The sequence below is a fragment of the Chaetodon trifascialis genome, chromosome 2 (assembly GCF_039877785.1).
Source record: "Chaetodon trifascialis isolate fChaTrf1 chromosome 2, fChaTrf1.hap1, whole genome shotgun sequence".
Lineage (NCBI taxonomy): Eukaryota > Metazoa > Chordata > Actinopteri > Chaetodontiformes > Chaetodontidae > Chaetodon > Chaetodon trifascialis.
Window position 1 is genome coordinate 21,709,305 of NC_092057.1, and position 128,174 is coordinate 21,837,478.

General features: G+C 42.8%; 8 protein-coding genes across 9 annotated transcripts in view; 6 read left to right on the plus strand and 2 right to left on the minus strand.

Moving 5' to 3' along the window:
• Positions 1-6,894, plus strand: part of slc2a15b (solute carrier family 2 member 15b) — a 13,784-nt gene extending 6,890 nt beyond the window's left edge. Inside the window, exons 6-12 of the mRNA XM_070975028.1 lie at positions 521-653; positions 791-978; positions 3,276-3,386; positions 3,807-3,908; positions 4,488-4,563; positions 5,839-5,966; positions 6,682-6,894. Coding sequence (XP_070831129.1) covers positions 521-653; positions 791-978; positions 3,276-3,386; positions 3,807-3,908; positions 4,488-4,563; positions 5,839-5,966; positions 6,682-6,894 — 951 coding nt within the window. The remainder of the gene's footprint in view (positions 1-520; positions 654-790; positions 979-3,275; positions 3,387-3,806; positions 3,909-4,487; positions 4,564-5,838; positions 5,967-6,681) is intronic.
• Positions 6,895-34,439: 27,545 nt separating this feature from the next.
• Positions 34,440-38,278, plus strand: fgf8b (fibroblast growth factor 8b). Its single transcript, XM_070988554.1, has 5 exons — positions 34,440-34,556; positions 34,659-34,695; positions 35,286-35,466; positions 37,032-37,138; positions 37,418-38,278. The coding sequence occupies exons 1-5, from the start codon at positions 34,498-34,500 to the stop codon at positions 37,712-37,714; spliced, it is 681 nt and encodes a 226-aa protein (XP_070844655.1). The 5' UTR covers positions 34,440-34,497; the 3' UTR covers positions 37,715-38,278.
• A 1,134-nt stretch (positions 38,279-39,412) lies between these two features.
• dpcd (deleted in primary ciliary dyskinesia homolog (mouse)) lies at positions 39,413-42,449 on the minus strand. The gene is made up of 6 exons (XM_070988568.1): positions 42,350-42,449; positions 41,664-41,744; positions 41,438-41,562; positions 41,140-41,273; positions 40,882-40,984; positions 39,413-40,396 (listed from the first exon to the last, which is right to left on the minus strand). Exons 1-6 carry the CDS (start codon positions 42,411-42,413, stop codon positions 40,292-40,294), a joined length of 612 nt encoding a protein of 203 aa, XP_070844669.1. The 5' UTR covers positions 42,414-42,449; the 3' UTR covers positions 39,413-40,291.
• Positions 42,450-42,647: 198 nt separating this feature from the next.
• poll (polymerase (DNA directed), lambda) lies at positions 42,648-48,195 on the plus strand. Its single transcript, XM_070990377.1, has 9 exons — positions 42,648-42,704; positions 43,745-43,889; positions 44,067-44,364; positions 44,555-44,672; positions 44,758-45,081; positions 45,253-45,426; positions 46,119-46,247; positions 46,899-47,067; positions 47,171-48,195. The coding sequence occupies exons 2-9, from the start codon at positions 43,775-43,777 to the stop codon at positions 47,530-47,532; spliced, it is 1,689 nt and encodes a 562-aa protein (XP_070846478.1). The 5' UTR covers positions 42,648-42,704; positions 43,745-43,774; the 3' UTR covers positions 47,533-48,195.
• A 350-nt stretch (positions 48,196-48,545) lies between these two features.
• Positions 48,546-62,439, plus strand: wbp1lb (WW domain binding protein 1-like b). Its single transcript, XM_070991039.1, has 4 exons — positions 48,546-48,985; positions 55,396-55,498; positions 57,573-57,734; positions 58,899-62,439. The coding sequence occupies exons 1-4, from the start codon at positions 48,899-48,901 to the stop codon at positions 59,732-59,734; spliced, it is 1,188 nt and encodes a 395-aa protein (XP_070847140.1). The 5' UTR covers positions 48,546-48,898; the 3' UTR covers positions 59,735-62,439.
• A 164-nt stretch (positions 62,440-62,603) lies between these two features.
• Positions 62,604-69,956, plus strand: as3mt (arsenite methyltransferase). Its single transcript, XM_070979736.1, has 11 exons — positions 62,604-62,737; positions 65,196-65,244; positions 65,494-65,621; positions 65,713-65,863; positions 65,974-66,110; positions 66,199-66,268; positions 66,418-66,499; positions 66,579-66,710; positions 68,007-68,146; positions 68,240-68,353; positions 69,294-69,956. Exons 1-11 carry the CDS (start codon positions 62,721-62,723, stop codon positions 69,399-69,401), a joined length of 1,128 nt encoding a protein of 375 aa, XP_070835837.1. The 5' UTR covers positions 62,604-62,720; the 3' UTR covers positions 69,402-69,956.
• Positions 69,957-70,795: 839 nt separating this feature from the next.
• Positions 70,796-103,771, plus strand: cnnm2b (cyclin and CBS domain divalent metal cation transport mediator 2b). The gene is made up of 8 exons (XM_070989590.1): positions 70,796-72,468; positions 92,001-92,144; positions 93,780-93,917; positions 96,873-97,042; positions 97,820-97,913; positions 99,648-99,710; positions 101,838-102,016; positions 102,219-103,771. Exons 1-8 carry the CDS (start codon positions 70,971-70,973, stop codon positions 102,498-102,500), a joined length of 2,568 nt encoding a protein of 855 aa, XP_070845691.1. The 5' UTR covers positions 70,796-70,970; the 3' UTR covers positions 102,501-103,771.
• A 3,486-nt stretch (positions 103,772-107,257) lies between these two features.
• nt5c2b (5'-nucleotidase, cytosolic IIb) overlaps positions 107,258-128,174 on the minus strand; it is a 21,297-nt gene continuing 380 nt past the window's right edge. The window contains exons 2-18 of one of the 2 annotated variants that reach the window (XM_070975006.1): positions 126,716-126,835; positions 121,802-121,875; positions 116,489-116,606; positions 116,129-116,224; positions 115,871-115,962; positions 115,718-115,775; positions 115,019-115,112; positions 113,848-113,901; positions 113,598-113,681; positions 113,384-113,425; positions 113,136-113,243; positions 112,342-112,408; positions 112,068-112,238; positions 111,405-111,456; positions 111,021-111,081; positions 110,527-110,703; positions 107,258-110,250 (exon numbers count right to left, since the gene is read on the minus strand). In XM_070975006.1, coding sequence (XP_070831107.1) covers positions 109,990-110,250; positions 110,527-110,703; positions 111,021-111,081; positions 111,405-111,456; positions 112,068-112,238; positions 112,342-112,408; positions 113,136-113,243; positions 113,384-113,425; positions 113,598-113,681; positions 113,848-113,901; positions 115,019-115,112; positions 115,718-115,775; positions 115,871-115,962; positions 116,129-116,224; positions 116,489-116,606; positions 121,802-121,875; positions 126,716-126,816 — 1,710 coding nt within the window. In that variant the 5' untranslated portion in view covers positions 126,817-126,835 and the 3' untranslated portion in view covers positions 107,258-109,989. Of the gene's footprint in view, positions 110,251-110,526; positions 110,704-111,020; positions 111,082-111,404; positions 111,457-112,067; positions 112,239-112,341; positions 112,409-113,135; positions 113,244-113,383; positions 113,426-113,597; positions 113,682-113,847; positions 113,902-115,018; positions 115,276-115,717; positions 115,776-115,870; positions 115,963-116,128; positions 116,225-116,488; positions 116,607-121,801; positions 121,876-126,715; positions 126,836-128,174 lie in introns of both variants that reach the window. The other variant, XM_070975015.1, reaches the window with a different exon arrangement.

Genomic DNA, 128,174 nt, shown 5'->3' on the forward strand with positions numbered 1-128,174 from the left:
GAATCTGAGGCACAGACGTTAGCTTTTGCCTGAAACTGTTACAGTACATTAGTATATTTTTTGTAAACTATGACGCTATCACTTACAATCACTTAAAGGCATGAGTAAGCAGCATGATAAAGTATATGAACATACAGTTGTACGATTATTTATATGATATCATAAGATGTCCAGCTGGCCCTCTAGCTTTCCTCCTTCCATTCATGTTTTTCCTCCTGTTTCTGATAGAGCTGGATGAGGTGATCCTCTTTCCATCTGCCCAGTCCTGTGTGATACAGTGGGGGGCAGGGGTGGGGGGTTGCTGATGTATGGAACAGCTGCGCAGAAAAATGAAGCTGGAAAAACAATGGCTGAAAAAAAAAAATCTCTTTTCATCCCTTCTTTCCTCTTTGCTTTTTGGTTCATCTCATATTTCCATCCCTTTAACAGTTGATGCTTATAGATGTTGATTGTGTTGATTTGTGGAAACTGCTCATGGTTTGGTTAGGTTTTAGTAAGGCTTCATGTTTTTTGTCCACAGGAAGAATACTGGCCTTTGCTCCTCTCCTTGGTGGTGTTTCCTACCATGGTCCAGCTGATGCTGTTGCCATGGTTTCCAGAGAGTCCACGGTACCTGTTGATAGAGAAGGGAAATGTTCACGCTACCATCGCAGGTTAGAAAATCTTCTCCCCTGAATTAGTTTGATTACATTGGTTAAAGTCTGTGTCATAATGTGTCCTATCGACTTGTACATCTTGCTTCACTTCTTTTAAAATGGTCTTCATTTTAGCTTTTCTTTCTTTCCTTTAGCCCTGAAGTGGTACCGCCCTAAAGGAAACATCCAGGCGGAGGTTGAGGAGATGCTGGAGGAACAGCGCTCTCTGTCCTCCATTCAGACCATCTCTGTCCGCAGCCTTCTCATGGACCACTCTGTTCGTTGGCAGGTCATCACCATTGCGGTGGTCAACATAGGCATGCAGCTGTCTGGCATCGATGCAGTAAGTGTGCATTGTGGCCCTGTTGTCCTGTCTGTTTTTGTATGCGTGTGTGATGACATTTTGGACGAGCAAAAACTGTGCAGTTATTATGAGAGAGTGAGAGCTCATATTTCTATAGTTCCCAGCTGTGCTCCACCCATCTGCACCTCCTTCTGTCTATACATCACAGTCCCACATGCAGCCACTGAGTGACTAAGCAGGGGGCAGCAGAACCACGCCTCATTATCTCCTGGTCTTCTCTGTTAGTGTTACCCCACATAAGACGGTCCTCCCAACCACACACAGAATCGAGCACATCTTTGCTCCGTCAGGATGATAGCTCTGTGCATGCTGGCTCATATGCTAATACCATTTCCCAGCAGGGGTACACCCCACTGTGTGCCACTGTCCCAGCTGTTTGAGGCAGAAACCCTGGAAGGCTTCAAACATACAGACGAGTCCATGTGTCCAACTCTGTGTGTACAGTACTGTTGTCCTTAGTTAAATTTATTTATACTAACCACATCCTCATCATTGGCACAGGGAAGTGATGTCAGCAAGATGTCTTTTACAGTATGTTTAACACAGATTTCTGACAATTTAACTTTTTTTTTTTTCTTGCTTTTGTGAATCCTTTTACCTGTTTGTTATAGTATTAGGAGGCACTGTGGAAGTATTGGGTGCTGAGACAAATGCTACAGGCCGTTTGATTTCCAAACACTGAAAGCGAGAGGTTTGTTGTACTCTTGGCATGAAGTGAAGCTCATTGCACTTGGTCACACTTCTTATTTTCAGGGACAGTTCATTGAATTAGGTCAGGTTTAGTGACATAAGCGTGGTATTTCTGCACGTTTGCAGATGATGTTGTACTTCTGTCGTTTGATGCAAACCAGAGAAATCAATGGAAGCGTTGTCAAGGTCAAGGTCCTGTCCTTGGTTTATGGTGTCTGGTTAATATCAGGTGGAAAATGAGATGCTAGTGGGAATACAGTATGAGGAGTTCAAGTGCCACCAATCACACCAACTGTGAGACACTTTCAGGCAGACCCTACAGTGAAAAATGGAACCACAAAGCAAGACTAAGGGGTTATGGTTAGGTTTGGGTAAAAGTGGTTAAAATAGTGAGGCTGAGGTGGGTGCTCGGCTTGGGAGGTGGCACAGTGTCCAGCTGCAACAGAAATGGATAAAAGGTTAGTACAAATTAAAAGAAAGGGGGCTAAAAAATAGTTAAAAGACAGTTTAAAAGTAGGGGGTTAGGGGTTAGGGTTAGGATCACAGGCCAGTCTTGACCATCACAGAGGTCGTGATGATAAGGTGAACTGATTTCAACACAGCGTCACACAGCTCCCTCTCAAACAGCGTGAGGAGCTAAATGATCCAGGATGCCCTTCCAGTTTAGAGAATTCAGATTAGTGGGTGCAGACAGCTGCAGAGAGCTCTTCAGGTGCCTCCCTCTGGCTGTGTAATTGGGAAAAGACCTTGTTGTACACCCAGATATACCAGAGGGACTACATCAGTCAGCTGGTCCAGGAACAGCCTGGGTTTGGCCTGGAAGAGCTGAGGAAGTCTCAGAGGGAGATATGTTTACCCAGTTTGTCTAGAATATGACTCTGGATGGAAGGATGAAGAGGACTACTGAAAAATAAAGTAAAATGATAATTTCTGGCATGTAAGGTAGAATATAGTCAAACAGTAATCCTCTGAGTCATTCAACACTGACCAACTGATAAAACACTGGTAACTCTTCCACTTTTGTGAAAGAATTGTTCATGTGTACAAAAGCAAATGTAGCCCATTAATATAATAACACACAATTCAGTGTTCAGGACAATATAACTGACCCCAGTTCTTTAAGTTTTCAAATTGTTTGTGTGTGTTTTCTGCTTCGATGTAGGCCGACATGTGTATGCGTACTTCAGTGCTGCAATGGTGATGAAATAGTGTATGCATGGTTACTAAATCAACAAGACAGCATTTAACTGCACTGATTGCGATCTTGTCCACACCTCATCAATGATGGATGTTGCATCAGCAAGTGTGATTAATGAGAATGCACAAATTAATTTCAAGGGGAGCACTTGTCAGAAGTCCATACTGATGAAACTCTGTATCTCAAATGCATGAGTAATGGTCGGCCTGATGATAATGATCACAATGATGAATCACGTGAAAAGGCTAAATAAGCAGAGCGACTTTTTGGCTCCTTACGAAAAATAAAAAAAGGCAAACTTTGAGCTTGAAAGCATCTGTCTGTGTGTGGGCGAGTCTGTCTGACAGATTTGTCTTATTAATAAACTTCATGTCACTGTCAATTTCAGATCTGGTTCTACACAAATGACATATTTAAGAATGCAGGAATCCCAGAGCCTTATATTCAGTATACAACGGTGGGAACTGGTGCCATTGAGGTCATCTCTGGGATGCTGGGGGTGAGTAGAGATTATTGGCTTTAAAGATGACATTGTTTTACCACAACATTTTAAATGGTGCTGATTTTCTAACTTTTATATCATCATGATAATATGGAATTGTTAGTTTCAGCCCTGATGATAAACTAAGAGTCATTTTTAATGTGTGTTCTCAGTGAAAACAGAATGAGTTTTCTCAATCCTGACTCGGATTATTTCGAGCTCCAGTTGAGGAAGTTTTTACAGATGGATCAGTCATGTATTCATGATTGATCCGATACGTTTCATCAAGTTTTTATGGTATTTTATTGTGTGATTGTTTGTGTTTTGTATTGATCTCTATATATTATTGGTATTGTGTATGCTGGCTCACTGTCATAACTTACTTCTTGATGATGTCTCATGTGGTGAACAGTTCCTGCCTCTTTGTCTGTTTTGCAGTGTTTTACTATCGAGCGTCTGGGCAGAAGGCCTCTGATGATTGGAGGCTTTCTCTTCATGGGACTCTGCTGTGCTGGGATCACAGTGTCTGTGCTCTTCCAGGTACAGTGTCATCTGATTGGTTTCACTGTTTGTCTCACTGTTGACCCTCAGTGGACAGATAACAATCAAGACATCTGCTTGATTTGTCTAACTCAAACAGATGAAGCCTTATATCAGGTTCAGGTAAACTTTGTAATACATTGATCTCAGTAAGGAGACCTGCATGTGAAAGGAGGATCTCTTAATGGCCGACAGGAACAGGAGTAATGATTACAGCACTTCACTGTTCATACTGTTTTGTAAGACAAATTTGAATAACTGTAAACTCATGATTTAAGTGTAAAATGTCATACATTTAGAATAGATTATATGTACAAAAAAGAAACAAAAAAAACAGAACAATGAGAACTCTGTCTCTTCAGTAAATGAGAGCGAACTGAATGAAGTTTGGAAAAACCCATTTTACTTTTATCAATAGCAGCACAAAGAAGAACGCAGCTATGGAGCCCCATGTGGTAAAAAGCATGTTACTAATATATATAATCAGAAGGATTAAATATAGTCAAATGAATATTGTTAGTCATGTTTCCAACTCATGACTTCACACTCATGACTTACTGTATGTTTGACCAATCACAGGCGCAGCTGTCCTTCATGAGCTACATCAGTGTGGGCTGCGTTGTTGGGATTATTGCTGGCTTCTGCATAGGTCCAGGTAAGCACTGCAGCAAATCTACCCTCCTGCATATGTCACTTAAAACCTCTGTTTAAAGACTCCGAATGAACATTCGCAGTCCATACATACTGCACTAGATGTTGGCTGCCCTGTGTGTAAGATAACACTGCTCCCTGCTGGAAGCTCGCACAACAGCAGGCACCAAGTGTAAAAACCAGCAACACTCCCTCCCGACTCCTCCTCTGACTGTGAAGAGATATTGTATTTCATTAGTCTTGTAAATTAGGAAATCATAACTGCCACACTACATCCATTCCCTCAGCCATTTGTACACTGGATGAGTTGAGTGAAGTGAATTAAGAGGCAATAGTTTACAACTTTAGGAGCCGCGTTGAGTGGACCTGCAGGGATGATGAATTAGAACAAATCTGGTTTACATGCCGTCATTCGTCAAGCCGGCAAAATCTATACCTCGGCACGCACGCGAGGATTTCTGTTGCTGCAATTAGACTTTTAATGGTTCATTGTTCATAAGCTAGCTGTGATGAATACGGTTTCTTTCAGACGAAACCTTGCATGCACAATGGACTCCCCCCAACCCCCCATACATACCACAGATGTTGACAAATTACAGCATAGTTATTGGTTTGACAATATTAAACCTTCCTCTATGCAATTATCATGCACAGATAATGAGGACATCATTTGGAAGGCTCATCATTAGAGCATATTAATGCATATTTCTCCTTCTTGGCTTTCACTTCTAACAATGAAGAATTATGTGTTTAAGGCTAAGACAACACCTCATAGATCGTGCATATCAAACTAATGAATTACTAAAGTCTGGCTAAGCTATTCTGTTTCTTGTGGTTCGAAGTTGGACTCGTGCCAAGTTGACAAACATCCTTCTCTCATGTCAATCTATGATCACTGAGTAATAATGAACAGATAATGAAGTGCACGCGGGAAAAAGCAGTGTAATATAACAGTCCTGGGGCTTGAGGAATGTTTATCATTTGATATGTCATGTTGTGTTTATTTTGAAAGACTGCCAAAGAATAGTCCAGAATGGGAATATTGATAAACTAATTGATGAATGAAGACGCTGGTGTTAATTTCACTACACCCAATAGATTCATGCAGCTGCACTCAGTTGTTAAATGTGATTTGTATTATGACAGCGTGATAGGATGCCTAGTTAGATCAGACCGAGCAATGGGCCGTATGTGGAGTGAACCATGACTGATTGAGAAGGTTGCTGATGTCAAATGTGTTAAAATAATGGAAATATATTCTTTTTTCTCTTGTGTGTAGCTGGCGTGCCTTTCCTGATCACTGCAGAGCTGTTCAAGCAGTCTCACCGACCGGCTGCCTACACTGTGGCCGGCTGCCTCAACTGGTTGTCCAACTTCACCATCGGCTTTGTCTTTCCCTTCCTAGAGGTCAGAACAAACTCAAAATCCACTGAGCCAAATTCTGATTATTCACCACTCCTCAGCATTGTTTTTAGCTGCAGGCAGGCACATTACTTTTTAGCAAAAAAAAGGCTAACGCTGCACACAAGCTGCCCTGCACCAAACCACAGCAAACAGCTACAGCATTTAGCCGCTAGAGACAGATAGCGAACAGTGAAAAGGAGAGTTCATCAGTCGGACACAAACATGACGGCTAATAAATGTTTGCTCTGTGTCTGCTCAATGTTTAGAATAAGCAACTGTTTGCTAACATGTTTGCCACAAACATTTAACAAGGAGATGATATGTTAATATTGTGTTTACAGCTTGTTTCTGCTGCTGTCCCCAAGTGGCCAAATAAGAAGGAAAAAATCAGCTATTGCTGCTTTAACAATTTCAGGTCTCTTGTTTTCAAGCTAATCCATTAATATCATCTGAAGTAGTTTGCATAAAGCCTATAGTAACAACCTTTTTGTGTCCTCTGCTCTCCAAGTTAATCTGCATTTATTAGCTTCACTGTCTCTGTCCAAAGATCCTATTTTTGCCTGTTTCATGTCTCCTTGCAGTAAGCAGTAGTTGTGTTCAAGTAGAAACTATGGTAAAGTAGTAGACTACAGTACAGCTTCACATTTGTCTCCTTTTGCCTCCTTGGACAATTTCCACTGTGTACAGAACAGGATTTGTTCTCTTTGATGCACCACAGGCAGCGGCAGGTCCTTACTGTTACCTGATCTTCTGTGTGATCTGCTTGGGAGTGGCCATCTACACCATGTTCGTTATTCCTGAGACTAAGAACAAAACCTTTATGGAGATCAGCCAGATGTTCGCCGCCAAAAACAACATCCTCAAGGAAGAGCTGACGAGCAATGGTCATCTCAAACTGGCTGTGATGAACGGCTATGGAACCCTTGCCTAACATGATGAAAAATAAGCAGCAGTGAGGAGGTGGACCTACATGCCAATGATGGTTTCTTCTCTCAGTGCGCCTTCCTGGTCTGAAAGTCACCATAGTGGAGATAAAAGGTGGAGCTTCTGTGGCCATGAGGAGATCTGCTGCTTAATGTGACAACTAGAAAGACCAAAGCGTACACACACTCATACACACACAAAAGGAAACGTAGGTTCATCTGTTTGACAGTCGTCAGTTTCCACACAAACGTTGCCTCCCTGTTTTAACAGTTAATCCTGTCAAAGTGTGCTCTCCACATAATGTTAGACAAAAGTCACACAGTCATGCATTTCAAATCAACCATCAGTGGCATTTTAATCTGTTTCTCTGCATCTTAAAGCGTTTTTACAGGATCTGAGTTTGTTTCTTACAAGTTTTAATCTGCATTAGCTTCACTCTCTGTGAACACGTCCCATGATCACTGGATACTTCAGCTAGGAAAGCTGTTCCTCTATTTTCTGTTGCCGTACGTTTACAGTGTTCAGCTCAAGGTGAGTGTCTTCACTAAGAACTTGAGCTTGTTTGTTGTGTCTTTTTTCTTTCTTTCAGTTTCGTGTCTCTTTTCATGTAAGAGAGTTGGATATTGTGGCTACTGTAGTAGTTATATCATACATCTATGCACATGTATTTAAAGCTCATTCATGAGATAGAATTTATCAATATATCACTGCTGCATGTTTTATGAGACCTTTTTGTATAATATATGGTGGAGTCAGTGACAGATATGATATGATATGAAATGAAAGACTGTTCAGATAATATACAGATATCAGATGTTTGGACAAGAATTCTGCCTCTTTTCTGATTTCTGCTGCATTCAGCTGCAAACTGCAAACATGCAAAAATAAGAGAAAAACGCCCTGTTCTTACACAGCAAGACATATTCCAAGTTTACCCTCCTGTACATCCAACATGGAGCAGCTCCTCTGTGCCACCACAATACTTTCAGTTCCTTTTGGGACCAATTTTTACTTGACGTTCATTTAGCTGTGGTGACGTCAATAACTGGAAGTAGCCTTCATACGTAGGAAGTTACAACCCCGATTCCATAAGTTTGGACGCTGTATAAAACAGAAATAAAACAGAATGCAATGATTTGCAAGCAAGCTGTTAAGTGACAATGGTTTTACAAAGCGTTCCTGAGCCCATGTAGTCATATCCTTTATCCAATCATGTGTTCACAAAGCAGTGAACCTCGCTCCTGTCCCAAGCTGTTTGAAACATGTTGCTGCATCAAATACAGAATAAGCATATATTTACACAAAACAATGAAATTGATTAGGTAAAACATTCAATATAATATCTTTGTGTTGCTTTATTGAATTTATGTTTTTTTTAAAGAAAAGGATTAGAAAATGATCACATTCTGTTTGATTTCTGTTTTACACAGAGTCCCAACTCTTTGGGAATTGGGGTTTTACAATATTGAGAAAAATCATTATCTGCCATTATTGCCTTTCCCCAGAAATCAAACATAGCAAAATAACACTTTTATTTACAGCAAAACTACACACACATTATGAAACCAATACCCAAATAAAACGTGGGTCTTACAACCACAATTCAGATCACTGCAAACACAGATGATGGACAGAAATTTTAGAAGAAACAAACAGTCGAGACAAAGCTTTTTGTTCCAAAGGGAAACACTGGAGCTAAAAGTGTGAACTGGAAGGCACTGATAAGACACACGTTCATGTATAATGGGTTTATCAGTTGCTACTGTACTAATGGTTAATAAATGGTTTACAGGTGAGATTCAAAGTTCATTCTTGACCTTGGACACAGCATTTGAGAAAAAGGTCCATTTAGTGGCTGCTCTGGGCTTTCAGTCATATTATGTGATCTTCATCAGCAGATTAGTACAGTTTGCAATTGAAGAATTACTACAATTCAGGGCAAACTTCATCTGCTGATGAAGGTTGTACAATGGAATAGATGTTTTCTCTACATTTACTAGTGATTTATAGATAAGTTTTAAGCCATTAATAAGAATAACTAGCAGTGGAAAACCCATTTGGCCAGTGCTCTTCCATTCTATTTGCCAATAATCCAGTTATAAATGTAAATTAATTAAAATGGATTCATGTTCATGGCTTTATAAGTCTGCACTTATAAAAGTCAGTCATTAATAAAGATTTTTACAGTTCATCATGCTTGCAGTTGTAAATGTTAATAATCAGTGGTTTTATAATAATACCTGATTAGTGATTAGATTAGTGATTATCACCTGACACAGTGAGCGACTGGCTGATGAGCAGAGTGGAGCTTTCAGCAGCTAAGGAGCTGAAAATTTCCCTCAGGAGTTGGACTGACAGAGTGAAAAGAAGAGTGAATGTTGGACTTAGATGAATCCAAATGAATGATCAAGTTGCTGCATAACTGCTGGATGTGGAAATGTTTGCGAACAATTTTTTATTACATTTTCATCCAGGGCTTCTGCAGCTCTTTCAGTAAGAGGTCGGAGGTCAAGCAGTTCATTGGAAATGGCTTCCTGATGAGCTCAATTGAAAAGACAAAGTGAGTGTCAAGCTGGAGGATTGTAACACTGGCCAGAGGGATTTTTCATAACCTGCAACCCAAAATCTGCTCTGATTAAGGGCCACGGAGTGATTTATAAGCATTAGTAAATGATTTATTAATGTATTACAAGGAGTTTTCAACAGGTTATGAAAAAGTCTCCATTTAATACTGATGCCTGGATGTGACAGCGAGAATGTTCGAGGGGAGATTTTTCTTTAGAGCATTTTCTTTTTGACGTCATATTTTGTGGTTGTGGCTAATAGTGGAGCAGCATCAGGGAAGAGAAAAAGAAAATAACTGACGAACAGGGAAAAAGAAAGCTTAAAACAACAGTGACAAAATACAAAAAAAAAAACACGACTCAGCCTCAACAGATGGAGAATTGTGGGATCTAGAAGGTTTGAAAAGTGTGAATTATCCTCTTCCTCCTGCATAGGTATGTTCTCACCGGGGACTGTTGGTGTAACTTTAGCTTCCTCAATAAAATGACTATTACCAAGCAACAAAATGAGTTAGCTGTAGGTTGAGCTTTGCTTCACCATCGTTGCACACTCACAAGAAGCTGTTTTTTTCATTCTTGGAGGGACTGATCTGACACTGGGAACTGGACAATACTGCACAACAACCAACAGGCTGACATGGCTTCAGCACACAGATCTATGTTTTCTGTCTCTGGTTCCAACAATAAATAAGACTACGACAACATAGCTGGAGTTAAAGTGAGGGAAGTAATGACCATATTTTTGTCATTCATATCAGATTGTGTCCTGTGATCATAGATCATAGTCTGTTTACATCGGACATTCACGTGCATCTTGAGTGATCCGATCAGCTGTAAGAGCAGGCACGAACGCACCTAAGATGCAGTGACCACTTTCGGAGGTGGTCTGGGCCACATGTGGCCAGGTTCTTTTAGCAGTTTGTACAGAATGTGACCTCAGCCTCATTGAGGGACCGCCTACTCAACTGACATCCCCTTCACAATAACAAAAAGAAGCCACAGCAACAAACGTGCTGTCTGATGTCCACATGGGCCACCAGTTAAAAACAGCAACAGTTATGTTACTATTTCATGTCTGTGCCCTGTAGTTGTAATGCTGTCGAGTGGTATTTAATAAAATTCATAAAATGTACTGGCAGTAGTCGTCAGTATCGAAAGAACACCACATTACATTTGCTCTCTGAAATGTTGATGTACATGTTTATTTGCATGAAGAGCTGGGAAGTGAGATCTCAGCTGGTCCCTCGAGATGCATGTGGAGACATAATACCAGGTGTACTTGGAGCTGTGCACTTGTGACTGAATCACACAAGCTGCGGGTTAATGCCAGGTGTGAACAGGACCACAGCGCTCTCTCGCTGTAAAACTGCCATCATCCAGACTGCAGTTCTAGCTAAGATTGCAAACTCGCCACTCTGTGTGAGGCTGTACAGCAAATGTAGGAGTCATACAGTACGCTGAAGGAGAGGAAGTGGCGCTCCTCTCCCTCTCGTCTCTTCCCATTGCCTTTAGGCTGGCTGATCCATCTGTCAGCCCCTGCACAAGGGCCCTGCAAACCCCCAACTGAGGCAGAATGGATAAATGTTGTCACATCCCCACTTGTCCTGACATTACAGAGGGGGGAGGAAGAAGAGGGTCAGCTGGGCCAGTGTGGGAAACATCAGCATATCACATCTGGATAGTTTTGAGTTTTGGTATGGAAAATCTGAGTGTCACAGCCCTTTCAGACAAGTTTTCCTATAGCAGAAAGGAGAGAAAAAGGTGAGGCGAGCTGGGTGATTGAGAGTTAACCTTTGGAGTTGTTGATTTGCTGCTGAATGACAAATGGACAGTAGAGTTTGAGTCCTGAGAGAGGACAAATGGGGGCACTGTGGCTGTTCATATGTAACGTCAGTGCCAAACAAAGGGCTCCTTGCCACAGAGACTACAGTATATTTCTGTGGATAATGCCACAGCATTGTGCACATGTGAAAACACACTCACACGCAGGCTCACTCCGCCTCCGGCAGGCAGAAGCTATAAATCAAACAAATAGCATCACAGCCTGGCGAAGGAAGCATTCCAACAGATAAAATGCTCTCCCACACAACAAAGCCACACTCACTGCGTAATTAATTGCAACAAATTACCTCTTCCTCTCCCTGTCGGCCCCCACCTCGCCTCTTTTACGGCACTGACAAGCGCACTACACGCTCCTGCGCGCGCGTCTGCTCGGGTGTGTATGCGCACGCAGCGCACACTCCTGCGCGCATCTTGGCACCGGTGCGTACACACACACACACACACACACACACACACACACACACACACACACACACACACACACACACACACACACGGCCTGCACCCTTCATAAGTGCTTTAATGTGGCTTATTGCAGTGTGCGGTCCCCTTAGCCGTGGAAATATTCGCTTGACGGATGTGCTTTGTCGCCGGCGCTCCCCGGCGGAGGGCGGCTGTCAGGGAGGAGATGATAACATTAACAGGGAGGCAAGGCGATGACAAATGCCTGTTATCAGCGAACGAGGCCGGTGACAAATCGAACGGCAGAGCCCAGGCAGCCCCGGCGCGGCGTAATAAAAAAGAAGATGGATGGCACACCCAGGCAGGGCCCGCGTTAATGCGATTTCCACTGCTCTCCCTGACTCCCAATTAAGGCTGGGGGGGGGGGGGGGGGGGGGGGCGCAGGAGAGAGGGGAGAGGAGACAGAGAGGGTGTGGATGAGAGTGTGAGAGGAAGGAGAAGGATGGTGTGTGTGGGGGGGAGTGAAATGGGAGGAGAAGGTAGAAATGGGAGGGCAGGAAGGAAGGGTGAGGTAGACGCATTGGCGTGTGCAGAGGAGAGATGTCACAGAGGATGAGGCGAGTGACAGGAACAAAGTGGAGGAACCACAACTGAACATGCAGCTTTAATTGTCTGCAGAGCCCATCTGCTCCCTCCGCCCTCTCCTTTACTCACATCTCAATCAGGGCCCTGTCTCAGAGGTATAGGTTGTTATGTGTCTCTGTGGCCAGGTGGACCACCATTAGAGCCTTTCAAACTCAGACAGTAATGAACACCCCCCCCCCCCCCCCCCCCCCCCCCCCCCCCCAATACCCCTCTCCCTTTACCTTTAGATTGTAAAATGTCAGAGCAAATTCTTGCGTGGACAGGCTGAAGCTCCTCCATCAGCAGTACCAGGTGTGTCAGCAGTGGATCGAAATAAAGTCCTGCGTGCTCCTGCGGTTTTCTATTGGCTCAGGATTCAAAGGGCTGCTCCCTAAATCAGCTCTTATAAAAACAGAGCTGACAGGCAGCCTATGGCTTATGGGCAGACAGAGCTATACAGATGAGCTACGACTCTGTCCGGGATGACTGTTCCAACTCATCCTGTCCAAGGACCCAGATGTTATCTCTTTGCTAAAAGGATCAGCGCAGGATATTGAGAAAGTGCCGCGGGATGAGGGGGGCATCTGCGCCCGAATACCCATGGGCTGCTGTTTTGTCACTCTGACAGTGCTTTATAAAAGGCTGAGGAAGCTCAGAAGGCTGCAGAAGCGCGGGACCATATATCTCCCGCTATTACATTCAGGCTAGGAAGAGAGGGTTGAAATGACAATGAAATATAGCCCCGGCTCAAAGGGAGAAAAAGAACAGGGTCTAAAGAGGGACGGCTGAGTCTCCTCGGGAGCCTGCAGGGGCTGTGCTCCAAATCGGAGACAGATGCACAGCAGTCCCGGACACTAACCCTGTGCTATACTGCAAGCACACAGAGGTGAAGAGCAGAAGATATGTGGCTTCAGAGAGGAGTCCTGAGAGAGAACAGCCTCTGTGTGCCTTTGCTGATATTAGTCTGTAGGAACAAGGAGAAATTAGAGGCCTGCAGGAGGAAAGGGAGGAGGAGGAGGAGGAGGGGGTAAAAGTCCAAACTCGGCAAGGACCCTTGCATCATTAAGTTGTCAAGTGGACGGGAGGCCCCGAAATATGACTTGGAGTTATGGTGGCGGCCGGGGCTGATGATATAAGAATTACAGTACATGGATCACAGCCGGATCGATAGGTAGACAAAGTCATTATGGAGGGGCTAGAGTTCAATGCCTCCCCGGGGCCACGAGCGGGGGACAGAGGGCTTTTATTTATCACCGTGGCAAGGTGTAACACACACAACACACAGGTGGGTCGCTGCGCGCTTATATTTTGCTTGTTGCTCTTATTTCCAAAGCTATCTGTTCCAGCTGTATTGATCGTTTAAGCCAATCTGCGCGCGCACAAATGGACCCCTGCACGTGTCACTCATTTGTCAACACGTTTGCGCCCCGTGAAGGATGTCCGCGCACGTGTGTGTTTACAGGTAAGCTTGATGTCTTGGCGCATGCACATCACTCAGCAGAGAGCATTCGTCCTTCTCTGCTCTCTCCGTCTCTGCAGCAGAGGGATGGGGAGCACGCGCAGGGCAGCATCGATCCTCTCTGTGCCGAGAGAAATTAGGCATGAAATTAAAGCTCCCATCAAAGGCCAGGGCCGGCACTGTCACCTGATCCAGCACTATTTATACTCCCTGGAGATGATGATGATGTCTCGATCACACTGATGATAACAGGACAGAGGGAAGAGAGAGACGGAGGTGGAGAAAGAGAGTCTCTCCCCTCCATCCACGGTGCCACTGACCTGCCATCATTTATACTGCCAGGGCCCAAGTGCAAGGTTAGCGCCAGCGTGAACCCCCATAAATCACGGCTCTGCTGGACGGAGAGAGGCCGGGGTCGACGCCTCTCGCAGCCCAGCTCTGCTGATGAGAGAGTATTTATAGATCAGGAAGGAGAGAGGGAGGGAGGAGAGGATGAGTGTGTGTCTAAGTGGCTTATGACGAAGGAAATATACAGATATGGTGGGAAAATGACTGTAAATGCAGTAAAATCCCATTGTGCTTTAGTGTGACACATGGCACATTAGATGTTATGCATTCATGTAAAGTCAGTCAGTGCAGAGAGCACAGAGGTGCGAGGAGCTCAGCAGCCAGCAGGGGGAGCCCATTCACCACACATCACTCCCCGTCTGTTGCCTTCACACTGACACTTTGGCTTCAACACAGCACAGTTGCTTCTCATCCTCGCAATGAGACGTAATAATAATAATAATAATAAAGAAGTGGAAACCTTGCGACCTGCAAATCACATGCAAATGATCGGAGGTTCAAAATCCACAGTTTGAAGTTGACGCATATTTTTTTGCAGTGACATTCTGTCGGACGGCGGGCCCAGCATGGTGCTGTAATGACCAGTGGCCAAAGATTGTCCAGGATAAACACTGGTTATGGTTGACCACAAGATGACTGGTTGTCCCTCACTCTCACTTTTTTCTCTCTGCAGCCTCTGCATGCAGCGCGGCGTCCAGCTCGCCAAATATATGCTGGCACGGCGCCAGATTTTGAAGAAAGAATTACTTAAAAAGAAGGTTTTCAGGATCACACCGTCAGTGCTCGCGTCGGCTGTGATCTGAACGCTGACTTTACGGAAGAGTTTGGTGAATTGGTGGATCGCTCAGAGGATCTACAGGAATTAAACCGATTGTGAGGAGAGTTTCCTGTGCTCTCTCTCTCTCTCTCTCTCTCTCTACATCCTCTCTCTCTCTCTCTCTCTCTTCTCCTCTCTCTCTCTGTGTGTGTGTGGTGTGTGTGTGTGTGTGTGTGTGTGTGTGTGTGTGTGTGTGTGTGAGAGAGAGAGAGAGAGAGAGAGAGAAGGAAGAGAGAGAGAGAGAGAGAGAGAGAGAGAGAGAGAGAGAGAGAGAGAGAGAGAGAGAACAGGGGGCAGCAGCAGCCTGGAGGTCAGAAAAGCAGCCTTGTGATTGGTTCAAACCCAAATTGGCTGGGACTGGGAAAAGAGGTGGAGAGGTGGAGTGTAAGCACATCTAAGGAGATGCTGTACACTTTTACAATATCTAAATATTTTACAAGTGTTTTCCACTCATTTCATTCGATTCTAAATTTTTTAAAACTTTTACTAGACGTATAGATTTCAGAGGAAGACATTACTACATGTACTGTATTTGACAGCTGTAAGAACTTTGCCAGAGTAAGGCTTAACAAGTAAAGTATCAGCTCGTGTGTGATCATCGTGTATATCCAGTGAGACAAAAAGGGATGCGTTCACTGATTTTTTTTCTGACATCCAAAGCTATGTTCTCTCCATGATATTGAGATAAAGTCAGTAGTGCACCCAAAAATCAGTGCTCACTTTGTATGGATTAATGCTGAAACACTTATTTGAGTAATCAGTTGGTCAACTGATTAATTGACAACAACAATTAATTGACAAGAATTTTGTTGGCTTTGTCCAATTATTATGATTGTAATTAAAACTTTGGCGACAAGCTGTATGATGGTGTCAGCTTGAGCTCTGGGAAACTAATTTTGGATTTATTTATTTGGTTTTGATTACATATTAGAGGCTAAACAATTAATTGATTCATCCAAATATTATAATATATATATATATATATATATAATATATATATATATATATATATATAATATATATATATATATATATATATATATATATATATATATATATATATATCATATATCATATATCATATATATATATCATATATATATATCATATATATCATATATATCAGAACTATTGCAAGTAATCATGAGTTTCATTTGTAGGCATCATTTTTGCTATTTTAGTCTTTAGGTTTGGTAGTTACAGTATTCAGTTTCCATCCAAGAAACATGTGTAAAGCTTCACTACTGTCACTTTTGATACTTATGTACAGTTTACTGTAAATTCTATACTTGTATGCATGCAAGTGTTACTACACTATTATTGGTATTTTTACAGTTCCTAAGTGAAGTAAAGTTAGCATGATTACTTTGGATCATAAGATTGAGAAACCTTCAAGTGAAAAAGACGCACTCGCACAAATACACTGATGACTCATTTCTGCACACCTAAACTCTGATATTAGAACAAATTTACTTTCTCAATCACACACGGCAACCCCCACCCACCCCATGTCTCCATTACAGTCTCCCCACCCAAACAGCCTTCTTCAGGACATGAGGGTCAGAGTGGCAGATAGGAGGGGTGTTTGATCGATAAGCACCACCCACCCCTCGGCTCACTGACAGCTCCTGTCAAGTCTCCAGCAGGGCTCGTATCAAATGGATCAACCCTTTAACCCCCACCAACGCCCGCCCCCCACTTTAAAGGAGAAGTGTCACTAACTGCCACTGTCACATACCAGTCAGGTGCTTTCAACACACTGATAATGTGCCAAGGAATGTCACCAGGACTGTTATCCCAACTGTAAGGGGGAGAGTGTGTGTGTTAGGCGCAGAGCTGCTGAAAGCTGGCCTGTATTATGTGAGAGAGTGTGCCTGTGTGACCTTCCTGACTCCATGTTCTGCTTATCATTTCAGATCGAATTACAGAAATATAGAATTGCACTTTTTGATTGATTTTACAGCATTTCAAACATTTTCAGTGCCCAGAGAGTTCAGAGTCTGGACCCGAACCTGCAAGAAATCATCAAATGTGGAAAAAACAAACTAGTTGAGATGAGTTACGGGGCTGGAAACCTATACTGTCAGACTACTTTTTAAAAGAGGCCCGCTACTCTCTGCATTTCACCAGAGGAGAGGCGCTCCTCAGTGACCCACATCACAGATGTTGGAGGTGGATGAGTCCTTTGTGTGAAGTCTGAGAAAACTGTGTTTATGTGTCCTACACCCGCCATAAGGCCCGCATTCTTCGCTGCTTAACACATCGGCGACTGTGTCCTTAAACTGAGACGCAGCAAAGCAGGCTGCAGGGCTCACAGTGCTGGTGTATGTGTGTCTTAGATGGAGGGGGTTTAAGGGGCGACAAGGAGATAGTGTCGCTGATTGACACGTGAAGAGCGACTAAAAAAAATGCTCCCCTTTGGAATGCGACAATCTCCCAGCGTCGCATGTTGCTCTGCGGCCGACTGTGAATTGTTAAAAGCATTCCTGGCAGTTGGGGTGAGGGTGAAAAGAGGGTGAAAGGAGACGGTCTGGTGCTAAAAGAGGAGTTTGTTTACCCCTAAAGAGCATATCCTAACAGGCCTGCAACATAATAAAATACAGAGGATAAAGATGGAGAACGAGGAAGGAGTGTTTTGATACTTTTTCTGCTTCTGTCACAGCATTTCATGTCAAAAAACACAAAAATCTCAGCTTCCATTGGCTCTGATCCTTTCTCCTTTAAAGCAAGTCAACCCCACATTTGGGATCCTCCTGAGAACTGGGGTTCAAAAGAGGCTTGGTGGTCCCTGAGCTCCTCCACTCACATACTCCCCCACCCCACCGTCCCAAACCCACCCACCGAGGCAGGCGAGGTGGTGGTGGTCGCGCTGAGTTGAGGTCCTTGTGGAGCGGCAGGTTAAACCGACCACACGACAGTGGCAAAAGGCCCCCGCTTACAAGGTCTAATTGGTTCCACAGGTTGCGGACTACAGAGGAAAGAGTGGAACGGGGAAGAAGAGGAGGGTGAGAGAGGGGGGAAAGGGGAGAGTAACAGCAGGGAGCGAGAGACAGATAAATGGTAGGAGGAGAGAAAGGGGGATAGAGGAGGGTGCAGGAAGGATTGAGGGAAGGCTAAATGGAAAGCAGAGCAAGCGGACGTAGAAGACAGAGATAGAAAATGATATCAGATAGATGGAAAAGACAGAAAGGAAACAAAGCAAAAAAGGGTGGATGAGGAAGAGCGCAAAGATGGAAAAAGGAAGACAGGGAGAAGAGCAGACGGGTCTTGTTTTTTACAGTGACTTTTACTGCAGCTTTGACACTGGGTGCATCCCAGGTGCATCACTGAAAGACTGATCACACAATATTTTGGATAGATAGATAGATAGATAGATAGATAGATAGATAGATAGATAGATAGATAGATAGATAGATAGATAGATAGATAGATAGATAGATAGATAGATAGATAGATAGATAGATAGATAGCAGCTCTGTGAGGCTGTGCCTTCAGCTAAATGCTAAAGTCAGCATACTAACTTGTTCACCATGACAATGCTAACATGCTGATGTTTGCCATGTTCACCATGTTAGTTCACTGTGTCAGCATGGTAACATTTGCTAAGTAGCTTTACATACAAAGCGCAGTCGAAGCAGATGGGAATGTCGTTAGTTTTGGACAAACATTTTGATCTGATAATGAGCCTGTCAAGGACCATTTTAATTTCTGTAACATCCCATAAGGACCATATGAAGTGATTGAACACACATATCACATTAAAGCAGTCAGTCTTGAGCTGCTCTCAGTAGAAGGTTGTTGCTTTGCAGCTCAGTGATTTCATGTTGCAGCTCGTCAGGCTCATCAGCTGGTTCCACGTTAAACAGCAGATATAGTCAGATCCCTGTGTTTACTTTTCATGTCATGAAACCCTTCACCAAATCCCTGAAGCAGTTTTCACACTCAGCAGCACACTTGGATGCCACAGCAGGCTTTTGTTCTCGCAGAGCAGGAAAATGCACAGTGTTACCTCTTTCCAGTTGCACTTGCCACAACTTTAATTTTGCTTCAAATGAAAGCAGAGAGCGGAGAAGCTGGCTGGAGGTTCAGCTCTGACAGATTCTTGGTAATGTCGACCATGAGGGCCAAATCACACCGACACTTGCTCTCATGGAGTTTCCACCACAGGATAACACTTTACAATACAGTACACAAAAACTGAGGAACGAGTGAGGAATGAATAAGGACACAATATACCTAATGTGTTGTTCATAAGTAATTCCTGAATAACTCTGGAGGACTATATAGTAGGCCTGTGATGAGTTACTAGAGAACAGACTGGGAGATACTATATCAATAAAGCATTAGCTATGATGATTAAGTATGTGAGTCATAGCACCACCTGCTGTTGCAGAGTGTGAATTACTCAGGACATTTGTGAGAATGTAAGAATTACAAATATGTACTTGTTTGACAGGTAGATTTTGTAGTTGGGAAACAAAATACATTATTTAGTTGATGGAGTTGTTTAAAATCAGGCTGTGTTTGTCAGTGAATCGTTGAGCATTTGTAAAACATGTGCTGTTTCAGTTTTGGCAGGAAGTTAGCTCCATACTCTAACGCTACAGAATATGACTTGGATGTGAATATCGATATATAGGCGGTGCAGATATATTGATTAAAGTAGTCGTTGAGAGACTTGCTGTGTCTGTTTTGTTAATTAAGGAACTAAATGTGAACATTAACTTTATCCAATGACATATGTCCTTCAGTTCATCCAGTTTGGCATGTTTGTAGCTGTGATGATGCTTGAGAACAATACTCATACAGTATTTCCAGTTTGTGCATTAAAAAGCATCTCCTCTAGTGTTCTCCACATGCGATGTTCTTTATGGTCCCTGTCCAGCAGGGATTTGTATGTTGTCTAGTTACAATAAGTGAACTGATGAGGTTTTTTGTACGTGCCAATCCCAAATGTGGGATGTGTTGTGTTGTTTTTTTTAACTGGCTCCCCTCCACAGGGAGGTCAGAGAGCAAGGGGGTCAGAAACAAAGCAGCACCCCTTTGCTAGCAGCCCCTCAGCAGGTCAGCTAGTTGTTAATTCATGGACGTCTGAATGTGCTCTGAAGGTAACGTTGTCTGAAAATCTATTTTGCCTAATTGGACTTGGACTTCTGTCAAAGTTGTATACAATTCCACTTCACACCTGTGGGGTTCTGTTTGCTCTGAGGGATGTTTTGATATTAAAATCTGCCATCATTTTTCTTTAATCTGCCTGGCAATGCGAAATTGTAAGAACAAACCACCTCAAAGTCCCTGTGTGAGATCAACATTTATTTTTGCCCTTTTATTTGTTGGATTCTGTATGTATTTTTCTTAATCTTCAGCCTATGTGACAATGAATAAATCAGTACAATGGCCAGAAAACCACAGCACAAAGCCTAAAAGCTGCGATGGCATTGAGAAGTAAAATCTGGAACTGTTCAGCAGATGAAGGAGTGACTTTGTGAGTCCTCAGAGTATTTATTCCTTTTTATACCCCAATGAGCTTTAGTCCGTATTATTGGTAGTTATGGAGCAGAAAATGGTATTCCCAGAAAAATCACCCTGGGTGCTGTCACACTGCAGGAAATCTTACAAGTCATTTAATCTAGTTAGGGCTCTTAAAATATTATTTTTCCTTAAAAGAAGGTTAAAAAATCTAGTAGTAGGGAGAAGTAATTTACCATACTGAAAATACAAACAGAAAATACCCAAACATTTTTGAAGTTTTCTCAAATAAGTGCCTTTATGATTCCACTGGAGCTTGATACTATTGCCTTGTTTTACAGAATACTATTGTTTCTTATTTCAGCTCAGTATCTGAGACGCCTCATACTAAGTGGAATTACCTGATTTTATATTTCACGTTTTAAGCATGATTTCCTTGGTATGATACACCTTTTTTATTGCCGACACCTCCATCGTCTTGCATAGCTCATTTCTTTTATGGAGCAGGTCCAATTTTACATCTCCATGACATCTGTCCTAGACTGTCTAGACCATAGTAATAACACATATAAATTCCAAAAGTGACTGGCATTCCCATTTGATGTAAAGTGATCTGCTATGCGCTTGCCAGGACTGAGTGAACAAGATCACTGTTGCTGTTATACAATTTATATGAAGGAGTCACTAAGTTTCACTGTTCAAAATCCTTGTGCTTTGGTGGATGATACTGCAGCTGTAAAAATCGAGTGAAATGTACTTTTGGCATTTCATCTTAAAAGCATCTATGAAGCTCCTCATTCCCAGCTTTTATCTGAAAAAACACACCATCTCCAGACAGCAAATTTAAACTCCTTTTTGTCATTTGTTTTTATTTCCAAGGCTGTTCCTGTTCCTACGTAGCATGCACACCCTCAGCCAAGTTACAGTACAGCTACAGTCAAGTAATGCCATGAACAAACTATTACAGTCCAGATGTATTGAAAAGTATGCATTGCAGATGTACATGAGGTATTCATAGAAGTGTTATGAATGTGTCAAATATCTAGTAAATGTGAGGGTTTATCACATCTTTTAAAATTAAAAAGAACTTGAAATAATGTCAAATCTGGTTTCTCAGGACTTTAAACGGGTTATTGGGCTCCAGCCTGACACGTTTACAAAGCCCACACCCATCCAGCGATGCAACAAAGTAATGAGAGCAACACTGCAACTAGGCTGGCCAGCGAGACCACTGTGACTGTTCACTTAAACAGAAACGAGGCCGAGCAATCAAATTCAAACATCAGTCAGAAGTTTGTCTGCTGAAACGCATCAAAGAAATAAATCAGGAGTCACTGCAGAAAGTCAGGTGAGAAGACTAACAGCACTCTAATGTGAAAATCCTCCCTTACTACTTTTTAGCTATAACCAGCGGCATGCTAAGCTAAGCTATCTGGCTGCTGGTGGTGGCTTCAGATTTACCGTACAGACACAAGAGCCGTGTTAGTCTTCCCATCTTTTAAACAGATTTTGTCTCTTTCCTTCATTCCTACATTCCTTCTATACAAGTAGCTTACACTTTTACATGCTGAGACTGTTACTGACCTGTTTCCAGTTCAAATTTGTTGCACCCACTGGTGCAAAGCAAACTATTCTGCAGGCAGCAAGCACCAGTCCAGCTCAAGAGAGTGATTCATATTTGTGAAGATGCTTTGGTTGGACAGGAAATGTGTGCACAGTCATCAGCTGGCTCAGTGTGACGCTGTGAGACATTTTATCAATCAAAAGTGGATTCCAGAGATGAAAAACACACTAAATTAAGAAAATAGTTATCTTTTGAATTGTATATTTCAAGCTAACCTCTGTTGTTAGAGATAATTAGCAGAACCTTTAAGTCTGATATTCTGCTGCATGTGAACGTTTGATGTGTTTCAAGGGTTAAGCCCTCAGCTGGATGGAAGAGATAGAGGCTAGGAGCAGCCCATGAATCCTGCAGTCTCTGCAGGCACAGCATGGTAAAATAATTAAGCTTGCCTTTGAAGGGGACTAAACAAACACAACAGCACTCAACACCAGCCCTGTCCACTCTCCATACGGTTTTCCTCCCTGCCTTTAAGTGGACTTTCCTCCTCTGCTTTCTCACTCACTACCTGCCATACTTTGCCCCTCGTGTTAACCAGCTGCCCTCCCACCCATATTTCTCATCCCCTCATCATCCTTTTTTGTTTCACGTTTTGTGGTCTTGCTCTCTGTGCAGATCCTCCTGGGGAGGAAGGGTGGGGAGTAGGAAGGAGAGGGAGAGAGAGAAGGGCCAGGTGATTCACAGGTCAGTTTTTTACATCTTCTAAAGCTGGCTTTAAACTGAGGGGGGAAAGGGAGCTGCTGGAATACTTAACTACTAATCCTTAAGTGTTACGATACTATTAAAATCCCCTCTGTTAAGTGGCCTTTAAAACAGTTGACAATAAGGGAATGGAAAACGTGAGATCTGATTCTTCTTGGGATTACAGGTTCTGTTGGCGTTATTTTAACATGACAGAATGGCAACTTGCCTGCTGTCAGCGAGAGTGATTTCGTAGTTTTTGATATTGTACACATGTAGAAGCTGAAGATTGCTACTGTATATTTAGGCTTTTTCATATGTACTGTAATTCTGTCATGTATTTGAGAAAATGATGATGATGACTTGACGTTTAAGATATGGCACACTGTATGATTCAGGACATCATGAACAGTACAGCAGCACATGTATTCACTGAAGCATGTTTCTAAATGATATTCAGCTGAATCACCATGTCCCTGCTTATTAGTATAGGTACTGCAGTATGTAGAGTCTGTAATAGTTTGTTTTTTTGGAAAAACACTTAGCTTACTCCCTTTCTTGCTGAGAGGTAAATGAGAAGATTGATACCACTCTCAAGTCTGCACACGAAACATGAAGCAACAGCCAGCAGCCATTAGCTAGCTTAGCATAATAATGGCATAATTAATTCTAGCTATATCTCATGTGTTAAAAATGCAAAAACCTGGAGTGAAAGGGTCTCACCTGGGTAGTTTGTCTGTGGATTCAATAAATATCTAAAATATATATTACATATATAATCATGATAATAATGACCAGATGACAGTCGCGCACTCAGCCATATATGTATATGTATATGTATATGTTAGCTTCCAGTCTTTACGCTAAGCTAACTTTTCCTGAGGGAAAACATAAATGGCTCACATATGATTTTAATTGGAATAAATCATATAAAAAAACACACATGGCACTTGTTAGCTGACAGAGGTTCAGCACACCAAGGAAAGTCAATTACATCAAATTGAGCGTCTGTGCACTCTTACTCCCACCCACACACACCCTGGCCAAAGAAACACATCCCAAAACTTAAGATTGCCATAAGTGCACACTTATGGCAATCTTAAGCAATCATGAAACCAAGTCACTACACTGATAGATCCCAACAAGCATAATGCTGTCCAACACAAACAAATCAGCTAATGGAGACAGTGCACAGTGTGGCTGGTATGTGCAGAGTGGCAACAATAGGATAAGAAAGCCTACAAGGAAGCAGTTATAAAACAGAGAGGCTATTTGAGCAGTACCCATGGGGATGGTATGGATTGTCACCAATTGCTCATTTTTTTTATTATGTCCCACCTCTTGGAGGAGTGTGAGGAATTTTAAAACCAGGCCGGTGATCTCACCACAGAGTGGACTGATGGTGATGATGCATGAGGGACATTACGTTCAGCTCCAAAACTCCAGCTCCTCTTTCTTATTTTTCAGAAGCTCAGGCCAAAATACATTATGCCAGAGATCCGAAATTTGTCCATTAGTCTTTGTTTCATGCTGCAAAAATCTCACATTGATTTATTAAGCAAAAAACAATTAATGCAGTTGAAATTACAGCAGCATATGCATGTAGATGCTAATTGTTTTAGAGCTGTAAATGATTTATCAATGATGACAGGGGAAAATATAATTATGAAGCTGTTATTTTTATTATTAAGCTTTAAAACCTGCATTAAATTCTTTTTATTAAAGTGGAAATAAAATAGGAATGTGAAAGGCTAACTTGTCAGGCCAACCCTAAGAATTAATGCCCAACTCTGCATATTTATTAGATTTCATGCTCTTTTAGCCCATTGTTTTGGTTTTCTGGCTTTATATTACATTACATTTATTTTGGCAAACTATTTTTTTTTTTTGCAACATACAGCATCCTCATTGGGAGCAATTTGGGTTCAATGTTTTCCTTAAAAGAGCACCTCAATGAGTTAGCATTGCATCAAAATCGATCCAGCAGAACCAAGGATATCATCTTTTTTGATTCGACGTGCTTCCTTGTCAAAAACCTGGCAACCACATTACCCACCATGCAACTCGACTGCCAATAATTTGGCTGGAGATTATGCAACTAGTGACTAATGTAGCCTTGAGCTGCTATTCTCAAGCAAAGATGAGGAGCAGGCTACAGACGTCTGGTCTCACATGTTTGTAACTCCACACCCACAGACTTTTTTTTTTGTAGCCTTCAGCCAATGTCACTTGAGGTCATTTATCACACTTTGTTCAGCTCCCGCTGGAGCCACAAAAGACTTTGTACAAATGTTTTCACATATCCAGTTGTCCTATGCAAAACCTGCAAACAGACTTTTGAGTGCAAAATAGGTGGAGTTCCCTCTTAAGGGGAACTTGACACCAAAGAGTAGAGTATCAAACCACAAATCAAACAGCCAAAGGATGGCCCGCCAAAAAAATCTCAGCAAAGGCCACGTAAGCTCTGTTTGGTTGAGTCTCACCGCTCTCACAAGCCTCATAATCACAAACATACTCCCACACGGGTCAGGGCGTCCGTTTCCTGCTGACTTACTCAACTAAAGCCTGCCCACAGTTCAACGATCAACTTTGCACAGATGATCGAAGGTGAGATTCGTTCTGCTTTCTGTTTCTGACGCGCTTAAAAATAGAGCTGAGAGGAGCGTGAATGTTCAACTATTGGAATTACAGTTGTCAGTTGTCCAGAGACATGATTCCAGCAGGATGATAACGCTGCTTTGTGTTTAGCCAAAAAAAAAAACTTGATAAGACAATGATATGTCGCCATTGTGTTTCTGTGACTTGGTGAATGAGTCCACTGGGGGGCAGCCTGACAGCCTGCTGGCTGTAATGCTGCCTAATCTTCAAAATATGTGTTTGCTTGAACCTGTGTATGCTCATATAAGACACATATAAGAATTACTAAGGCTCTATATGGACAATATGAAAACCTAGCAAGTGGCTATTTTGAAGTAACATTTAGCTATGAAACTGAGGTAAGATCACAGAGATGAATTTGGTTGGGTTTTTGTAATGCGGCATAAGTAAATAAATGCAAACTGTTTGTTCATTGCCTGCCTTGCATTGATTGTACATTGATTGTAAACTACAGCAGGGACCAAAGTAAGACAATGCTGGACTGTCACATGGCATGAAATGCATGTTGAAATAAACTGACAAAGTGAATACAGCTCCCAAAGCAGCAATTGCTTTTGTTTTACATTGAGTTGTAATCACAATGTTTTACCTTTATATTTTTGTTGGGAAAAGATTGCATAGTGCATGATGGATTGCATTTTCTACACACATGCTGTATGTCTTCTGAGTTTACTCCTGATGTACTGCACATATACTGCACTGATAGAGTATGATGTTGATTAGTATCTTTAATATTTCTGCCATTTTCTTATTAATCTGTGAAGGGTTAGCTTTGTGGATGGAAATCTTGTAGAGCCACAGTTGATCCAGTTCGGATGACAGAAAATAACAAATCATTAAACTGGCCTCTGCCACACCTACACTTTTTTTTTCTTCATTTTTGTCACATTATTATGAGAATATTAAGGTTTAATTTCCTGAATTAAATTTCTCACAGCTGAGTTTGGCCCTGCTCCTGGCCTCTTTTCAGTCCCTCACTGACCTTCACTGACGCCTTGGATCTCAGCTTGTTTTCATGCAACTTGATGGTTTAGTGGTGAAAGGAAGCACGTGAAGCCTGCAGCAGAAGGAGATGCTGTGTAACAGAGATGTGAATCTAAACCTGAGTTGTTTCAAGTTTGAGAGAGACAAGCTGTGACTGCAAGAAAACTTTATGGAGATAAGTAAGAAAACTGAAGGACAGATGAAGCTGTGGAAGGAGTATCAAAATGGTAACACTTCAAAACGGGAAAACTTTGTAAGATAATGAGCAAGAGAGCGAGTGATAACGAAAAAGAGAGGACGATGAAGGTGGAGAGAAAGAGTGAAGGAGAAAGAGAGCAAGAGAAAGGCATGGGGAGGTATGACTCCCAGAGGACCATTGAATTTCCTTTCTTTCTTCTCAGCGTTTTTCATGGTCCTCTCACTCCCAGGTCTACACAGCTGTTTCAGGGCCGGGGGCTTCTTTCTCCAGAGCCCAGATGAAAGAGCCGCCCTAAGCAGCCCTGCAGGTAGGTCTGTTAAAGCCATTGCTCTGGCTGTCCACTGCCCAACGCTTGAAATAAAAAAGGCAGAGAGAGAGGAGAAAGAGGAGGGAGTATAGAAGAGGGTGAGAGGGGGAAAAGAGGATATGAAAACAGGGATAAAGAGAAACTCAAAGAGGAGGGAGGGAAGGAACAGAGGACACAGATGACAGACAAGGAGAAAAGACGGAGACGGAGGAGCGAGGGAGTAACCAGGGAGGGAGGGGAGGATACCTGCCCTCAGCCACCCCAGACCTCCTCCTCCGCCTCCGCCTCCTCACCACCCCCTGATAGCAGGAATGATGTCTGCTTTTATTGACTTTGTTAAACCATTTTCAATGCTACTTCCTATGTGTTTACAAGACAGTAAATCACGCTCCATTCGGGGTGGGGGGTTATGGGGTGAAATACGGGGAAAGCATCCAAGACGTTGGGACGGGAGACCACTGCGATGGAGCCAACGACAACTTTGCAGCTTTCTACCTCACTGCCACACACCTTTCCTTACAGGGAATTGATGGGGACGCCACTGTGGGCCTGTTTGTCTTCATTGCTTTCATTTTCATCTGTTCTGACACAAGCAAATGAGTAATTTAAGACTTACTGAACAGCAAAATTGTTGTTGAGATACTTAAAAATAAGCCTTCCAAGAGAAAAAAACACACAGAGCTGTACTCAACAGTTGTTAAAGGCTTCAGCAGAGAGCTGTATTTAAAATCACTAGGAACACCACTCAAAGTCGTTATGCAAACACATTCGGGTTATGGCAAAATTGGGTCCCCTTAATCACTTCTACACACCGGGGTCATTCCCAGACAGTCGTTTCATCCAGTTAAAAAGTCATTCAGGCGCTCCGCTCCGCCCAAACACAAGTAAGTACCTCAAACGTCATGTGGTGGTGAGAACTTTGACTTGATTTTCCAAATTTTCTCACAGTAACAATTTTCTCAGGCGCTGGCATTGCGACACCAGCACATACACACCCACTCACACATGCAACACACTCACCAAATCATCACTGTGTGACTGAACTGCTCCGTGTGACTGAAAGGTAGACAGACACCCCCACCGCCACCCTGATTACCTCACTTTAATGGCACGGTACAGTACAATTACTGTCCCTGTCACGCTGTCTTTCCATCAGTCCAAACTCATTTCTAAGATGACAATGAAAAATAAGACTCTTGAAGAATTTTGCAGCGTAGGGAAGGGAGTTCATCAAGGTATCAGCTTAGAAACTGGCTGTTTTCACTGGATGACAGGCAGCATCTTTTTGTCTGCCCTCATTTGAATAAAAACTAAGTGGGTACTTATGGCCATCCTAGAAATATGTCACATGCAGCAAGACATACATGTTATGGAAGATATACAATAATTCAAATTCACTGAGTCAACTCATGTTTACATAAGACTCCAGAAGTATTCAGAGAAAAAAATCTTGATCATCAGCTGTGAGGAGATACTTACTGAACTTCAAATTCAGCAAGTATCAACAATGTTACTCCAGAATAACTCACCACAGCTTTAATAAAGGGCCAAGAGTTAACTGTCGATGTTCACTCATAAATGTTACTAAGTCATTAATAGACAGACCAACAAGTTTGCTATTATAAATGTCAGTAATTAAGGCTAGGTTATCAACTGTGCAAAGCCAGGGCCCCAGACCCAAAGGGGCCACAGAAGCCTCAGGTCACTGCAGGTTAACTGGTTTTGGTAATTTGATTGATTGCAAATTAATTTAGTAACTTTGCATCACTACAATACAATACCATGTATGGCCCTCAATATTTCCTCTGTTGCAGAGGGGCACTGGGTCTCAATCTAATTTCAAGAGCTGTATTGTTTTATACACAATTCCATATGAGCTGAAATGAAATATTACTCCAGCATAGAAGTACTGGTTACACTGGACATTGCACAGAAGGTGGAAGGGTCAGTAGGGGCCAAATAGCAATTGTTTGTTCTGTGGGCCCCAAGAGGTTAATTCTAGCCATGTTAGTAAGTCATTAATAACCATGCTAATAAATCACCAAGTCAGCAGTTATTGTTGTTAATTAAAGGTCGAGAGTTCACAGTATTTTAAGAAGCTGACAGCCAAAGTGAGTCCGTCATCTATAATTTTAAATGGTAGTATGCCTTTAATACATTAATAAAGCCACTATCAGTTACATTTTTGTCTAAATTTTAAAATGTCATTCCAGAATTTAAATGTTCAAGTCCATTATTATCATATTCCTCCATGTCCACCTGCAAAGTGTAGCTTTCAGTGATGTTGAGTGTGTGAGCCAGCACACTGTCGAGCCAGTTCAAGGTAAGTGAGTGGCGTGTGGTGATGTGGTCACAGGCACATTATGTGGCTCACGTTGTTGCAACAAAGCAGCAGTGCATAATTACAACAGGTCGATTGAGGAGTTTGTCTTCTAAAAAGCCGCTGAGGTTTGGGCAGCAAGCGCCTCTGCTACCAGATGACACTGAGAATCACAACATCCCACATACTCTTTCCATCCAAACACTCATACATACACTCTCATATTCTGTCCGTCTTCCTCTCTGGCTCTGTTTTTTCTCTTCCTCTATGGTGTCTACCTTTCCATTGGCTCTGTCTTATGCAAGAGTGTGTATTTTTATGTCTCGCATTAGCTTGGGGGAATAATACCTCTCACTGAATGGTAGTCTGCTCTGGGGCCTTTTCAGACGTTCAGTCACTCCTCTTCTAAGAATAACCAATGTGCATCTTTGCCAAAAAGTTCCTCTCTGTGATTTCTTTTTCACAGCATCCAGTGATTGCTGTTTTTGTACCTCATTCGCTGATACCAGGGCCTTGCTTTAGTTAGCAAACTGTGATCCAAATGAGAAAAGCAGCATTGGGGGACTAAGAGAAAAGGCAAAAGAATCGGGATCTGGGGCAAACCTTGGAGCTGTGTCAACTCTTCTCAAACTCATTAAGAGGCCAGGGAAGCTGGTCACTAGAGAATCTCAGGAGTGAGGCAGCAGACAGTTTGGTATGTAAAGAAAAAAAGAAAGAATATAAAACGATTGCTTTTGATCATGTTTCAGTGTAACCTTTCATGTACAGTCTGGAGAATTTTAGCCAAACCTGTCTGATGAGTCACCTTCACCAAATGTCACTTGCGTTTGCAGAGACAGAACAGTTTCTATATTGGAAGTGGCTGTTGTAGACTGAAGTCAAAGATATGTATCGACTGTTCAGTCCTGCACCAAGTCAAGTTTTTCAAAGCAGAACAGACTGTGGGGCTGAATAACTAGTTAAGACTAAGATGCTGAGTGTAATCAAAGGAATGGTGCTATGGAGCTACAGTGAGCAGCCAGTTAGCTTAGCTTAGCATAAGGCCTGGGAACAGGAGGAAACAGCTAGCCTGGCTCCGTTGGCAGGCACCACCACTTCTCATTCTCAATAACTAACTTGTTAGATCTTGTTTCTTTAATTCATACAAAAGCAGAGGTTTAAAAATTGCACATTGTGGTTTTACTGGTTGTTGTGTTCAGGACTATTTCTTGGCTGGGTGCAGTGAGTTCCTGGAGTCACTGTGAGGTTGCCAGGCAATGAGTGTTGACTTATAGTGACTGTACTGAGAGGGGTATCAATCTTTCATACAACTCTCAGCAAGAGAGAAAATCAGCATATTTCCCAAAATATAAAACTATTCCTTTCCTCAAAAGACAATAAAAAAGAAAACAAAAATCCTGTCCACGAAAGCAACATTTTAAAAAATCTCTGTCCATAAAACACAACTGAAGCGCTGTCAAGAGCATGCAAACCTGACAGGCGGCGGTATAACTCTACTGTAACTCCTAAGCCATGATGGCCAATCAGAAGCCTGAAAAAAGCTATTACCGGTGGGCTTCCTGCAACTAGAGGTCTGATCGTATGACCGGCCTTCGCCACAGTAAACAAAGGATAGAATATTGCACACACAGTGGTCACAAGCCAAAAATTCTCTTTTCCCTGTCCACACGTCAACGCTGCAAACAGAGTCTCTAAACATCTTCATCCTGGAGGGAGTTTTCCAAAAGCTCTGTCTGCAGTGACGTAGAACTGCATTTGTGTAAGAACAAAAGGCCAAAACACATAAAAAAAAAACTACATTTTGACAAATACTTCTGAACGTGTGAACTGGGCATCAGTAAAGTTATTAGTGTGCATTTTCTGTATTTGTACAAATGGCACTTTTTCAACAAAACAAACACTAACTTCCCCTGAAAGAAGCTGTTCACTCACCTCGCATGAATGACTGCCATGCAAACAATATACAAATTAGGTAAGAGAAAGACAAAGCAGTGATCTCAAAGATTCACAAATGAAGCAGCCATGTTTGTCTTCAGGCAGCATACTCACAAACACAGACCATTCAACTAAAAAAAAGAAAAAGGAACAGAAAAGCCTGATGTAGTCTTCATCATACATATTTAACAGCCATGGCAGTAATATCCAAAGTTGTTTTTTCAAGGTATCTGAATTCTTCCCACTGGCTGTTATTGTCAACTATCACTGAGAATGTGGGAAATACACAGCTTTCCTAGCAATCAAGACACAGGACTTGTGTCATTGTCTGGACTTGGCTGACCCAAGGCCATGACAAGAGCAGACAAGGAAGCATGCTGGCAAGTACCTCAGAGAGAATAAAAGCCATCTTGCAGTGAAACAGTGTCGTGCTTGCCGGCATATGAGACTCAGCTGCCTGTTTGAAGAGGGGATGTGGACAGAAATGAACACCTTAGTGGGTGGAACTGATTCATTAATCTGCATGTTTTGAGCGAAACAGAAAAGTCTTGAAATAGCGGGACTGAAGTGAGCCGAAGGTTCCCACTGATGACATTCATGTTCTGACAACAGAAATGAATATTTATTATTTCCATTAAATCAATGTGCTGCTAAGCAACACTAATCAGTAACATCACATGAAATGCATTCATCCAATTTGAATCTGACTTGATCTACAGTGTGCTGTGGGGCCTACATAAAAAGAAAAGTTTCTGCCCTTGAATGGTGTGGGTTAAACTGGAGTTACGTACAGAAGACTGTTCTTCTTAATCAGATTTTCTTTAAATGTCTCGTGACTGAACTAATATGTGGATTTAGAAGGTCAGACATGCACTTTTGATGAGTCACTGTGTGGTCTTCATAAAACTTAGCATCATTAATTAGCATGCATGTGGATTTCATATTTGGATGTGCGATTGTCGCTTCATAAGGGGCCAAAATATGAAAGAACAAAGCTGAATTGTTCCAGGTGGCAAAATCACTTGTTGCAGTGTCCCGCTGGAACTAATAAGGCAGGTCCATTTTCACCCTCTAAATCCCCTCCACTGGCTGAAATGACTGATTTATAGCTAATACATTGACCAAACTCACATAATTATATATATATTACACTGTTGTACAGATGTTCCGTGTGAAGGGTGCAAAAGTTTCCCATACTGTTCATACAGAGAACACGGGCCTGCATTTAGGAGCACTCACAGGTAAGAGCTGATGTCCAAAAGTGGGTTCTGGTTCATTAGGATAATAATCTGCTTTGAGGCTTGAGGTCAGTAAAGCTACACTGTAGATTAGCACGTCTGATTTAAAGCGTGCCTCTAGACACTTATTATGCCTCAAATGTGTTTCACTCATGGTGTCATGAGGATGCAGAACTGATTTACTGTAGGTGGCTGAAGTTTTTTGCACTCATTTTTTTGCCTCGACAGTCTGTTTTTCACAATATGCAAATGACCATCTTGATGTCACGTGTACTGTGGACAGAGGGAGTGAATGTAGCGTATGGCTCTCACGTCCATCCATATGTGCTCATGTATTTAAGTCACTGAAGTTAAATATTTTTAAAATGTGCTGCAAATCTATTCATCTCTCAATTCAAACAGACAGAGGGTTATTTTATCTCAAAATCAGCAAAGAAATGACTGGATAAAATGTATCCTGCTTGTATTTTAAATGCAATACTTCACCTATCTTATTAGCTGTGTGTGTGTGTGTGTGTGTGTGTGTGTGTGTGTGTGTGTGTGTGTGTGTGTGGCTGCTATTCAAAAAATATACTTTATTCAGAGAGAAAATCTTTATTCACGTCTATTTTCCTCTTGTGTTGGATTGAAAAGGGCGTCTACACAATTGATCAAGTGGAGGGTTTGTTCCTGACAGACAGGAGTTCAAATGTCCCATGTTCCCACCGCCGCCCCCCCCTTCCCTATCAGACCAAAGTGTAACAGTCACGTCCCCTTGAAGGAAACCCTGGCGCTTTGTTGTCACAAAGAATAATTACAATATAATTGCATGATGTAGTGTATGAAACCATGCTGTGAAAGTAGCAGAGCAGGCCCAGGACACACTTTGAAAATCAAACCGGGATTGTGAAAAGTTATGGAGGAATGATTGTGAGCGAGAGAGCATTTGTATCCAAGGCGAAGGCTTTAGATGTTATGTGAAAACCATTCTGTGTCATGTGTTCACATGGAATACATATTACTTACATATGTAGGATGAAAAAGTACATCAAGGTCTGTCTTGAGGGACCACCAAACAACCTCTAACCTGCAGTCAGGGAATAAGTTAATGTAACTGTAGATTTTCTTAAGTACATGCCAGGGAATTTTTCCATGTGGACATTTCTGCTTATAGAAAACCAAGTACACTGTGATTTTACATGGATGAAGATACGGTAACACCATGACGTGCATGGGTGACATTAATGTGGATGATTGTGAATAAATGCTTGTTAAAAACATTCTGGAAGACATGCTGACATTTAGTGTGTGGATCTAACGTGCATATTGACCCACAAATGAGCTCCTCTCTTCACGATATGGGGCAGTTTCCGTTTGCATCTTGAATGTTGTTGAATTCTATACATTCGTGCTTACAGATTTGTAAGTGTTTTAATAAGTGTTCAGTTTCAAATTGGCTCCAGCTTGAACGCTCCGCCTGCTCTCGCGGAGGATATTGACTTTCCCGCAAGTTAAAGTATTTAAATGTAGAGGGAGACAGATGCTGTATGTGGACTGGAGGCGACCACAAGAAATACACGTGTGGGAGGAAGGTTGACGTTGGACTTTTACTATCTGTGCATCCTGCAGAGGGACAGCTGTAGCATCGTTGCTGCAACAGCGCACCAAACAAATAAAGCCGCGTCGCTACTCGTGGGATTCATTCACTTTTTTTTTTCTTTTTCTTTATTGAATCACTAATTTTAAGGAAATTCACAGGGCGCATCCGAGCGCTGGTGCGTAAAGATCCGTGCGTTAAACTATAAAATAATCGCCACTGCTCCGTCACACAGAGTCAGAGAGGATTTATTCCGACTTGAAACCTTAATCAAGACCTTCGCTGCTCAGAGAGTGATTGACACGAAGAGGATTTGATGAAGGTGGTTCGGTGACAGCGACACTTTCATCCGACTGTCAGTTTGGATCGGCACCGCAGCCCCTTTAAACCTTCTGGACTTTTTAGTGGATCCTGTACCTGCATGGGACCCTGACAGTTCTGGATCTCTTAATTGTCACCACTGCCGCCTTCTATATGTAACAAGAGGGGGATAACACCGAGTTGAGAACCCCATCAGGAGGAACTTTATTTCCGAGGGCTTCCAGCACCGAATCAGTGGAGTATTCATGAAGCAATATTTGAACTATTACAAGATGAGACTGAGGACATCGAGGTTAGGTTATCTGTAAGTAAAGAGCTGTCAACACACTGTAGTTGCCTTTGGAAGTCACTGAATTCGAGCAACAGGTCAGACCTTTTAATTTTTCTTTTTTTCCCTCCTCCTCAGGTTAATTCAGTTCACGGCGCTTTGCTTTTACGCACAGGTAACTCACATTTTCACTTCAATAAAAAGCATAAATGTTGCGTTAAGTTCTATAATTAAGTAAGTAAAACTTAACAGGTATGCAGGCGCCGTGCTCAGCGGCGTACAGTTCAGCGTGTCTCCATCTGCAATAGGCTGCAATAACAATGAAAACATTTTATTATGAGTGCTATGGCAATTGGCAACAATTCAAACATCTTGAAAAGAGGTAAGCTGCAGCCTAAAAAGTGATCGTTAAAACACATGTGGATGGAGAACGGCTGAAATGAGAAAAAAAGGAGTCAAGAAGGGGTGAAAGATCATCGGTGGTAAAAACAACCCATCGGAGTGAAATGTCATCCCCGAGGGTCCATGAAAGCGTCTCCGAAAAGATACTGTACATGTGCAAATAAATGCGAGAAGAGAAAGCAGGATGAACCATGCAAACGTGATGAATGACATAATGAACTGTGGGCCTGGGCCTCGGCTCTTTGACTGGCGAGCTCCAGTCTCCTCGCAGTTCACGTTTTTTCAGGACTTGCAAAGTCAAAATTGTGCGACATTAAAAAGCAATTTCATATTTCATGACATGTGTTTCTTATTGTCTGACAGAACACTGTGCAGGCTCCTCCTAATTTCAAGCACCATGTCACCGAGCAGAGCCGGCTGTCGGACCGGATGAGCCGCAGGTTGACGCGGACATACCAGCTGTACAGCCGCACCAGCGGGAAACACGTCCAGGTCCTGGCCAACAAGAGGGTCAACGCCAACGGAGACGACGGAGCGGTGCACGGTGAGGGAAGAGATGAAGGCTTGCAGAGAGGACTGTGTGCTAGCAATGATTTAAAACTCTAATGACACCACTTATGATTACAAAAACCACAACTAAGTGTCTGTTTAACCAGCGCGCGTGGTAGTAAAGGTGTAGAACATGCGCAATTAAGCACATTTATGAGCGAAATATGCAAAATATCGCGAGAATACGGCATGCAATTTGCACCTTTTAGAACATTTTGCTCAGTTATACCCTCACCTGAGGTGGCTTGTATAATTACAGACTTTAAACATAGTTATATAATAAACAGCTGAGCAGTTAAAGGGCCACATATGTTAATGCATTCAGGCAGAGCCCTTTTTACTGTCTCTGAAATGATGAAGCAACTTTAATTGAAGGCCCATAAGAGAGTTATGGCCAGATGAATGAAAACCAATGACAGCTAAAGGCCACAGCTTCTTACATTTCAATGAGTTCAAACCTCAGGAAAACAATAAAATAGGAAACATGTTCGCCCTCACCAACACAGGAATTGTTTGAATTCAATGGTGCGCGGGGCGGCGTTGAAAAGCAGTATAAATTATGTCATTTCTGGCAGCCTGTAAGAAAACGTTTGAGCCAGGAGAAGCAGTCGCAGCAATTGTAAACATCGTTAGTGGCATCAGTGTTGCCATCTTTTATGGCCTTCTGAGTTTGATTTATGTTTTCAGTGCGCTGGTAGTCTAGAAAGTCTGTGACACCTGTTATGATGGACTCCAGGGAGCCACTTTGTTCTCTGCTTTTAGCTGGGAAAAACTGTCTTCAACTTAAAGGGAGCAGAATTCCTGTCACCAAAGGATTTTGGTGTGTCTAGCCATCTTTCCACCACAGCCACCACCATCCATCCACTCCCCAGTGCCTGCTGCCTGTTTTTTGGAGCCTCATTTTATGAGGAATTTTCATTGCATTGCAACTCAATGTATGACTCAATTTATAAGGAGTGGTGAAGTCAGCATCTTCACTTTATACCTTTTCCTCTCCTGTGTGCTCTTTTGTCTTTGAAATTTCTCAGCCTACACACACATTCGCACAGAGGGAGAGAGAGTCAGTCATGCACACATTGGCCACACATCCTAAGTGGGTGTCACTCTTGTAACCGGCCCAAATCTGACCGCTGCTCTGTGCTTGTGGCTGTGTCCCTGACCGCAGTATTCTCACTCTCCTTTATCCGCAGTCTGAACTGCATCACAGCACAGCATTTACAGACATTCAACAACAATCACGCCGTGCAAAATCACTATCATTTGCTGCTATTTTGGAAGGCTTGCATGCCATTGTTAAAGGTGGCGACTGGATCATAAAAGGGTTAAGAGGAAATGTGTATGTCATCGTCATGCTTCTGGTTCACCAGCCGCAATCATTTCAGAACAGTTTAATGCCATTTAATGATGACATGATTCCAGTTTATTACAGGTCTATTATACATGAAGAATACATTCAGAGGAAAAATGTGCTGAGGCCATTTGTCTCACACACTGTAACATCATAATCTGCATGCCTGCACCATGTCATCTCATTACCTGTCATCTGTTTTGTCTGCGCAGCTAAACTGGAGGTGGAGACGGACTCTTTTGGAAGTCGCATTCGTATTAAAGGGGTGAAGACAGGATACTACATATGTATGAACAAGAGGGGGAAGCTGATCGGCAAGGTAATCTGGAACTCATAGTTTTGTGGCTGCATATGACTCAAGCAACATCTTGACGTTTGTTTGTTTCTTGGAAATGTTATTCCAGATTTGCGGCTTATGGCAACACATTGTTGAGACACATTCGAAGCCAGAACAAATTTGATTTTCAGATTTGTCTGAGCAGCCCTCTTAAGCTTTCAAAGGGTACTTGATTGTCTGGAAATAAAGACGATCCGCTTTCCGCTTCTTGGAAATTGTCCAAAATACCTCAGCCCCCCCCCCTTTTTTTTCTTTCCCCAGCGGAAAGGACGAGGCAAAGACTGCATCTTCACCGAGATTGTTCTGGAAAACAACTACACGGCTCTCCAGAACGCCAAGTATGAGGGCTGGTACATGGCTTTCACACGCAAGGGCCGTCCGAGGAAGGCCTCCAAGACCAAGCAGCACCAGAGGGAGGCCCACTTCATGAAGCGTCTACCCAGGGGGCACTTGCTGAGCGAGAGGAGACCGTTTGATGTCCTTCCTCTCGCCGTCCCCGCACACCCTGTGAGCAAGCGGACTAAACATTCCCATCAGCAGCGCTCAGGGGGCCGCTGAAGACTGGAACCACTGAGGGAGAACTGTGGACAAACCGGCACAGAAAAACCACTACAGGAGAAAACAAGTGCTCCCAGAGAAATTAACTTTTACAGTCAAGTGCCCACACACTTTTTGCCTCATTTTGTGGACTTGTAATTCTTTGTACTGGGTTGCATGTAAACATTGACTATCTAATCTGCTAGTTATTTCCAATTCAGACAGACTTTAGGACAGATTTTTACTTATTAAATCGGGGGGCAATTAAAGTACAGAGGAGCTCAATATTGTCATGAGTGAAACCCTTTGGTTAGACATTAGCCAGCTCAGCAGCGAAGAATGTTTAAATGAGAAATGAGTACAATGAAGCTAGACATGGCAGCTATCTGTGGATTTTCTTGTGGTTGCAGCATCTGAGTCTCAGTTGACATGCTATTTTGCCTTTAGGAGGTCATTTGGGAGAATTTTTAACCTTTTTTTTTTTTTTTTTTACATATATGAATATATTTTTACTGTAAAAATGTAAATGACGTCAAATGATGGAAATATTTATTGTAGAGTGTATATTAAAACCACTAAAGAATCAGTTCACAAGCTGCTTGGCTTTTCTCTTGTGTGCTTGTTTTGGGATGGAAAGCTAGCAGACGTTGTTGGTTGCCCCCAAAAACTGTTGTTTTTTTTGTTTTTTTTCCCTTTTCTTCAAGCTGGAGACCCAGATAACTGAGGGGCAATATCTGTGACAGGCTACTGAATTCAATGTGCTCAGCAAGTGAGACTTGGGCCTGAATGGCTCGAGCTATGCATTAAAAGCGATGAGGTCAGCCCACCATTTTGGCCCAAACAAAGGTTACCACCATGTAGTTGCATTTCTCACGATCGCACACCGTAACCCTCTGATCAAATGGGCCCTTTGTGAAACCTCATATAAAAGGGCATGTTATACAATAGTGAGTTCGAATAATAACACGAGGAGGGGTCAGTTATCAAAAAGAAGCCAGTCACACAGGGAGGGGTAAGGGGCTGGCGGGAGGGGGTCTGCGGAGAGGGGTTGCAAAAAAAAACATCAGGGCCTGTGTGGCAAAATGTGGCATCGGCTGAAAGAGGGGGAATGGCTGGGAAGAGGCATTCGGGAATGAAAGGGAGGCAGAAAAGAAACCCTCTTCCCAGAAGCAGTTGAGCATGACCATCAGAGGCCAAACGACAGGGGAGGAAGAAGACCCTGAACAGAGGGACTCGGCGGCTCTCACAGTGCATGAGCTGGATGTCCAATTTGTTAGTTGGTGTTTGCTGCCGCAGGAATTTGTTTTGACAGCAGCTCCAGCTCTGAAGACTGTAAAGCATTAAATTAAATTACGAAAATTAAGACCTCACAATGGATGCTTGGTATTTAGGGCATGTGTTCAGGAGCAAGAGCTTCTTATGTGATATATTTAAGCAGTATTAACACCAAACCTCTGCAAAAACCATTCAATCAAGCATGTATGAATGCATTTTTCTCAAAAAGTGGAGGAAAAAAAAAAAATCCAAAAAAAAAATCAAGTCTCTCCTAAGAATTTGCAAAACAACAAGACAGGCTGGGCTTAAATGTTCTCTGGTCTTCCTATTCTTTCCATCTGGAAGAACACAAAGCACAATAGTGAGAGAGACCTGTGGTTTTGTCTCTGCTTTTTGCACTTGCTCTCTGGGTTTGGACAAGTGGTGAAAAAATGCAAGGAATCACAAGGTTGAAACAATCTATATTTAAATGTCATTGTCTCTTTTAAACAGCACTGTTCTTTTTTTATCCACTGTCTAAGTATTTCTGACAGGACAGTGTTTTTATCTAATGGAATTTGAATGTGAAAAAGTAGACAAATATCCTGTTTGGAAGCATGGATGTGGGTATACAATTTTTTTTCTTCTGTACGTCATATATACATTGACTTTGAAAATCCCAAACCGTGAAATACCGTCTTTCTATTTGTCCCTGTTAGACACTAATATGAAATCCATTTGGAGCAAACGCCTGCAACAGTTGCACGTATTTCTTACATGTGTCAATGGTGTTTTAGCTAGAGACCACAGGGTCAGAGTGACGCTCTGTTGTAAAGGGACACAGTAACACTAGCTTGCTCGCTGACCAGAGTTTCAGTAATGGCTTTCAGGGTGGCCCGCTACATGCAAGGAACATGAGGGTATTCAGTTAACACAAATGGGATGTGCCCGTAACAGTGACCCTGGAACGAACAGGGATGAGGCATTGTGTGTTTTGAGTGTTTTACAAGGACATCAATGAAAGGAGGGTGGTAGGTTACGTGACCCCATCAAAACTGCTCCTGAGTACGCTTGCAAAAATGTGTTGATACAATTTTAAATTTCCCAATAAAGACATAATATTAATTTGATGAATTATTTTCCTAGGAAAGAATTAATTTGGACTCTCATGTTACTAACAAAGTTATTAAATCTAGTTGTAAGGCTGTGAAACAATGCGTTTTACTGAATATGTATGTATTAAATACAAAGGACAACTCTAATATATGGACCTGAAATTAGGAAACACAATTAGAAGTATTAAACCACAGATAAGGCACGATGCAAAGGTCTTAGAGTCAGAATTCACTGAGTTTTGCAGTCGACGTCCCCTTCACTGGTCCCCTTCAGTTTCTTCAGCTCCTTCAGTAGCTCTAGTTCAAGGGTTAAGATCTCCTTGGGTTTCTTGTACTGGACAAGGGAGAAGAAAAAGAGTTACTTCAAAATTCTCCTCATCTGCACCCTTCAGTGTAATCATGTTCACCAAGAAAAAAGTCAAATTATTGTAGGCACCAAAAATGTTATCATGATACAGAGAGGAAAAACTGGAGTACAAAAGCCATGAAAAAAAAAGCACTCACATCTTACGCTCAAGATTTGCATTAAATTCTTCAGTAAGCAAAGTTAAACTTTTATAGAACGCTGTCTACTGCAAGTAAGGATGATAGTTTCTGGAAGATTGTCTTTGGATTCGTTAGAAAAAAAAAAAGAGCATATTTTTGCTGATAGTCAAACTGCTGAGATGATACTTTCTGGGTCCCTGCATTCAAAATTGTAGGTTAGGACACATATGTAAGAATCAACCTTTAATGTTTAAATCTTTATATTTAAAGCATTAGGTGACATAAGATTAGAAGTATAGATTCAATCAGTTTTCATTGTTGTGTAGGACTTACATTGACAACTAAAGTGTTGTTGGCATGAGTGAAGCTGAGGGCAGAGCTGTCCAGTGGCAGCTGACTGCGATCTAAATCAACAACACTGAACTTCTTATAATACCTGGGGAGACATTGAGAGGGTATCATAGGTTGATCACGCCGCCATACAGACAAATGCATTGTAAACAGTGCCATCTATAGGGAAGACACAAGTATTACATGCAACAAGTGTACAACACAGGAATCAAAAGAGCCAGTGTTCTCGTGCATATTTACTTTTTGTTTGAGGTTTTTATGATGATGCATCTCTCAGATGGCTCCACAGAAACACTGAAGACGTCTTTGGGGTAGGGAAGGTTGCGTATTCTCCACTGAAAGCAGGTCTTTGTGTCTTTACGCACGAACATAGGCTGCGGACACAGAAATCATTCAAATCCATTTTACAGACATGGCATTGACTGGTGTTTTCTTGAAGAGGAATCAAAGTGAACTAAAACAAAACAAAAAATGTATGTTAGAAAATGAAGTGGCTCAAGTGTGATTCCAAAGTCAAAGAACATAGATGAAAACCCACATTGGAGCAGTTCTCCTTGATCACCTCCGAATCCAAAGAAGTGACAGGGCCTGCCAGTGGCTCCCCAACCTCTACCTGCCATTGGCCCTGAGCTCCAAGTGTGCTTTTATGTCTCCACTTTCTGACTGAAACGCACAAAACATTTTTATAAGATACACAAACATCTGCCACTGAAACTGAGAACGTCAGCAGCTACAATCTGCTGTGTAAAACTGCTGCGTCTTACCAATGAGCTCATCTGTTTTCAAGTCATACTCCTCTGCCATTTCTTTTCCATCTGTAAAGAGGTAGTGGATCTTCCTCTTTCCTGGAAGTGGAATTGAATTTAACAAAAATGTATCATATAAACCACACAAAGCGAAACACAAAGCGAACAATCAAACATACAAAAAACAGTGATCATTCTTAGAATAGGAAGCAATATATTAAATATTAATGTCATTCTGAAACGTGCAATGTTTAAGATAATGATTTTTTGCTCAAATACAAACATCTGAAATCGCTGTAACCAGAAACCAGCATGGATGATAAAGGGGACTGTTTCAGGGATGGGTCTAAGTGAGCAGAGAAGCTGACAGACTCGTTGATTAGGGAGATCTCATAATGAGCTAGATTAGCTGGATGAGATGCTAACCTGGTCCTTAAAGACAGCCAGAGGGCAGTGAGAAAGATTGGACCTCACCGTCTTTTACTGAATGTGTTTTACTGTATATTTGTGTTAAAACAGCGCGTGTAACATGCTACAGCGCCAGTAGTCCCACCTGCTTGTTGCCTAGTAATATTAACGTTAGCGAGAACGCTAGCTAACAGTCGAATGAAAATAACCAACGTCACGCAAATCTGTCGAGTTGACAAAAGCAAATCTTAACATTTGAAAAACTTGTTTCATTCTTTACAAGTTAACCTACTCACCATCGTGTATCATAGCTGTTTTCTTGGCTGATTGGAGGACATCAAGCCAGCTCTGCACAGCCATGTTTCCAGAGATGATATGTTGCTCGGGGCTACTTCCGGACTCAAACCGTAACCACAGCAACCAAGGTTAATACACAAACTAAATCCAGAAAAAATTTTTATAGAGTTAATCAAGTTTTCTAATCGTAAAATTCATTGCAAATAAACACAATGTAAAATGTAGATTCAGAGTATAATTTAGATAAAAATTTAAACAGGGCTAAGCCAACTAATTGACCCGGAAGTGAAACTTTGAAATTGTAACGTTATGTCTCTTCCTGGTTTCACTACGTATGGTTCCATCTGAACAGGGGTAAGAGCAAAATATTACGCCTAAGAGAGCTTTCTGCAGCTAATGTACAATTATATTAGGAAATGTTGGAATGAATTAAGGCATATTTTGAATATTGAGTAGAAATGATGATTGAAAGACCGACTATTTGCTCTTTCTAACGTTAGCACACACTAAAGCTAATCCACTTTAGCTAACACAATATTGTGACAATAGAATCTCATTGCGTTAACTGCTGTGTCAACCAGCGTAACTACTGCTGGATATCTGTACTGAGTGTAAACCCAGACAGCTCCCACTTCTTGCTATTCTTACTTCCAAGTTTCCGGCATGTACTGCTGACACTCTGCAGTACACACTAATGTTGACAATGCAGAGCAATTATAGAAGTGTTTTCCCTGTTTTATACTTACTGTGAATAATTGGCGATAGTAGACATCAGTAAAATTGCAGTGGTGCAATGCCACAAAGTATTTACTTCAGTACTGCAGGACAGATTTTGATGTCCCTGTACTATAGCATTGGATATCGACTTTGCGCTGCAGTATTTTGACATTTATAGTACACTTCAGAGGGAAATATTGTATTTTTACAGTACAATACGTTTGTATGACAGGTACAATTACTAGTTATTTTGAAGATTAATACTTTATTTTCAACATCAATAGTCATGTTCTCAGTTATAGGTTGTTAATACAGTACTGTCCAGAAATTTTAAAGTAGTAGTGCTTTTGATAATTTAGATGATAATGCTGACACACTTTTGATTCATTAACATTTTGAAAGCCTTTGATAGAGTCTTTTTGCTTCCCAATATCACCACTGTCAAATTGTAACTGTTTAAAAACAGTTCAAAATATACAAGGCAAACAAATAGCAGCCCTAAAAAATAGTCTTTCAACACTTAAATTCTCCCTATTATTCAGGGTGTGCCCGCTACATACTCAAACACTGTTAGAATTAGTATATTGTGTTGTATAATTAGTAGTACACAGCTTGTGTCTCAGATTTGTTTATAAAGGTTTTACTGTGTAACTTCATCAATCTACTTCACATCACAGGCCGCTGGCGCCCCCCCTTCAGGAGACAAAATGGAGCCACGTCACGGGATTATGAAAGCCTTTCCCAAAGTCAAAAGAGCCAAAGTGTTCAACGGAAAGGATGCACCTCCAGCAAAGAAGAAACCAGATGAATGTGATGTCACAGGTTGTTACTGTGTGTGTGTATGTGTGTGAGAGAGAGTGAGGGAAACATTATTAAGATAGGGCTAGAAAAAAAGGACGTAAAGCTGTACAAAAGAGCATAAAAACAAATACTGATAACACCAAAGTCGCAGAAGCCAGAAAGTGCAACATTGTAAAGTGTTCCTCTCTTCTGTCCCAGGAAACACTTTTAATGGTGTCACAGTCTACATCCTGCCTGCTGGAATAGGAAATGCCAGATACCAGATCTTCCAGAGACAAATTCAGCAGAATGGAGGACAGACGGAGAGTTCACTGTGTCCCAGTGTCACTCATGTTGTTGTAGATGACAACATGGACATTCACAGGGCCCAGCGCTTACTGAAAGTGGATTGTATGCCCTCTGGAGTCCAGTTGGTGAAATGCACTTGGTTGAGCCTGTGCATCAGTGAGAAGCAGCTGCTGGATGTTGCCAGCTACAGCCTTCTTCCACCAGAGAGGTTAACGAGCTAATAGAGCTTTTTTCGAATGCTAATGTCTTAAAGCTGTTGTTAGCTGTAGCTCACGTGTTTCCAGTTTATCACACACAAGGACTTGTGGAAGCCACGGTGAAAGAGTGTCTTCTTTTCACTTGTACATCACATATTCCACGAAAATGTAAGCATTTGCAAAACTGTTGTCTCCATTCAGGGAATCTGGAACAGTGCATGAAAATATTAAGGAAGAGTTGCCGAATGTCAAGCCTGCAGCAGAAACTACTGTTGAGCCAGTGTCTGATCAAATCAAGCAAGAGGAGGCTAAAGACCTGGTGGGTTTCCAAGCTAGACCTTGAGCACATAAAAACTGTGTGTGTTGGATTGTTATTATAGTTTTACGTTACATTTTACTGTCAGATGGTCCCAGACACCAAAGGAGGAGAGGAAGACGGGGTGTCTCAGGGTGACCTGGAAGCTCTCATCACCGGCCAGCACCCCAAAGAGGAGCCTCCTGGCCCCAGCCTCGACCCCAGTCCAGACTCTGCTCAGGTGGTCTCAGGGAAGTGGGTCTGTGCCCAGTCTTCTCAGTCCAAAACTAATAACTTCAACAAGCACATCACAGACAAACTAGAAGTGCTGGCCAAGGCCTACACACACCAGGGGGACAAGTGGAGGGCGCTGGGCTACTCCAAGGCTGTCAACGCACTGAAGAGTTACCACAAGCCTGTTACATCATACCAGGTAAACAAATGCAGATGCTTTTAATATTATGTTATTGGTAGTGTCAGTAATGTGTATATTTGTTGGACAAATTGTAGTAAGTACATTTTTTCTTAGATGACAGATACAATACAGGCATTATTTTGCATATATTCCTCTTTTAATCAGAGCCTTTTTTCACATTTGTTGTAGGAGGCTTGTCAGATCCCAGGAATTGGAAAACGCATGGCCGACAAAATTGATGAGATCATGGAGAGCGGTCACCTGCGGAAAATTGATCACATCGGAGAGGCTGTGCCAGTGTTGGAGCTTTTTACTAACATTTGGGGTGCAGGAGCTAAAACTGCACAGCTGTGGTACCAGCAGGTGAGGCACAAACAAACAAACGCACGCACGCACACACACACACACACACACACACACACACACACACACACACACACACACACACACACACACACACACACACACACACACACACACACACACACACACACACACACACACACACACACACACACACACACCAAATCAACATATTACGGGCATAAAAGAATTTAATGTGAAAGCTTGAAGTTGAAGGGCTTCAGTCTTGTATTTCCTCTTTTGCCACAAGGCTCTTTTTATTTACCCTTGGGCTATTCACATCAAATTTCAATTTACAACACATTAAAACTAATAGAACTACAGTTGCTCAGAATTCACCCAAACCCCTTCCTGTTGCTATTGCATCCACTATCTTGGTTAATTGCACAGTTTCAGCTGTTCTGTAATGTTATTTTCATGCATTGATTATATATGAAATATCCATAAAATATGTCACTTGCTCAGTAAAGTCATGCCTTATAAAAAGATTGCAATAAAAAACAAGTTAGAAAGTGTGCAGTCTTCGTCTGAGTCCTTAAGGAATAGTGGTTAAGTTGTGGGTATAAAACTGAATCCTAAGCAGGTTAATAACTAGAACAAGAAGGAAACAGGAATTAAATATTTTTTTCATAACATTCTGTCTTTTTGTACTGTTTGAAGATTTTCTTAATAAGGTTTTTTTTGTCTTGTAGGGATTTCGCACATTGGAGGACATCAGCACAAAAGCCCACCTAAGCAACACTCAGAAGATTGGACTCAAGCACTACGATGACTTTCTAGACCGAATGCCCAGAGAAGAGGCAGCGGCCATAGAGAGAGTGGTAGTGTGTCTTCATTTTTCACAATGTCCTCATGTATCGTTGTGTGGTGATGGCTGAAATATGTTTGCATCTTTCACCACTTTAATAGGTTTAGTCAAGTTTACATGGAGGTGATATATCTTAGAAAAAAGATTCCAGCTCTCACCCACAGAAATTTGGAAGCAGGGGGCTTAAAGTAGGAAAAAGTTTGTGTCAGCTTTCTTTTACTGCTTGATAATGGGAAAAGCAGACTGTGTTCTCACAAAGTGGAGCTTCCCAAAGGAGAAAACCAACTCTTGAAAGTTGCTGCATCTTAAGTTAGCCAGCTACCTGTTCACTCCAGAGCGTTGAGTACAACGCTAGTTGTTGTCATATTGTATTACTTAGATTTTCTTTTTCCTCCAAAGCTGCCAGAAAGAAAGTGCACACGAGATAGATGACTAAAGCATGTGTACTCCCTCAGGCTTGTCAAAATAATATGTGACGCTTTAGCGAGCCTACCTCCCAGTATTTGGCTGGAAACAGGTAAAAGCTTACTTGTTTGCCAGTCATGGTGGGAGTGGTAAAAACAGGAGAACATACAAAGTAAACACTGCTTTTCTATCATTGAAAAGGCAAAGATAAAAAAAGCTCCATCACTCTAAGATAGATGATAGCTTCTATTTTTTGCAGGTGAGGGATGCTGTCCAGGCTATAGACCCACACCTGGTGGCCACCGCATGTGGCTCTTACCGTCGGGGAAAGGCCACATGTGGAGACGTTGACGTACTCATATCTCATCCTGATGGCAAATCCCACAAGGGCGTTTTTGGGAAAGTGTTACATATCCTCCATGACAGTGGTAAGCTCCATCTTTTTTTGGTATTGAGGATTTTCTCATGTTTTACTCACAGTCTTGTTGTCCTTCAGATAAATTAAAAAAACCCCAATGGTTTATTTCGAAGGGTTTTTGACAGACGACCTGGTGAGCCACGAGGAGAACGGAGAGCAGAAGAAATACATGGGTGTGTGCCGTTTGCCAGGACCCGGCCAACGCCATCGCAGGCTGGACATCATAGTGGTGCCCTACAATGAGTTTGCCTGTTCTCTTTTGTATTTCACTGGGTCGGCACACTTCAACCGCTCAATGCGAGCCCTGGCAAAGACAAGAAACATGAGCTTATCAGAACACTCGCTGAACCAAAATGTGGTGCGTCAGGGCAGCGTGAAGGTGTATGGTGGCACTCCTCTCGCTACACCGACAGAGAAGGATGTTTTTAGTCTCTTAGGCATACCATACAGACAGCCTCATGAAAGGGACTGGTGATGATTCGCTGGTCACAAAGCCAGTCACAATGCTTTGTCTGCTTTTATAGAAAAGTGATGACAGTGATGATAATGGTGACAATGGAAGCAGCAGTTATGCTCAATCAGCTATTTTTAAGGATGTATTAGTGCTCCATAAATTATCTAAGAGCCCTGTTTGACTTGAATGCTAATCTTATTCTACAGGTGAAAGAGTGGGATCCATGCAGATCACAAAAACATTATGTTTTTCTTACTAAACCCTCGTTTTATCTGTCCCTCCAGATTGTTTGTGTGGAATGTGAAAGGTTTTCAGGTGTCTCTGAAAGTTTTACTACCAAACCAGTACAATACAATGAATGTAATACTGTTGAAGGGTCCTTTACTTTTTCTTTTTTTCTTTTTTTTTTTTTAACAAACTTTACAACAAAATTCAATTAGCAAATTCTCCCTTCTGCACGGCTGGAAGCAAATGTTTCAGTGGCAGATATCTCAAAACTTGAACGGGTAAATTCAAACTTATCTGCAGGGTTAGAGACTACCAGAAGTAAGTGGGAAAATATGTTATTTTGCAAACTGAGTGAACTGGCCCTTTAAAGACATTTTAGTTTGGGAGATGCTTGACACTATATTTTATGAAAGATGAGTAATGACGATAATAAAACATACTAACGGGTAACAGCAGATCTCTTCCTGTGTCAGTCTTCATTTGTCACGAAAAGTTTACAAGATTGAGTCTGACATGGGATGACAGTTCTAGTCCTAGTATTAGCTGGCTTGTTCACTTGTGACATACTGGTTATGAGTTTGGCTGGGCCACGTTTTACAATTATAGTTACTCTGAGTAAGTCTAATATGGGCGATTAACTCATTGTCAAGGTGTTGATCATGAGGAAAAAGACTTCTGAGGACTGTGTTTTGAACATGTGTTCCTATACATCAGAGAAGATGAATACAGGAAGATGACAAGGCCAGGCACTGGAGACGCACCGATCAGTGATTGGTCCGCTTCTTCCGTCTGTCCAATCGCAGGTCAGTCCGCAAAACCAGTGGCGATCCACACAACGCAACGCCCGGCCCATCACGTTGTGCACATGGATCGGGTCGAGGTGACCACGCCACACCCAGCAGACCGAGACAGAGCGCCTGTACCGGAGGAGCGACTTGTGTAACAGCTGTATCAGTCAGTTGCACCGAAAGCAACCAGTTGCGCCAGCACTGACTGAGCCTCGTTGAAATGTCCAGGACGCAGAAGAGGCGGCGCATGCAGCGGCCTCTCCGCGCAACAGCCACCGACAAATAGTTGAAGATATTCGGACTCACAGTTTGTGAACAGCAGTGTTAGCGTGCGCATGTTTTTGCCGTAGCTGGAGCCACTTTTTGGAGGAATGAGAGGCGCGTGCTCGGCTCTCAAAATGGGACTGTTTTTGCACGCTGTCGGCTCTGTCACCCCCACCGAGTCCGCAGCAGAAAGGGTAAGGCTGAGCAGTTAAAAACAAGGCTTTCCCTCACAGGGCTGCTAGCTAGCTGCTTACCTGCTCATGTCAGCAAACTGCCCAGCTGGACACTGACTGCCTTGATGAACAACATGGCCAGTCATTGTTACAGCACAGGACATCTGTCGCCGTCAAACGTGTCCAGCTTTAACTTTACTGTGCTGTCACAAACATGTTAGCATGCTGGCTAAGTTGAGCTGCTAGCTGCGATAGCTAACGTGCTAGCACCGTTGAAGCACAGGGACACTAGCGAGTCAGGGCCTTGATCTATTGTGTTTATGGTGGAGGGTTGACATTTTAGCCAGAAATGAGTTGCCTAAACAACAGAAGCAGTTCTTCAGGTATTAATGCAGCCACACCGGTAGACATGACAGCTAACTGCTAGCACTTATTGGTACTGGTATTGGTAGTTTTGTAGTAACCTTTACCATCAAAGCAGAAGAAAAAGCCCTTTAATTCACCTACTCTGTGTCAAGGTAGTGTTAAATGTTGATGTCCGTGTGTTAGCAATGACATTGTAGACCCAGTCATCAGGTCACCCGGCAGTTTGACCCTTTCTAGATAATAAACTGTTTTAAAGAGAAGCAGGGCTGCTGCCACCATGTGTTGGGGTCTCTTCTACAGCCCCCAGGCTTCCTCCTCTTCTTTTTGTTGTCCGCCTCCACAGATACTGACAGAGTCTGTACATGTGAGAGTAATAGCAGTCATCAGAATACACAGTTTAATTCAGAGGTGATTGTCCTGCTTTTTTTCTAGAATATAGCCAAGTGTCCAGGAGTCAGTCCACTGTTTGACCTTTAGTGACTTCACATTAACTCCAGGAGTCTGCTGAAGTACTTGTCCAATGCTTTTAATACTCATTCAGAGCAGTTTTACCTCTCTGATCCTACATGTTTTAGAGACATGCAGTGGTTGCTGTATTACATATTGCTGTTTGTTATGACTGCACTGAGGCCTGTATAATTTGAGTGGGTGGACTGATGTATGTCAGCATGTGGCACTGCTCCTTATCAGTATTTAAATGTCATGCAGTAGAGGGTATGTTTCATCAGCCATGATTCTTGATCACATGACAGTTCAGTGAAAGCTTGAAGGGGAAGCACAGTGCATGGAGATGGCACTAAAACTGAAGTATATAATTCATTTTTCATGCACTAATGATGCTGATCCACCTATTGGAAGTCATACAAAACAAAGCATTGAATGACCTGACCAGTGTGACAGGACATGATGGGTATGAAAACATTAACTTGCAAGCTGCTAAATGAGGCTAATGCAGTTTATCTTGATAGATTGAGGCTTGTGTTATATCAAGCATCTTTGATTCTAATAATCTAGGTCTTACGTATGCAGAGCAGTAATGGATATGCTGCAGACACTGTGTTGCCATTATTGTGAATATTAGCTATCACTCCATTCTTTGTGAGAAAGTACAGAGAATGATCTGTTGTCACCCTTATCTGGACTTGGCCACTACCCTCAAACGAGACATCACCCTCTGTTGTTTCATCCCTGAAGTTTCACACTAAGGTCAAAGGTTTAAGTTCCTCCATCCAAGAGTCCTGCGAAGGCATCAAGATACAGGAGTCACAAACTAATGGACTAAATTGGCCTTCGTCCTCTTCTTCTTTGATTTTTTTTTTCCTGTGGGAAACAAATCCACTTACTCCTGTTATCACGTGCAGTGTCACGTACAGTGTCTGTATCTGTGTTATCAGTGGCACGCATGTGTGCATGAAACATAGAGTTACGAAACAACACGTGCAGGCAGTTTCACATTATTTCATGACAACTTGAAGCGGTGGAATTGTGTGGGGGAACAGAAGTATGTCATTTGTTCGTGCATGTAAAACTGATTGGCTGAGGCTGCTAGGAGACAATAGTTGCATCACATGGCCCTTGGCTGTATCTGCTATTTGCATTCATCCTTCTAGCACTTCATACAACACTGAGTCAGCTATATTTCACCCGAGTCACAGCATTATCATAACCAGTGACCACATAATCACTGACATCATGATTAATTTTTCTCATTAGCTCTGTTCTCATTGGCAGCTCACAGCATACATTTTCCACTCCACCGTGCAGGCCAATATTTGGTCTGTATGGTATATGCAGGGGCTGTTTCAAAAACTTTGCAGACTTTTCGTTTTTCTTTACACAGCTGCTCACAGTAGCTATAAGAAACAGTTACTATAAAGGCAAATAGTTGTTGGGTTGTCTTTTTAGTTAATACTATAAGAGCTTGTAAAGCTGAGTTAACAACTACTGTCACCCAACATCATGGGGTAAAGTTAGCTGACAGTGTAAGCCAGCGATGCTCCACCACCCGTACCACAGACACATAAATGCTATGGGGAAATCTCATATTTCAGAGGTCCAGCAAAGTCTTGAAAGTTTGGAAAAGGCTTAATTTTAACCGTTAAATTTTCAAAGTTAGGGACATGCTTGAATTCAAATATGTTCCTTGAAAAATACTTGATTTTCCACATTGTGTGGTGTTTCATCTACACAGTCACTCAAATAAACTGAAAATCTTTTAGTATTTGAAATGAAATGATCCTGTATTCATATGTGCTTGTTGTTTCCTGCCGTCAAAAAGCCGTAAATCATCGTGATCAAAACGTAGAATCAAAGCTGAAACAGCTGGTTAAAGTGACGTAATACATTGACTCCTGTGGGTGCAAAGAACTCTGAAAACTGTTTCTGCAGTTGCATTTATAGTCCTTCACTTGGATGAGATGTGATGATAAAAGGCTGACGAGTCGGGGAATTTTTGGTTTAGATACCTTGAACGTGCTTGAAAAGTTCTTGAATTTTACTCTTAAAAAGCTCTGTGGACCTTGATGTTTGTATATCGATGCTTTTATACAGTGCTCCTTAAGTGCAAGATCACCAGTCTCAAAAAATGTTCAGAAACTCTCCTTTAAACATGAAAACCTTCTCAAAGGATCACATCAAAAGTCTAAATGTTCATAAAACATGAATGATGTAAAACAATATTTGCATATGTGTGAAACTTAAGTAATAAGTCCATCTTGAATGTTCTGCTTGAACTCAGCAGCAGATCTGTGTCAAAGCTTGGTTGTACTAATTAAATAGTAACAGCTAGAGTTTGTCTTCATCTTGTACGGGAAAGCACTGGCAAACATACTGCCTGTTCCAACTTTTAGATAAAATGAGGCAACTGGAGTTCATTGAACCGAGCCTGCTCAGCTGTGGAGATTTGGAAGACGCTCTCTGAGGGAAGGTCTGCTATTAACGGTTGCTAGAAATGCGTCAGCAATGTTTTGTTCTGCATAACCTTGATGACTATGAAAGAGCACCTTCCTTTGTTGCAGGACAGAATAATAAATATGGGGTCAGTGAGGTCTTTACGTGCATCACCGAACTTGCCAAGTCTTCCAGGCCTGTGCCAAGTGGATCAACTCTGACTGTGTGCAGTCAAGAATTAACCAAGAGCTGAAGCCACTTATCTGTGGGAACAGCGTTCAGTTGTCACCGGGGGATTTTTTTCAAACAGCTCTCATTGTCTGCTCATTTCAACAGCTTCTCATTAGTAAGGTTGATTATTTTCTAATGCAGCAATAATTTCTGGGACGGTAACCAAATCTGTCTTTAATCTGACGTAGCATGAGAGAGATGGATTGTTTCAGTGTTGCCTGTTTGGATGGGGGACAGAGGAATCTGGCCTGTCCAGATTCTTTGCTCGGTCACTGTCTGTCTCGCAGGATCAGTAGAAAATAAGTTGCTCCGGGATGGTGTCAGATGAACTAGATTGCTTTTCAGATTTGCTGTTTGATTCCTGTGACAGAAGTTAGATTAGAACAGACGCCTTTTCTGTCTGAAGGCCTGCTTGTGAAATCCCGATCCACCTCAGCTCTCAGCTGCCTGCACGCGGCGCAGGCTGGAGACCCAAACAGTCTCGATGGTTATCGGTATCGAGTTGCACGAAATGCTCAGCCTGCCGAGCGAGCGGCATATGGTGGAGCGTAGCGGGTGAGTCAGTGAAAACAGCTAGGGTTATCAGAGACGCGAACATCATGCCTTGAGTACACAGAAAATGAAATCTTTCTCTGCTTCGCTGGGCTTTTAAAACACGTCTCGGCTGAAACAGCTGCAGAGAAATGATTCATCCTTCAGCTTTGGCTCCACGTTTAATGTCAGCAGTTTGGTTTGTGCTGATGTGTGTGTGACGAATCATTCCTGTGTAACTGCTCTGTGTCCAGCTTTCCAAGTGCTTTTCTCGCCGTGCTCTCACTGCCTCACACTTTACACACACACACACACACACACACACACACACACACACACACACACACACACACACACACACACACACACACACACACACACACACACACACACACACACCTCACCACCCTGTATGCCTTATTATCATACGGCAGCCCAGCTAGCAGCTCGCTCTCTGCTGCTGCTTGGAAATTTCCGTAGAGCAATCCTTGTCCACTGTTTGGGCCTGTGTGTGTGTGTGTGTGTGTGTGTGTGTGTGTGTGTGTGTGTGTGTGTGTGTGTGTGTGTGTGTGTGTGTGTGTGTGTGTGTGTGTGTGTGTGTGTGTGTGTGTGTGTGTGGGTCGAGTGGACAGAGAGAGAGAGGGAGTGAGAGTATGTTTGAGAGCTGTCTGACTTGTTCCCTCTGTGGGATAATGACCCGTGAGGTGCAGGGACTTGTCTGGGATTTTTGGACCCTGGATCATCATGCCTCACAATCTGGGACCTGCACTGGTAACCTATAGAGAGACAAACCGTCCTTACATCAGAACTTTGGCGAGCTAATCATTAAGCTAATCTAGGAGAAAACCTCTGAGGAATCATTCCTGGAAAAATCCATGGACCTTTCTCATGAGAGGATTGTGATTACAGTGCTGTCTTTTCTTCTGGCAGCACGCAGATCTGTCTGACGCGATTAGCGTCGCCTGTGACCTTTCATAACTTAACTTTTCTCAGGTGTGATGGATGTGCTCTGTCGGGCTAACTTTTGATCAGGCAGCTATTGTGTTGCTGTATTGATAGGAGCGGACTGTTGGAGTGGAGACTGATCCCTTATTGATTTTGGATGAAAGTGGTCTGTTGTGTCAAACACCCTCAGACATTTTCCAGGTTCGGACCGCGCCTCCGCTGAACCTTTAACTTGAAACTGTGTTTCAGATCTCAGGCGACATTGTGAGTGTTTTGTGCCGGCTGCTAGTCAGAAATTTGGACTTGGTATGGGCCTTAAACACAGATGAGATTCTGGCTGTGCTGAGGACGTTAACTCCAGATGAAATGTTGGCCACTCGATATCTGCAGGGTTATTCAGGGCTATGTTTGCATGTATAATTATCACCACCTTTCCAAAATAGTTGACATGTTTTGCACTTGTGGGACAGTAGTGTACTTCAACAGCACGCCATGCTAACTTTCTGTGAGTGTGCTCTGATTTGTCATTTTGTCAGTGTGTACGTGCTGCTTTTTGTTTAGAACCTGTTTCAAAGTGTATGCATTTGTGCATGGCATGCAGAGTACACGGTGAAGTAGCTCCAGATGACATTTTGACTTGTCAAAGTAGTAGGAGCAAAGAAAATGATGAAATGAATGACGGCTGAATTCCATTTAGCTGCTTCAGTGTCAGGGTGTTGTCCCTGCTGGCTCGCTGTCACTCAGAGCCATCATTAACTTTATTAGTGACACCTTTGCTGTTCACGCTCTGACAAAAGGCAAGAAATGACTGGACCGTGGTGCTATAACGATGACAGAGCAGTGAGGGCTCTAGCTGGTGCATGTTTTCATCTTGCAACAGTGGACCATGAAAATAAAATCACATCAAATAAAGCTCGAATTAAACATTGACTGCTGATCTAAAAAGGAGAGGACTGAAATGAGTAGATAATGGAACCAGACACAGTTGAATGAAACAGTCAGAACAAGACAAACTGCAGATGTTCATGCTGAATCTGACGGGCAGGGCGGGTCGCTTCCTCAGAATGAGGCTAGAGTGACAGCAGCAGTGCACTCATGACCAGCTCATGAACAGGGTGACAGCCTCACACGACCTTAGTCAACCATTTGATTTTTTTACCATTACACATTTCAGTAAACACCTGATGGGGCTGTGAAGTTGGAGGCTGAACGGAGCACTATGTGTACAGTGTGCTGTGTTTAACCTAAAAATCACTTATTGACTTTATTGCACAATGGTTGATCTGAATGCAAGCTGTCCTGTCGCTGTGCTTTGAGTGTTTGTGTTGATCATTGTAAAACACGGAAGAAATGTAATTGAGTGTGTTTTCGCTGCACGCTCTTACCGTTTGCTTCAGGATAATGTTTATGTGTCTTTAAAGTTTGAGATGTACTTTCCTTCTTAAAGCGTCTGTGCTGCTCTCTTGCAGAGCCTGCTGCACTGTGAAGGCATTAACAACCAGAGCTACATCTGTGAGTCCGGTCACTGCTGCGGGGAGTCTCAGTGCTGCAGCTACTACTACGAGCTCTGGTGTAAGTATCCTGCTTTCCCTTCACCTCCCTCTCTGTATCCACAATATTCCAAGCCCCCATAATCCCTCGTGTGAATAATGGGTGTGACTTCCAGACCTGTCACACCTTGACCAAGTTATTGTCATCAGACCTCCATCAAAGCTGATGATCCAGATGTGTCTGGGCCCGCTGAGTTGCAAGCAGATCATCTGGACGTCAGATGATTCGACATTGGGTGTTTTATTTGACCTTTTGAGACCACATACATGTACACGTCTCCAAAGTGTTTATTTTTCACACATGCTTCCGAGCTCTGCCCTAGATTCATTTCCTTTTTAGCTTTGGTTAGAAATCAACCTTAAGGGCAAATTAAGACAAATTCAAATTGTCGTTCAGCTGGGTTTTGAATGTCCTCCTGTGTTTCCTGTGTTTAAAAATGATTTTAAAAATTCAAAAGTCCTTAAATGGTCCAGATTTCTTCCAGACATCCTACCACAGAGAAAGATTCCCCCTTAAGCAGATAAATATGAAATCAGCCTACTACTGTCAAAGCCTGCATCGATCTGCTCTGTGAAGCTCAAACAAACAAGTGAAGGAACTATAAGCAAGCACAGCGTTGAGTGGAAGGGCTCTTCAAATGTGAAATGAACTGTGTCGTGCAGGTATGTTCTGTATGAGCTTTGCCTCATTCCCAGTTTTTGAACATTTTTAACATGTGATGTACCGTCATGTATTTTTGAGTGCATTGTTGAACGTCTTACTCTTAAATTCACTATGAGTGCGACATGAAACTGGTACAGACTCAGATACAGAATGCGTCGTGTGTGAGTGACTGCCTCATTGGTCAGCTGGCATCCCTTGCCTGTGAAGTTTACCCTCTGCTCCTCCAGCAAAGAGCCCTCCATCACTTGGGTTAAGGAGTGAATCCCTGTATATGCACAAGACGGAGTGTGTGTCCATTTCCAAAATGCTGTGTGTAACAGAGTGTGTGAATGGTGCAGTGATCATGCTACATGTGCTCGACAGGCTCTTCGTGGCATTTTTAGCATTTGTGCTGTGGTAAAAGGCAGTCGCGTGGCCACAAAGTGTTACGATAATCAACTAAAATGATGAAGTGCTTAGAACAGAGGACACATTTCACTTCAGAACCTATGCAGTCATGAGTATATGTCGGCATCTTGATGTGAACAAGGTTGGTAATGAGGCATGCAGGACATTATTAACTTTAGCTGCAGATCTGAAATGCCGCATTTATATTCCTTGATGACTGCACAGCGCCAGGAGAGACGCACTGAGTGCCGAGCATTTACATTCTTACTTTCCAGACAGCTGCCTTGCCCTGTAGTCGTTGAAGTGAATTTCCCACATTTTTTTGTGTCGACATAGTAGCGTCCCACTCATTTCGAGCATGCAGTCAACACAAACTGGCCCACATTTGAAGCCTCACTCACTCGTTTTTGTTCCTTGCTGCTGTTTAGACTGGATTCTAGACAGGACAGTTCCACAGATAATTCCTTGGTTGAAAACTAGGACTTAAAAAATATATTGAGATTTCTCTTATTGTCTTTATTACTTTTGCAACATGTTGAGATCATGGGCATCCTTTATCTTTTGCCATTTATTTTCCTGCAAGGTTGGACCAGAGTATTTCCACAGCATTTCCAAACATGTCTCCCAAAGTCAGATACCCGAGAAGTCAGAGTTCAGCATGTGATACAGCTGTGGTGTCAAACATGGGGATGCTCCATAGAGAAAAACCTTACGACTCTAAACCGTCAGTGCTTTGTTGTATGATAAATACAAACTTGGGACTTTCAGTGATGCTTGAATTGATTGTATAGCATAAAATTCCTGATGCAACGCATAAGATGCATATGTGTGAATGTTAGAATGGCAGGATTTGATCTGCATGTTTGTGTTGGCAGCAGGCGCTTCATGTTACATCGGCACAGGATATGACAGTCAGACTTAATGGATATTATAGACCACAATCTCTCCTGTTTAAATCTTTTCATCAGTCATTTTCACGTTTTATACACTGTGTTGGAGATCCACTGTAAACACAACGTGACTGTCGATTTTTCTCTCACTGCAGGGTTTTGGCTGGTTTGGGCCATCATCTTCATTTTGAGCTGTTGCTGTGTGTGTCACCATCGGCGCACCAAACACCGGCTGCAGCAGCAACAACGGCAGCACGAGATCAACCTCATCGCTTACCGCGAAGCACACAACTACCCCTCTGTGCCCTTCTACTTCAGTAAGAGCCCCCACTGGAACACACACCACCTGATGATGGAGCTTCATATGTAACGTGTTGCATGCATGAGCCAGTGACTGTATATGGAGTGCTACCTGCCCAGCACCAAACAGCAGACAGAGTTAGCGACCAGCTCGTGAACACAGTGGAGCGTTTAATGGCTCAAGAGCCAGATGTTTTTCTCAGGAGTTGGTGAAGACAAAACAGCTAAAAGCAGAGTGATTTTTTGGTCATACCTTTGCCAAATGAAAAGAAACACGACTACAAATTAATGCTAATGTTGCTCTGGAACTGCCGGATATGCAGAGAGACCTCAACATTAGGTGAAATTATCATTGTTATGTTTACAGCTTGGTGGTGCTGCCCCCCTATGGCACAAAAAAGAATTAGTTTTTTGAAATAGATGAGCCACCCATTGAACTGGCTCATACACAACTTTGATCAGTTTTTAATTCTGTACTTCTTGGGTTTGATCGAGGGAGATCCTTCACCGCTCTTAGCTTGGAAGTTTTTTTTGCTGAGTCAAGCAATCGCCACACTGTACGCATTAATCCTCCCCAAGTGCAAACAGCATATAATTTGTTTGGTCATACACATGTTTATATACATGTTTATTACTAAGCTTTACCTGCTGCAGTGCATGATTTAGAGAATGCCTGTGTCAGGTCTGTTGTACTTAGTTGTTGTTGTCCAGTTACATCAAACTGGGGAATTAGTGACAAGCAAAGCAGTGGTGCCTGACTCAAATGTAATGTTTGCACTGAGAAGTATCCCTGGTTTCACACAGTGTCAGTACCTTCCCTGTTTGCGTGCCCCAGTTTTCAGGAAATGGCCAGCATTGCTCTCTTGGTACCTTGCCAGTGTTGCAACACCATCCCAGTGCTGCAACAGCCCTGAGCAAGGAGCTGACCCAGAAATGAGCTTGTTTTGTCACATTTCTCCCCCTATTGCTTTGGGAATGCTTGAATAGTGCTCTGGGAAGTTCAGGAGGGTCGCGCTGAAATTTTAGGGGTCAGACTGTGTTTTTTATTTAAAGGAAAAGCATGCCCGTATAGCTGTTGCTTACCTCGCAAACTGTCTTTAGTTGTGTCCATTTTCTTCACTGTATATGCAAATTTGTCCTTTTTTCTACTCAAAGTTTTTTTTCCGTCTTTCTCTATTCAGGGTTTCTGCCAAACTACCTCCTGCCCGACTATGAAGAGGTGGTCAACCGGCCACCAACTCCTCCCCCTCCATACAGTGCCTTACACACAGGCCCAACCTCAGTGGCCTCCAGTCCACTGGCCACTGAGCAGCAGGAGGGACACTGTCCGACCATCCAGCCCGCTCCGGTGCCTCCGGTCTCTGACAGTTTGTGTTGCAGACCCATCATAGAGGAACCACAACCCCCCATCTTAGACTTTAGGCCAAAGCCTGACAACAAGCCCACACAGACAGCACAAGATTCAGACGTGATACTGCTGTCAGATGGGCTCAACAGAGAGGGACTTACCAACCAGGAGAAAAGAAGTGGAAATGGGGACGACTCCTGCAAGGACCCCCTGCTGAAGGACCTGTCAGAGGGTTGCACTGAGGACAAAGATAGACTCCCCAATGGAAGGAGGAGGCGATTCACAGGGGACTCTGGGATTGAGGTGTGTGTATGCAGCACGCGTGGTAGCAGTGGTTTCAGTGGAGCTGGAGGGACAGGCCAGGAAGGCAAGGAGTTGAGGGAGCTGGAGAGCCTGCTGGGGCGTGAGAGAGATGAGGAGGAGGTGGAGGAAGAGGATGAGGGGGGTGACTTTTGCGACAGCTGCGGTCATCGAGCCTCCTTCAGTGTCGAGGAGGAGCAGGCGCTGGGCGGGCCGGAGAGGCGGCCTGCACGTGGGCCAGCAGGACCCCCTCAGCCGGCTCAACAGATAGGCAGCGCCTCCCTCCACCCTCCGGTGTGCCTTCTCCTCCACACCATCAACGAGCAGGAGGGGCCGCACCACAGCACCAGCACCGAGCCGCAGGGCTGAAACCCAGTCAACGCACCTTTGTGTCATAGAGGGAAGGAAAGCACTTGACACAGAGCATGGAGGTATATGCTTTTGTATCCGAGCAAGTGTTCGATGTCTAAATACTTTCTAGGTGAGTATTTTTATGAATGTGTGCATCTTAGATAAAACAGGTGTGGGAGCAGGAAGTGGACTCTCAGCTGAAAATGACTTCAGATCCAGTGGGTGAGAAAGCCACTTCCTCCCCATGCTGGAACAGTGGCCTTAACCTGTGTATTTTGGGTTATATTTGGGCAGTACACGCCCTTTTAACAGCCCGTGGCAAGTGAGACCTTTCACACTGCACAATTACACACACACACACACACACACACACACACACACACACACACACACACAGTCATTCAGTTGTCCTTCTCAGGCAACGGAAGCTACTGATGCACAGTTAAAGATGTGACAGCTGAGGCTGTGACATCAGGACAGGACAATCACTGCCCAGGATGAACGCAGCTCTGCTCACCAGGTGCTTGCAACAGTTCAGCAAAGCCGTTCTCTGCAGGCAGGAAATCACATTAAAAAAAAAACAAACATTTTGTGTGAGTGCAATGTGGAATTACCACAGTATGTGCTTATGCAAACTGTACAGGGACAATAGAACAAGACTGTGTGGGATCTCTCGTCAGACTCATGCTTCTAAAGTGCTTTTTCAGCCATCGAAAACCGCTCTGCCTTGTGTCTGTTTTTTGTTGCTCTCTATCTGCCTTGCTACTGTAGTGATAGAGAAGTATAAGTGCATTAGCAAACCTTCATGTGAGCAGTTCCTATTTTGCACAAAATATATTTATCTTTATAAATGAAGCTTTTAAGCTGAGAAATAATCAAAACCGAAAATTCGTACCTTCATTAATTCAGTCTTGAATTGCAGTACATGCTTAGTCTCTTTGGGTTTTGTTGCAACATCTTTTAAAAAAAATGGACCTGTCTGACTTGTTAGGATTTGCAACAGATTCCCTTTGAACACAGTCATTAAAGATTCGTTCAATGACTGTTTGTCTTATGTGCCTACCAAAAAAAAAAATGCTGATGAACAATGATGCGCTTCAGTGAAGCTGAGAGACCATCAGAAAGCAGGTACCAAAACCCATGAAAGAAATATTTAGCTTCTTAGAGATTAGGACTGCGATGGGCAGCATCAGACCTCAAAGTTTACTGTCAGTCACTTCAATAGATCAGCAAACTCACCAGCTTTTCACAGGAGCACAATCCTACCATGTTTTTGTTGTGGTATTCATAAATTCAACATTTTTCAGGATGACTTCAGTCAACTCGTGTGGACAAAATATGATTTGTCAAGTGTTTTTTGTTTTTTTTTAATCAGTGCCAATCGTCTGCATTTGTACTGTTCCATCTGCCAGAGGAAATGCTCTTTTTAGGAAAAAAAAGTGCAACCTTAAAATAATTTTTCAATGTATGTGTATTGGGTTTTCATCATTTTAAGGGATATGCATATCGTATTCAACTTTATATGAAGGCAATTAAGCCCATAATTGCCATGGTTGAGGAGCACATGACCAGAGCTTACGCGCAAATAATTTGTAACAGAAACATGGAATTAGATATGGAATAACCAAAACAATAGATGCAAAGACGAGTAATCAAAGAATGAGATAAGGTAACAAGATAAGAGTGTTTGTTGTCCTTGGTTATTCTTTATACCTGAACATAGTAAAAGTAATAAAAGTTACCAGTTACATTAATATATCATTTGTGGAAGACTTGTTCACTGTTTCATGTTGAACCTTTAAATACAAATGTTACTGGAGGTGCAAAACAGTAGATGCTTGATGATCAATGTGCAATGAAAGATGCCACTGATGAGAAAATGTACATGCTGCGTGAAACCTTTACAAATTGAGAGAAGTCACATTTTGTTTGCCTGCTCTTAAGGAGCTGAACTGATGCTACATGCCATTGTGCCCTGCAAATTGTAGTTTTATTCCAGACTTTCCTTGGAGCACCTTTAAAAAATGCACACATTGCAATGTCTGCAAAGCACAAATTGTTCAGCCATCGATCTCACAGATTTATATATGCCCCAAAAAACCATCTAACTGAAGATGTCTCCCAAAAAGGTTTCCAGCACAATTTAAATTGCATCTATATTGACGGTAAGAGGACTGAATTTTACCCATCAATGCCTGAACACACTCTAAAGTGCTTTATATGTTATTGCTTTCAGTGAGCTAGAAAGTCATATTGTCTAATTGTGGTACACGTAGTACCAAGATGACCTATTTTCACATCAGCTGAATCCTTAAGAAAAATTATTGGAACTGTATTAAAGTTCAGAACCACTGTATATTTGCAAATTATGTATAATATTCTATAACATGTTTGTGAACCAAATAGTCGCTTTCATGATTCTTATGAAATCAGTAGCTTTATTCTCACCGACAGATTTGTTTTCTCATTATGGGTATTCTGATTTTTTCTGTTTAGAAAAGCTTTAACTTCTTTTGAGACTTATCCTGAAGTTGTGTGAAGGGTATGTTTGACTAACAGTGCAGTAGATGACTTGTTAACAAGATCAGGGGCCTCTCGCCAAAGACACGTCTTCTGTCTTCACAGGTGGATTTGCACATGTTGTTTGAATGTTCAGATCATAAAGCCATTTATTACAACAACCCAGATGGATGTATGTTCAATAAACATGTCATTTCAAATTCAGGCTGACTCTTTTCTTGTCAACGCTGAGTGAAGGTTGTTTTTTGCGTGGGAAACTATACTTGCACTTCTCAAGACATGGACTAAATAACTTAATATATGAAATCCAGCATGTTGATTTTGACTTCATCAGGGTGCAGCTGTGGTTTCAGGCACTGACAGACAGGGGGTGCTGTGGAGCCGGAAGTCAGCTGTCAACACTCATGTTGATTTTGTGCACTTACTGTCACAAGCTTTACTTCACAATCTGCTGACCTCTGAGCTGTTAGCAGTCAACGGGACAATGGCTGAAGAAAAGAGGTGAGAACAAGCTTCATATCTTGCCACATGTTCATGTCGCATTATGAGTCATACTTGACACAGCGTTACGAAGTCAATGTGAGACGGTAACAAGTTGCTTTCTAGTAACTTCAGCTAACCTACGTAATGTTATCATACATTAAGAATATCTTGGAGCCGTAAACGCGTAATATGGCTTCATTTGATGTAGCGAACCAGCTGTTTGAGTTAACGTTAGCTAATAGCACGTAGCTAATAGTGTGTGTGTGTGTGTGTGTGTGTGTGTGTGTGTGTGTGTGTGTGTCATTTAAAATGGCCACACCTGCTATTCGTAACAAAAGTGGAACAGAGGTAATCAAAAAGCGTTATATTTACCCTCTATGGTACGCACTATGATCCCAGTAGGTAAAAAAATGTTTGGGTTGTTTTTTTGTCTTAAAATAGATCAAGTAAACATAATGAAGAGACATTTTCAAAAAATATTATTTTTTTAGTAGTTTTTAGGGTTCATTGCCATATGGCAACACCGTACCATAATGGAAAGTAATGAAAACAAGAGAGTTTTGTTTAAAATTGTATATAACATTTATTTTAAAACTCATGTTTTAGTATAAACAATCGCCAGTAGCCTGAACGGTTAATAATACATCTCATGTGAAATAAAAGCTTTTAAAAAGACATTGGAAGAATTGGAAGAATACTCCTGCTCTTCTTCCACACCAGCCCTTTAGCCTTTACCGTTTCCTGTGGAGGAGGTGGACCTAGAAAACAAGCAAATATCCTTAGTAAATATTCTTATTTTAATGCAATACATAAATAGAGGCTGGAACATGATTACCATATACATTTTACACTCTCTTACTGGTAATACCTGTCACTTCACTTTCACCCTCACTGTCCTCCCTCTCCTCACTGTCTCCATTGCCCTCACTGTCTCTGTCCTCACTGTCTCCACTGTCCTCATTCTCTGGCTCATAGTCTTCATCCATCTCACTGTCTTCATCACTCTCACTCTGCTGTGTTTCCAGCAGCTCATTTTCCTCGTCACTGAATCCCTTGTCATCTTCACTATCATCTAGTGGGAGGGCTAGTTCAGCTTTTTTCTGTGATTTACCATAAAAAAAATTGGCATTCATTCTGTAAATGGAAGAAAGATGTGTGAAATGTGTGATGTGTCAAATATCATCATATGCAATGTGGAAAGGACTCACAAAGTGCATTATTATAGTTTATAGACTATAGAAGATCAGTGTACACCAATGCAATTGCAAAGTAGGCCTCTAACTAAATACAACATGTTATCAACATGCCAGGCTAGCAATCCATAATGGTACGGTGTTGCCATATGGCAACGTACACATTTTTAACATTTTCTATTATTTATTAATCAAGTACAGGGCAAGAAACTACATAATAATGAACTTAACTCACCTATTATTGAGTGTATATTTTTTTCCCTGTTGAAAAACTTCGAGAAAACACTTTTTTGGTGAGGCTCCTCCTGTCGATGATGTCTGTCTGATTGTTTTGGCCCCAAAAATGAAAGGTCAAAGATCAGTGCTCAACTTAACTCCATGTCACTGACAACAACAGATAAAGCCAGAAATCTTGGTGTAATTATTGATTCAGACCTGAATTTTAACAACCATTTAAAGCTGATTACCAAATCAGCCTACTACCACCTGAAAAATATAACCAGAATCAAGGGTTGTCTGTCCAAAGAAGACATGGAAAAACCTGTTCATGCATTCATTTTCAGTAGGTTGGACTATTGCAATGGAGTCTTTACTGGCCTAAACAAAAAATCAATTAGGCAACTACAGCTGATCCAAAATGCGGCTGCACGAGTCCTTACAAACACCAGAAAAATGGACCATATCACACCAGTCCTCAGATCACTACATTGGCTTCCTGTGAGTCAAAGAATAGACTTTAAAATCTTACTGTTGGTCTATAAAGCATTAAATGGTCTAGGACCAAAATATATTCTAGATTTATTGACTCCATATGAAGTATCCAGACCTCTCAGGTCATCAAGGACAGGTCTATTGTGTGTTCCCAGAATCAGAACCAAACAAAGTGAAGCAGCTTTCAGTTATTATGCTCCTCACCTGTGGAACATTCTCCCTGCACACCTGAGGTCTGCACCAACTGTCAGCTCATTTAAATCAGGGTTGAAAACATTATTATTTGCTACAGCTTTTACTTAAAGTAAATGTATTTGCTCATTGGTTTTAATCATTTTAAATGCTAAATTATTGTCTTTTACTGGTGTCTGTTTTTAATTTTCCTTTAATTGTATTTTATTTTTATTTTTTTTGTTCTCTTCTAATCAAAATGTATGATTTTTATGCTTCTGTAAAGCACTTTGAATTACCTAGTGTATGAATTGTGCTATACAAATAAATTTGCCTTCGCCTTTGCCTTTGCGTAATAGTGACTGTAAGCTAACGTGTTTAAAAATGCTTTTTTCTCTAAGTGCGTGTGCAAAAGGCTTCGTGGATGGCACCATTCACGTGGACGTCAAGGTAATAACTTAGAAATTGCCTCATCCATAATACTTGCTAACATATCTTAAGAGCTTAGCTAATATACTAACAGTGTTTTCTTTAACACATAATGTTGTAGTTCAGCATTGTTGTTCAGTAATGACCCGGTCTCAGGTGACAAAGTCCAGCTCTGAACTCCACCGCTCACCTTAGGTTACCTTACACACATTTATTCAATTCAATTCAAGACAAGGCGTGACTACAGCCAGCTTTTCTGCCCTCAAACAGGATTATTATGGCAAGGTGTTGCAGAACACCTCAGACCTGAAGACCAATGTGTGCGTGACTCCGGCCAGGCCCGCCCCTGCCTTCGTCCGCGAGGCTCTGAAGAAAGTGCACCCTGAAGTCAGCGCCAGGTCACTGGGCTGTTGTTTCACTCTCTGGTGTTGCTTCACATGTGTTTACACTGATCCAGATACTCACAGTGCAGGTGTGCTTCTCCCTCAGGTACTATGGCTGTGGTCTGGTGGTGCCCGAGTGCTTGGAGGGCTGCAGGATACTGGACCTGGGCAGTGGCAGTGGGAGAGACTGCTACATGCTGAGTCAGTTGGTAGGAGAGAAAGGTCATGTCACTGGCATTGACATGACTGAGGATCAGGTACTGAGCATCAGTGAACAACCTATGTATATGGAGAGGTAAAAGTGAATTCTGAAATGCAAATGTGCAGCCAACAGAGAGGATTCATGCAAGTCTGTGATGTCTTCTAGCTTGGGGTGGCCAAGGCATATGTAGACCATCACATGAAAGAGTTTGGCTACAAGAGGGTCAATGTCAATTTTGTCCAGGGCTTCATTGAGGCCCTGACAGAAGCCGGTCTAGAAAAGAACTCATTTGATATCATCATGTAAGAAGTTTTTCCTCTCCTTGCTTCATATTTCAGTCACTGTGTCATTGGAGACAAACTGTGTTGAATTTTTGATTTTCTGCCATAGCTCCAACTGTGTGGTGAATCTTTCTCCAGACAAAAAGCGAGTACTGGCTGAGGCCTACAACGTGCTCCAGGTATGCTGCTTTTTGAGTTTGTCCTCACTTTATCAAAAACATGATAAGAATTATTAGTTAAAAGCATTTTGAATCATGAATCATTAAACATATCAGTCTCTGGAGTTTGCCCTGATATTTACTATATGCACTGTGACTGTGACCTTTAGGATGGTGGCGAGCTGTACTTCAGTGATGTCTACAGCAGTGGAAGACTGACAGAGGAAATTAAAAATCACAAAGTGCTGTGGGGTATGTCAGATTGATATCTCACTGCCATAAAGGCCCACAGACACATGCCAGAATATCACATTGTAGTTTATGTTGCCAGGTGAGTGTCTTGGTGGAGCATTGTGGTGGAAGGATCTGCTGCAGTTGGCTGAAGAAGTGGGCTTCAGCCCACCACGACTGGTTACAGCCAAGTTCATCTCTGTTGGAAACAAGGAACTGCAGGAAGTTCTGGGTTTGAAACTATTTTTTATCTTTATTTGTTATTTATTTCTTTCTGTGTATTTGAAGGTTCAAATTAATTTGAATTTTTTTATTATGTATTTTTGTTCTGTTTCAGCCTAGATTGGTCCAAAAACTAAATTTCTTCAAAAGGTCTTGCACACAAATGCCGCCATTTCCACATATTCTTCCTGACTAGGCTTCTGCTCAGGTTGAGGTGGAAATTTATGCCAGGTCGCCAAACTTGAAGAGAATGATAGTTGCCCACAAGACATGTGTGACTGAACAGTCCAACTGAGTTTGGAAACTCGCCACATTCGCGGTCACGGCTAAAAATCACATTTGCTGTGACCAGCTCCAACATTTCCATTGATTGCCACATTGTGGAATAGTGTTGCACGTTACATTATTGACTGTTCTCTTGGTTCGAATAGATAAGATAAGATAAGATAAGATAAGTTAAGATAAGATAAGATAAGATAAGATAAGATAAGATAAGATAAGATAAGATAAGATAAGATAAGATATACCTTTATTAGTCCCACAGTGGGGAAATTTCAGGTATTACAGCAGCGAAAGTGGATAGCAAACATAGAGGGCATCAGTAAAAGGACATTAAATATCAAGCCAAACAATATAAACAAGGAATAATGAAATATGAGCAAACAATACTGATATTGCACATTGATATGATTGATATGATTGCACATTGATATGAATATGAACCATCAGTACTGACATTGCACATTGAATGATAGTACTCCTGACTTGAGTGTTGATAGTGAATAGTTTCCTATATTGCACATAGGAATTGATATATTGCACTGTAAGTTGAAATACACCTGAGCAAATATTTTCACAGTATGAATGGACACAGTTAATGTGTATTATAGTGCAGTCATATTGAAAGTCTTGTGAGTGTGTGGTCTACTGGGAGCACTGCTGGTTGTAGAGTCTGACTGCTGCTGGAAGGAAGGACCTGCGATAACGTTCCTTCACACACTTTGGGTGAAGCAGTCTCTCGCTGAAGATTTAGATTTAGATAGATTTAGGTTTCCATAATTTAGATTTGCAATGCGCGGATTGGATTTAATTTGTGTTGCACAATTCGGGTTAATGTATAATGTATGTTGTTAAACTTTCTACTAAACTGTTATCGCTAACTGGTATTGTTAACTGTTGAATGTGTGGGTGTGTGCTGGTTGTTAATTGTTCAATGAACATATTGCACAAAACATTGTATGGTGTTGTGTTTCAGATTGACTGTGATGCATTTATTGATTTTCTCTCCCCTGTTGTGCAAGTACAGGTGACTTCAAATTTATCTCCGCCACCTACCGCCTGTTCAAGGTCCCTAAAGGCAACACCAAGCCCTGTCTGGTTACATATAAGGGCAACATTGCAGGAGTAGAGGAAAGCTTCCCGTTTGACTGCCATTACACATTCAAGGTCTGTAGATGCCACAGGACAAGAACAGCTCAGTGTCTTCTTCTCATGCACTGCATGCAGATATCAGATGTGATGTGTGGATGTGTTTCACAGCCCAATGAAGTTGTGGAAGTTGATGGAGAGTTGGCCACCATCCTGACCCAGTCCAGGTTTAAGGGGGCTTTCAGTTTCCCACCACCAGGAGGCTCCTGTCCAGTCAAACCTAAGGTCAGTGTCACAGCTAAATTCCTGGATGTGGAAATGTCTTTGTCTGAATTGTGTTTGAGCACTAGAGGTCAGTATGTTTGTGGTATCAGTTTCCAGTGTGTGACACACCCAGAGAGCTCCACTGTCTAACTGTGCGTAGTCACACATGCATGTGTGCACCAGGACACATGCCACAAGTTCTTACACACACACTCACATACCCACTCAAACATACATACGCACACGTCCACACACACGAGGTCAAGCAGCTGTCTCGGAGTCATAACCAGACTGTGGAGTCATGCTGGGGAACCTTGAACAGGAAGGAATGTTCTCTTCTCAGCTAATGGAATTCCATCTTATCAGCTCTCATGGTCATTCTGTGAACATGCACACATCTACAAACGCCACTATACATTCTACCTTACCTTTTAATCACTCATTTTACACATTTTAATTGGCTGTTGAAGGATTTCCATTTTGTTTTTAAACAGCAAAGAAGTAAATTGAAAATCTCAGTGATTTAGTAAAATGTGTCCCTTGGTTTAACCTTTGGACTTCCCCTCTGAAGTGAAACCTGGTCTGAGGTGCTGTTCTCTAATCAACACAGCTAGTTGATGATAATAGTAATAAATAGCCTTTGGTCATGTTCTTGAAAGCACAGCAGGTGTGAAATGCTGCTATAATGAACAACCCGTGTCTGATGAAAGTGTAACCAGGAGAAAACATGCATTTCAGGGCTCAGTGTACAGCAACTTTCTATTCTGCTATTATATAGATTGTACAGCATATTAATTAGTGTTTAGTGCTAAAAAAAAAAATAGAGAATTGAATTTTCAAACTTTTCTACATTCCTCACAGTTCTTTTGGTTGAACCATACTTATTATAAAATGCTTAAATGGAACTGGATGTAGGTTCTAAGCTCCTAATGATCTGTACCCTGTTGAAATACTGATACAGGTTGGCATTGAGGATCCTTTCGAGCTGGACCGTCTTCTGCAGAAAGGAAGTCCAGGTTCAGCCACAGGGGGGTGCTGTGGCGCACAGTCTACTTCCTGCTGCAATTAATGGTTTGAAGAGCGCTGAGATTTACAGGCCCAGACTCATCCCCTTTATGCATAATAACAGTAGTTCAAAATTACTGCCTTGATTATGCTTTATGCAATGTTGTTATCTGTGTCTTATTAATATTTCAAATGAGATTTCAACTACTTAAATGAATCCCTACTCACACATAAACATGTGTCTTACTGATCTGCACTCCCACACTTAGTCCAGTCAGTCTCCACTGGAAAAAGAGAAAAGACTGAATTTAATTTGTACAAATAATTATGTTGCATGATTAAAATGACCTTGGCTTTGAATCAAAGCAGAATTTTAAACTTGTAAACAGTCTTGAATTTTATTGGACTCAACAAAATACTTCTTTCTTATAAGGATTTTTTTTTTCAATTGTAAAAATCAGATTTTCATATTCATGCCTTAACAAATTACCCTACTTCTGTTGTAATAGAACTAATTATATTGATTTTGTTTAAGTGTGAGCCTTGCAACAGTTTTATCATTATTGTGATGGTAAACATTGAATATATATTGGCAATAAATAAATACTGGCAAGCAATGAAATGTCCTATTTTTGTTTTTGCACATATCGTGGGTTCTGTCCACCAGTATTGCATGAGGTGCTTTGAAGCCAAGAACAAGTCATCAGAAAAATGAATGGTGCATAGCTGATTTGAAATAGGCCGACATCCATTCTGAAACAACTTTGGAGTCCCAACACCCCAAAACTGAATCTGAGGGCTAAAAAGATGAGAAGAGAAAACCGTCTATATTTCTTTCAAAATGATGCTTATTGTTTGCAACATTTCTCACATTTTTCTTTTCACAGAATGCTCTCACCTCTTCAGGCCTCTTAAAGTTCTTCTAATTAAACGATCTGAGAAGGAAAAATGATTCTTTGGCTGATGTGCCTGCAACTCACATCCAGACTAAGGCCATACAAGTAGATATTGCTTCATTTTAAGGGATCACTTGACAAAAAGCAATGGGAACCACAACCGTAGGACACAGTTCAGCATGACTGTGGGGCATCAAGTCCATCAGCGTGCTGTCCAGTGTAATGCAATTCAAATAAAGTATATTAGAAATGACCATGTTGTTGACTGACTGACAGTCTCAGTACAAATTTGAGTTTCATTGTGTCGCATTATGTTGTTCAGGTGTTTATTTTTCTTTATTAAGATGTCATTTTGTAACGAATACGATTTAATCATGTACACTGGTTATCTTCTGTAGTAGGATATATGTTTAAAAAAAGTCACGAGTAGAGTCCTGTCTGTCTCTTAACATGAGGCGCACTTGTTTTGGAATTTGATTCGCCAAGGAGGCTGCGGCCGCCCCGCCCCCCGTCCAGCGCCTCCTCCTGATTGGTCGTCGCCGTCGCCTGTCTCGGGGACATCAGGGGAGGCACGAGTTGGCCCATAAGCCTGCGCTCGCGAGCCATCAGTGTCGGACACGTAGTGGGAACGAGCAGGTCCCGATGCACAAGTCACGGCAACCCTCGGCGGAGATGAAGGCGGACTCCGACTGGCTCTGATTTTTAAAAGCCCTTTTCATTCAGCAGGTTGGTTGCCAATGGTTATCAATATGGCAGAGCCGTTATCCCAAGCACCCACCGCTGCAAAAATGGCGTCACTTAACCGGGTCCGAGCTTTGGCGATGATTTTCTTAACTGTCACTGGCTGTTGTGTCACCCCGACAAGTGGCAAGGAAGGGTCCGAGGAGACCGTCATCATAGGGCTCCGACTGGAGGACACGGACGACATTTCCTTCATGGATAAGGGCTACCTGCGGGTGAGTGAGCGGTCTCGGGTGAAATTAAGGGTGTACGGGCAGAACATCAACAACGAGACCTGGTCCAAGATTGCTTTCACGGAACATGAGCGGAGCCGGACGGTGGGGAGCCTTGACAGCTCCTCGGGGGATAACCAGAGCCAAGAGGACTCGTCCGGCTCGCATCCCTGCGGTATTAGGACTTCGGATATAATTATATTGCCCAACATCATCCTGAATCGAAAGACGTCCGGAATAGTTGAAATCGAGGTCAAACCTCTGCGGAAGACTGAGAGGAGTAAAGCGTATTACCTTTGCATCGCCACCGCGACACCGGCCGTGCCCGGGATGCACGACCCGTGGACGGAGAACACCTGGATCTACCACGACGGGGATGACACCAAAGTGATCGTGGTGGAGGAGAAAAAGTTTCTGCTGCCCTTCTGGCTCCAGGTCATCTTCATCTCCATGTTGCTTTGCCTGTCGGGTATGTTCAGCGGCTTGAACCTGGGGCTCATGGCTCTGGACCCCATGGAGCTCCAGATAGTCCAGAACTGCGGCACGGAAAAGGAAAAGAATTATGCCAAAAAAATAGAGCCGGTCAGGAGCCAAGGGAATTACTTGCTTTGCTCGCTTCTGCTCGGGAACGTGTTGGTGAACACCACGCTGACGATCCTGCTGGATGACATCGCCGGGTCGGGGTTGATCGCGGTGGTCATGTCCACCATTGGAATAGTCATTTTTGGAGAGATCGTGCCTCAGGCCATCTGCTCCAGACACGGCCTCGCTGTGGGCGCCAACACCATATTCCTCACCAAGTTCTTCATGCTGCTCACCTTCCCTGCGTCCTACCCGGTGAGCAAGCTGCTGGACTACCTTCTGGGACAGGAAATCGGAACCGTGTACAACCGGGAGAAGCTTCTGGAGATGCTGCGCGTCACGGACCCCTACAACGACCTGGTGAAGGAGGAGCTGAACATCATCCAGGGCGCGCTGGAGCTCAGGACTAAGACCGTGGAGGACGTGATGACGCCGTTGAGAGATTGCTTCATGATCCCCGGGGATGCCACTCTGGACTTCAACACCATGTCCGAGATCATGAAGAGCGGCTACACGCGCATCCCGGTCTACGAGGGCGAGAGGTCCAACATAGTGGATCTGCTCTTTGTCAAGGACCTGGCGTTTGTGGACCCGGATGATTGCACCCCGCTCAAAACCATCACAAAGTTTTACAGCCACCCGTTACATTTTGTGTTCAATGACACCAAGCTGGATGCAATGCTGGAGGAGTTTAAAAAAGGTGAGGCAGCCTGATGGAGTGTGTTCACTCATGTTAACTTTGTTATTTTTCTGATGCCAAAGTAAAAGCCCACTCGATAAGAGCTTCTACATCTTCAGTTTAGTATCTCTGGAGCCTCGTGTGACAAAAGTAATTGCACAAGCAGGTTGGCCTTTCACCTGTCCAACACACTGCCCCTCTTGGATGAGGAGGTCTGGACAGGTGAGTGATGTAATACCTTGTCTCAGGTGGTATAAAACAGGGAGCCACAGCTGAATGCCTGCGCTGCTCTGCGCATTGACAGGTCAGTGTTTGAAACCTGATTTTCAGGATCAAAAAGTGGAAGGAGAATTCTTGTCCCTGTCAAAGATGTCGCAGAGTAAAAGAGGAGGAAGAGGCTGCTTCGGCCTGCCTCACTGTAGCAGCCACTTCAGCAGTGAGGTGCACTTGGCCACAGCCTCCCCGCTCACTTCCTGTACAGAGGAGGAGGAGGAGGAGGTGTCGTTATCTTTCTCCATCGCTTCCATTCACTGTTAATGTTCACACAGTTTCTCTCTCTCTCTCCTCACCTTGCCCTCTCATTCAGTCTTTTTTACTCTTCCCCCCTCCCTCCCCCTCTCTGATTTGTGAATGCATTAGGACATGTGGGAATGGTGCAACGGCAGGGCTAAGGTTATCAGGTGGGGCATCTTGTTTGAGAACCTGCTTAAATCCCTCTCTACCTCTCTTGTGCTTGCCTCTGAATGATGGTGGCGATAACTCCTTTTGTCCAGCCCTGGAATGCAGTCGTGTGGATAATGAATAACAGCCTCTAACACCCTCGAGCCCCCCGTGTTTGTGTGTGTGTGTGTGCGCATGCATGGCGTTTGAGAAAGATGTTTACCTCACCCACGGTTTACCTGATGTTTTGCATAGCCATCCCCCTCACTGTTGTTGCCTCTGACTAAGTTATTCCCGGCACTGTTTGTACATGTGGTTCTGGCCTGCTCTGTCTTTACACCCTAATGTGCAGCGATGGCAGTGACTCAGTGACACATGGGCACACCTGGTCATCAGTTGCTTTACCAAAACTTCAAATGTGGACAGGGCATGATTGATGCATTGCGTGCTCATTAGAGTATTCACTTTGTTTTAAGAGGATTAATTGGGGGGAAAACAGAGCAAATCATTGAGCTCCATTACCAGAAATTAGGTGTAGTGCTCCATGCCAAATTAGCATTACATAATATACTAGTTGTGGGGGGTTTGTTTGTTTTCATCACAGATGACTGTTTACAGACGTGCACCAGCAGCAGAAAACAACAAATCCTATGACGCTGTTGATCATATTTCAGACAAAGTTCAACTGGATATGAGTGTGACATGGTGCCATGTTCTGCTACATGATTGCAGTAATATAATTATCAAATATGAACCTCATAGTGTCTCTTGCCTCCTTACATGAGCCCAAGTGGACTGAGAACATCTGATGGCTGAGATGCAGGATCAGTAGCCAATCATAGTTTACTATATCTTTGTTTTGACTAGAAAACACCAACCTGGACCCTAGCATCATTTTTGAATAGAGATTTATTGTGATGAAACATCAATAATGAAGTTTAACTTCATGGTTTGTTGTTTAAATTATTGCTAACTATTGAGTGGAGTCATGTAGTGTGATATTTGAGAATAGTCGTATAGACTTTGTAGTAAAACTTGTAGTACTACCACACAGCTTGTCGTGAACGTCATTCACATTGTCATTTTTTAGACAATCCTCAGCTTGCGTCCAAGTAGTTGTTTGCTCTGTTTTGGTCCCTCTAGCTAACTATGTACCTGTCTGACACTGATATTTCCTTCATCTGGCATAGGATGAACAGACTTAGACATGCGTTATACATCTAAGTTAGACTTAATGTTTGCGCTCATCCAGCTTTTTGCTCAGCTGTGTTTGAAGTCCTTAAGAGTGAGCCTGGGCGGAAATGTGGGATTCTGGGGCGTTGCATTATTTTGACTATGCTAGCAGAGTATTGTTATATAATGAAATGAATGTACTTATTCTGATTTTCATCGTATCAGTTTATCCAAATCATTTCGCTGTAATGCTAGACTGACGTTTGTGGAACGATAGCCTGAATTGTAAATCTGCATTTCGTTTATCTGCAGTGTTCAGAGTGCAACGCTGTCTGCACGTTAAAATCAGCTGATACCTCAGACACTTCAGACGTCTACTGTGGGCTCACGTGTGTCTGTTTACTCGAAGTGGACTACTCTAGTGGAATTATTGGTTACCTCCCATGAAAAGAGAAGACACGGCATGCTCGCATTATGGTGGCAGCACAGTTCATCATATAGTTGTGGTGTGGCAGAGCGTTGGCCCTGTGCCAGAGGGAATTCGCCTTCAGCCTCTCATGGAAATCATAAGCAACTGTTGTAGGGAGGGCTGCAGGGTCAAAGTTCCCCGTCAATCTGGCTCTGTTCGCAGCGCACACTCAGTTCAAAGTGCTTTGTATTGTAAGTCATTGTTAATTAATTTGATGCCGCTTGCAGAGCTACATAGCCGTCTGAAGTCTGTTACAAAAAAAACGGAGAAAAAAAGTTCAGCCCGCTCATTTTAGAGACCGCTGCGGCATTGGATGTAAACTTTCAGACGAGGTGGTTTGTGGGAGATGTTTTTACCCTCACTGTGTTATTCATTTTTCTTACAATCTGCTCAGAAGTCACACTGAATTAACATGGCCCTAAAAACAGCTAAATAGGAAAACCTGTTGAATAGGAAGAATGTGAAGCTGCTGCTTTAAATGTTGAATTTGCTCAATATTTGCTCGTGTTTTCTCCAGCTCGACCCGGGCTCCCTAGGTCAGGGGTTACGCTCAGACTCATGCAGGAGCTTTTTAATTCAGGCAGACACCCCTCTGGAAACTTCTGACCCCTTCATTAATTGCTCTCCATCTGTGATTGCAACAATTACTGTCATCCAAGGGGCTGCTTGTCAAGCTGCAGGTTTACCGGTTAATGAGTGGATCAGTGTGTGCCATTTGGGACCAAACCAAGTAGTTGAGTCAGAAACAGGATTTTAGCTGCCCTTCTGACTTTGAGTTATGTGTGATATTCCTGAAAGCCAAAGTCACTCACATGCGGTGCAATCAGCTTTGTTAGTGGAGGAAAGGATCTACTGTATGGATGTTTGGGGAGCTCAATTCAGGTTATGCACAGGTTTTCTGAGCTTTCTGCCCCTGGGGAAGGCACGCCACTTGCCTAACTTGATTACGGAAGTCCAGAGGGGGACTGGGACCTGACCCAACAGAGGCAAGGAAAACTTTTTCCCTCAACCGTCTCCCTGCCTTGCTAACAACGGATACACATTGTCATTGCAAACAAACCGTGTTCATGACGACTATTTTATGAAGTGTTGAGCAGCTGTAGTAATATCTTTTATCCAATCATGTGTTCACAAAGTGGTGAAACTCGCTCCATCCTTGCTTGTGAACGGCTGAGCCTTTCCAGGGCGCCCCTTTCATACCCAATCATGATACTGTCACCTGTTGCCAATGAACCTGTTTACCTGTGGAATGTTCCAAACAGGTGTTTTTGGAGCATTCCACAACTTCCCCAGTCTTCAGTCGATCCTCTCCAAACTTGTTTGAAAATGATACTGCATCAGGTTCAGAATAAGCTACAAAAAACAATGAAGTCGATGAGGTCAGATACTCAATGTATTGTTTTTGTGCTGTTTTCAGCGAGTATACTTCAGTTTTACTCAGCGTCCCAACGTTTTTGGAATAGGGGTTGACACTTTTAAGCTTGTTTGTACATTGATTTAGTTATTCCACCTGTGATATAGTGTTTATGTGTACACTGTTAACACATGAGCCTTTGAGCACATGTGAAAATTCTCCATAAAGCTACCAATTTTATTCCTTTTGTAATTCGTGTTCCCACCTCATCTGAAAACCTGACAGTGAATATCTGAATGCTAAATGACCACTGCCTGTTATTTTATCTCATGTTCAGCCCGTGCTTCACAGCTCAGGGTGTATATGCTGCACAGTTTGAGAGTAATGTCTCCAGTGTGACAGAGCCTACATGAGGCCTGGCACGTCTTGAACTAGTTCCCTGATTGCTGCAATATAGGCCAATCTACGCTTAATTCAGATTCAACAGCCTTCACGGTCTCTTTGCTCAGTACTTTGTCTTAAAGTGCTACTCTTTTTCCCCCTCTCGCTCTGTTGGTGCTGTTGAAATACTGACAGGAGGTTTGTGGTTTGCTTCACGTGCTTTTATTCTTTCTGGGTGTTTGTGCGTGGAGCGTATCATAGCAAATGTCTCGAAAAAGTGTGTGTTTGCCTGGTAACCCTTGGTGTTAATGCTGCAACAAGTGTTGGGATTAAATGGCATCATGTTGGTAAGAACACTTAATGTTTCCTGATGAGGGACACCCCTTTGAACTCAGCAGGACTTCTCCTCCCAGCCGCTCACTTTATCAGAACTAATTACCTCGAATCAAAGCTTGTCTGCGCTTCACGATACTTTGTGTTACAGGAGACGGCATTAGGAGTCGATTTTTGTCTTGTATGGAATGTAGCTTTAATACCAAACTTAGGACACGCATGTGGCAGCGGCTGTATGTTACAAACAGCACAGCATCGCATGAGAACACTTTACCACATGCTGCTAATTTAAAAAGCATTTACATAGTTTAGCAAAGTTGATTCTGGTGAGCATTTTCTTCACTGTAATGAGCACCTGTCTATCATTTACTGTGTTTGAGTTTTCATGTGCACCATGCAACCCTTTGGCTGCATTTTAAGAGTCAGGGTGAACGCTGCTGTTGTAGAAACCTGTTGAATGGTAACTTTTCCCCTGTTGTACTCTCGACTCTTGATTTAAGGCACCACAAGCTCTTTTGCATGTTTTAGCCCATTGTTCTACCAATCATGAACACTTTACATGACTGCCAGCAGAGTTTTGCAGAGACTTGTCGGTGATCCATCACCGTTAACTTGTCCATTGTCCTTGCTTTCTGTCGCAGTCCACAGGCGAGCGTTATATGCTAATGTGTTTGGTAATGTGTTTTGCCACTTGGGCAAACCTGTCTGAGAACAATTTCCTCTTTACATATCCAGCAACATTAAAACTCAGTGAGAGTGATCTTTTTTCTGGCCACCTGGCACATTGAAGTCCATATTCAATCTCCTTCTAGAGCTTTTTTGTCTCCACCGACTGCATGGGGCCAATATTTGGCTCTTTACCTGCTAAATGCTCTCTTATGTTCACCAGCTGCTTGCTAACTCTGTCTCTCTGCTCTGCTGGTCATTTGATTGGATCTATAATGACATTGATGAGTGTGCCTTTAAGGATGTTAGGATGTTAAACAATTTCCCCCGGGATCAGTAAAGTATATCTGATTCTGATTCTGTTCTGGGGTTTCCAGGACTTCATTTGAAAAACAACCAAATGGACGTTATCTGTTCACAACATGTTTTCTTATGTCTATCGTCTGGGTTTGATGGCGGGATGTCAGAGTGCCCTTGAATGCACCACCAAGGAGAGCTTTCAGAATGTTCCGTTCTGTTTCTGCGCTCCACAATAACATGTTTACGGTGATGGATTTTGTCTACGAGTTCAGTGTCTCCACGAGCTCACCGTTATGCTCCAGGTGTGTCGAACGTGGCAACATTTTCGAGATTCCACACGTGATGTAATATTTATTCAAACACACGAGAGCAGCTAATTGCAATGTAGAATCTAAATGAATGAGCAACCAGATTGACTTTTGGTGATTTAGATATCATCTGGATTGAACTCTGGGGTTTGTTGTGTTCAAAGGCTGGCTTTTGAATTGGCCTACATTCTTCAGATTCTGGTACAACATGGAGTGCAGGCTTTAAGACCCGATTAGTACAACAGTTGAGTGTGAATCTGGCCGCAGTACATACCCAAAGCCTGTCTGATCTGGCATTATGACTTTTACTTTACATTTATTTTCTACTGGGCACCCCGTACGACGTATTAAACACAACAGCAGCAGTGCAGTGATTTGCAGTGATTTGGATTTGCTGCTCAGCGATGTGTATCCTAAGGTGAGAGGTAGCGCGTTCGCCTTGTCTGTAGTCTTCAGGTAAGCTATGCCATCATGCAGTACTGCCCTATTCACCAAGCAAACACCTGTGTCAGCATCAGCTTGCAACTGTATATTTCGCATGAGTTGAAAAATCTTTTACCCTTCAAATTTGCCCCACTTGGCAAACCAACAAAAGGTGCAATAGAAAATAGACCGTGCTACCGTCTTTTAAACAAGTCCGCTCCGTCCCTTGCAGAGGACATGTTACGAAACCTCACTTTGAAGAGCAAATCGTGTGTTCTTTTATGCAAGACTTTTGATGTGAACCTCTGTGATCTGGCCTCCTCGCCTCCGTACGGCAGATTGATGTGATGCATCAAAAGGCTGCTTATAGCAGAGGGACAATGGGCTGCTATGAATGTCTGCTGAGATAGAGCCAGTTAAGAATTAAGTGTAGTGGCTATGTAGCAGCTATACTGGCCTCTGTGTGTTACTAAGATCAGGTTGATCAGAATTTTTTACTAAGACCCGTGTAATGCGATCAAAATATCTAAACAGTACAAAAGTCAACGGCTACAGTTTGTCTTAGTTGTCCATGTTAGTTGACATCTTCTTGATAACTTGGTCATTTCGTGTCTGGTAGCTTCTGATGATGGCTATTTGGTCAAGAAAGGCTTTGGTGGTTTTGTGTTGTGGATGTAGTTAAGGAGCTGAGTCTGCTTCCAGCACATGTTGCCAAGGATCTGTAGCCATGCACTACTGAGGAAAATTTGTTATTACGCAATCCAGAATGCAACCACCCCCACGTTCCTTTTAATAAGCTGTTTCCCAAAACAGAGACCTGTGTGTTTCTCTCTTTTGGAGGGGCCAAGGTGTTAACAGATTATTTAGGCTTCATTACTGACATGATCACAGATCCATTACTATAACAGCAGAGTAAGACTGAGGAACACTGTAAATGCTTGTAATGGAACAGGTGAGGGCTTCATTTGGAACAACTGAGCGATAGACTCACCTATCACACTTAGTTAAACACACAGTATGTAATTTCTGCCGCTAGGGGTCTCTCAGCCAAGACTGTGACAACAAAAGGCAGAGTTTGACGATATGTTGAAGTAAGTTACTCAGGCCAAAAGGTAATGTATTCAAGTTTTATTAGCATAACGTGTTTCTAGGGTTTTCCTGGAAGTTTGAGCATCAATAGGGGTAAAAGGGATCTGAGCCACCGACAGGCGACCAAAGAAATTCATCGTTACCTTGAATGAATGAGCAGATTTCTCTGTGTTTGAACATTTTTGGAAACATTTGGGATAATGTAAGTACTCAACAAAATATATAAAATACACAACACGCGGAAATGTTAAATGCAACGAGCATCTCTGAGTTGCTCCTCTTCATCGTTACAGATTCAGTTCCTGGTTTGTGGTCTGACATTGTGAGACACTTGTTGAAGTGTCCAATGGTCCAAGGCATTCAGGAATTTAATGGCATCACTCTAAATGGAAAAGCAATTAAGAATGCAGTGAAAGTGAATTTTGGACCATTCATCCGACGTCGTGAACATCAGGAGCTCTCTCTACAGTCTGTGATGTCATCAAGACAACTGATGCTCATTTTGCATTCAGTGACAGATCTTGTCACTAAAATAAAGGTTCAGATTGACAGTGTCCTGAGTAAAAAGCCGTGTTCTTTTTGTGTGCTTGGAGGAGAACGTCATAGACAGTTTGTTTTGACTGCAGTTGTGTCTTTAAGATATCATCATGGTAATTTGGGTGTTGTTTGTAATGTCATTCTTATGAAATGAAGGGAAATTGCTGCTATTAGTGTTGCTGTGTTGATGATTTGGAGGAGGAGAAGAATGATGATGATGATGATGATGATGATGATGATGATGATGATGATGATGATGATGTGCTGCAGTGATCATCTTGTCTTATTAGCAGAGGCTGGAATTGGCAAGTCTGTAAAGCTCCTTCCTTACACTTCCCTACACATTGGTGAAGATGAACACTAGAGCTACTGTTAGCTGCTATCAAGCACATTTGGTCTCATACAGTGTAGAAATATCAGTTCTTTTTTAAACCGAGCGCTCCTTTCCTCCCGCTAACTGCATTTACGCTTACTGTATGTGTCCGTTTGCACAGCTTTATCTTTATAGGGTTTCTGTCTAAGTCTGACTCGAGCAAAGGGAAAAATAAGGCTCATTCAGGCTGTGCCTCAGAGAGGGACAGAAAGCCCTCCAGCTTGGTCAGCCTAGTAACCAGGCTCTGTGCAGCACACTCAGGGAAGCAGAGCCGTCTTGCTTGTGCAGCAAGTCCCATCCCCCTCCTCCCACATTCCCTCTCTCCCTCTTCTCTCCATATTGTCCTCTTGCCCATTTCCCTCAGTGTTATAAATTACAAACGACACAAACCTCCAGGCCTAATGCCCTGCCATGGACGGCTTCCAAGCTGCACTTTTTGGAGAGCCAAGAGGCTGGCTTCATTGATAACACCGGGCACACTGTCCGTCTCTCCATTTACTGGCAGGAGGAAAAGCCCAAGACGGGCCCTTCACAGGCCCGAAAGACACCAGTGCTTTTTACAATCAGCTGATGGAGGCTACTTCTCTGAGACTTCAGCAGTGCTAGTGTTTCAGTTCAGCTGGCCATGCTAAACACATCAATAATGAATGAAACAACAAAAAGGACTGAGCTTCCACACTTTATATTTACTCTTACATCATGTCTTATGATCGAGCGTATGGATTTTAGATGTCTGTGGGAAACTAATCCAAGCCATTCTGGGGGACATTTGGGGCATTCTCACACCACTGTGTTGGTTTCTGAGAAAACTGGCACCAGCCACCCGTAAGCATTTATTAGCAACGGAAACACAGTGTGATTCTCAAAAGTGCATGTGACCATTTCATGGCATCACACTGCCAAAGTAATATTGAAGGGAAGAATCCACCTGAAACAGACGCCAGTTAGTACAGCATCTCTGTGACATCTCTCAGCTGCCATTTAATGGTATTGGTTCTTTTCTTTTCTTTTCTTTTCTTTTCTTTTTTTTTTTACAAAATAATAGCATAAACAAAGAACGTTGGCATCTTTTATACCACCTGCTAAAAAATGACCCAATGCAGGTGTTTGCCTGCAGGTGTGGCCTGTATGAGACCTGTATTGTGTACAGTAAGGGTAAACAGGGAAAAAGCGGTTGGAAAACACTGTTTTTAGATTGTTTCTGCACTACCTCCGTCTGTAGAAATGAAGCAGAGAGAAACCAGATATCTGCCCATGCAGCTTTGCTGTAAGATGCATTTTTAGGTCATTCAGTTCTCTTAGTCTGTCTGCACTCTTTCTCTCTCTGGTGACTCCCACCTAACAGCAAGGGGGCACACTGCTAGTGGAGCCCCACTATGGTCTGCAGGCCCCTGCCACTGCTCCAGCTAACCCTCACTTTGGGCATAAAAACCCACATCTATCAAAAACATGCTCCTATTCTTCTTATCCTGAGGATTTAAGTTGCCAGGTTTGAGAATGCATGTCAGTAATCAGTAATGGCAGCAGACTGAGGATCCTGTGTGGATGGGTAATGGAATAAAAGCAGCACAGGATGCAGGACGTTCCTGCAGGTTTCATGTTTTCCTCAACAACCCACATTCTCAAAGCTTATTGCCCAAAGCACGGCAGCTTTTTTATTGAGTACTTAGCTCATTCTAGCTTTAAGGATTTCGCCCCGGCTAATTGTTTTTATTGAGGTATTAATTATGAGTTTTAAAGCTCCAAGTACTCAGAGCCAAAAATGCGTGTTTTCAGGTGTTTAATTAGCTTGCTCTTTCTGTGTCACAAGTGAAGAGTGCGTCAAGTGTTTTGGTTGCAGTAGTGATGGTGCTATGGGACATATTAGTGCTGCTGCTTTTGTTGACATTCACTCCTAAAGTTTATCGTTCAAGGGATTTAAAAAAAATAATTTTAAACATGTCTGTGTTTTATTACATCCTTGTTTTCAGCATCACTTGTTCTTGTATGGGCTTGTAAAGAAGTGACTTAACAAGTTATACAGTAAATGGCTGAATTTATATGATACTTTTAACATTCACCCGTTCACACATACCAATGGCATCAGCAGTGCACCTGAAGGAGCCTCAGCCACACTCTTTGATGTTAGCTATTGAATCAGTTTATGTTTTTGTCCAAAGGGTTGCTGATAATGGCCCTAAAATCATGTCATGACCGGGTGCTTCGGCTTGAAGTGGTGAAATAAGTTTGTTGTATTGTTATCACAGTCTTCCAGCATTTCTTGCATATCACAGTGGTTTGTACATGTGATCTTTTATAAGCAAACCACTTCCACATTGCAGACGTCGTTCCCCTTTTTGGAGCTAACTCCTCCACCGTGGAGCCGGTGGCACTGTTGCTTTCAGTTTCTGCTGTATGCATGTTGAAGCTGTGCACAATGGCATGATGTAAAAGATTATACCGATATTATTGTGAATATATAATATGGCCCACCTTCAATAAGTTACCTGAGAGTGAATGAGGGGAGTGTATTGACTTTAGTATGTGTTGTGCAAATTACAGCAGAATGACTGAATTTCCCGTCATCTTCCAAGATTCCCTTGAGTCAGTTTGTCGTCTTGCTTTTGTGATCAAACCAGTGAAATGTTAATGTGTAACATAATAAAACAAACGTGTAACAGTTGCCCAAGTAGAGAAGAGTCAGAGAGACAGAAAACTGACTAAGTAACATCAGTTAGAGAACCATATCTAAAGTTAGCTGCCATAAGCTACTATTACAACAGTAATAACTGTAGGTTGTGTTCTATTGCTCATGAGTTCAGCTTTTAAGAAGGATTGTGTTATTTCTTCTTTCAAAAGTGTTTCTTTCCCATCTGCCCCGTGAGCCTGTGCAGCGTCTTCAGCCACATTGTTCTTGTTGCTTGACCTGGTCAGTGAGCAGAGGTGTTGCTTTGGTCTCTTTACAGGCACAGTGGTACCAAACCTGTCAATCTCACTGTGATGGCTCAGGGATGTGCTCACAGTCACTGCTCACAGCTGTTGTTAGTCAAGACACTTTTAGCATCCTAAATAAGATTTAACTTAGAGGTGTTGGTGGGCTTTCTTTCACTTTAGACTGAGACAGGCTACCGGGTTTCCCTGCTTCCAGTCTCTGTGCTGTTAGGCTAAAAACCTCCTGATTCCAGCTCCATCAGTGTACAGAAAAGAGACTGATATTGATCTTCGCTCCTCTGAACTGTAGAGTCACACAGGAGGTGTTGCGTTTTTTTCTATACTGGATATAAACGATAACGTAAAAGCAATCTGATTATAGTTCACCATGAGAGCACAACCGACTGCAGTTGCAGATTCTGACCTTCTGCCCAGGGTGTCGCTGTTGTGCCAAGTTAGCGCACAGAGCTTTAGATGTGTCATTGTCAAAGAGAGTAGGCTAACGTCTGCTAGTGCAGATAGATCCTATATAAAACATGCGAGCAGCCAAACCTGATTTCCTAACCTGGACCAAATGAAAGGATCACAAATCAAACTGAAACTTGTGATGAAACATGATGATTTTAACACTCTGATTGTTTTAAACTTGTTTGAAGCGAACACAATTTCATTTTAGTCAAATTCTGAATCTTAAAAAATCTGTTGGGTGCAATTCTACTTTCACATGTTTTGCTTCTTTAAAACACCCCCAGTTCTTGTCATCGGTGTGTGATGTACTCACCATTCAGCAGTTGCAACACTCGCATAACAGAGCAGCACCTGACCACAGGCCCATTCATTTATCCCCACTGGTTTCCCATTGATGCCTCTCCTTATGACTGAGGCCCAAAGGAATCTCCACCCAGGGGACCTTTCAACAACAAACGCAGCCAGCTACGACAGCAAGCTGCTTCTCTGAATGAACAACAATGTCATTCCTGCAGTGTGCGTGTGTGGCTGTACTGTATGTGTGTGCGTGCGCGTCCGTGTGTGTAGTGAAACACCACTGGCTAGTAGCAGCAGAGTGATCTTGTGACCAAGGCCCCTTAATGACGGTTAGGAGCTGTGAGCAGACTTAACTTCTCTGCATTACCCTGATTAGTTTGTATCTTGCTAACTGTATTGTTTGACCCACAGGCCAGCCAAGGCAAAGGGACCAAAGCATGAGTGACTGAACTCACATCACTTCCTGGTTTACATCACACAGAAATAAGATTTATGGTGCGTGTCAGCTGCCCAGAGTCAAAATGACGTTTCACAAAAGGTTAACATCCCACACAGTGAACTTGGTGACGGCTAAATGTGTAAATGTTCTGATTTTCTGAGCACAGGGCAGTGTCTGTAACCACTGGACCACCGAATAACTACATTTCCCATAAGCCCCTTTATAGTAAGAATGCTTACTTTTGTGACATAAAGCAATCTCCCTTAGTGCTTTTAATCACTGCAGCTCAACTGTCTGGGAGGCCTGATATCAATGCAGAGGCTGGACGCTTCTGTCAGTGTCGTCCATGTTTATGGCGATACACTTAAAGTGATTGGATGTGCTTAATTTAATGTGTGAAGGTTTATTGTTGCTGTACTTGTATGTACCATCTTTTACCCGTCAGAGATTTCAGTTGGATGCGCGTCCTCTTAGGCCACTGGTAGTCACATCAGTCTCTGGGCACACATTTGACTGGTATTTGGTGTCAGCAGTAAGATATTGTACACTATAAATGTGATGGCAGCAGTTGGAGGTGAGAATAGACCTTTGTCATCTGTACTATTTGTGTCTGCTTGTCAAGGACGGTTGTTCTCTGTCTGAACTGTGTGTGTGTGTGTGTGTGTGTGTGTGTGTGTGTGTGTGTGTGTGTGTGTGTGTGTGTGTGTGTGTGTGTGTGTGTGTGTGTGTGTGTGTGTGTGTGTGTGTGTGTGTGTGTGTGTGTGTGTGAGAGAGAGAGAGAGAGAGAGAGAGAGAGAGAGAGTTGTCTTCCTAGATGACCAGTGATATATACAGACCATCACTGTGGCTCAGAGTAATGGCCGCTGGCCCTCTCTGTCCTGAGACTATGAAGCCCAACTTGATTGCAACTGTATGTCAGCAAGAACATGAAGCACTTTGCTTTTGTACATAACAATCTGTCTCCTGCTCATGTTCAGCATCACTCGATTGGGAAATAATATAATACAGCAGAGTAGGCTTTTTTTTTGGCCCTATGGACCAAACAGGGACATGTAATATCTAGTCCCATTCACACTGATGGAAAACATGATTCCTCAAAACTCCACCCAGAAGCATGGTGCATAAAGAAGAGAGGCTGTGTTGAGTAACCAGTGCTTATTGGTGCTCAATGTGGATGTAATTTCAAAATACGTACATGTTTGAAGAAAGGACACCTGCGCTCTTACGATGTCCAGATGAGGCTGCGATGTTTAAGCACGTGTTGGCTAGTATTAGCATTAGCATATTCAAATATTAGCTACCTGGGTCTCACCAAGTACTCAGCCAGGTAAACACCAGGTGTACAAGATTAAAAAATCATGGCTGAGAGGGAACCAGAGATTCCTTTTTATAGTCTAATAGTTGGGGTGATGTCACTTGTGGGGTTTCCTCAGAACTTTACAAAACCTCTGCAGAGCAGTCGCTGTACTTCCACTTTAAGTGTTTGATTAATTTGTTCCTTTATTTATACTGACATTATGAATGCCTCACAAGGCATTTCATTTATCTGTTACATCTATAATGCCTGGGCAGGAAATACAGACACTTAGACACACAAACATTCAGACTGACACACATTCCACTTTTGTCTCCAGATAATACAGGCCAAGACACAGAATGATGTTATTTTATTGCATGTGTATTCAGCCTAAGTGTTTATGTAAATGAAGCTTTAAATAGTCGACATGTTAGCGGCATCAGGGTCAAGGTTTTGCTCATGTCAATGGAAAAATGGGTCAGAATGGCTGGAAACTTTCAGTCGAGGTAGATTTAGAAGAAAGACTATCCAATGGGTTCCCATCACCCTAACATTGCACTATATTTGTCAGTGCTCAAATATTTGGAAAAACAGGGGGGAGAGCAAAGCAGGGAGGGGGGCAATGATGACTGTCCACAACAGATACTGACCCCTCATACTCCCACCCCAACTCTCCGAGCCTTACGTGCCTATTTATAGGGGAAAATTGCGCTATGGAAAAATATGACAAAGCTGCATTCCATAAATAAGCTGGGAATGGTGGAAAAGAGCACACGGCTTGGTCTCTGAAGGCCTGAGTGAGGTTCTCAGGCCTGGCTTTGGATTACAGATGGATGGATGGATAGATTCTGCAACAGTTGAATTCCACTTATCCAACCAGTGTCTATGCCTGAGTGTGTGGAGCAGCAGCTATAGCTACCAGTGGGAGCACAGGTCATGCTCTGTGTGCTTTCTTTTGGGAATTTAGGGACCCAAAGTCTAGTTTACATTTAAAATCATGCATGATGGGACTTCTGAAGGCTTATACCTGTGTTTGTAACCATGCCAGCAGCACGGCTGTAAGAATGGCAGTGTTGGTTGGTTGCTCGGTCCTCCACTTTGGTCCAGACTGAAAAATCTCAACCAGTCTTGTATAGATTTGACATTCATGTTTCTCAGATGATGAAGTTTGCTGTTGCTGATGTTGGTGATCCCTGACTTTTCATTTTGCACCACCAGCATGTTTAAGTTTTTGTCTTTTAGTGAAATGTCTCAACAACTATTGGACGGATTCCCATGAAATTTGGGAAAACATTCATGTTCCCACATTGAGAATTGTTGTCACTTTGGGGAATCCTTACCTTTCCATCTCGCGCTGTTATCAAGTATTCTATGACTAAATACTTACAAAACTAATTACATTCCCTTCAACTTCAGCTGTACTTTCTGTTAAGTGCTAATTAGCGTTAGCATACTAACACTTTCAGCTAAGATGATGAACGTGGTGAACATTATACCTTCTTAACGTCAACATTGTCACGGTGAGCTTGTTAGCTTGTTTCCATTTGCATTCAGCTGAAAACACCACAGGGCTTAAGTACAGCCTCACAGAGCCACAAGCACGTGGTGTTTGTCTCGTTGTCACTTTTTGATTAGAATATTTTCAGGCCAAGAAAAATGAAGGGAATACAGAAATGAATAAACAATAGTTCAGCAATTCCTGACAGAAGGAAGAAGGCTTTTACACACCTGAAGGAATGACTTAGAGAAACTGTGGTATGCAGTTTTTAATGAATAAAAAAGAATAAAAAGCAGATGAAATAAGGAAGCTAACATTGAAAATAATGTCCAAATGAAGTGGGCAGCTGCTCTGGAGAGCAGATCCTTCGCTGTGTGTCTTCATCCTTTCACAGCCGCTGTTTTAATGCACACTACTGAACAAATGTGTTGTGGTCCCTGACTCTCTCCTCGGTGGGATTAAGCACTTCCTGGTACCTTAGTCATCTGCTGCTTTGTTGTTAAGGGAAACCAAATAATCCTGTATGTGTGTGTGTGTCTTTACTTCACTCAATCACAAATGTAAACTGAAGCTTCCATTTACGGCTCTAACGACGCAGCCGTCATTCTCGGAAATGTTTTAGAAATCGCTCGCGAGAGATCTTTTCATGACTAAATCCTTACGGTTTTTGACCCGAGGAAACATGCTTCCTAAATGGATGAAATTGAAAGTGAATTGACCCCCGACCCTGATGTGTGCAGTGTGCCTGTGTGCTCGATTACCCAGCATGCATTCAGCCTCAGCCCAGCTAGACAGCCCCAGATGTCAGGCAGCAGTGGTGGCTTATAGGACCCCAGACGACTGGTCTTCACAAGGACACGCTCTCCTCGTGGCCCGCTTCCAAGTTCCAGGCTCCAGAGGGTCAGCCTCCCCGCTCTACCTCCAGTCCCCCCGCCTCATAAAACCCACTGCCATAACAGCAGCTAAGGAGCTATGAATAAACAGGCTGTCATTGTCTCTTAATATATTTATGGAAGACAGGAGCTGCATTTTTTCTGTCGCTTGTGTGGTATTCTGTCTTTGTGGGAAACTGGAAAGTATGCACTCATCTTGTGGGACTGCAAAACAAAACGATGTGGAGTGGAGCTACTGTGCGAAAGGCGAGTGTGCGTGTCCGTGTGTGTGTGTGTGTGTGTGTGTGTGTGTGTGTGTGTGTAACATTTAGAGAGACAGAAATAGACTTTAGATAGACTGTAGACAACAGCTCCAGAAGAGGAGTTGTGTGTGGGTAAAGTACTTGTAAATTGTCAACTTTTAGATCGTTTACATAAAATAGGATCAATTTTACCTGATGATGGCACCAGAGGAAAAATGAGAGGATCACCATGGTGATTCATGCTGAGGGGGGGCATGGATGTGTGAATGAAATTGATATCTGATAGTCATTGAGACGTTTCCTTCTGAGCAGCCTGCAGGTAGCGCTATAGCAGATCACCAAAGTCTTTAGAATTCATCCTCTGGAAACCATGAATGTCTGTGCAGAAGTGGATCACATCACCAACGTTATAACCGAGCAAATACACAGAACACTGTGAAGGGATCTGTGGGTGCATGAGTTGCCCTCTGCATCTATTCCGTGGAATTAATGGCATTTCTCTCCCCTGATATTGTAGATCACAGGTCAGACTCTAGAATAAACTTGCATTAACTTGCTTTTTTTTTTTTTAACACCTTTGTGGCCCCTGTTAAAGCTCTTACAACAGGTCATCTCCAATAGTTAACCCTGAATTAACTCCTCTGTAGGAGGTGATGGAAAGTGTTCTTGATGTGAACAAACATCCTGATGGGATTAGTTTAACTGGTCAAACAAGTGAGTTGCGTTGTTGCGGTCGTATGTTCAGAGTGTGCGAGCGCATTGGTTGAGAGAGTGGAACAGATTGTGTGTTGATCTCAGCAATGGCCTCCACCTCTTATCAGTTGGTTCACGTAAAGGTCGGAGGTCGGGCCTCGTTTTGTGTCAGAAAGGTGAGGTTATGTTGACACACATTCCCATTGGTTGTTCGCTTTCCTCTGATAAAGCCGAGCCTGCCGTTCCCATACACGCACACAGTGGACAAGAGCGGTTTTACAATATATTCAGTCAAATACTACAACCCTGCAAAAGATACTAGTGTGAATCATTACACTGCTCACTTTCTGTTTAGTCTTCATCAGAGAGGTGTTGATTTAACTTGCCTCTCATTTTCTTGTACAGTGAAGGTTCCTGTTATTTCATCATTCATCGTCTTTTGGGAAATGTCTTGAATATTAACAGCTGTTTTTCATTGGAGGTGAAATACTCAGTCAGCTTCGATGTTTTTTAAAAATGCAGTGGATTGTGGAGCATGAAAGCTCTTTCTTGACCTTGCGGATAAGCTGAGGTCCACTCATTTCAGCCACATCTCACAGTAGTTGCTCAGTTATCATCACGTGACCGAGGCGTGAGTGTTCACATGTGATTGCAGGTGGGTGCACTGTGTGTAGGGGAAGATCATAAACAGAAATAACTCCGGTCACGATAATCATAATACTTCAACAGGAATTATGTATTAGCTAGAATAATCAGAATATATAAACACAAGTAAGTAAGTCGACCTCATTTAAAGCCTGTTTGGTCAAATTGTTTGTTCGTTCTTCTGCCGACAGTTTGATGAGAAGATCGACACCAGTCCCATGTCTATATCTGTTGTCTGTGTCTGCTAGCGGAGCTGCTGGGGGTGCCCTGTTACCTTTGCACAGAGCCAGGCTAGCTGTTTCCTGTCTTTATGCTAAGCTAAGCTAACCGGCTGCTGACAGCAGATTCATATTTACTGTACAGACATGAAAGTGGTATTGATCTTCTCATTGGTGTATTTCCCAAACTGTCAAACTAAATGACAGTCTGTAATGATGCCTTGTACAAAAAACAAAATAATGAAACAAGTTGATTTGCGCAGTTCACACATTAAACATGACAGTGACATTAGAATCGATGTAAGTTTCCCAGAAACCTAAATTTGGAAGCTTTGTTTCTAAGCCTGACGAGAGCGGAGCGGATGCCATTAAAGAGGAGGAAGTGAGCATTGATCGGTTTCGCTGTCTTGTGCTGTGCTGTGCTGGTCACTCCATTTGCTTTTCCCTCTCTGGCCAGTTCACAGCAATTGCTTGCTCAAGGACTTCTGAGGCCTTATTGGCGTCATGCACTGAGGCTCCGTTTGTCCAAGTTAAACCCAACTGTCAGTGATAAAGACACCTGCTCAGTACGTCAGAGACGTCTTAATAGAAATATGAAGAATTCACTGCTCTTTGAAAATCAGACCCAAAACATTGCCTGCCGTTTGCAGACTGTGTGCAATGGAGGATTTCTGATCTTTACATTATTAATACCTCTCTTTGGAGGTCTTCCCCTGCCAGCCTATTAGGTGTAACCTGAGTATATTTCTTGAAGCATCAATTCTGCATGTAATGCTTTCTCTCTCTCACATTCAGACGCTCCGGCTCTGCGCCCTGCGCGTCATTGTGCTGTCATAGCGCTGTGAGGAGGCAGCGAGCTGCAGTGCAATAAAACACTGTTGGTGAGCAGCTCTCAGTCCTCTCAGCCTGCGCTTGTCTGCACCAAAGCAGCCAACATTAGCTGAAGCAGCATCTGAGCACAGACTCAGTGATGGACCGGTGTTCTCCAAAAATAAACGCATGCACCAATACACACGTGCATGCACACGCACACACACAGGCACACTGGCGTCCTCCATTATTTACACCCAGGTGTATCTGCATGCAAACGGCCCATTTTGAGACAATCTGATCACACAGCGGAGGCTTCGCCCGGTCTGTTCCTTCGCTCGGTGAGAATATCGCCGGGGCGGAATGGAAACTTCATTTTGCAGGGGCTAATATTAGCCTGGGCCTCTGGAAAATTCCTTTTAAATGATCACAAGCTGAGAAAAGGCAAAGAATTTGTTTAGCGTTTTGCTTGACAGTATGCTCTGCATACACGGCAGTTTGTTTCTTTCTCTTTTTTTTCAGATGGTACAGCTCACAGGAGGGTCCTGGGAACACAGATGTGGAGGGAGGGAGGGCTAAGGGGACTCGTATGAGGAAATGTAGGAGTGTTTGACTGTCAGTCTGTCTCTCTGTCTGGCTGTGTGGGCCTCTGCTGGCACTGTAAAGACTTGAACTACCTTGTTCTGCACCCCTGGTCACTGACCTGACTGGGAGCACAGTTACTCCTTCAGATCACCTTGTGTCACCTGCTCTGTGTGTGATTTTGGGTTGTCAGGCTGCTGTAACACACACTGCAGCCTCAGTGTTATCACATGGACAACGCTATCTAACGAGTGATTTATTGCTCCTATTCCACACTATAAAATACCATCTGCAAATTAATTACTCGTGATACATGTTGAATTAATACACTCTGAAATGAATGGAAATGGAACTTGCCCTGTATGTCCCTGCCTGTTTGTTCCTTTGTACCCTCATCACTGCCTGACATCTATTTACCTCTCTTTATTATTATTATATGACCCTAACTTTATAACCTGTGTTTGTGTATCTGTGTGTGCATGTGTGTTTTGCTAGGAAAATCCCACCTGGCCATAGTTCAGAGGGTGAATAATGAGGGTGAGGGAGACCCTTTCTACGAGGTTCTGGGTATTGTCACCCTGGAGGACGTTATTGAAGAAATCATCAAGTCAGAGATCCTGGACGAGACTGACTTGTACAGTAGGTTCCCCTCTCAAAGCTCATCCCTCTATAAGATCCTTGAGGCGTCTCCAGACTGTCACAGTAAGATCCGTGACCTGCTATAAACTGATCCAGGCCCAGCAGATGGCTGTATTTAATATCATGGTAGACTTTGAGGGGCTTTCAAAATACACATGCAAAGTGTAGAAAAATGTGATAAAAGACAATGTGGTGCTGAAAATGTGTTGAAGTTTTAGCTGAATTTGATTCTGAATGGGCTCGTTTTTGTTTGCGTGTATTTGGTGCAATTTAAAGTGCATAATTAAATCTGTACTAATCAATATTTTTGGATTAATGAAGGATCAAATGATTGCGTGTAACATGAAAGGTGTGGTTTGTAATGCTGAACGCGCAGAGTTATCACCGACCCTGTGATTCCCTCAGCTCTGTGGAGTGTTTCAGCTTCTTTCAGCTTCGTTGTTTTGGTGATTCTGATTCTTCGTCTGAACGGTTTCCAGCTGGCAGCTGTTCTCAGTGAAAAAAACAAACGTACACTACCTGCACCAAACAGCACACAGACAAAGTTAGCAATCAGCTGGTGAACATAGCAGAGCATTTAGTAAATGAAAGTCAGTGTTACTGGACTGAACAAGAATCTGATTGCCAACATATAAACCACAGCAATTTACAACATACGATACATGTTGCACCTTTTTCCAAAGCCCCAAGTGGATAATTAAAGCAATTTCTACATGAACGCTGAATGGTCAGATCTTAGCATTCATTTGAGGTTGTGTCTTCGCAGCTCTGGATGCTCTCCACCATCTCCTCAGAAAATCACCGCCCCTGTAGACCGTAAGCGTTCACCAGCTCATCACTAACTTTGATTTTGTGCTGTTGGGCCGTCTGGAAACAAGGCTGGGCTGGAAAACCAAGACAATGAGCTGAAAGATGCTAAAATGGGGAAGAAATGAGGGGAACTGTGGGTTCATTGTTACAAGTGAGCTCTTTCACTTTCCACAACGATTTCTATAAAGATATTGATCATAGCACCTTAAAAAAATCTAAAATCAGCCTGTGTGTGAATGTTGTGGCCAGCTGAGAAAATTACTCGATAATGACATTTTTTACTCTGAAATTAAAACTGCTTTATGTTTCTAATTGAAGACATTTTCCTATTTGCATTGTGCACCAAAACCTACACAAAACAATTTTTTAAAAAGTCACAATCGTGAAAGTTTTGTTCACATTTTACATCCAGGGAGGAATTGATGGATTTTTTTAAAGTTATCATTTATTTTACTTAGAAATCTGTGAAAAGTTTGAGCTGACCAAACCAGCTGTGCTGTTACACCTCTAATGGTATCAGTAATGGCCTGCAGGCATGGAGTACGTGCCAGTCTATTTGTTGGCCTAATACATATGGCTTTAAGTAATGCTAAGAATGTGGTAAGCTAACAGTGTAGCCCCCTATAGCTCTCTTTTAGTTCTGAGAAGAACGCCACAGCTACATTTCCGGAAAAAGCAATAAGCTTTGGGTAACTCAAGTTTAGTCCCCCTCTGACCCGGGAGGTCTCGCTCAGTATCCGTGGAGCGCAGTGCATCGTGCTTTTCCTGTTGGACAAAAACTTTCAGTTTGTGCTTCACGCTCAACTTTTCATTTTCCCTCCTCAGCTGACAACAAGACGAAGAAGAAAATCACCCATCGGGAAAGGAAGCAGGATTTCTCTGCCTTCAAGCCTACCGACAATGAAATGAAGGTTAAAATATCACCTCAGCTTCTGCTGGCTACCCTGCGTTTCCTAGCAACAGGCAAGTGGGCTGCGTTGCTGCTTGACTTCCCCCAGTGTGCCCTCAGCCCCTCACTGTGTGTGTGTGTGTGTGTGTGTGTGTGTGTGTGTGGGCTGTTTGTGTGTGCATGTGCCCGTACGGGCTTTGAGTTTTGGGCAAGTGGGTGTAGGGAGGAGTGAGTATGTGTGTAGAATGAGTATCTGTTGTTTGTGTGTGTGAGGGAATGAGTTGTGTGAGGACTCACAACAAGGGTGTTGGTTTGCATGTGTGTGTTTGTGAGGAGGTGGAAGGCCTCTCGGGAGCGCGGCACGGGATGTCTGTGCAGACTGCGCGCCGATCCAGAAAAAACTCAGGCATCTATTTGCTTGCGTGTCATGCACTGAAGGTTACATGTCAGGATCTCAGCTCACAGCTTTAAAAACACCACCCTGTTTGCTTACGCTCGTTCCTCAGTGACATCACGTCCAGCATTTTTTGGCCTATGATCGGGGTTCTCACACAAGCCGACATACTTAGTGTAAAATGTGAAATATTTCACCCGCTTTCCCTCGGGAAATGGATTTCTGAACAGGCTGCAGAATATCCAAGTACTACTACAGAGGCAGCAGCGGTTGACTATAGCCTCCGTGCAGATGGATTTGCTTTAGAACTTTGACCTAGCAGCTAAGCGTTGATTAAGTTCCTCTAAAGGCTATTAGGGAGTTTAGTTCCTGGTGGTGGAGCCAGCTGACACATATCACCGCCACCGAGTTGAAGGAGCTGATTGGCCCATTAGGTGGCTGAGGCAGACCAGTCACAATCTAGATACAGTCTTTCAAAGTTAGAAACGAGTTTTTGGTCAGGTTTGTGTGTTAGTTCACTCAGGTTGATGTGCTAACAGCTTAAAAATAGGGCTGCAACTATAGTTGCTTTCGTCAACGAAAATTATGACTAAATATCGTCGTCAACGAACCTTTATCACGTGACGAAAACGAGCCGAGACACAACATAAATGCTGGTCATGTGACGATAACTACAATTAAATATTTAATGCAATATCGTTGATGAATTAAAATGAGACTAAATGTGGTTTACAAAATAAAAAATCTGCTAAAATGTCTCGTTTTTCGTTGACTAAAACGAAATGAGACAAAATGTTCTAACGTTATTTCATCCCGTTTAGTCCTGTTGTTATTATTATTTTGCAGTGTTTCTGTTTCCCGTGTCTCACTTCAGGGGCTGCATCAGGTCGCACTGCGCAGTCGCAGGCGACATCACGGCATTAGTTCCCACTCACGGCATTATTTAGAAGATGCAGCGGCGGTAGGTTAACGTTAACGACAGACAACCGACACAGGGAACGGGATTGATGGCCGGCCAGCCGGCTTTGGTTGGTAAAATAAATATGTTGTAAATTCAAATCAGAGTGTCTTCGTGTCTGGAATGGATGTATTCTTGAGTCTATAAGGTAACAATATAATAATAAGACAACCTTGTTTGAATTGTGAAATGGGTTTGACTAAAAGAAAATTTTAGTTTTGTCTATACTACTAGATACTTTATTGACCGGGTTTAATAGAATTGCATTACTAAAAGAGTTTTCATTGACTAAAACTAGACTAAAATGTCATCAGTTTTCGTCGACTAAAACTAGACGAAAATAGTCACGGATAATTCTGACTAAAATAAGACTAAAATGCTCAGACTTTTAGTTGACTGAAACTTGACTAGACTAAAAAGAGAATGAATGCGACTAAAACTAATAAAAACTAAAATGACAGCTTGACACAAAGACTAGACTAAGACTAAAATTAAAACAGGCCGCCAAAAACAACACTAGCTGCAACTAAATACTTTGATTATCAGTCACTCACAAACATGTCTCCCGTGCTGTACAATCAATGCAACATAAACACCCTTTCTCCTCAGAATTGTGATAAGCAAAGTATGAATAAAGACTCTTTAATGGGATGGACAGACATATCCTGTGTACAGAGGGTGGGCTGTAGTGACAGGAGTGAAATTACAGTACGGAGAAACATGTTGGGCCTCATGTAAGAACATTTTTATAATCGTATCCTAAACTTCTTGTGCTTTTCAAGTCAGGCTCACCGAACTTAATTGCACAAACTTGTCATAAACTGCTTGTTTCAACCACATGAATGGCACCTGTTCACTCGAAGGTGAGTTTTCCCCGTTAGCATCATCATTGCCCCTAAAACTGCCATGTAGAGCTCCTTATTTCATTCACAGAAATGACACACACGAGTAAAAAAAGAGGAGTTTCACACCACAGTGGTGTCTGTAGTGGTAACAGACAACCTGAAACAGAAAATATGAACAGCAGGCTTCAGCTGCCAACAGCACATCATTAGCAGTGACAGAAATAAAGAGCGACGGGTTTGACATCAAGTCGATGCCACAAAACACCTTTCTAAAGCAAAGTGGTGCACGACTTAGATGGGAGGCAGTGACAGTCACGCAGATGCTACCAAATATGCTAATAAAATCAGAGAATAAAAAAGCAGAAATGCTGTCAAACCTCCAGTAATTTGGCAAGCCTTGATGATGATGATGCAGTGAACAGAATATTCATTTTGCATAGGTATATTATATTTTAGTTGACTTGGTCATTTAGGCTAAGGCATTATAATTCTTAAGTGAAATGAGTGCACAGAGGCGATTCTGAGTATGAGAAAATAGGTGGATGCCACAAATTCTCTCAAATCACTTGTACGTGCTTACTTAAGAACACTTACTAACTTAAGATCTGTTTGTATGTGTGGTTCTTGCTGAGGTCCATTGTGTTGATTAGATGTTTAATCTCTGAAATGTCACACAGTGACTGCGTAAGAACAGGTGCTATCATCAAACTGCTTTTATTGTCCAACCAATACGAGAAACCCATGCCTGTGTTTGACATATCAGTGTGTTAATCAGCTCTAGAGTGAAGCATCAGTTGGGCTGTAACGTCTGTCTCCCTCTCTGTGTCTTCAGAGGTCGAGCCGTTTGCACCAGTGCAAATGTCAGAAAAGATCCTGCTGCGCTTGTTGAAGCACCCCAACGTCATCCAGGAGCTGAAATACGATGAGAAGAACAAGCGGGCGGCAGAGCACTACCTCTTCCACAGGAACAAGCCCGTGGATTATTTTATCCTCATACTGCAGGTGGGTGGACACAGGCAGGGTGAAGGTCTGCGACATCGGACACACTGCTGGACTCCGCTACTGACGATTTACCACAACGAACACGACCTGAAAAGGTCTGCAGGCTTTGATTGTGCTGCAGTGCAGTTTGGATTAAAGCAAGCAACAACGCCATCAATAAACAGCTCATTAGTATCTTTAACAAGGCTCAAGACCAAAGGAAGTCCCCTCCATCCAAATACAAAACATACTGAGCTAAAATGGAATTAAATACCAGTTGTCTATTTCTCCTTTCGGTTCAGTAAGTCAATATTTGTAACAGCCAAATGAGGTCCAGGTAGGATAAGTGTGGGGTCACTGCCCTCAGGACCAGGTTTTAGGAGCAGATTGGGAGCTATTAAACGGAGTGCGGATTTTCTACAAATAGTATAAAGGAAACAGGAGGGGGGTGGGGGGTTGGATTTGTTGTAAACTCACGGGCAGGATGAATAAATATGTTTGAGCAGGAAAGTGGCAGATTTTGAAAAGGGTGAAAGTGTGACTGCAAAGCTGTAGCGGAAATTCTCGATGGAAAGGGTAACTGACACAATGAAGCACTAATGCTCCGTCCAGAAAACGTGCAATTTAGAGTCAGTGAGAAATGAAACCAGTGTAATAAGAAGGATGAGAAAATCAGTCTGTAAGAAGAGTAGCACAACGTGTTATTCTTGGTGTAACATGGACAAAGTTGTATTTGAAATATAAAGTGCCTACAGAACATAGTTTAAGTAACATTGTGTTCCTCGTCATGTGTCACAGGGGAAAGTGGAGGTGGAGGCAGGAAAAGAGGGCATGAAGTTTGAAGCAGGACCATTCTCCTTCTATGGGATGATGGCTTTGACAACCTCGCCAGGTAAGACCTCTGAGCGACACGCCTGGGCTTTGTGAGTGTTTCCCCAAAGAGTTTTGTCATTCTAACATTCAGAAAATCCCCTGATCACTGAAACGTTGTTATTTAGTTTTCAGTATCCATAAAAATGCGGTGGCAAGTGCCAAAAGTTGGCTTTGAGCGCTTCCTCAGATTCATTCTCCTTCTCATTTATCCTTCACTCAAAAAACTTTTGGATTAAATCATGATTACCTGCCGCGACAGCGTGGCAGCTGTTTTTTCTTGGAACCACCACAGAAGCAGATTTGAGCAGTGGACCAGGTGTTTACTGCACATGTCTGTGTGTCTGTGGACAGATTTTCTCAATTTAATAGCCTCACAACTGTGCAAGACGCAGTCATGAATCTTTACAGGTGTGCAGTTGAGATCAAAATGAAGGCCGAGTATGTAGATGAGGGAGGAAGAACTGTATCATAGTTTCAATCACTCTCATCCACTGTAAGACATGAGATGGAACTGCAGACCATCTTGTGATGGGAACACACCAGTCGCTGTGCCAAACCAGCGTGTTATGGTGCAATGGAACTGGTAACCTGATAGTTTTTACATATACGTGTGTGTGTGTTTTGCTGAAATATTCCCTTGTTTTATACAAGGTCAGTCCTGAATGTAGAATGTGTCATTATTGGCAAGAGATTAATGATCAGCTGTTTGGCGAGAACATGAATATTAAATGCCCGACATCAGCTGACAACTGCTCACGTGTCCTGAGGAACCTCCACTGCAGTGAGACCATGGTCGGAGCAGGAGTTGTTGACAACATCTGTGAGGATTTCTGCTCTAACAGATGTGATCAATGAGAGTTCTTCTGTCTTTGGTCGCGTCTTTGATGCACTGATCAAAACCAAGCTGTTGCAGGCTGTTCACAGGTGTGTAGTTGAGATCAAAATGAAGGCAGAGTTCAAAGATGGGCGTTATCCAACCAACAAGTACTGTGTACTCATGTAATACTGTAGTAATGGCTAGTGAGTACTCATGGGTCAGAACGTTAGCATGGTGACGGCCGTCATGGCTGGTGTGATCTCACTGTGAGATGGTTTTAGACTGTGCTTTGTGTGTGTGCTTGTGACAATCAAACTTTTGAACTCCATGTCCCAAATTCTTCGTTGTCCTCGCTGTGACCTTTGTTAGTAACCAGCTTGTGTCACCAGGCCAGCAACGGACAGATCAGTTTCAGATCTCCTCTGATTAAAAGCCTACATTTCTTTGGATGAATGATCGTGAACAGTGATCGTAAGACTGACCAGGCTGTCCTGCAGTGACATCATGAGGAAATGTCACCTACTGATCCGCTCACTTCATTCATAAACTACAGTACTATTCTCAGCCTTTTTCGACTATTCTGATTCACATGGGCGGTGGGATCTGAGAGACACCTACTGGTGAAGTGGTGGAATAACCTTTCTGGCCTGAGAGCAGCCACTCAGAAATTAGATGACTGTGTGATTAGACATGCTGTACCAGGGGTGCATTTATTTGTTTCATCAAGATGCTCGGAAGCAGTGATGATTGACAGTTTGCACCTGTTGGGATTACTCAAGTGATGTTTCTCCGCCAGATGTAATCCACGTTTACTGTTTGCAATATAACTTTAACAGACTCTTTTCTCTCTTCTCTTCTTCACTCGTGTCTCTCTCTCTCTCTCTCTCTCTCTCTCTCTCTCTCTCTCTCTCTCTCTCTCTCTCTCTCTCCCTAAAGTGCCTCTGTCCCTGTCTCGTACATTTGTGGTCAGTCGGGCTGAATCCCTCGCAGGATCTCCAGGTACAGTGGCCTGTCTTTGCTGTTCATACACACACTCATCTCCACATCCTTTACCACACTGTTATTGTCCCGTCGACTGGTTAGATGTCAGTTTGAAACATGATAGTGATGTTTTTGCTGAAATGAGTAAGCTGCATAGGAGATTGTTTAACTTGCTTTTTATAAACTTACACGAGCGTTTGCTCATTTTGATCCTCGCTGTGTGACTTTGTGACCAATGTCTGAAAGTCTGTTTGTACCTGAACACAACATGTACTGTACATGCATAAGAGAGAGGGAGAGAGGAAAACAGATTCAGACTGAGACTTAACGCCCTCATCCTCTGAGCCATTAGTCAAGTGGCTGAATGGTGTTGGAGACTGGAGGCCCCAGAGCGGACCCAGGCTCCGCCCCGCTCGCCCCTAACCTTTAACCCTCTGACAACATAAACAAGACCTACAGCTACAGCCCCCTGCTGGACACCACTGAGCGCACATACAAAGACACGCACATACACATATGTCCACACGCACGGCCACACGTACACAGAGCGCACACACTCAACGCAGAACCACGGACATGCTGCCACGAACACAAGCACACCCTCATGTATCCGGAAATGCAGTTGAACAAATACACTCTCGTTCTCTCTTTAGCAGTGACCTACAGTGCACCTCTTAACGTGTTTTTTTACCCAGTTTGAGTGCGTGGAAATGCATTATGTGTGTTCTTGACACACACTGCAGCTTTCTGTATTGACCTGGTCCCTGCGGCCCCTAGAAAGTGGAGTACTAATCCACAAGAGTTCACATGCCAGGTCTTTGGCCCACTGCGCTTGGTCTGCACACACACACACACACACACACACACACACACACACACACACACACACACACACACACACACACATATTCCTACATGGGATTACATACATTCCAGTCTGCGTAGTAGCATTAGCGTTGGCCAAGCCGTTTCCACTTTGTTGTGTGTGATTTTCACTAGGCTTCTTTAAGAAGTGGAAAACATAATCTGGCTTTAATTAAAAATAAGAAAAAAATAATAACAAAAGTAAAAAAAAAAAAACAGAACAAGTCTTCTATGTGGTGGCACATAGAAGGAAGCAGCATCACTGGAGACCACCGCCTCAATGGCTGCTGCATGAAACTGCCCTCACCTTAAGACTTCTGTAGAAATTAGATTTCCATACATCACAGCAAGTGTGTGTGTGTGTGTGCTAATATCGAACAATTGACCGTGAAAAATGTCAGCAGCACACAGGATCCTAAGTGCTGATGAAGCTGTTGAGCAGCTCAGGTTGTTAGAGCAGCACCACCACAAGAGGTTGTGATATGTAGCTATGAAAGTCTGCAAAATATGTCCAAGTACACAATGTGCTGTACTTATAACCGCAATGATTAAGAAGTTCAGGCTGTAGAGATGACCTAACAAGACCAAATCAATCAATCAATAGCAAGTGTCATATAAAGCTAGAGATAGATTAGAGCAGTGGGGATGTGAATTGAGTGATTGATGACTGGCACCTCTGCCAGACCAACAGTCTGCATCTCTATTAGGCTGCACTTAGGCACAGTGGTGCTTTCAGCTAAATGCTAACATCACTATGCTAACATGCTCACTGTGACAATGCTAACATGCTGACGCCAAGAAGGTGTAATGATTACCATGTTCACAATCTTAGTTTAACTTGTTAGTTTGCTAATCTTAGCTAATTAGCACTGAACTCAAAGTAAAACTGAGGTTCATGGGAATGTAGTTTGTTTTGCAGATATTTGGTCACAACCCATCACTTGAGGTTGTGGCCAAATATCTCTAATTCATCCTGAGGAGATCATGACTCAGTAAATCCACAAATTTAAACCTTGTTGTGATGCCAGAGAAAAAGACAGAGGAGAGGTTGAGATATTTCACAGTACAATTGAAAACTTAAACCTGCTGGTGGCGCTAGAGGAAAAGTCAGGGGGTCACCAAAGTGACCATGATTCATCCTCTGGGCACCACAAGTGTCTGTACAAGTTTTCATGGCAAGCCACATCATGTGTATGTTGTCTGTATCCAGCCTTTCTCTCATGTGTATTCATGTGTTTTGGGGCTGTAAGTGTTTTCTCCTCTCACTTCACCTCCTCGCAGAAAATAAATCTCCTCCACGGCCGTTTGGACTCAACCACTCAGACTCACTGAACAGGAGTGATCGTATAGACGCCATCACCCCAACTCTCGGCAGCAGCAACAACCAGCTCAACTCCTTCCTGCAGATCTACGTACCAGACTACTCAGTCCGAGCGCGCTCAGACCTGCAGTTCATAAAGGTGAGCGAGAAAGGCTCTGAGCGTTTCCGCGTCATCCGGCTCACTGTTTTGATTTCGTAGCTGGTGAACGTAGAGCAGCATTGAGCAGCTCAAGAGCCAGATATTTCCCTCCTGCAATGAAAAGCCTTTTGATTTGGTACCTACCAGGCCTACAAGCTGTGATATTAGACCTCATCATGACTCCATCCTTTCTGTTTCCTAGGTAACACGCCAACAATACCAGAACGCTGTAATGGCGTCACGGATGGACAAAACGCCCCAGTCGACAGACAGTGAGTTCACTAAGATCGAGCTCACACTGACGGAGCTGCATGACGGGGTGGAGACCCCCACCGTTGTCACCACCACCGGCAGCACCACGACCACCACCCCTGCCGTGTCCGTAGTCGTGGCCAATGAGACATCCCACCTGCTCAACCAGCAGCAGAACTGTGTGGGCCTCAGCAGGAGCAACCACAGCGCCCACAACGAAGGACCCATCTAGCCCCCGCCGAGCCCGGTGGAGACCCAGACCCTCCACCCTGTCTCTTGGACACACACAGAGTGGTGGCGTAGATGGAGATGAGGGAAAGTGGGGAAGTGGAGGCGGGTGGAGTGAGGGTTCTGCTCCAACCAGTAGCCCCCAGTCAGTCAGTGAGACCCTTTCATGGAGGGGCAGTGGGGAGGACGGGTGCCGTGTCACCCTGAACACCCCCACCTGAACGCTGTCAGAATCCCTGCTGTACTACACCCTCTGACAGAGGGTGCACTCGGACAGTACCTGTGACTGAGCTTCTTTTTTGGGACAATCTGACACTTTCATAGCGGTGACCCGGACTAGAGGATGACAGAGTGCATGCAAACCCTGTCCCCCTTTCCCTGAGACACACACACACACACACACACACACACACACACACACACACACACACACACACACTCAGAATAACACAAAACTGGCTGTATTTTGTCCTCAGGCCAAAGACTTTGGTCCCCCCATCTTTCTCTGGACACAGACTGTTTTTGCACACATACACACACGTTCAAACACAATCACATTCCCCTACACACACACACACACACACACACACACACACACACACACACACACACACACACACACACACACACACACAACTCCCCCAGCCATGCATCTTTCAGGGAGGCTCAGTCGACTGTTGATCCCATCAGCAAGGACTCAAACCCAAACAAGCAGAGAGCAACGGTTGGTCAAAGACTGCACCAAAAACCGCTTTGAAAGAAACCGTTAAACCACGAACCAAGAATGTTTCCTGTATTTATTTATTTTATAATATTGTATGTATATATGTATGCGTGGAGACATGATATGACATAAACTGGCATACGAGCATGCACCAGCATGTACACAAAGGTGTGTGCGTGAGGCACACATGTCATATCAAAAAGGACATGCTACATATATGGAGACGAACATCCATTCATGTAAATGAGGAGGTGAGGGTCTTTTACAGATACAGTATGTATATTACAGATCTTCTTATTTTTACTATTATCCTAAATCAGGCTTATGGTACTCTATCTTTTTCACCTTTAAAAAAATCACACTATTGCCTTTAAGAGAAATCATATAATTAATTATTTTAACAAAGTGCAATGAACTGCAATTTATTTAAGAGATGATTATGAATAAAAAAATCACTGTATTATAAATTGACAGATATATTTGTATGTATGTACTGTATGTATGTGTATATTTGTTTTTGAAAAAATGCTAAACTGCAGCCATCCACAAGCAAAATTCTCTTTAGTCAATCTCTCTTTCTCTTTGTCTCCTTCATGGTTTTGCACCCTTTGACCTCGAGCTCATCCACTATACGTTCATATGGGAGTCATGATGCCTAGGCTTTTCACAGTGGGGGGGTGGAGGGGTGGGGTTATTGGGTGAGGGGGTGTGTGAAAGTGATGGCACCGGCAGCACGGGCACCGATGCATGTGGAGGTTATGTGTGTTTTTTCTTTTTCTTTTTTTTTTTGGCAATTTTACGCATAATCAGACTTGATAATTGCACAGTATTAATGACCTCATCTAACATGTTGAGCATCATCAACGTCACAAAAAGTAACCTCGACATTAAACATGTCCATGAATGATACACACCTATGCTTTTCCACTGTTTGTGTGTGTGTGTGTGTGTGTGTGTGTGTGCGTGTGTGTGTGTGTGTGTGTGTGTGTATGGGATTTTTTTGTTTTGTTTTGTTTTGTTTTGTGTTATTTTAGTTCTTTTTGCATGTGTGGTACTTGCATGTTTGCGCCCACAAAACTTAGCCCGGTGGTTCGGTTCATAAAGGCTATTTTTTGACAGCAGTGAATGTGAAAGAGACTAGACTTTACTTGTTTTGGCTCCCGACACAGCGTAGATTATAATCCATGTTTAATCATTCTTGTATTAATTCAGATCAAAATCTAAACTATTGTTCACAAATGTTGGCTGCTATTCAAGAGAGATATTTATATTGATTTCATTTTATCTTAGAAACTCTGTAGCCATCTATGGTTTTTGTTTTTGTTTTTTTTTCCACAATTTCAAGAACACACAATTAAAGAATAGTTTGACATTTTGGGAAATACGCTGATTTGGATTCTTGCTGAGAGTTAGATGATAAGGTCGATACCACTCTCTTATCTCCGCTACATGGGAGGCTATGGCCAGCAGCTGGTTAGCTTAGCCTAGCATAAAAACTGGAAACAGCTAGCTGCCTAGCCTGCCTCTGTCCACAGGTTAAAGAAATCTGCCAACCATCTCCTCTAAAACTCGTTAATTATTCCTGGAAGTTGCAGGCCAAGAAATAGAAATACTTAACTCCACAATTTGACGCTTATAAGCAAGCTTTTTTGGGCCACCTCAGACAGAGCTAGGCTAGCTGTTTCTCACTGTTTTTACACAGTCTGTCAGTCTTTATGCCAAGCTAACATCTGTTTGCTCCAGCTTCATATTTAGCGTATGTGTAAGTGAGTGGTATCAATCTTGGCAAGAAAACAAGAGAGCGTAAATGTCGACCTATTGCTTTAAGCCCTTTGTTTTTTTGCTTTAGTACCTTCTTGCCCTTATTGTTTTACCTCATGAAGACAGGAATGAGTTTTAAGATACTGTACATGTGCTTGAAATCTTTCCTTCCTAAGTCTTAGCGTAGAATGATTGTTTACTTCATATCTGTAGGGGCGTAGGTTTTAACTCTTTAACTCTGAAATGACTTTGATTTCACTTCCAGGCCTGTTCATTAACATTATATGTACTGTATGCTGGCAGTTTTCTTGCCACCTTACAGGCAACATCAGTGTCCTACAGCTGAATGCCTTTCTGTTAATATTCAGTTGCCGTTTGTAACCACTGGTGGTCGCTGTTTCCACATGTAACAGCCTCTGAAAGCAGCACACATGGACAAACAGCCCCTCCATCTGTTCAGCCACGAGGGGCATCTCGGCTGTATAACCACACACAGAGTACGTCTGCATTGTTTGCAGCTGTGTTTGCTGTTGTTTATTGTTTACTTGAACGTGCTCCTCTGCAGCAGGCCCGCTCTGCTCTGCGGGGACAATCACTCCAGTGATAAAGCGATGAATGATGATCAGATTGTAAGATTGTGCTTTGTGATATTCATATTCTGCTTTGCTTTAGAAGCCGGTGGATCTCAGTGCCTGACAGGAGAGCGAGAAGCAAAAGTCCAAACGCACAATAGGAAACACTGGGGGGGGGGGGGGGGGGGACATCAGCTGGGACTGGGTTATTTCATTATTCTTACACACACATGCTGTTTCTCTCTCACACACTCCGTCCTCTGCTGAACACAGACCGTCATCCGTCCATCATGTGAATGCTTTGCAGGCCTGTGTTTAACTGGTCTTCTGTCCATCCCAATGCTGCTACTGTACCCATATGCTGTCCATAATGCTTCTTCTACCTGAAGACAACATTCCCATTGCCTCCACCAGCTGGTGGTTTAATAAAAAAGTGAATGATTAACAGACAGACAGTTGGTGGCTCAATGTACTCAATCTGTTGCTTCTAAATGTTTTCTGATGAGGCTTTGGTATGCTTCAGCAATAGAAAGGTGCTCGTTTCCTCTGAGTAATATATTAATATATGGCAGTTAAAGTGACAGCATTTAACTTTTGAATGAAAGCGTAACACAGTCGTCTTTTTTCAAATTCAAAGTTGAGTTCATAAGCAATGAAATTCACCCTTGCTCAGTTCAGCACACTCAGGGGTTTTGTTTTCCAATTTCCTTTCTTGGTCTGGTATGACCAGTAACTTATAATAGCTAATTTTAGCTTATGTTAGCAAAGTTAGATAGTGCTATGTGGTTGTCACTGAGTCCTGACATTTTGACTCTTCTCTTCTTGTGCTACTGGTACACCTTCATCCTACCCATCTTAATTGTCACTCCAGGCTGCTGCTCTGCTAAAGCTACATATTGTTGCTTTAAACCTACAGAGACGCAGCACCTCAGTGAGGCATGTCAAAGTATATTTGACAAAGTATATTTTCAGGATTTATCGAGGACAGTAACTTTGCTGTCATGACTGATCAAAATGCTGAGTCAGGAAAAGCTGCGGCAGCACACACACACTCTCTCCTGATGACCGTAAGTGTGATATGTGATATGACGGACTTTTTGCTACTTCTGCTACATTTCTCAGCATTCCACTATCCTCCTTGTTACCAAAAAGCTTTTTTTTTCAACAATAGTTAGAGCCTCACTTTGACGTCTGCAGACAGTCTTCCGTTTGAATGGCTTTAAGGTTGGAAACGTTGTCTTATTCCAGACTGAAACACAGGTCTTTGGGTCTGAACATCGTTTGCACAGCATGAATGAGTGAGTTACAGTGATTTGTCATTATTGTAAAACATCAGCTTCTATAAGTGTCCGCAGCCTCTGTCTTTTTCTTTTGCTCGAGTGCTTTATTGATCAGCTGTGTGTCCCTGTTGACCTCCTGTTTCTCATAATTTCCATGTGTATTAGACAGTAGCAATTTGTCTGTGGTCTCTTGAGTGAGTACACGTTTATTCAAGTGTAGCATGTTAGTTGCTAATGCAGGTATCACCTTAAGTAACCCATTACTTTACCCAGTTTACACTATGTTTTAGTAATGAATTAAATATTAACAAACAAGGGAGCACTGACATGAGATAAACCTGCTGCCTGGTAACTGTCCACTGTGTCCGCTTGGTAATCCAGCCTCGCACAGCTGGAAGGTATTAACAACAGAACAACAAGAAACTTATGAAAAACTATCTTTATTCTACATTTTTATGTAATTTACTTCAATGTACAGTCTGTATGATAATTTCTGGAAACGAACAAATGAAACACTGTTTGGGAGAACATCAACTGATATGCATAAAAACAAAAGGTTACTATAGGTTAATAAATGAAAGGTGACACCTTTTGGGCACCTGATGTTAATGTGGATGCATTGTGGGCATCACAACAATGGAGAAAAATCTTCTAAAGCACTGTGACCTGCTCATCAGCCTTCAGTTAGTCCAAAGCCTGAGCGACAGACTTCTGTGGTACTGTATAAAAGTTCACCCAAAAAAAAACAACCCAAAAAGTTATTTGAAAAAAGAAAAGGAAATGTCTATTTACAGTTCTGTAAACCAGGACCATTTAAAAACACTATCTTAGAAAAATAAAAATAACCCCATGGTTGAGTACAAGGAACATTTTTGTTACAGTACTTAACATGCTGTTCACATTTCCCTTCATTGTAAGTTTTTTTTTTTTTTTTTGTCCCTGTGTAAACTACAATGACAAATGTCAAAAAAGCTTTTCCTAAAATGATGCAGACCACATAGAAGTAAAACCAATGCTACAGTAACCACCCTGGCAGCCAGGATATGCTTGTTATTTCCACATGCATATGCAAATTATGCAAAGAAAAGACAGTCAACCGTTTCCTATTAGCAATGCAGCTGCCTCATATAGCATATCCACTTATTGTGTGTTCAAGAAGAAAAAAAATCAAGTTAGAATACAAACATTACATTTGTAAAAAAAAAGAAGAAAGAAAATAGAAAAAAGAATAATAGATAAACAGCTCCCAATATGCTTCTTAATATCCTACAAGGTTTCATCCAATGAATCATCACATAACAGTTTCAGTTAAACACATTCAGCTTTCTCCACACCACGTCAAGCCAAAGCAAAAGCAGACGGCATGTTCCTTCCCTTTTGTGGCCTAAATCAACAGGCCAATCCGACACTTACAGGACCGACACAACATGTCAAGACTCAGCTGAAAGGCGAGGAAAGCTAAAAAAGGACAGAGAAGATCAAGTCTCCCTGTTTGAAACTCAGGCATCGCTCTCGGATGCGTTTGGACAGATCACAGATGTGAGTTTGTGTTTTTCTCTGTGTTCCTCTCACCAGTTTGAAGTGGGCGGGGCTCCACTGGAAAAAGCTGTTTTATCGTGCACGTCTGTTTACTTACTTGCTGGCCAAATTTCCATCCACATTTTGTACAAAAATGTTGCATTTTTGTTGATTAGTATGTTAATTTGAAGAAGATTACATCATTACATTATTTCTGTCTGTTTTCATTCCCTTCACAATGTCTGTCTCCACTTTGTCCCATTTTACTGTTACTGATACACCAACTTTCCACCTAAGCCAAGCAAATAAACCATTTTAGGATATTTCAAACCTATAATGAGACGCTCACGTCCCAGTGTTCAGAGGCCCGAGAGGAGGATGCTGTACATACTCAAACACACACTCCCTGTCGTCGACATGCCGACAATTCAGGGTCAGCAGATGAAATATACGGCCAACAAAGCTCCAAATCAAAAGCAGAAAAACAAAACGAGATGTACAGAGCTGAGCTTCATGCTGCACACCTGAAAAAGCCTCACTTCCTTGCATACTGAGGCCTCTTCCAGGCTCCTACACTTGACAAAGATTGCATCACGGATCTCAAAATTGCTGAAACTGATCAAAATTGTCTTGTACTGTGCATCTCCCCTACCCAAATAAAACAGTTGAAAGCAATACTCAAGTTTCATCTTCCTCAATAACCAAGTGGAGAAAATACTGCATGTTAGCTGCTCCTGGCGTTACACCAGTCACCTGACAGCTAAAAAAATGTGTTTACAGTGCTTTGTCGTCATTGTTAGTAATAAAGGATCAGTTCAAGAGCCACAACATGTTTCCTCAGCCAAACCTCAAACAGAAAAAGCTTCGGGTTACTGATTGGTTTAACGCCTGCTTGTGCTTCAGTGCTCCTGTGCTTCAGTTTAGTACAGCGGACTCTTAGCTTACCGTCACTCAGGACGCTGCCGACACACGACGCAGAAACACACGCCCTGATGTACAAGTTAGAGCGAGTCACTTGTCTATAGTGACAAGAAAACTGACAGAACCAAACTAAACAGATGAAAAACTGAACATTGATCCCATGTTGCATGAACAAAAGGTTTTAATAGAGCATGTGCATCTTTTTGTTTTTTGTTTTTGTTTTGTTTTTTTGCATACTGTCTAAGCAAGGCCAGTCTGTTAGGATTCAAACTACAGTTTACTGACCATATCTGGCGAATTTAGGTGTAAATGTGACTGCATCATTTTCATCCACCAGCAGGCCTTAAAAGTAAAGTGTGATGTTCTGTCTGACGGGAAAAATAATAAAGAAATCAAATGAAATCGATTAAAAACCATTAAGGGTTTTGTTTGTTAGAATGAAGGTTGGAAAAGCTGGGTTTTAGAGGACCAAGCATGCACACAGTCTTTTGACAGTCATATGAGCCGTCTCGCTACTGGTCCTTTCAACTTTCTTAACAAATCTCCAGTGTGTGTGTGTGTGTGTTTGTGTTTGTGTGTGTACAGTATTGAGATATGCACACACACACAAACAGTGGAGAGGTTTTTCCTCCCTGCCTCACTTTGAGAGAGATAACTACCTGACTCTACTAGGAAACACAAGAAGGCAGGAACAGGAAAAAAGGTCCATGTCCCAGCTTATTCCTCCTCCTCTTCTTCCTCCTCTTCTTCCTCCTCCTCCTCCTCCTCATCATCGTCCTCATCGTGGCAGTGAGTGATCTCCTGGGGAGTCTGGGGGAACAGGTTGGGAGGTTTGATCTCGCTGAAGGAGCGGGTCAGCTGGTTGCGTTTGCACTCCAGGTCCTTGCAGTCGCTGCAGTGGGTGCGGTTACGCGTGGCCAGCGGCGACTCCATGTCCATGTCCACGTGGGCGTGTTCCACCGTTGACTCGTGGGGCATCTGAGGAGGAGGAATGGCAAAATGTGAGAAGACAACTTGGCAACACTAGCTGGCTTACTGGAGGAGTCTGCTCTACATTTGGGCTTTGGTCCTCGGGAGTAACATTGAGAGATTGTTCAACCAGAAAGCCTCTCATTGTTTCCTTAAGGAAGTTAGTATCACTCCACCTCAGTCCCAGATTGACCTTCATCAATACCAATGACAGAAACGAGTGAACTAAAGAGGCAGTATTGGCTTTAACCTTTGAGGGTGTGCGGTTTACATTCGGAGACTCACCAGCACGTGCGCGGCTCTGAAGAGGTAGCTGAAGGGGTAGTACAGCAGGTTGATGAAGGAGGCTGCGTACAAGTCAGCATAACGCATCACTTGAGAGGCAAACAAGGTCTGTCTGGAGCCACTGCGGAAGAGGCTACCCATCATGCCATAGCACATGTCCATGTCGTGTGTCACTTTCTAAAAGGCAAGAGGGAGAGGACGCTGCTGAGTGTGCAAATTCATACTGAGACAAGATTTACCGACTACCAAGGATTTACTATCCTGACCCTAGAAAGTGTAGTATCTTTATGAGGGGCGCTGGTTTGGTTGTTCATTGACACAAGTGACTCACGATTACATCACAAGGAACAATGAGGAAGTGGATTATTGTCAATGGTTAGACTATAGTAGACCCCATATCAAACACACGGTCAACATGGGCATTGATAACGAGGCCATTTCAGCCACTGTTAACAGCCTGTGGCCTCCTGGTGTCATAGTGATTAAGGTCGTACCTTGACTCTTCTCTGAATAGTGCTGATGTCTGGCCTCTCGTTGCTGCTGCTGTCCAGATGTCTGAGGAAGGGCGGGGACAAAGACAATGAGGACAAGGGGGGGGGGTGGGGGGATACTGACATCAGTGTGCTGAAAGGTAATGTGTCAAAGAGGTGGTTGCAACACTGAGATTTTGCCAGGCTATAAATAACAGCAGTAATACATGGATATCAGGCAGCCTGCGGGAGCAGCCCCTTCAGACTTTACCCTGTTGACCCTGCCTGTTCTCTCTCAAACACATGCTCACATACATGCTGCAGAGAGCAAAGAGCAGCAGAGCTGCTGCAAGACAGGTGGGATAAGGTGATGGGAGGGGGGAAGAGAGGCTAAAGGTCTTCACTTACTTGTAGAGTTCTGCTAAGAAAATGTCCAGACCCTGTAGCTCCTCGAATAACGCTGGAAAACACAAGCAGGGGGTGAATCTCCATCCGGTTCATGGTGCATATACAGTGTGTCGTAGTATTAGTTAAAGAGGGAATGTGATTACGCAGTCAGTGCTTTGACTTTGTACCTACTGATTATATGATCTTTATGACATTTACCTTACGTACTACTCGTGTTGATGTTGAGACAGTTTTCTAATGCGAGGAGTGCTACATACATACAAGCATACATTAGGGCTGGGACATTAATCAAATTTTATATTCAGGTGAGATTTTGGCTTGCAACGAGTACAAAAACACGATAATTGAGATAAAACAATTACTGTGCCGCATTCTGTTTCGCAATGATGCATTTTGATGTGTTTTTGTCTTGAGTTAGAAATCCAGCACAGTGGTGCAATTTCACCCCGCCTCAAAAGCTCAAACTCACTGTCAGGCAGGCTGTGGCACGTTTAGCTCACCTCACTGCTGTCATATGAGCCGAAAATACAGTCAGGCCACCCACTGCTTGGATTTTGATGTTAAGGTATATTTGAATTTTTGACATATCGAGCAGTCAAGCTGGTATTTCTACATGTCAACGTGTGTGTTGGCCTGTGATTGTGTGCTTGTCGACGGACTCACAGCTCTTGTCCGTCCACACGTGCAGCTCCTGGGCCAGCTCGGGTATAACCAGGAACGTCCTCCAGCCTTGACGTTTCTTGGACTTGAGGATGTCTCCAAAGATATGGTCCCCAATGTAGACTATGTCCTTCCCCTTGGCCCCCAGCAGGTCACAAACTATGTCAGAGGAACCTGAAGGAGAATGACATGACATTAAAATCTGATCAGTCACAGCTTCTACAGACAGCTAAACACGAGGCCAAAGAGTAAACAATGAAGGAGACTCGAGTCTTACCTCCAGAGTAGACTATACCATGCTGCAGAGGCCCTGTGTACGTTCCTATCTTTAAACGGCCTGTTGTCTGAAATGAAGCAAACACATGAGATTGCTGAGAGGAACCTTGGCACATAAACCACAAGCAGAGTCAGCTTCATGGACACATGAATGAAGTCACATGCTAGAGCACATTTTCGCATACAGAATGTAAGTGTTTTTTTTTTGTAAACCTTGAGACTGCATCCAGTGTGTGTAAACTTCAAAAGGTCATAATCTCTCTTCTGCATAAATGCTCATTGTTAACTTCAAGATAAAGTCTTGAAAACAGAAACAGCTACAATCGCCAATCACTTATCAGTATGACCCATAAGCAATTATTTGTTCACTTAAACTCAAAATCCGACTAAAAATAACTGCTGTCCTGGCAACAAAGGCAACCCATAATGAAACCATTTTTTGAAATTTTACATCAATTCAGCCTTTTCCATTCTGAATTTAATCACAAGTGAAGCTCAATCAGAGTTCTCAAAACTGACAGATCATGTAATTCTAGAGACAACGGCCTTCGCTGGAAGTTGTGCTGACGATGGTCGTACGACTGAAACGTTTACTGTCACATTTCCTTAGTTTTTGGCACATATAATAAATGGTTTCTTCTACATGTATGCACATACTAGCAGACTGCTAGCAGCTTAACAAGCTAACAAGCCACTGGGCTGCGACATATACACCACGATACGTCAGCGTTCACATGCAGCGCGGCTAACAGTCAGGCCTTCTCTGCCCCAGCTGTGTGTTCTGTGTCTGCTCACCGTGTCGACTTGTCTGAGCACCGTACCCTCCCCAAAGAACAGCGGCTTCCTGGCGTCCACCAGGATCAGATCAAAGTAGGACTGCCAGGGCCGGTGGGAGGTACCAGCCTGTGGTGGGTACAAACACACACACAAGCAACAAAGTCACACATGTGTATGAACATAAAACATGTTTTTCACCTTCACTTGCATATTCAAGACATTTCAAAGTCTGATCAATGGGAAGGAAAAGAAAAGCTGCGTTTTACCTTTGGGCCATGAGGGAAGTCAAACAGGTAGGTCATGATTTTCTGAGGGGAACAACACATGCAGTGACAGTCAAACCAAAGGCAGCAGTGTTTGGAGTTAAAACAGCTGATAGCGTTGCCTCTGCCTGTCTCACCACGGCAATTTTTAAATGCACTTACTGCTATTTTCCCCTAGGAAGTAAAGCTTCTAACAAAACTGCATGCCTGTACTCACATCAGTGTATTTGTAGTCACTGTTGGTAGCCAAGAAAACCTTGGCAACTTCATTCATTCGGCTGAGGAGAAGAGGCAGCTTCCCCTGGTGGGAACAGAGACGAAGCAAAGAAAGAAAAGACTGAAGCTCTAAGCATCCTTACAAACCAGCCTCTTCACAGAGTAAAACAAAAATGTGTCACACTGTGCGTGTGTGTGTGTTCTCTTACACAGTACACTTGTAGCACCCTTGATGAATACAAAGTACTTACATCTTTCACAACATACTTCTCCAGATTCTCAACCGTCTTCTCCTTCAGAGTACCCTGAAATTTGAGACACGGGGATCAGACTAAACACTGAAATTTCATTTCATTTCATTCACTAGCGGTTTGATACTCGTCATCAGTGACAATCTACGCAGAGCCCCAGAGGACTTGTGGCCCTCAGCTGTGGCTCTGACAGGATGTGTAAGAGGAAAGAGCAGGACTGATAACAGCAGTGATAGCGATGATGGTTTTTTTTGCTACAAAGAAAAGTCTGAGTGTGTTACTAAATACATACTAAAGAGCAGTTAGTTAGGGACAGCTTGTCCAATATCGGATAAGCTGTGTCCCCTGAAGTGGGAACGTCTCACCCACAGTCCACAGCATGCATACCAACCACTAAGCTGCACTGTTTGATTCTATGGGCCTGCCAGCTACAGATTACTGTGTGTCCACCACAGATGTTTTAGACGACTATTTTCTCACAGGGCTGTTTTGAGTATTACGGATACTAATACCCCCAGAGGGCGACTATTTATGGCCCTGACATTAACAAGTTGTCTTGATATGAGCTGACTTTCCACCAGATGTGATCTGAGGGGTCATAGGCCATACATTTAAACCCTAGCCTGCTTTCAAACCAGACCTGTTTGGCTGACTTGATCTGTGGTGCCTTGCCCCATGACACTGAGTTTCTGTATGCTCATGTGAACGGTTTCTAGTGCTACTAAACAACTTAACTGTTAAGAAAGCAATCTCTGATACACTGGACAGTGAAAAGGAGTTGACCCAGAGGTGTGTTGAGCTTGTGACCTACCAAGTTTATTTCAGCAGTAAAAATGAACACAAGGAAGTAAGAGTCATGTAACTGCTGCATCACCTGCTGTCAGTCAACAGAATGTAATTTCCCCTGCCATGTAGCGCAGATGATGCAGGGTGACATCATCAAAATTGTCTGAGCAGTGAGTTAAATGTTGTCCACGTGAACTGAACTACGGGTGTGAAATCGATCTTAATGTTGGGAGCTTGTACAAGACATATTAAAGTCTAAAGGCCACAGTGTCATCAGCACAGAGCACAGTCATGTCCAGACAGAGGCATGACAGACTAGAATGAGTAGCAACCTGACATGAACGTGAAACAGACATAAGTAAGGTTGAAGTCTAAGCGGCCTTGCCTTGAAGTGGACCCAGTCGACAGCGTCGCGGACATCCTGGAACATGCTCTTATAGGACATGAAGAGGTCGCCATTTTTGAAGCCAGTTTCACAGCTGAAGGAGAGGAGCAGAGACACACACGTACACAGCCGTCGGACAGGCCACATCTTTACAGAAGGTTTTCAAAAACATGACATTTGTTTTTTTGTTTGCTTTTAAATGGGATAGCCTTCCCTTGTTGGAGGGGTCCCCAGCCAAACAGGAAAGCATTCTCCCCCTAAAAGACCAACAACCAGGTTTCAGAGGACAAAGGACATGCAGCCATTCCAGATTACATTCTCAACAAATTGACAGGTCATTGTATCTCCTTACAGTACCAAGTAATAGATTATCTGATAGTTATATCAAGATTTCATTCTCTGTAAATAGTTAGTGAGAAAATTTTCCATTCCTTTCACACTCTGATAAGAATCCATGCTTTTAAATAATTAGTAGAAGAGATTAATAAATAATTGTTATAGAAAAAGGGTTCTTTGACTGAACTCCCATTTGATTTCCATTTTAAAACAATTATGTTATATTAGCAGTTCAGACACCTGGACCCTCCCATGCTGTAGGACTTGATCTTGACCCAGTTTGGCTGTCATTGTGTCACCATGTGGCACCCACAAACTTGCATGTTTGTTGCATGACAGATAGTGTTACAAACAGCTCCTCACCTTGTGTATCTGTCACAGTTGGAGAAGAAATCCACTAGGCAAGCAAAGAGGTAGGTCTCTGTGAAGAGAGACAGAGGGACAGGGACGCGTCGTCAGTGATGAAGCAGCTACATCAAACTTGGAAAGGTCGTCCACAGTGTTCAGAGGTCTCACCTGGCAGGTTGAAGAGTGTGTTGAGGATATAGAAGCGCTCTGTGTCATCTCTCTGGATGAACTTGTTTGGGTACCGTTCACGGATCTCAGGGCTGGGAAAAGAGGAAAAGACAAGATTGAATCTTTTTTTTCTTCTTTCTTGCTCTCACATATATGCAGACAATGTTGGAAATAGATGAAAATTTGACATACAGTATAATGTCCAATACTGTTCAAAGATCCATGCATCTTAGGGAAGAGAACGTTGGACACACTCACCCTCGGAGGAAGTTGAATCCATGTACACACACCAGGATATTACCATAGGCGTCAACCTTTAACAGGTTTCCATACATGGTGTCGAACACAAGGCCTCTGAAAGTAGAAGGAAACAAACGCTCCTGTAAGACTACCACACAGAATGAATCATGTCTGACTTCATGGTAACATCTGGCATCTTAAATGCCATCATCTGTGACTCCAAAGGATTAAAATGATAAGAGATGAGGCAATAGATCAGCAGTTGTCCATTACCCTGACGGCCATCATCATCATCATCATCATCATCATCATCATCATCATCATCATCATCATCATCATCACCATGATGTCTGTGTGGTGGGGTGTGATTGGTCTGACCTGGTGGGAAAGGACGGGTCATAGACGAAGCTGAGCAGCTCCTGAGGGTAACCGATGGAAACCAGCCGCTCCACTGTGAGCTCAAAGCCAAGTGACTCGTACTCTGGTGACTTGTACACTAGAAATGAGACACACCCATACACATGGTTTGAATTCAGTTTTGCCCCAGTAGAAGAGCACAACACACAGAGCAGTTTGGTGTATAAACTCCAACAAGAAGCCACAGATTTTGGAGTCGACGTTTAAGATGACCGTGTGATCCTGCCTCAATAAGCCTGGTATGTTAATGTTTGTACAGGATAATGTTTATACAGGATCTTTCTTCTACACAGCATGAGTGGCCAAACAACTGGTCAATCAGTTGATTGACAGAAAATGAAAGGACAATAATTCTGATAACTGAATTAGCTTTCCTCTGTTTTACGTCATCCAGATGGTTGAAACGTTTATGCAAGAGGAGACATCAAGTCCACAGTGAGACATTTTCTTGCTCTGTGGAAGATAACTACCTGCTCAATCAGCTATTAAACTAGTATCTGGCTGCCAGGAGAGCTCGTGGAGTACGTGGTGTACACATAACATTTACATAAAACACAGCTGTGCGTAAACTGTTGAGCATCATGACCTGTGGGTAAAGCTGTGATTACACAGCAAACAGCACTTCATTCGAGTGACATACGGTCAGTGCAGCTCACTCATGTTACACAACACATACATGTGACTTTTCTGGGCTACATGGTCCACGTGAGAATGCGTGGTGTTGTCTCAGTATTTGGATATCATGCCCCCCCCCACACACACGCACTCTTTGCCCTTCTCTCTCCTAGCTATCAACAAGGGTCTAGATGTCCTGCACGCAAATCCACAAAGAAACAGGATCAGGTGTGAAAATGAAAAAAAAAAAAAAAAACAACTTTCAGCACCCCACCCTGTCATCAGCTGAGCAGGATATTTATCCCAGAGCTAAATGTAAACCCAGGCAGGGAAAAAAGGAAAAAAGAAAACACAGACTGATGCTGGATTAAGAAAAGGCTGGCAGAGGATTACAATGCTATCTGACACTGGGAACAGAATATGTCAGATGTTATAAATACGACATGGAGAATGCGCTTGTGTTGTTGCCTACACTCCCAGTGGGGTTGTGGGAGGCCCCTGGAGGGGGAGAGATATTGGCTGATGATTCTTGGAGGACAGTTAGTGGGGGAACAGCACTGCAGGACAAACAGGAAAACATCTGTGTCCTACTCTGCAAAGAGTGTGCGCTTGTGTGTGATGCTGGGGTACACACAGAAGCTTAATGAGCATGCAGAGTTACAGGAAAATCTTGGGTCCATGAAAGCTTTTGTCCTTTTGTCGACTGCCCCTCTCTGTAAGCCTGAGCCTGTTTCTGCATTGTAGTCACGTAACCTCTTGTAGTTCACCCCCCCCACCGTGGTCTCACAGCAAACTGAGGGTTTAGGCCCTGTGCCCAGAGCAGTAGCATACACCAAATAAATTGCCTTTCTTCCTCCTCTTCGCTCACTTGTCACACTCGGTCACCTTTGCCATCACCACCCTATCTTTCTTTAGTTCACTGGATGGCACTTTGCACATGCTGACCTGAGGCACTGGTGTCTCACACACACACACACACACACACACACACACACACACACACACACACACACACACACACACACACACACACACACACACACACACACACACACACACACACACGCCCATCGGGACTCTGTGGGTGCGGTTTGTTAAGATTTGATCGACACCACTAAACACAACACATGCAACAGATGCAGACCCCCCACTGAATCTTTTGATTGAAGAGCTGTTAAATCCGACTGGTGGACAGAAACAACATTGTTCTAACTTTGACTTAAAAAAAAAACCCTCAAAGTACTTCAGCTCTTTCTGTTTTTTTCCTTCAGAGGTGACTTTAATGACACCCAAACCATTTTACTCCTCAGCTACTTGAACAACAACCCCCCCGCCTTAAAAGAACTCCAGACCTACACATGACACTCATGGCCTACATCATATCTATTTCAAAAGTAACTCTAGAAGCCCCTCAGTATTTCATGTGTGTGTGCCTGAGCAGTGTCTGTGGACTGATTAGTACATCAGTTTTTCCATGAATGCCACACTGGAGGCTACCATCACGGAAAGTTGAATATTTTAGCACATTTTATTGAAACCTCATGTTTACAGCATTGTGTTATTGTTGCTTACATCGTCCTTGACTCGCTTGCATTTCTGCTTTGTAGGGGTCCTTGCTCCCCTGCTGTAAGCCCCTTCTCACATTTCTCACACTGCCAGTACGCGCACACACACACACACACACACACACACACACGCACACACACGCGCGCGCACACACGCGCGCGCGCACACACACACACACACGCACGCACACGCACGCACACGCACGCACGCACACACACACACACACACACACACACACACACACACACACACACACACACGACCATCTACTTAGAGCTGGGACAAGAAGTGGCCTTAGCTTCAGGGATCTGTTACTTTGGATCTCTGATGAGATTGTTGCTAGTTAATTATACCCTCCTTGCTCCAGTTGTTGAGGTGCAGTTTATAGGCCACGTCTCCTCCGGCCTAAATGTAATGCACACCACTTACACGCAAGGTAAACAACCTGCAACCTTCTACTCATAGACCACTAAATCCAAATCATACACAGTGTCCCACACAGAGCCTTTATCAGGGGAATGTGACACATTAAGTATTAGAAGCCGACACCTGTCTTGATTTATCTGAAGCCACTGACGTGCAAATGTAGGCCTTTGTCACAGATTTACACTACACAGACACTATCAAGCATACTGTGGAAAAATGAGAAAACTTAAGCACAGCCTCAGGGGCCTACATTCTAGCCAAAAGTCCATTGGAAAACTAGGACAAAACTGTGTGTATCTCTCAATGCAATCTGGGCCTACGTGTGTGTTTGAGCAACATTTTCTGCAGGCTATTATGGGCTCCAACAGATGAGGCAATGTTGTCTCATGCAATGTTGATTTACTTGACAAAGCCTCAGGAAGTGCTACAAAAAAAGTGAGCCATACTCGCCCGCTGTATTAGCTGTAAATGTTTCCGTGCTTGGGACTTAGAATTGAGAATCCTAAATTTGATCTTTATGTGTTTGGGTTAGCAAACATTTTATCAGAAGTGCATCACAACATCATGAAACAGAGTAAACTATGAAAATAAGTACACTTTAAGCACGTTGGGCCGTGTTGCATGTATCTACCTTCATAATCAAATACCCAGTTTCACCCTTTGCACTTGATAAGGTGGAAAATAAATATACTGCTCAACGTGCAAAATGACAAAAAGTGCACGAAGTGTGTATCATAGCTGAACAATAGGATTTGAAGTAGGCAGACCTCAGGTGGAAAAAGATGATGTAAACCCGACCAAACCACAGCAGATGACAGCTGGTTGTTTGGTTACTTCTGCTGCCAAATAAGTGTCAGTTGAACCACACCTGTGCAGTCCTGATGACACAGATTAGCTCATACCTAAGGACTTTTTCCCAGGCTTTTACTTTATTGTTGCTTATACAGTCATTAATATTTACAATGAGAGAAAAATACTAAAACTATGAAACCAAATTGTGGCTTTATGGGACTATTCATCTTTAGACTAGATGAGTTTTAGACTGTTAAACATCACCAAAACAATATTTTCTTAATTTTGAGTTTTTAAAGGAACAGATACCTCAATATATGAACCTGATGGTTGGCTATGTATTGTCTTATAACATAATATTACCTAAACCTAATGAAAACCTGTCCAAAAACACTGTAGATTAGCACATCAAATACTTTCCTGTATCAGAACACATGCATCATCATGCTCCTATCATGAACAAATAAAACAGATAAACTGAGTTTTTCTTTGGTTTACACATCACATAGTTGTACTGTTACATACAGAGTGTAAAGCGTTTGTATTGATCCCACAGCCTAACATGGGCTTGGCTGCCATGAGTATTGACTGATAGCGGTTATTAAACTGTTGACAGGAACTATGTTTGCGATGTCCCCATACACCCTTTAATAAACTCCAGCCAGTCAGTAAGTAAGACACTAAATTATCTGATTGTTTTTAGGTACATGTCCACACTTTGTAGAAGCTCTGTCAGCATTTAATGACAGTTTCATCCAGCAGGACAAGTATTTATTTTATTTTTTTTCAAACTGCATACTTTAGGTACTTTGCACATTTGAACTGCCTTTAACACCCCCTCAGAACAAATACTGCAGTGGGCCAGGGTGCTGTGGTTAAGCAGCAGCCGTTCTGTGACACCACCAGCTCCTTGGACTTGATGAAGCACGCCTGTGGTCAAAACCTGAACACCCTCCAAAGATACATGATAGCTATGCTTCCAGCAAACATTAACACTTGGTTATGAGCTCCCATAAAGAGAGTCATGTCAACAGCTGAGCGTCCGTAAAATCTCCTGCCCTCTGAACATCGATGGGGGTGCAGAGCCGGAGGGGGACTACGAGTGATCCCCGTTCTCATGGGAGCCATCACTGGTGAACTCAACAAACAAACGTGACCTGCTTTTCAAAGTCAGGGAGGATTTATTTATAGAGGCACAGGGACCAAAAACTGGAGCTGAGTCACAGAACAAAGTGGCATGAATAAATCTGGATATTTTTGGCCCAGTTACTGGCCAGTAGGAAAAAGAACCTCTCCATACAAGCGACTTTGTGGGGAGCGAGGCTTAACGTTTTGTTATCTAAGTGTTATAGTGTGCTAAATGTGTCACCAGCATTGACCTAAATAATATCTGTGAGATGGCAGGGTGGCCAAATGTAGAGCTGAAAACAGGCGATACTGTAGACTTAAATGTCCACACAAAACACACAGAGCCAAACATGAGCCAACAAGCCATTGAGGAGGTGAGAAATCTGAAAATATATACAGTTTGTACTCCCTCAAAATCTTAATTTATCCTGACAACTCTTCTTGATCAATGCATCTATCTTGATTGACCTCCATGGAGACATTTACTGTATCTCTGAACCTCTTCGTCAGTCTGGATTTATCAAGTGACACTTCCTCTAGCCGACTGCACACCGAACATTTAAAACTACCAATAGTAGTGCTAGTGATTATTTTATTTACCAATCAATGGATCATTTTTTGCCAGTTTAAAAAATAACTCATAACTCAATCACAATTTTGATAAAAAGATCAAAATAAATGATTTAGCTGCACTGTTTTGTTTCATCACAAGCAGTGATTCATTTGGTGAATGTGTATTCAACTTACCTGCTAAAGTGTAATCCATATCAAAGCCAAAGCATTTAATCTTCTCCATTGCCAAGCTTCTGTTGACAAACACTCTAGAGAAAACAAGTTGAGGTAAATGTTTTAGTTGCAAAGCAATACTCAACAATAAGAATAATCAAATATTCATTTGTGCTGGTTCACTAAATGAATGGACCCACTAAAACACAGATTGTGGGCTAGAATGGGTCTATTCAGTGTCCAGAAAAAAATGTACCAAAATCAATTAGTCAATGATGCACAATGAGAAAAGAAAATGTTTGTTTTTTTCTGTGTTGTTACCATACATCATTCTGTCAATGTGTGGACTCATCATGGACATCGTAACATATCAAAAGTCAGCCTCACAAGTCAATGCCCAGCACATTTTTCTGAAATTTGTATTTCCTAAGTACACTTGACATACCGTCAAACCATCAGGGTAATTCAAAACAGCAGCAAAAAATTCTACCACAGTGACTATTTGTACACGTCCTACACATGCATCAGTGTCTACAGATGCAGAGTGCTGGCATTGTTTTAAAAGATGTGTTTCGATTTGGGTGGTCCTTTTTAGTGACTAGCAAACCTATCTTAAGAAAAGCAAAATGATACATATTGTGGTACATTATCGCCAGTTGTGACAATATCTGAAAAGACTGGGACATAAAGAACAGTGAAACACTGAATATCACAAAGCACAACTGTATTCAACAACTTCTGGTCTTAATTTAACAGACAAAATAATACTGTGACATAAAAGTGCTGACCGCATTCTAAATACAATGTTTCAACTAATCATGTTTCAGAAACTATGAATTAGAACTAAAATTGCACCATATAATTACCCAATTGTGCAGCACTACAATGAACTTGCCACACATGCCTTCAGTAAAACCACAGGAAGTTAAAGCTCTAAACCAGGGGAAGGTAAAACCTGACACACTTAGTTCTAAACATGACAATCTTCCAGGAAACAGCTCCACTGTGCTGGCTCATAAATCAGTCCATAGACTGGGGGTCCTCGCTGGTCACAGTGGTAGACAGTGTTTACATAGCCCGGCTGACACAGAAAAGACAGTGTCACACACACTAGTAGCTTAACGCGGACTGCTGGCTCTGACATACACAGCTTATCTTCAACATCTGTGACTGAACTCAATGTGTAGCTGTGTTCCTGGATACTTCCACACAAGCCAAGATCAAAAGAAGATAGAAATCAGCTACAGGGAACAGGGAAATCAAAACAGTCACACTGAAATAAAAACGTTACATCACAAGACCAACGCTGACTCTGCACGGCAACTGATCTGTGACGATGACGTCTCATCGCCACCAATGTCTAACTCAGCTGTGAAATACCTGGCAGCAGATCCATAGTGAACAAGCTCCCATTTAGATCTTAGTCCAGCAGACGACTGGCGATGCATTCTGTGTGAAATTAAACCTCAGTTTGACTCTCCGTTGGTCTGACCTGCTCCAGCAACACAGGGTAGCTCTGACCCACAAACAATGCCCCCCCTCCACCCCCCTCCCTCGCTCTTTGCTTTCTTGCCATTCAGAAATTTTCTGACTTGTTGCAAAAATGATTGTGGCTATTCCGCGTCATTCTCTGTTGTTGCTCTGTGCTGTCAGTCAGGGTTGTTGTTGTGCAGCATGATGTTTGTGGGCCCTCAAAGACATCCAGAACAATCACAAGTCAGGTAGAATCAAGCAAGCCCCCGGCCCCAAGCGACAGCTGCTTACCATACTGAGATATGGATCAATGTAAACACTTACAGAACAAGCCCACTTCTTTTTTTAGAAGAATCGGACGGGGGCAGCAGATCTTTCATTATACATGGATACCTGATATCTGACTGAGGAATTGTATCACAGATAAATCTGGTTTTTTTCTTACTGTTCAGAGATTTTGGTCATTTAAGAGCAAATGTGTCCTTTATTCAAAAAATATGTCCAAGTTGCTCAAATTCAGCTGGTCGCGTCAGCTCAAAAACTTAATTTTCACTTCCTGAATACATTCAATTGCTCAGTTGTTTACATTATTTCTGGTTCAGGCTTGACAGGCAATCAAGCAAAAGTTGAATATTGAAATATTTCAGTGGTTCAATATGGATGAAATTCAATGTCAACATTAAACACAGATTCAAAGGTATGAGATTTTCATGGTATGATAACCATCTCAGAAAATAGCTTGAAATGACTTCACAGTATCACTGTATTACATTATTCTTATATTTGCTACAATTACCCTTAAAGGAATGAAAACAGGGGTTTTTTTTTATTGGTTGAACAAATGCTTTATTATAATTCACAAAATATTGTGTCCTGACAGATGAAAATTTAAAGACTAACATGATAGAATTCAATACTGTAGAGCAAAGCTAATGTAGATGGTACGATAACCATCAATTTTCATACTACGGTATACTGTGACAGTATTAACAATGGGTGGGGGAGGGAGGAGGCGGCTTCAGTACCAGAGTCAGCCTCAACTTTGGTCACTTTTGCCTCAAACATCCCACATCACAGGCACACCACACCTACAAAAGAATCCCTTAACGACACGTCTCTGTGACAGACAGTTTATCTGTGCCGGGCAGAGTCGTCAGCCCTCTGCTATGTGATACAGATCTCACCATTGGGCTGCAGTGCTTCAGCTGATCTCTTACTGTGAAGGAATGCTCTCTGTCTGTCTGTGAGATAAACAAAAGGTCACCTTCACTGGTCCCTTAAAACTGACTGAGCTGATCAAGCAGCCTCGGTCAACTTAACTAAACAGGGCTGCTGTCACAGTGTTGCTGTTAGCGAGCTCCACTCCATTTCTGTTATCTTTGCTTGTGTGATTGTATGTGTGTGCTTGGAGAAGCTGAGGGGTGTGGGGGATCGTGGACTGGGTGATTTACAGTATGTCAGCACAGAGCTAACAGATGAGTGACAGTTTCCTAAACCCTTTGAGCACTGCATATTATATAATGGTGTGAAAGAACAGCAGTGCCCAGTGGACACGCAAGGCATAGTTAAACATTGAACTGCAACACACGTTTTATTACTCTGACAAGGAACAAATTCCTACTTATATCAGCCTTTCAACCAGTATGACTAAAGGGCGTTTCCAACAGGTACAGAAACAAGGGGGTCTATCTATGGTGAGACTCGCCTACTGTTTAAGTTAATAAGTTACAGGTTTTGGATTCATGCACTCACTCCCAGGATCTCAGCAGTACAGTGACATTTCACCATGAGACAGAGAGGAATTTTTCATAACAGCCAGAAGGCCACACCCAAGATACAACTGTGTGTGAAGACTAAGCCCACAAAACCTGCTTTACTTCCAAGCTCACAAACCTAAGTGATGTGGCCTAATGAGGGTTCGGATCCACTTGATGACAGGTGATGAGGAGTAAGACAGCAAAGGAATGGACAGACAAAGCTTCAGAGTAATAGAAATCCTGAATAATGAATGACTATCAAGAGCCTTGCCTTTAGAACGGTCTTAAGTAGAGACACATTCAATAATGTTGGGCCAATATGGTCCAAGTACAGTAAAAGCCAGTAAATGCCAGAATAAGTAAACAAAGCTATCAGTCAGCCAGTAACATATCATCCAGTTATAATGGAAATAAAAAAGTGACACATTGTACAGAATGTAAAAAGATCAGCTGAAAATATTCTGGTCTTAATAGCAGCTTTTCAGCTAAGCAATTAGTTTCTGAACGTGAATGATGATTCGTTCTGCCTCAGAGAGATGAACAGTGAACGCCTCTGTCAGGCCATCCACAGCATATCTGAGGCAACCCTTGAAGGGACTAAATATTCTTAGGGAGCAGCTATGGTTACACTTTAAGTACAGCTTTTCTAAGTGCTTTCCAAAGGCAACCGGACTTGCTTGAGCTTCTAGGCGACGCTTCACCTCTCATCCGGGAGGCTTCTTCAGCTCTAACTGACCGGTGGGGAGCCCCGGGCATTTATCCTCTTGCAGGGTCGTTCACACCTTGTGAGTCGTTGAGGTCGCATGCGAGTTGCTGACTCATCCCGGCCATCATGTGAGACATCAGGGTCACGTGAGTCGTGGTGAGAATGGGTGTTACGCAGTCTGGGGGGGGGGGGGGGGGATCTCAGGACTGCACTGTGAGCTGATAAGTGTTGTTGTACACCACTTCCTCTGTTCAGCGATGGTCGTTCCAGTTTGACGTAGATGGCTTCATTCACTCCTCTTTCAAACCGTCACTCTTCTCAGACTTCAGTATGGTCAAGGGAAATTTGACCAACTGATTGGACAATGATGAGACGTACTACTCTCTGTTCTACATCGAAAACTTCCTATTTCTCTAACTGCTCAGTGATGGTTACCTTGGTGACTGGGGAAGCCATGGAGACCAGAATGCATCCAGGCAATAATGGTCACAGTCTTGAGTTTGTTTACCTGTGTTTGAGCACAGAATGGCCCTTTTTTCTTGATGGTAACTGATCATGTATTAAAGTCCCATGAGATAGCATTCATACAATTACAGACCTAAAACTTAACTTTCCTAGACAGATGGAAACAGACCATGCTTTAGAGGCCTGTGTATATTTCTCTAAACATAATCTAACCACTCATTTTAATCTTTAGCTTCCAACTGCTGATACAGTTCTTCTGGCATTTCCTGTATTGATTTGGTCATTGTTGTAATTCTTACAAAATGATTGATAAATTCACCTTTTCGAAATGTGACTGCCTTGTGTGAAGTACCTTTGCAAATTCCTTCAAAGTCTAGTTGTTTTGGTTCATTTGCCACATCTGAATATTCATGTTTCACCGTAATTTATGTTTATGGCACAACTGAAAGGTAAATCATTTTGTTTGGCTACTCAATTTATGTCATACAATGCTCAGGCGTCCCACCTGAATGTACCTCCACAGGCACTTCTTACCTGTGGTATGGCTCTCTTCTGTACTTTTTCATTGTCAGGCCGTCCATGTTGGCAGGCAAGTCTGCATAGTTCTGCAGTCTGTCACTCCATGAAGTTGTCATCTTTAAAACCTTTCAGTGTCTGGGGAGACAGAAAACAACACATATGGAGGGGATCAATTAGAGAACATGAGGTCAAACACAAATACAACCCAGTGTTTTCCCTGAAGAAGACTTTCACACTAATTCCAGTTGAGAAGCCTGATATTATAACGGAGGACACAGAGCTTGTCTGTATTCTCTCCTGCACTCGTCACAAAGGACCCTGATCTCACTGAAGAGGTAAATGCAATAGATCCGAACAGTTTAATCATCATCGATCAATTATGGGTTTTCCCAAGGTGTTCTCCAACGGCAAATAGTTGGTGAGGGAATGGTGAAGGAATGAGGATGAGACGGGAGGGACATATGGAAAAAGTCAGACCAGTTAGGTCACACTGTTCATTTCAGAGACAGAACAAACGACCAAGTCTCAAGCACGGTGTCATGTTCATACAGCCTGGCACAAAACATCCAATCTCACTCACAAGGCAAAGCCACGGAGCAAGACTGAACTTAAGACCCATTAAACAGTTTCACATGGACGGTCTTGTCAGTGGGCTATATTTACAGAGATAACAGAGACTTTAATCCTTGTTTGGTTGGCATCACGTCACACACAAACAAGCGAAGGACTGGGCAGAGAAGAGAAACAACAATCTGTGGAAAGTCTTGAGAATTCCTGCCTGAGCAGACTGTAAGCCCATTCTTGGCTTGGTCTTTTTAATGTGTTTTCCTCCCATGCGGACACTCTGTCATTCTCCTGTCACTGGGAGGCTGGGCTGCGGGGAGGAGAGGCAGAGGGGGTCAGCTTTCTGGCTCTTGGTGCCAGCACAAATGCAAATGACACTGACACGTTGAGGCTGCGGAGAAAGTGTCATCAGGGCCACAAACACTGCATCAGAGAATCAAAACACTGTGACTCTTCCACTCTGACCTCGAATATTCTTTGAGAATATGAGTATTAATGAGAAATATGAGTATCCTAATGCAGCTAATGCCTTTGTTACACTGTGGCCCACGGTGTGCACTGGGTCCACTGGGGTCTGAGGGGGGCTCTGGCTTGCACACATCCAAAGCCGAGCAATAAGCGAGTTTGCACACAGCAGCTGAAACGAGGCTGAGAACTTGTCACGGGCTTTGTTGCCTCAGGTCCGTGTCGACAAGAGCGACTCGACGTTTATCTCAACAACACTACATGTAACGTTACCTGTCACTACTTTCGTGTTGAAGTATTATCTCAAGCTGGATAAACACGACGGGCTCTTCAACGAAAACAACGGCGACTAATTCGCTTCAGCTACTGTAAAAGTGTCTTGAGAAGCTAACGGCGAAGCAGCCCCTCGGTTAACGTACCAGGCGACGTCCTGGTATTTGCTTGC

What these genes read in the sequence shown, in the direction of transcription:
- fgf8b (XM_070988554.1), top strand. Translation starts at nt 34,498, where the DNA reads ATGAAGCAATATTTGAACTATTACAAGATGAGACTGAGGACATCGAGG. An exon ending in CGCTTTGCTTTTACGCACAG is followed by an intron (nt 34,696 to 35,285) that starts GTAACTCACATT and finishes ATTGTCTGACAG; the next exon opens with AACACTGTGCAGGCTCCTCC. An exon ending in GGGGGAAGCTGATCGGCAAG is followed by an intron (nt 37,139 to 37,417) that starts GTAATCTGGAAC and finishes TTCTTTCCCCAG; the next exon opens with CGGAAAGGACGAGGCAAAGA.
- dpcd (XM_070988568.1), bottom strand. Translation starts at nt 42,413, where the DNA reads ATGGCTGTGCAGAGCTGGCTTGATGTCCTCCAATCAGCCAAGAAAACA. An exon ending in AACAGCTATGATACACGATG is followed by an intron (nt 41,745 to 42,349) that starts GTGAGTAGGTTA and finishes TTCCACTTCCAG; the next exon opens with GAAAGAGGAAGATCCACTAC. An exon ending in GAAAACAGATGAGCTCATTG is followed by an intron (nt 41,563 to 41,663) that starts GTAAGACGCAGC and finishes TGTGCGTTTCAG; the next exon opens with TCAGAAAGTGGAGACATAAA.
- poll (XM_070990377.1), top strand. Translation starts at nt 43,775, where the DNA reads ATGGAGCCACGTCACGGGATTATGAAAGCCTTTCCCAAAGTCAAAAGA. An exon ending in AGCCTTCTTCCACCAGAGAG is followed by an intron (nt 44,365 to 44,554) that starts GTTAACGAGCTA and finishes GTCTCCATTCAG; the next exon opens with GGAATCTGGAACAGTGCATG. An exon ending in ACATATCCTCCATGACAGTG is followed by an intron (nt 47,068 to 47,170) that starts GTAAGCTCCATC and finishes TTTATTTCGAAG; the next exon opens with GGTTTTTGACAGACGACCTG.
- wbp1lb (XM_070991039.1), top strand. Translation starts at nt 48,899, where the DNA reads ATGAGAGGCGCGTGCTCGGCTCTCAAAATGGGACTGTTTTTGCACGCT. An exon ending in CCGAGTCCGCAGCAGAAAGG is followed by an intron (nt 48,986 to 55,395) that starts GTAAGGCTGAGC and finishes GCTCTCTTGCAG; the next exon opens with AGCCTGCTGCACTGTGAAGG. An exon ending in CTACTACTACGAGCTCTGGT is followed by an intron (nt 55,499 to 57,572) that starts GTAAGTATCCTG and finishes CTCTCACTGCAG; the next exon opens with GGTTTTGGCTGGTTTGGGCC.
- as3mt (XM_070979736.1), top strand. An exon ending in CCATTCACGTGGACGTCAAG is followed by an intron (nt 65,245 to 65,493) that starts GTAATAACTTAG and finishes GCCCTCAAACAG; the next exon opens with GATTATTATGGCAAGGTGTT. An exon ending in ACTGCCATTACACATTCAAG is followed by an intron (nt 68,147 to 68,239) that starts GTCTGTAGATGC and finishes TGTGTTTCACAG; the next exon opens with CCCAATGAAGTTGTGGAAGT.
- cnnm2b (XM_070989590.1), top strand. Translation starts at nt 70,971, where the DNA reads ATGGTTATCAATATGGCAGAGCCGTTATCCCAAGCACCCACCGCTGCA. An exon ending in GCTGGAGGAGTTTAAAAAAG is followed by an intron (nt 72,469 to 92,000) that starts GTGAGGCAGCCT and finishes GTGTTTTGCTAG; the next exon opens with GAAAATCCCACCTGGCCATA. An exon ending in CCTGCGTTTCCTAGCAACAG is followed by an intron (nt 93,918 to 96,872) that starts GCAAGTGGGCTG and finishes CTGTGTCTTCAG; the next exon opens with AGGTCGAGCCGTTTGCACCA.